The sequence below is a fragment of the Atractosteus spatula genome, chromosome 10 (genome assembly GCF_055471065.1).
Source record: "Atractosteus spatula isolate fAtrSpa1 chromosome 10, fAtrSpa1.hap1, whole genome shotgun sequence".
Classification (NCBI taxonomy): Eukaryota; Metazoa; Chordata; class Actinopteri; order Semionotiformes; family Lepisosteidae; genus Atractosteus; species Atractosteus spatula.
The window spans coordinates 21,583,713-21,727,891 of NC_142715.1; the positions used below are offsets into that span (position 1 = coordinate 21,583,713).

General features: G+C 41.4%; 2 protein-coding genes, 5 non-coding genes and 2 pseudogenes across 7 annotated transcripts; 6 read left to right on the plus strand and 3 right to left on the minus strand.

Annotated features, from left to right (window-relative positions):
• Positions 1-24: 24 nt before the first annotated feature.
• Positions 25-82, plus strand: LOC148825801 (U7 small nuclear RNA). The gene has a single exon (XR_016093275.1). It is a non-coding gene; the product is annotated as a U7 small nuclear RNA (small nuclear RNA).
• Positions 83-27,075: 26,993 nt separating this feature from the next.
• Positions 27,076-39,354, minus strand: LOC148825802 (uncharacterized). The gene is made up of 4 exons (XM_088926258.1): positions 39,322-39,354; positions 38,783-39,114; positions 34,248-34,272; positions 27,076-29,139 (listed from the first exon to the last, which is right to left on the minus strand). The coding sequence occupies exons 1-4, from the start codon at positions 39,352-39,354 to the stop codon at positions 27,076-27,078; spliced, it is 2,454 nt and encodes an 817-aa protein (XP_088782384.1).
• Positions 39,355-42,767: 3,413 nt separating this feature from the next.
• trnaa-ugc (transfer RNA alanine (anticodon UGC)) lies at positions 42,768-42,839 on the plus strand. The gene has a single exon. It is a non-coding gene; the product is annotated as a tRNA-Ala (tRNA).
• Positions 42,840-56,856: 14,017 nt separating this feature from the next.
• Positions 56,857-56,975, plus strand: LOC148825804 (5S ribosomal RNA; annotated as a pseudogene).
• A 537-nt stretch (positions 56,976-57,512) lies between these two features.
• Positions 57,513-57,631, plus strand: LOC148825805 (5S ribosomal RNA; annotated as a pseudogene).
• A 537-nt stretch (positions 57,632-58,168) lies between these two features.
• Positions 58,169-58,287, plus strand: LOC148825806 (5S ribosomal RNA). Its single transcript, XR_016092786.1, has one exon. It is a non-coding gene; the product is annotated as a 5S ribosomal RNA (ribosomal RNA).
• A 537-nt stretch (positions 58,288-58,824) lies between these two features.
• On the plus strand, positions 58,825-58,943 carry LOC148825807 (5S ribosomal RNA). The gene has a single exon (XR_016093081.1). It is a non-coding gene; the product is annotated as a 5S ribosomal RNA (ribosomal RNA).
• Positions 58,944-76,065: 17,122 nt separating this feature from the next.
• trnat-agu (transfer RNA threonine (anticodon AGU)) lies at positions 76,066-76,139 on the minus strand. The gene has a single exon. It is a non-coding gene; the product is annotated as a tRNA-Thr (tRNA).
• A 756-nt stretch (positions 76,140-76,895) lies between these two features.
• Positions 76,896-106,386, minus strand: LOC148825809 (scavenger receptor cysteine-rich type 1 protein M130-like). Its single transcript, XM_088926344.1, has 16 exons — positions 106,215-106,386; positions 105,258-105,330; positions 104,259-104,273; positions 101,861-102,126; positions 100,796-101,020; positions 99,634-99,861; positions 99,091-99,189; positions 92,899-93,169; positions 90,987-91,330; positions 90,073-90,390; positions 89,359-89,397; positions 88,666-88,980; positions 87,925-88,227; positions 86,225-86,296; positions 85,667-86,001; positions 76,896-76,964 (listed from the first exon to the last, which is right to left on the minus strand). Exons 1-16 carry the CDS (start codon positions 106,384-106,386, stop codon positions 76,896-76,898), a joined length of 3,144 nt encoding a protein of 1,047 aa, XP_088782470.1.
• Between the last annotated feature and the right edge of the window lie 37,793 nt (positions 106,387-144,179).

Consider the following 144,179-nt stretch of genomic DNA (forward strand, 5'->3'; position numbering starts at 1 on the left):
TGTGTTTTCATTTCCTTTACCATGTGGAATTTTTGCTCTTTTAGTATTTGTCTAGAAGGCTTTCTGAAGTCAGGAAGCCCATTTTTGGTGAAAAAAGATATTGCACTTGAATATCATGATAAAGCTGTGTGCTTCCATACAGTTATGATTCCTGGTATTTGACTGTGATTCCATTTTCCGCCTTTTCGTTTTCAATTGATCAGCACAGTATAGAAAATAGACCCATAAAGCAACGTCAGCAATGAAAAATGTGAGAAAAGTGATCACTTGTTTTAGCTTGCTTTCAAAAAGAAACCCTTTGATGTGTTAAGAGAATGTGATAACCACTACACTGCGCAAGGTGGGAATGAGTGACTTGCAGAGAGTGTTGAACTTTGAGAAAAGAACTTTTCTAAGGAATATATTTCCACTTTCTGAAGAGGAGATTTTCTCCATTTCTGTAGTCTGACTTCCTCTATGCTAGAGAGCTGTAGAATGTGGAGTCACCTATCCAGTTCTGGGAACAGTGTAGGTAACAGGTTTGTTACTGCCTGATGAGCACAGTAAATTAATACAGCAGAATAAAGACACTCTGAGTATTTGAAGAGAATTAACAATCTTTTACGTCTCGCCACGTTCAATGCTGCTGTCATTTCTGTAATATTGTGATTATCATGTTCATCACACATGCGCAAGATCCCCTGTTTGAAATTGGGCAGAAACAGGTGTCTTTTTATCATCTCACATTTTGCAATTCTGCCAGTGTTTTATGGATCTTTTTTTGTCTTATTGCAAGAACTCGCATTTCCTGTGTCATTCATGATCACGTCAAACAGCCAGCAGATCATGTCACCTTTCAGATAGTCATTCTTCTGCTTCCTAAATTTCCTAGAGACAGGTCATTTCAGCAGAACTGACAAACTTTGCAAAGCAACCTGATAAGACCAGGTCCTAGAAGTCACTACTCAGCCAGTCACTGCTGCCAAAATGCAAGCCCTTCCTCCAGCCTGAAGAAGTTGATCCTACATTACTCATGAGGAAGATGTATCTACCAGACCTCAGAGAGCTGAGCCGGATCACTTCCCTTCTGAATGACTTTGCAGTAACACTCTACCACTCCTCTTCGTGCATTCATGCTGGAACTTTAGGAGGCTACTGCAGACAGCAGAGGTTGGATCACTAATTCCTAATCGCTAATCACTAATAAAACGAATTCCCATGTAGCCAAGGAGTTGCTGAAAAACAACTTCACTTTGATGTTTTGTGTTGTTATAACTAATTCATCTCCTTTAAAAAAAATAGATTTCTGTAGAAGAAAGGTGTCTCACACTACAGTTTAAATTGTAAACAGGTCATAGAAAAAGCTCCTTAGCTCCCTGTCAAGAATCAAACCCCACTCTCCTGTATGACAGGCAGGGATTCTCGCCATGGTTAAATTACAACCGTAATAATATTGACAACATGAATAAATGCATATATAATTGCAATTGAAAACATATCTAACACAGCATCTTTTCCGGTTATATACCACAATGCATTGCTGATATTTGTTGTTTGCCATTTAGGTTAAATACTGTCATGTTTTTCTCAGCAATCCTCTTTTGACATGTAAGTATAAATAATGATAATACTATTTAAATACATACAGGTCTTGATATTATTTTGATTAAAAATAGTACGTTAATAATCAATAAATGACATATAAAATAGTGTGAAGGTGAAGATCACACAAAATCAACTAAAAATGTGGGAATTTTACATTTTTAAGATTATAAATTGCATGTAGCACATTAGCAACACTACAGTAATGCTAATATAACAATAGTGTAAAAATATCCTGACCTAATTCCTTACAAATGCTGATACAAAATGTGAATGATTTCAGAGTTTTGGGTATTGGGTCTCCTGATAGAGATCAGAGATGAACTGAGGCATGTGGGAAAGTGTACAGAGCAGGTAGACTCCCAATTCCACATCAAGAGGCTGTGCACAATGGAAGAGTCCTGTACACACAAGTGAGTCCTTGACAACATGGACAATCAAAACCTACTGGTATGATATTATATTCTCTCTGTGGTGTAAAAAATATTCACTACTAGTATTCTAGGTTACAGATAGGTCATTATATGACAGGCTACATCTGATTAATAGGATCCATCTCTGGCATACTTTCTTATTTTGGGTTTATAATGTATAATCTTGCTTATCTTTTAATGCCAAAATAAAGTGTTTTACAAAAAGCTTCATGTTCTAAAAAGTTACTACAACTTTTGAACTTTGAAATATGGTCACTTTGTATTCTAGGACTGAGCAAATACTGCAGAAAAGTGCAGTTAATAAGTGAAAATGTGTAATTAGTATGTCTGATTAGTTGATTAGTGAAGATCTAGTAGTAAAAATAGCTTCTAATATTATTTCTAATATAATATTATTACCAGATAAACCAACTTTGGAGAGTAGGCAGCAGTGATGTCAGAGAGAGTGTGTTCACAGTGTTGTCAAGGTATTGCTTATCGATTTTTTAAATGTTTTTGCATTACATTTTTACTTTGATCAAGTTAAAATATCCACAAAATTTAGCTAATAGATACCTTGTTAACCACTGAATTTAGTACATTTGATCCTAAATATTTGAGTGAATAAACGTTGAGTGAAAACTCGCTTGAGAAATGTCTAAGCTCAGTGATAATTTGGTTTTCAGACTTAAGACAAATTAACTGATGATGGAATTCAACTTCGCTGGCACAAACCCTAAAGATCAACAACAAAAGAGTGGCCTGGGAGACACAAACCTTCATAGAGCAATTAAAGGTACTCTTATTCTATGTTGTACTTTCAAACTTTGGAAACTGTTTAATTAGGACAGACTTTATTGCTCAATTACTATGATGCAAGCTAAATTTACATTAAATAAGATTTGTGCTAAGTAAACCTTAATGGCTCTTTTTTGAGATTATATTCAAGAAGAAATTAATCATCCGTTATTTGAGTACTAATATTATAGAATTTTCTCCTAGCTGTGGTGCTGAAGTCCCACCCAACAGGAAGTCTGGTTCTAACTGTTAGGACAATTAGACGGTGTTGCAAATGGTGGACAGCAAGAATCGACTTAACTTCACATTGTAATAATATTTTCTTGGAAATATAGAAGTTGTAAATTTTAAAACTTATATTTGAATTGAAATGTGGTTTTGAGTTAAATATTAGCATGTTCTTGTAATTAGTTTGTGTTTGTAAATATATTGCCATGTTACTAGAATTTGTAGTTGAAGTTTATTAGTTGTTTTTTTATGATTTTTGATGATTAGCCACATGTTGACTACAATATTGTATATAATGTATAATTTGAACTCGATATTTTTCAGGAGTGAATGATTGTATATTTTCAGAATAAATTTCTAAACCAAATCATTGGCTTGATTTACTAGTTTCTATGCCTATAAAACATAGCTTTGATGTATAATAGACCTTTAACCATATATGTATTATAGTCCTCTAAAGTAATCCGTATAATAGAACTCCAACCATATATGTATAATAGTCCTCTAAATGTATCCGTATAATAGAACTCCAACATTTATGAAAAATGGACATATAATCATAGATGTATAATTGACATATAACAATATAAGTATATTAGAATTTCATTCTAGACTAATTATGGACCACATTTATACATCTAAGGTATGTGTTTAAGAGACATATATTCTACATCTTTTGCCCACTGGGATTGACCTTATCGATACTTGGAGAGAATACAAATGTTTTGCGTGTATCGAATTAAAGCACGTAACAACTGAGAGAATCTGAGTCGACATCACTGGGCAATTTCCAATAATGACCAACATCATCAACTTCAAGGAAAATAAGATTCACACATGTAGTTTTATCTTGGAATGGAGGGGGGGGGAATTCATTTATAATCCCGTTACATCTTGAGCTAAACTATTTTAAAAATATGACGCAGATTTGTTCAAGACACTTTAATCGCCTTAATGAGAGTTTTCATGAAGACGTACGTCGGCTAGCTCTCCCCTGTTAATTGACGGGACTTTTGAAGAAACTGTTCTCATACAACCAACATACAAATTACACATCTTAATAAACATGAATGGAAATCCGTGTTGTGAATAACATAAAACTGTCACTGCACATGATTGAGTCCTTGAGTCTGGCACCTAAGACCACTTAGCCATCCTGAGAAGCAGTGGAGGCTGGTGTTTTGAATGCGCCCGTTTCTTTGTCGAAGAATTATTAACTACTACTGATAGTTCTTTTCTTCTTATTACAGAGATTTCTACATTGCAAGACAATTGACGATATAGATAAAGTAAAGTCTTGGTAAATGAAACAGGCACAGACAGGGTTCAAACCTGTGATCTTCAGTTTACAAGACCGACACCTTACCGATTTATAATGACATTCACAATAGATTTAAGGAAAGCACAACCACCTAAAAGGGGACGTGAACCCTGGACCTTCAGATTAAAAATCTGATAATCTTTTTTTCAACTTGGCCACCATGCCTCCTGTTCTATCTTCTTTCCTATCAAGGCTAACATGTTTTTAAAATTAAAAAATTAAATCTTTGTGCACAAATTGTAATGGTAGGAGGAATAAAACAAATATGATTATGATATAATTGTTCAAGTTAATTCTATTGAAACTGATTAAATCACATGGAAGCAACAACAACAAAACCGTGATTCTTAACAAGGAGATACCGGGCAGTAGTGGGATTCCAACTCATGCCCCCGAAGAGACGAGCTTTAATCCAGCTCCTTAGAGCGCTCGGCCGGGTTACCCTTGATAACATCTTAACAGCGCTTGTAGTCTGACTTTGTGGTGTTATGATGCATGGAAGCAACTACACCTCCTTTTTCTGAGATGCGTCCTCTCACTTGGTGAAATATTCAATTCTTTGGCCCTCTGAATATAGTTCTTCTATTCAGCAGGTTTCAGACTCTGCTTGTAGCGCCCATGTAGAGATTTTATTTTTACAGGAAGACGCATTCCGAAACGTATCTCTGTAGTTTTAGAAAAGCTTTGAACGGCGGATTTATACAACACACAAACAGTATTCTAATTGCAGACTGCAGATCTGTGCAGCAATCGTACTCGATTTGACTGAGATTATGAAATACTTTAGCAAACATATTCAGGTTTCCTTGAACCTTTAATAGAAAAACTACATCGTTTCCAATCTCCAATGTCACTGTAAACTCGGACGTGATGTTCCGCAGATGTGCAGTGTGCCTTTCCTCTTGTTGTATTAAAGAGTACTCACTGTGTGAGCTCCTCACTGCGTGTCCTGTACTCTACTGTGATTTCATTTAGATTATCTACGTGGAGTGCGGTGACAAGATCGTCTTGAACATTTTCGGTTTGTGAAAGGAAACACTAAAGAAAATACAAGTGATGAACATTTAAAATAACCACAGTACAGCTAGAGGAGTGAAAGATAAAAGACGATTTCTAATGACATTCACAATAGATTTAAGAAAAGCACAGCCACCCAAACAGGGACTTGAACCCTGGACCCTCAGATTAAAAGTCTGATGTGCTACCGACTGAGCTGTCTGGGGTCTGGAAACAGTATACACTCTCAGGATCCTCACAAGTCACATGTCTCTTCTTGTGCCGAAGCACAGTCATACCTGACCCATCTGGAATGACCACAGACAGACTTTATCCAAAAGCGACGGCACCACCCCCAGTAGATTGAGAGAGAAATACAGAATGACATGGAGAGTCAAGGGTCTCCCACAATCCATCTTTCCTCACATTACTGATTTTTTCACTAACATTTTGACCTTTTCACAATCAGATTTTTTCACATTTAATAAGATCTTTTAATCAACAACATTTAAGAAAGAAAACAAATGGAACATTTTTTGGAACAATAATAAAAGCTTTCAATGCCTTGGTTGTATATGTGTGCACACCCTTTCTAAAGGGGGCTGTAACTGTTGAAATTTAACCAGTCACATTCCAAATCGTGAACAAAGGTTATTTGCCTTCCCCAGACATCAGTTGTATTGATTCTGATAAGTCCCATTTAACATCAGATGATTTCATATAATGAACCAGATCTCAGAGAACAAACGTTCAAACTGCACAGCGGAACCTGAAGAGAAATCCGTCTGCTGATTGACACGGAATAATGTTGTTACAAATTATCCTCCGAGCTGTTTTAAGTGTCCGGCCATCTCTATCCTTCCAACTTTGCGGTGAGCACAATTATTTCAGTTTCTTCTCTTGTATTTCCCCTGTGTTTGTGCAGTGTCAGCCTGTGTAGAAAGAAAACTCACACAGCTCCAGTGGTGCGATTGGTTTCAACAGCAGTACGCAGTGAAGTCATGTTGAGGTTTTGAGTTACCTGGAGCAGTCTCGCCTGTGTTTTCAGCTACAGAAGCTCGCTGTTTAATTTATGTTGGTTCTTCTGTTACATTTTCGGCTCGATGGAGCTGTATTAATTCAGGCACACCTGCTTCCACAACAAGTTATTTATGCTCACATACCAACATACTGCAGGCACCTCTGATACTGTCACTGCTTGTGGACCACATGTTCTTGCTGTCAGCCTACTAAACCACGTTCATCCACATCTAGAAAGATTACTACTCTAGTACAAGAGCGAAAAATGAAATGAAAGCACAACCACAAAAAAAGCATATTTGTCAAAGCCTGAAGTCGACGAAGATGGGATATGAACCTAAGCGTGCAGAGCACAATGGATTAACAGTCCATCACCTGTGCTGCACTGGACACCCTGTAGAACATTAAAAGCATATTGAGCTCCTTGGTAATGAAATTGCCAGATAAAAGCCGTTTCACATACTTGCTCAGTGAGCAGGCTCACTGCACACCGAACAAGATGTGACAGAGCAGTGTGTCCAAGTGGCTGAAAGGTTAAAGTGCTAGGAGATCCTGCGTTCAAATCCCAGCAGTGCCTTTATTCCTGTCTTCTCGCACTGTTTATCGTTATAGACAACATGCTTCTGCATTAAGTTTAATGGAGGTGTTCATTTCGTTTTTGAAACAACTTGTTTTTCAAGAAATCCACACATTGGAAAAGATAAAATGCTCATCTTTCTTATCAGTGCAGAAGAATTACTGCCAACTGGCAAGAAAATGACAAAGATTTTCTTTTAGCTTTAGCCAAAAATCTGTGAATGATATGTGTCAGTTTCTATGACACACTCAGTCAGGGTATCCTTCAGTTAAACAAAACGTTGGTAGATCAAACGCACCCAGAGACACACTTTGAATTAATCCACCTTCTCTAAATGTGATGAGTTTCTTTTCACATCCTCAGCCAACCTGATGTTTGCAGAGATTTAAAACTTTTGACACGAGTCAAACTAGAAGTAAATAGTTGAGTACCTCAACTATTTAGTCAATATCACCGGGAATGTGAATATAAACGTAAACGTAAAATGCTATTCAATAGAGTACATCACAATTACGTTGTACTTCTTAGAATATTTTAGCTGGGGATCTTCAAATAATGAGTGTAGAAAACAGCACTGCTAAACATCAATATCTCTGCTGTCTCCTGAGAAACACAAGTATAGAGACAAAATAGAATAAATAATACTACAAATCTATTCAGTTAACACCCAGATGTGACAGAATACATTTAAGACTTACACCCCCTTTAAATATGTATTTCATTAATATCAGTTCTCTTCCCTCCCCAGGATACCTGCAAATTCACTATTGTCGAAGAAAAGTGAATTAGGAGATTAAGGTTAGGAGATTGTCAAACAGAGATCTTTAATTCAATCAGCTGAAGGGGAGCACATCACAGAGAAAGGTTTTCCCCTAGCACTCAAAACATGCTTCCTGGACTGAAGTTACACTTTCCTTTATTTACATTAAAAGTAGGCAAGACTTAAGCATATCAAAGGAACATACAGGGAAAAGGGGCAGTGTCAGAAGTCAAACAAACAGGACAGGGAGATGCCATTTGGCATCCTGCAATCTGTTTCATTTCTCTCTGGTTGAATGGGTGTGAGGAATCACAGGCTTTAGTTTGCACCTAAGACAGTGGTCTTAGGTGCGAACAGAAAACCTTTCCCACGCATAGTCTTGACTTTTTGGCTTGCTCTTCCATACTGTCACACATTAAAATCTGTGTGTAAGTCTTACATGTGTGCTGTCACGTCTGGGTGTTAAATTAATAGATGTGTTGTGTTATTTAATATGATTTGACTTGTAGAGGCAATGCTTGTTAATAAGACAGAATTAAGTGTTGCTGTGCTTTCCTAAATGAGGCCCCATCTCTCTCTTCATCTTTGTGGTGCAGCCACAGAGAAGCTATTCATGCAGGCTGATTTAAGGTGTGTTCTTTTGATAAGTAGCAGCTCCCAAATGGGGATGCACTTAGCTAAGATTGGCTATCATGATCAATGGTCTATCCCTGGGACCTATTTGTCTAGGGAGTGCCAGCTGGACATCTGAACTGCATTCCTAAGTGTCAGGAGTAAGTGACTCATCTCTCACCTTGATCAACCAATCAGGGACTGGGAGGGCGTGGTAACACCACGTTGGTCTCCCATTCCCACCAAAAAGTTAGCACAAGCTCAGGTTGGAGCTCTCCTTGGCCATTTTCGCGCATCCTTAGAGACAATCACGTGACAACTGCTGTTGTCTGCAAAGGGACTTGGACTTTGTTCTAAGCGCAAGGCCGAGGATCCCATACGTACTCAGAATTCTACCAATGTGAATGCTCCGCTTGATCAACGGCAGCCTACAGTTGGACCCTCGTCGACAACCTGAATAGCTTATTCAGAAGCAGCGCTGGACCGGGAACGAACCAGTTTCTTCCCATGCAAAAGAGTGACTTGCGAAGACCCGCGGTCACACTCTGTGCATAGAGACTTTCTACTAATCAGCCAGACTGCTGGTAGATTCCCTGGGAGCAACGACTGCCCTGTGCGCTGCAGTTAGATTCCCCCGCCAGTCCTACTCCCAGCTGCACCTCGATTGGTTGGCCAGTAGCCAGAGGACGCCTAGACGGACACCTATTGGACAACCACTGGAACAGAGGTTTTAACAGAACCTGTCAGCTGGTTGGGTGATTGTACTGGGAAAACCGAATCCATACAGTGGATAAGTAACCCCATGTTCTACATTGCATCTCGAGAATTTCATTGTTACCTCAACACAAGTTTTTATCAATTTAATTCATGAGTAATGTATTTACTTTCGAGTTTAGAGTAACAGTGGGTAATAACACTGATTAGGGATTTGGTATAGCCGAACGGCATATTGAAGTTTACTCTCTGTTGTGTATCTCTTTGTGTTTGCATCTCTTCGAGATTATATACCTTGTATATTGATAACTCTCACAGTAAGGTCTGCCGCCTGTATTCAGGCAGACTGATATATGTTTGGTGCACAATTTACGTTTAATAAATGTATCTCGTGTATTGAACCCGTGTGTGTGCATTGTTAGTTGTTCTGATAATTGATTTTCTAAAAGCCAAAACGAACTACCACGTGATTACTGCCACAATTAATAATTGTCTCAGTAAAATCACAAATCCCCTACAACTTGCTGTAGTTTTGTCTGGTCAAAGGTGGGCGCGTTATGTAATATCTGCTGACTGGTTCAGACTATGTTCATGTTCAATTTGGAATTTGAGAATAATGTAAACGATTTTACTATATTTATAGGAAAGAAATGTATAGCTGAATGCAAATCACACACACGAACTTGTAGCTCAATGGCTAATCACTCCTCCTGGCTAGTTGGCGCTATACGGTGCAGTGAAGTTCATATCGTTACAGTAAATCTCTGTCGGCTTCCCTCCTGGGTTGTTTTAAAGCCTCTGCAGCGCTAAAATGACGTCATCAGGCTGCGTGGCCGTGATTGAATCCGCTGTTTAGATGAATAATAAAAAAATGTAATTCTTTTTCTATTTTAGAAGAATAATAAAGGTAGTTATTAAAAAAACGTTTTAACTCCTGGGGGCGCGACCCTGTTTTGATGCAGATTTGTGCAGATTGAATCTAATCGTAAACTCAGCCTTTGTTTTGGATCGACTGTTTAGAAAGATGGCTAATTTATTATTCACGCTGGAGACTGAGCTTCACTCTTTCATGGAGGTTTTGCTTAAATCGATCGTGGATGAATTTTCTGAAGTTTTCCGAAACAGAATGGTTAAAATCACACAGTGTGTGGAAGAGAGTTTCGGGAGTGAAGTGGCGCAGCTGATGAAGGAAAACGAGAGCTTGAAGTGGAGATTGCAGCTGTGGGAGAAGGAGTCGGGAGCAGGAGGAGATCGGGGACAGACACATAATCTTGGACACACGCATCCCTGTGAAGCCACTGCAGGAATAAAGGAAGAAACTGACACGAAACTGGAGCTGTCAGGTCAGTGTGGTGACTTGTATGAGGTCAGTGTGTGTGTTTAAAAACAGTGTCTTTAACTTCCTCACTGGTGAGAATCTAGTGGAGAGATACAGAGTGAAGTGGGAAAGTCTTGTGTAGCAGCAGGATTATTTTACTAGAAACTGAACTGTTGTTGTCCAGTTATAATGCTGAAAACATCAGTAATACAGTAACAGATCTGAAAACAGCACTTTAAGACTCAATAATCTCATTATTGGATTAGCAAAAAATCGGTAAATTATCTTATTTGCATTTGTAAATTCAGATTGCCAAAATATAATGTGAAACTTTATTCTGGAAAACTTTTAGGTCTTTGGTATGTAATTAATCTAAAGGTAAAAATGATTGAAGACACAATAATTGTATAGGAACAAGTAATGAGAGAGTGTGGGAGAGACAAGGCAGTAGGTAAAGGTAATGTAGTGGGAGAACAAAGGCTGGGAGGGAGGGGAGGTTAGAGGCGGGAGCAGGGGACAGAAAGAGAGGCCAACCAAGAGGTGTGAAGTCAGTCAGGATAGGTGTAGAAAGGTGTGAAATGAAATTTCCAATGAATGGAGAAAATTTAGTAGAATAGTAGTCTGTCGTTAAGAGAAAGGGGAAGGTGTGATCCTAGCTGCAGGATAAGTTTGGTTTCGGTGATCTTTCTGATGTATGAGTTCGGAAAACCATCTTTGAGAACACAGACAGAGAGATTAGAGTGGTCGTGGCCGTCAGAGGTGAAATGAGAAACAATGGGCTTGGAGAGATCTTTAATCTTCACAGCCCTGACGTGTTCTCTGAATCGGTCTCCAAGTCTCCTTCCTGTTTCTCCAATGTAGAGAGAAACTGGGCATTTACTGCAAGAGATACAGTAAATAAGGTTGCTGGAGGTACAAGATGCCATCTGAGTGATCCGGAATTGTCCTGAGGGGCCTTGAATGAGTGTGTTGTGTGATGTGTACTTGTAGGTGATACAGCAAGCTCTGTTGCAAGGGGAAGTGCCTGGTGTGGATGGTTGCTGAGGGCGGTCAAGGGAGCTGTGAACAAGGAGGTGACGCAGATTAAGTGATCGGTCATATGAGATGATAGGGTGGTCAGAAAAGAGGGCCCCAATGGAGGGATCATCCTGTAGGATGGAAAAGTTGTCATTAATAGTCCTGGGGATAGGAAGTGTGTTACTTCCGAACAATTATTGTATAGTTCAGGTGGGTAGCTGCGTCAGCATGCGTAGTCAGCAAAGGAACAAGTAATAAGTGTATTTAATGCTGAAAAGAGAAGAGAGAAAACAACCTTTCGTCTGTGAAGCCTTTTTCAGGTGAAGGCACCCGCAGAAGGCTTCACAGCCGAAACGTTTTCTCTCTGATAGAATCAGTTTCTATAATTTAGCCTCATTACCAAAATTATTGTGTAATATTTGTATAATTAATAATCATTAATAATTGCTTACACTTATATAGCGCTTTTCTGGACACTCCACTCAAAGCACTTTAGAGGTAATGGGGACTCCCCTCCACCACCACCAATGTGCAGCACCCACCTGGATGATGCGACAGCAGCAATAGTGCGTCTGAACGCTCACCACACATCAGCTATCAGTGGGGATGGAGAGCAGAGTAATGAAGCCAGTTCATAGATGGGGATTATTAGGAGACCATGGAAATTTTGGCCAGGACGCCGGGGTTACACCCCTACTCTTTTCAAACATATGTATAATAAATAATACTATACAGAAATTATAAAAATAATACAAGTTGCAGTACGTATATTTATGTTTGTTGAAAAATAACTCCCCAAAGCACCAGATTAGTATTTTAAACATCTGTGTGTATTAACATGTATTAACTCAGTGCAGTGTTAATGTACTGTAGTGTCCAGTGTGTCTGTATTAACCCCTCTCTCTCAGTGCAGTGTTGATGTACTGGAGTGTCCAGTCATTCTGTGTCTGTATTAACCCCTCTCTCTCACAGTGTAGTGTTAATGTACTGTGGTGTCCACTCAGTGTGTCTTTATTAACCCCTCTCTCTCTCAGTGCAGTGTTAATGTCTTGTTGTGTCCAGAGTGTCTGTATCTTTGTTGTATATCTGTTTGGATATTTGGTCTACATCTAGTTTTTAAATTAGCTTTAACAAGTTAATTTAAAAACAGTTTCCAGATGATATTTGTTATCTCAAAATTAAGATGTTTAGCTTGTTTTTGTGTGGATATTATTTACTTTTGAACAGTATTCTAAGCTTATGTTAAAGGCCTTGTTCTCTTGTCCTGTGTTTTCAGGGTCAGAGGCCAGTTCTCTCCCTGATGCTGGGGAAAGGGCTCCTCTTGAACAGCAGCACAGTGAGGAGGAGTGGGGCTCCAGTCTGATGCAGGAAACAGAGCTCAGTGCTGCAGAAGGGAAAGAGACACTCAGTGAGCAGCACACAGAGAGCAGTACCTTAAGAGCGCAGGTGGGCTCTCAAGTTGTTTGACTGATTAAAACTCTCTGGTTTCTCTCCTGTGTGAAAATGCCAGTGAGTTTTTAAGTGGCTTATGTTTTTAAAACCCTTCCCACACTCCCTGCAAGGGAACAGTCTCTCTCCCGTGTGAAGGTTCTGGTAGGGTTTTGAAGTGCTAGACTGACAAAAAAACTGCTCTTGTCTAGGGCTGGGCGATATGGCCAAAAACGTTATCACGATAAAAAATGTCATATCAGTCGATATCGATAATTATCACGATAAATGTCAAATTATTATTTCTTTCAAGTTTAAAGGCAGATTTTTTCTCCTGAGTGAAAGTTGAAGAAACCAGACAGTTAATTGGTAAATTAAACAATTATTTTAAGAACACAACAAACACTTGCCAAACAGCAGAAACATTAAACAAATCTGAGGTAGAGAGTACTCAAGTCTTTTTTATGTCAAAATATGCATGGTGCTTATAGATGGTCCCCTTCCACTAACAACACTAGTTTGTGCTTGTCATTTTTTACTTTCTGCGTGTTCTAACAGGTGATGTTGTTTTAAATGGTGAAATAGGTTCGTGGTGTTGCCTGTCTTTGCTGGCACGGATCTGCGGCACAGTTTGCAGTGCACGCTGCTCTGTTTTATGTCTGATTGTAAAAAGCCAAAATATCTCCAAATTTCCGAAATTGAATGACCTTTTCTGTCAACGATGTCATCGTCCTTCGAGCTGGTCGTTGGCAGCACTACATTAGCTTCATTGTCGCTCATTTCTCCACTCTTCAATCCTGTCAGCCACCACCGTGTGGGTAAACAACACCACGTTAGCTGCCCGGTCTGCAACACGCACGCGCACTCGTGCAGTATTTTGGCATAAACATATATATCAAACATTTATCGAACTTTTGTTAAAATTATATAGAGGAAAATTATATGGTGATAATTATCGTTATCGAATTATCGCCCAGCATTACTCTTGTCCATCCTGTAATTACAGTTTGTCCCCTTCCTCTAAGCAAGGGCTTGAGTGATTCTTCTTGAACATCTGGCCTTGCTGTGGTTTCTCACCCAGCAAATGTTCCCAGTAATATTCTTGCTCTGTGTGCTGATACTGAGCTGTTGCTCAGCAGTGTGCTCTCTGTGTGAGAATAACCAGTGACCGGCTTGATGAAAGGAACTGGACCCAGTAACTGTTCTGTTTCTGCTTAATGGTGATCTTATTGATTTCCTTATGTGGGTTCAGTTTATAGTTTTGTGATATGTTTATATTTTTTGATAATGTCAAATAATAATAATTTGTGTTGTTGATATTGTGTCAGGGTGGCTGATTACTTCCTGTTATTCTTACAACATTTCTCTAACAGGAAATATTTCTTGTGCTCTTATAGCAGTGAAAACAGTGCCTTTCTTCCTGTCTTGTCTTATAGAATGCATGATCACGTGTGGCTTGATTTTCCTTTCTGGAACACCTTGCTTTTCATGAAATCAATACAGCTTGTGAAAGGTGAAATACAAATCTTGCTTATTAGTGCAAAAGAAATATCGCAGGCTGGCAAGAAAAAGCATTTTTTTCTTTTTTTTAACCAAAAGCTTACAGGGACACACCTGATTCTCTGGGCACTGTTAATTGAAAGGTTAGTGGTTCGAGCCCACTTCTCATTCTGATGTAAAACTCATCTCTACTAAACAATTGAGTACGTAAGTCATTATCACTGGGAGTGGCCAATAATGACCAACATTCAAGGACATTGTATTCACCCATGCACTTTGATCTTCGAATGGCTGGCAGGAGAATTCATTTATTCTCTCGCTGCACCCTTAGTTAGAATATTTAAAATTACAACACAGATTTGTTGGAGAACTTGACAAGCAAAAAAGACAGTTGGACAGCATAATTATGTTAGGACTGTACATTTGTATTTTAATACCTTTGTATATTTACCTTAATTTAAATATACATGTAACCTTAAATGCTGTTCTATATCAATTAAGTTTGTTATATTTTTAAATAGTTTAACTGAGGGTGCAAGGGGTCTGTTATACCTTGCGAAACATCCAAGACAACTGTAATAGAGGCTCAGATTTTCAAATTTGCTTTAAAAAGAAAACCAAAATTTGTGCAATATAATCCCTCAATATCAACATTCAGTTAAAGGATTTGAAGAAGCAACAGCGATTGGAGAGTACATTGATTTTGGGCTGATGAGAATCAAGTAAATAAGACAAAGGCAAAACGTGAATTCATTGGCACTTTCTGCATATTTACCACGACCTTGCCTTCTGATCATTAAAAATCTTAAAATCTTGCATTTTGCAAGAACTTTTAATATAGCAGTTTTAATTTTGGACATTTAGAACATGGCATATGAGAATATATGGTTAACCGAGGGTGAGCAAAGGGTGATTATTGCTATGAAACTATTTCCAGGTTATAAAAACAGCTCAAAATTCTGACACTGAGGTGTGAGAGACAATGGAACAGACTGTCAAAATCCTGAACTTCAGGAAATTTTACTGTACCATTTTTAAAATATGACCCTGTAAACATGGCATGTCCCTCCTTCCTCATTACCAAAACATCTTAAAATTCCAACACTAAGGTAAGAGAGACAGAATCACTCATCATGAACATTTGTAATTACGACACTTCAGTGTTGCATTTCTGCATTGTGACATTCTGAATATGGTATGTTAAAGTATATAGAAAATCTGGATGTACAAAAAGTCTTTTTTCAGTGATTATGACATAAAATACGCTTCAATGCCAGAATAATTAATCATGGAAAAAATGCCTGCAGTGGACATTCATAGTTGTGATTATAGGAATGTTATATACGGTATCAAGTGGGTAGCTGTGCCTGCATGCGTAGGCTGCAAAGGAACAAGTAAAGGACTATTCCATGCTGAAAAGAGAAGAAAGGAAACACAACGTTTTGGTTGTGGAGCCTTCTTCAGGTGTGAGAAAGACAGGGCAGTAAGCAAAGATAATTTTCTTTTTATCTTTGCTGACTCCAGTTTATCTTTGATGACAACATCAAAGATATAAAGGAATCCTTATGGCTAAAAGCTCCACATCAACTTCCTTTTATAACTAACCTCATCAGATCCCTCAACTCCCAACTCTTCCAGCTTCTCACTTCAGAGAAGGATAAAAAACTCAATCATCCTCTACAGAGAAAAACCATCAACACCCCTACCACCTCCACCAATCCTAACCTTGTTGTTACTATACCCTCTGACCTTTCCCTTTCACCCCTTTGCATCCTCAGCTAACATATTTTAATATTTCAACAAAATTACAATAGATTATACAGTATTCATGTTTAAAATTAAGGTAAATATGTCAAAATATCGAAATCCAACTGCAGAGTGCTAATGTAACAATGCTTGTCAAGTTCTCAAACAAATCTGCATTGTATTTTTAAATTTCAGCAGAAGATGCAATGGGAGTATAAATGCCGATTCGACTATCATTTTTCTTGGGTGAATATGGTTTTCTGGGAAGTTGCGATGTTAGGCATCATTGGACATTTCCTGGTGATTCTGACATGTGTTAAACACTCACATTTACTGCAAATATTAAAATGGTTAAGGTTTTGCTGAAAAATCCAATCGACCTTTGCGGAGACAATGTTTACATCGCAGAATAAATCCGTCCCTGGGTGGGTCAAACCACCAACCTATCAGTTAACAGCCAAACGCGCTTACCGATTGTGCCACAGGGACTGGCGGGTGGGTACTTTTCTTGAATCACAAGTTTCAGGTTAAAAAAAATTGCTTGCTTTTTTTTTGCCAGCAGGCAATATTTCTCCTGCACTGATAACCAAGAACGCTCGCCTTTTACAGCCACATGGACACACCACTCTGAGACATCTGCGTTCAGTAAGCACTGAGCCTGCTCTCAGAGCAAATTGCCTCCTTTACATAGCAGACCAGACACTGACCCAGTGGGAAGTGATTCGTCGAATATACGCATATATCACGGGGAAAATACGGCTATACGTATATATACATTGCGGCGATGTATAATCAACTTTGAATTGCAACCGTAAAATCAACGACATTAATAAACGCACATATAACGTTGAAAACACATCTAACACAGTGTCTGAGGCTTTTTACTGTATATATCGTGTGTGCAGCAACTAAGAGTATACAGCAATCTGCACAGTGTACGAAGTAAATTATTTTCGCATTAATTAATTTATTTACACGTGTATAATAAATATAGTTATTATAGTAATAAATATAGTAAATAAATTAACTCCTGCACATCAAACAGTCCGAGTGACTGTTAGTGTCAATTAGTGTTGTCTGACAATTGACAAAGTACAACTATTTTTTTAGGGCACAAGTTAAGTAAATTCTTTTGCCCAGAACTGAAGGGGCGACACCCCTCCCTCCCCCCGTGATGCCAGGCCTGTCCCCATCCTATTCCATAATGTCATTATATATAATACCATACAACAGTGACCGATCCTTCCTAACTGCATGCGTTAAAATTGCACATCAGCACATAGCAGGGGGCACATAGCCGCGATGTATTATCAATGTTAAATTTCAACCATAATATTGACAACATTAATAAATGCATATGTTGAGAAAATATCTAACCCAGCATATTTTCCAGTTATATACCACATTGCATTGCTAGTATTCATTGGTCGCCATTTTGGCCACGTTTTTCAATCGTAGAAGAAATCCACAGAAATCTCAGCAATCCTCTTTTGACGAGTAAGTATAAATAATAACACTATCTGAATACATACAGATCTTACTTAATATTATTTTGATTAAAATATTACGTTAATAAGCAAAAAATGGCACATAAAAATAGTGTGAAGGGGAAGATAACACAAAATCGTTTTGCCGTTTCTCTAATTTGAGAATCAGAAAAAACAGCACATGTTCAACGGGTCATTGAAAAGAAGTATGTAACGTACCATTAACACCGTCAATGCTAAACAACCCTTAATTTTATAGTACCCCATGGATTTTTAAAGTATGTGATGATAATTTTCTCTGATTCTCCTAAAAATATATGGATATTCTTAGAAATTAGAATTGCCCCAGCAAGACAACTTTAAGGAATAACGATATGTTTTTATGGAAAAAAATAATCACGTGTTATACCGTGTGATTTCTGAAATAATGTTTTTTTCTAGATTTAACTAGGCAATGATATATGGGAAATACCTGCGTAGTGTGACCTTTTTTACTCACCCTTTTTAATTTAACAACATTTTCATCACAGTCATTTTGTTCTTGACCCTTATATAAATGTAAATTATATGTACCCTTATATAATGATATGTAAATTAGATTATATAAATGTAAACATTAGAAAATCTCTGTTAAAATCCCAAAAATGAAACTGCTGATGGGAATTGCCGGAAATTACCGAGCGTACGGTACGGTCTAAAACGTGCAACAGTGCTGTATGTAAGTTATTTACACAGCTTTGCATACAGGAGTTTCACGAGGGGGTCTTGCCACCTGCCTGAAAAAAATGTAATTAAATGTTGATTTCTTTGAATGACAATATTTCTATTTTTATTTTCTTAAGAAAAGTTGATACCATTTCCTCTTATATTCCATAGTCCTTATTGTACCTTACATACAGCAGTCGCTGTTTATTTACTAACTGCATGTGTTACAACTATCTGTAGGTGCACATCAGCACGCAGGGGGCACACCAAATCAGACTTTATGTCAAAGCACTATTTATCCCAATGGAGGAAGCGACGTGCAGAGCTAAATGCTCTTGCAGAATCCAGCAGTGATGATCAAGATGATGAAGATGACAGTTTTCACATAGATGACACCAAGGATGAGAATGTGGAACAGTCGTCTGGTGATATGGGTGCTAGTGTCAATGATGACATTACACATCAGGATTCAAATGACTATGGGTACACTGAAGAAGTTATTACTTCTGAAGAAGAAATCTTGAACGAGGTTGAAATTTCTGACTCTGATGAATCTGATGTAACTGACCCCAGTCCTGAATCTACTGACCTTGTAGATGAGGCATAGACTGACCCAGCAAGGCCAAATCTATTTACCGAACTTGTAGCTTGGTCTGCTAAGCATGGTTGTAAAAGATAGTGTTTCAATGATTTATTGGAGATACTGAGACGTCAGGGGCACAAACTTCCAAAGGATTGCAGGACTCTCCTACAAATCAATGATAAATGCGGTGGTCAGTACATTTACTTTGGATTAAAGAAAGGAATCCTGAAAAACATATATTCTTCTAAAACATTCCAAGAAAGCATGCATTCTGTAGACCTGTGTATCAATGTTGATGGAGTTCCGCTCATCAAATCTACATCTGTGCAATTTTGGCCTATTTTGTGCTCTTTTCACCAATTCCAGCCTTTCATTGTAGCATTATTTTGTGGAGGGTCCAAGCCTGAATCAGTTGATGATTATGTGAGTGACTTTTTAGAGGAGTTAAAGTTACTCACCAATAATGGCAGTCACTTTGAAGATAGAGTATTTAATGTTACTGTGAAGGCTTTTATATGTGATGCCCCTGCACGCTCATATCTGAAATGCTGCAAAGGACACAATTCGTACTTTGGCTGCGAAAGATGCAAAATTAAAGGGAGCTGGGAGGGAAAAGTTGTTTTCACAGGGGAAGAACAATTCAAGAACTTTGAGTACAAGGAACACCAACAAAGACTTTCTCCCTTAGCTGCTGCTGGAATTGGGTGGATAAGCCAGTTCAACCTTGACTACATGCTTCTAGCTTGTCTTGGTGTTGGCAAAATAATTCTTATTTTCTTAAAGCAAGGACCATCTAAATGTCGACTGTCAGGCAGAGGAATGAAATTTCTGATAATTTGGAAATTCTTAGCGGAAAGATGCCTGGGGAATTTGCTAGACAGCCAAGATCCCTCTCAGAGCTTGACAGATGGAAGGCTACATAGTTCTGCCAGTTCCTTTTGTATACAGGGCCCATTGTCCTTTGTAATGTTGTATCAAAGGAACTATACACCCATTTTATGATGCTAACAGTTGCTCTTTCCATTATGTTGGACTCGGATGAAAGAAAGAGAAATGCCTATCTCAACTATGCCCAAAAACTGCTTGATACCTTTGTTGACAATGCTCAGCATTTGTATGGACCAACATTTGTTGTATACAATGTGCACAGTTTGAGACATCTACATCAGGATGTGGTACAATTTGTTCCTTAAATGATGTATCTGCATTCCCATTTGAAAACTTTTTACAGTCCTTGAAGAAACTAGTGCGGAGCAGTCATAACACTATAGCTCAAGTAGTAAAGAGAATGAAAGAGAAGGAAAAAGTTCAGAGCACCTGTGAATCATCTGGTTCACAGATGTATATTTCGTCAAGACAAAAAGACTGTTGTTTCCTGTTGGATAATGAAAACTTTGCATTTGTGAAGGAGGAAAGAGCAGACAGAAGTCTTCTATGTGATGTTGTATGACAGACTCAGACTTGTAACTTCTTCACTGAACCATGTGAGTCAAAACTGCTTAATATTGTATATGTTAATAGTCTGGAGGTGCATGCAAGACAGAAATTCCTCTCTGTAAAAGAGTTGCACAGAAAAGTAGTGTGTCTCCCATATGGTGCTGGTTATGTCCTTTTCCCTTTTCTACATGGCACAGAACATAATCCTGTTCCATGAAGAAGTTGCATTTCTTATTCACACAGGATGCTTCTGTCTGCTCTTTTCTCATGGTTAAGTTTAAATTTTAAAGTTTGTTAGGAATTGCATGTAGTGAATACCATCTAACTACAAATATATACATAAAGCAGAATGTTTATTATTGAATTATGTGTTTTTATTGAGTATAATCATTATAAGCGAACACAAGTGTAGTAATCAGCACCACAATCTGAATTAAGACTCAAAATTAAAATGTGTATGTCTGTTTCAGGTGATGTGGACACGCGCTGTTTGGATAGAGCAGGAGGGGGAGGTTGAGGGAGTCTTGCCCTCAAACTGGGTGGATGCCCGAAGAGAGTATGTGTGGTGGCCGAATGATCCAAAGCAGGCCACAAAACTATACAAAGAGAAGGCCAACCCTAATAAAGATACTTGGGTTACCTTCAAGGTCATTAAAGTTAAACATACATCAGGTATACCTTTCTTTGAAAAGAGCAAATTTCTGTTCATTATTATAAATTCCGATTTAATATTTGCAGTAACTGTCTATGTACATGTATTAGTGCAACAATACCTTATTCATATTTGATCATACGTAATGTAAATATAATTATTTGTAGACAAGAAATCAGAGTGTGATCACTTTGATTTAACCACCTCTGTTATGGATGCTGAAGACGAGGATGAGACACCCAATCCAAAGCGCAAAAGTAAGAAGCGGGTGTTCTCCGATTACGTTGATGGTATGTAAAAGTAACAATCTCAATAGCTATATTTTTAACCAGTTATTAATATCAACTGATGCCTCATTTAGCTTGCACCTTGTTATTGATTTTTTTTACAACCCTTTAAAATAAGTCAGTTTGAAAGGTGTTCTGTATGAAAATGTTAAAAATCTTATCAGATTTGTTGATCATGGAAATTGCTAAGACTTTTGGTTAGCTATGTTAAACTACTTTTCAGTATTATATTGAAATATTATAATTTTCTATTATATTACAGACTTTGATTCTGATCCTGGTACTCCAAGTACGTCCATTTCTCTGCCTTCAAAGTTCCCAAAATAAAGGAAATTAATTTATTGTAAAAAGTTACAGATCAAGTTGATTAAATAATTTAATTTGATATGAAATATTTTACTGCCATATCTTTTCTGTTTAGAAAAGAAGAAGCCACTGAAGCTGCCAGTGCTACCCCCCAAACTGAGGTTCTCTCCTAGGAAGAGAGTCTCCCAAACCTCACTCAGCTGTTCAAGTACGCTTAAAGGTAGGTTATTGCAATCAAAGTTAAAATGTTTTCTTAATGTCCTTAGAAGATAACCATCATCAATCATATTTAAAGACAAGTTAACACCATTCTTTATGTTATTGAAGCCCAACCATCAAAGGTGAGAACTTCCCCAAGGAAGAAAACGGTGCTGAGTTCTGGCTTCAACATTCCTGAAGTTATTACTACATTTTTTGCCTACATCTAATTACTCTATGAAATTGAGATGAGATGAAAGTTATTTTTTTTTTATTACGTCTGAGGTTATGTCACTGTACTTTCCTAAGTCTGGAGAACTGTCTACCATAAGCGAATTATATTAAAAGATTATTGGACTGGTGAACATTTTACGTCCATGCTTAAATATTAAATTAATCTGCAATATTATATTAACAGCCCAGGTAGTCCAAACTGGGACCTCACCACGCAAAGTTCGAAGCCCTAAGCAAGTTATAAGACCAAAGTCTTCAACCGAACCCCAGAGTCACCATGCCTCCTCAGTACTTAGTACATTACTTGTATCATATTAATTAAATTATTAAATTTAAGAATAGTTTATGATCCCTCTGCAAATGATAGATTTGTTTAGTATGAGATTATTGTTAACTTTTTAATTTCTAGTATCCAACCAGGATTGGCCAGATGGCAGAAATGATCCTGGAAGACTGTCAAAAAGTATGTCTAAATACTTTTTTTATAAGTATGTATAAATTGCATGTAGCACATTAGCAACACTACAGTTATGCTAATGTGACAATAGTGTAAGAAAATCCTAACCTAATTCCTTTTAAATGCTGATATAAATGTAAATAATTTCAGGAGTTTCAGAAGTGGGTATTGGGCCTCCTGATAGAGATGAGGGATGAATTGAGGCGTTTGGGTATGTCCACAGAACCGGTAGACTCCCAATTCCACATCAGGAGGCTGACCACAATGGAAGAGTTCTGTGCATATGAGCAAGCACTTGACAGCATGGACAATCAAAACCTGCTGATATGATATTATATTCTCACTGTGGTGTAGAAAATATTCACTACTAATGTTCTAGGTTTCAGATAGGTCATAATTTTATAGCCTACATCTGATTAATGATCCATCTCTGGCATACGTTCATATTTTTAGTTTATAATGTATAATCTTGCTTATCCTTTAATGGCAAAATAAAGTGTTTTCATGTTCTAAAAAGTTACTACAATTTTTTTTACTTTGAAAATGGTCACTTTGTATTTATAGACTGAGAAAATACTGCAAAAAAAGTGCAGTTAATACGTGAAAATGTGTTTGTTCCATTGAATGTGTAAATGGGTATGTCTGATTAGTTGATTAATGAAGATCTAGTAGCTTCTAATATTATTTCTAATATAATATTATTTCCAGATAAACCAACTTCGGAGAGTAGGTGGCAGTGATGTCAGAGAGTGTGTTCACAGTCTTGTCAAGGTATTGCTTATTGATTTTTTAAAAATGTTTTTACATTACATTTTTACTTTGATCGAGTTAAAATGTCCACAGAATTGAGCTTATAGATACCTATGTGTTAACCACTGAATGTGCAAGGTGTAAAACTGCAAAATTGTCTTTTAAAATATAAGGGTTACAGTACTACATTTGATCCTAAATATTTGAGTAAATAAATGTTGAATGGAAACTCACTTGAAAAAATGTCTAAACTCAGTGAGAATTTGGTTTTCAGACTTATGACAAATGAACTGATGACAGAATTCACTTTTGCTGGCACAAACCGAAAAGATAAACAACAAAAGAGTGGCCTGGGAGACACAAATCTTTATACAGTAATTAAAGGTACTCCTATTCTATGTTGTACTTTCAAACTTTGGGTACTCTTTAATTAGGACAGACTTTATTGCTCAACTGCTATGATGCAAGCCAAATTTTATCAGTTTATTTCAGCTTTGAGCTTAGTAAACCTTAATGGTTCATTTTTGAGATTATACTCAAGAAGATATTAATCATCATTTATTTGAATAGTAATATTATATAATTTTCTCCTAGCTGCGGTGCTGAAGTCCCACCCTACATCAACAGAAAAAGAAATAAAGGAGCACGCAATGTGTTACTTGAAGAATGCATATGCAAGGCAGGGAATCAGGAGATCTGGACACTGAAAATAATAGGTTTCTGGTTCTAACTGTTAGGACAATTAGACAGGGTTTGCAAATGGTGGAAAAAAATCGTCTTAACTTCCATTGTAATATTTTTTTTTCCTGGAAATATAGAAGTTTTACATTTTAAAATTTATATTTGAATCAAAATGTGGTTTTGAGTTAGTGTGTTAATGTAATTAGTTTTGTGTTTGTCATTACTATACTGTATATTGATGTTACCAGAATTTGTAGCTGAAGTTTAAGACTAGTTGTGTTTTTTTATGATTATTGCCCATATGTTGATTGTTGATTGATTGTATACAATGTATAATTTGAAATACATATTTTTCAGGTGTGAATGTGTATTTTCAGAATAAATTTCTAAACCAAATCATTTCTTGGTTTACTAGTTTCTACACCTATAAAACCTATCTCTGATGTATAATAGTCCTCTAAATTTATCTGTATAATAGAACTCCAACCATTTACGTATAATGAACATATAATCATAGATGTATAATTGACGTATAACGATAGACGTATATTTAATTCTAGACGAATTGCGAACCACATTTATATGTCTAAGGTATGCGTTTAATAGACGTATATTATACATCTTTTGCCCACTGGGTCGCTCGTATTTAATACAGTCTCATTTTAATAAATTCCCCCGTTTTACTGCTTGTTTCAATGTGTTTTCATTCTTTACATTTCATTAGTGTGAAAGACACGACACTGTACTGGATACAGTGCATAGAAACTGGACGGACCTCTGTTCACGACTGAAGACACTCAGGATAAAGAGTTAATTAATTGTAATTAATGTCATGAGCTGTAATGAGTCACGATGTCGGAGTAACTGTAACTGATAACAACACAGACAGTATTATATTAGTAAGAGTAACAGTCAGGAGATCAAATCTCTTTCTAATAAAATGGGACATCACCCGACTAATCCATTTCTGGAAATTTTAAATAGTTTTCTTGAGACTGAAGTAACGGGACACTTTAATCAGAAAGTGTGGCAATAAAAAACGAAGTTCCGGTTTTTATAGTCGTCCAGAAACTGTCCCCGCTCTGACCTCTTCTCCAGGTCACTTCTAATGTGTCTGTTTTGGCGGGTTTCTGTCTAAAAACACGTTACAGGACTCCCATCTCCTGTGGAGACACATGTAGGGTCGTGTCAGTGCAGAAATCCCACATTGTAAACCAGTTTAAACTGGGACTGGGTACAACCCAGATCAAGACAAGAACTGAGAGATTCTTGTAACTTGTAAAGATTCGTAACAGGAGATCAGTCAAAAGACTTGGAATCACGCACTGGAGAATACTACTAGAGGCTTCTCAATAGTGAGCGTGGGAATGTGTGTGAGGGGAGTTTAAATACTGAAAGGAAAGGGGTGTGATTGGATAATTGGTTAGGGAGTGAGAATTTGAGGAATCTGGTGCATGTGAGAATGTGATGGGTTCAATCAGGGATGAGATTATCAAACAGTGGTTCTGGGAATGCAACGGCATTTGCGAGGGAGAGTGTGGGGTGTGACAGGGATAGAACGGCGTTTCCGAGGTAGAGTGTGGGGCATGACACCACAGAAATTAAAGAAATATATTATTCTGCTTACTTCTCATGCAGTCTTCTCAAGTCTTTGGAAGGACTGTGAATTGGCTGTCCCACAGATGAAATGAAAAACTTCTGTCTCCCTTTACAGCTGCTGACCTGGGCATTACAGCTTAGTTTAAGATTAAACATCTGATAAAACACAAATAAAATGCAAGAAAGGTACATTCCAGATTTTCTCAAAATACTGTACAACATGGAAGCTATGGAGGTGGAGATCTGTTGTTCTGTATTGAAATGGGTTTTAATGGGCTTCTATGAAAATTGGCCATGGTGTGAGTGAGTCCTGTTATGGACTGGTGTCACATGATCTGCGATAGTGCTTTGCACCCACTGCTTGCCAGGACTGTTCCAGTTCCAACACAACCCTGAATCGAGTGGATGGGTATATTAATGTAGCCATCAACTTACATGTTCCTCTTCTTCACTCAATGCAAAGGAAGATAGCTGCTGTTTGAGGTTTTGTGCTCTTTAAAAGCAATTATTACCATTTTTGTGCCCACGTGTTGACACAACACTTTCTTTGCATCCATACCTCGACCTGTAATAGTGAGAAAATAAAAATGAATACACCAAACTGTAAAAATCCCATATATATGTAATTTACTCTTTTTGTTGTTTGAAAGTATTCTTACTGTCATGTTCTTTACCACCCCTGGGTGCTGCAGGTGGACTGGTGTCACATTATGGGCGATACTCTGCTTTGCACCCACTGCTTGTCAGGATTGTTCCAGTTCCACCACAACCCTGAATCGAGTGGATGGGTATATTAATGTATATTAATCATCTTACATGTTCCTGTCCTTCACTCTATAGGCATCCTCTCACGAGGCACTAGTAAATGTAGGGGTTTTGTGCTTAACTGGGACAATTATTAATTGTAGCAGCAAGTCACAAAAATTATTCTTTTGATGGCTATTAGAATCAACCTTGCAGGATAACTCAAACAACGCACACACGCAGATGCTAATACACAACAATACATTTATTAATTCAAAAAATGTGCATAAACATAATGTCCACAGCTGTCCACAGTTCCAACCGTAGTTCACTCGTTGATCAGGTGAGCGTTCGTGGTGGGCTCACGAGGCTTGCTGCTGGGCTAACCTCGGGTGGATCCTTTGGTTACACGCTGGCAACCTCCGTTCTCAACTCTTAGAACAAGGAAAAGTCCTGGCACTGGGACATACTGGCCGTTACGTGACTGTCTGAGCTGAGTCTGAGGATGTCCAGGAGGAGCTGGAGTTGTACCTGGAGGAACTACGGTTGCTCATTGGTTGAAAGTTCCATGGGCATTCGAGAATCATTTTGTGACTTACTGCTACAATTAACAATTGTCCCAGTAAATGCACAAACCCCTACAGTTATTGGTGCCTCGTGAGAGGATGCCTACATTTATTGTTGCCCCGTGTGAGGATGAGTAACCATGAACTCTGACCTTGGGGTTGTAAACCACTTGGGATGAGACTCTCCCTTGGAATCTCCCAGAGAGTGAGGCACCAGCGATGACCATTCACGTGTCTCAACTTTGGGAGTTGTTCCTTATCAGAACACTCTTATCAGCTAGAAAAACACCTTAAATGTGAACCAAATGGAATGGCCTCTATCAAGGACCACTTGAGATGAGGGAGAGAGTAACCTTGCCGCTACAATGATCTCTCTCCTGTGTGAATGCGCTGGTGGGTTATTAAGTCACTTGACCGACTAAAACTCTTCCCACACTGACTGCATCTGAACGGTCTCTCTCCTCTGTGAATGCGCTGGTGCCTTTTTAAGTCACTTGATCGACTAAAACTCTTCCCACACTGACTGCAGCTGAAAGGTCTCTCTCCTGTGTGAATGCGCTGGTGTGATTGTAAGTGGCTTATTTGACTAAAACTCTTCCCACACTGACTGCAGCTGAACGGTCTGTCTCCTGTGTGAATGCGCTGGTGGGTTACTAAGTTGCTTGACCGACTAAAACTCTTCCCACACTGACTGCAGCTGAATGGTCTCTCTCCTGTGTGAATGTGCTGGTGGATAATTAAGCTACTTGACTGACTAAAACTCTTCCCACACTGACTGCAGCTGAACGGTCTCTCTCCTGTGTGAATGCGCTGGTGGGTTTTTAAGTTAGTTGACTGACTAAAACTCTTTCCACACTGACTGCAGCTGAAAGGTCTCTCTCCTTTGTGAATGTGCTGGTGCCTTTTTAAGTGACTTGACTTACTAAAACTCTTCCCACACTGACTGCAACTGAAAGGTCTCTCTCCTGTGTGAATGCGCTGGTGGATAATTAAGCTACTTGACTGACTAAAACTCTTCCCACACTGACTGCAGCTGAACGGTCTCTCTCCTATGTGAATGTGCTGGTGGGTTACTAACTTAATTGACTGACTAAAACTCTTCCCACACTGACTGCAGCTGAACGGTCTCTCTCCTGTATGAATGCGCTGGTGGGTTATTAAGGTACTTGACTGACTAAAACTCTTCCCACACTGACTGCAGCTGAATGGTCTCTCTCCTGTGTGAATGCGCTGGTGGATAATTAAGCTACTTGACTGACTAAAACTCTTCCCACACTGACTGCAGCTGAACGGTCTCTCTCCTGTGTGAATGCGCTGGTGGGTTTTTAAGTTAGTTGACTGACTAAAACTCTTTCCACACTGACTGCAGCTGAAAGGTCTCTCTCCTGTGTGAATGCGCTGGTGGGTTTTTAAGTGGCTTGACTGACTAAAACTCTTCCCACACTGACTGCAGCTGAACGGTCTCTCTCCTGTGTGAAGGTGCTGGTAGGGTTTTGAAATGCTAGACTGACAGAAACGCTGCTTCTCCCTGTGCCATAATGGCAGTTTGTCCACTCCATCTGAGCAAGGCCTTGAGTGATTCTTCCTCATCCTGTGATCATGCTGGGGTCTCTTATTCTGCAAATGCTCCATGGAATGGTCTTGCTCTGTGTGCTGAAACTGATATTTGTTTTCTCCATCGTGTCCTTCAGTGTGCTGCTCAGCAGTGTGAATCATCTGGGACTCCATCCCCAGCTCTCTGAGACTAAAACCACCCAGTTCATTCAGCTGTTCCTCTCTTTGCCCAAGAACAGACATACTTTCCAGTTCATTAAAACTTTCAACAATTTTCTCAGTAACCAGATTATTAAACCTGTGTGTAAAGTCGTCAGATACTAAGGGATCATATGATTGTTTTAGACTCTGCAGTGACAGTCTCTCCACTTGAACAGAACAAGGCCTAATTATTATCAAGCCCTGTAGGAGCTGCTGTTGCTCCTCCCTGTACTGACTCTTGTCTCGGTGCTGTAACTCAGTACTGTTCTCTTCACCAGGGACATCAGTCTGCTGCTCTGCAGGGTCAATCAACTTGGGATCCATATCCTGCTCTGTAAGATTTAAAACATCCAGTTCTTCACTGTGCTCTTGTACAGAGACACAGCCCAGTTCAATACAACTTTGTGTAATATTGATTGTGTCCAGATTATTCATCTTCTCTGTAAAATCATCACATACTAAGAGCCCAGGTGTCTCACTCTCAGGCTCCGTCTTTATCATGGGCACAGAGTCCAGATCCTTCACACTCTGTCTGCTGTCTGTGTGCTGCTCACTAAGTGCCTCTTTCCCTGCTGCGGCAGTGAGCTCTGTCTCCTGCATCAGACTGGAGCCCCACTCCTCCTGCTGTTCAAGGAGAGCCCTTTCCCCAGCGTCGGAAAGAACACTGGCCTCTGAGCCTGTAAACACAGGACAAGAAGACACGACCTTTATAAGAATAAACTATTTTATAGTTTTATACCTTTAGAGGTGGCTTCTCAAAGCATTTTACAGAATGCCAATTACAAAAAATACAGAAAATTAGCACAATGAGAATACACAGTTAAAGGAGACAGTAGACAGTGGTACTAAGTACAGTAGGAACAGAGGGGTACAGAACAGTTAAATAAAGGCTCTTCCGAAGAAAAAGTTTTTGAGTCTGGATTTGGAGTTTAGAGAAGGTGACTCTCTGATATCCTTGGGGAGAGAGTTCCAGAGCTTGAGGCTAAACAGGAGAAGGCCATGTCACCCATAGAGTGTAGACAGACTGGGGAACAAATAGTTGAACACAATTAGAAGAGCGAAGATTGCAAGGTAGGGAGTAGGGTGATAATATCAGACCAGTATGGAGGTGCCAAGCCAAGACATGGAGAGTCTTATAGGTGAGCAGGAGGATTTTTAAGTGGATATGAAACTTGACAGGAAGCCAGTGCTAGGACTCCAGGATAGGAGTAATGTGATCATTTGCACTAGACGTGGTCAGGGTTCTGGCTGCTGAATTTTGGACATACTGGAGTTTGTTCAATGTGGATTTAGAAACCCTAGAGAGTAGAGCATTACAGTAGTCGATTCAAGATTAGACAACACTTTTCAGCCACAGTTAGTGATAACACAGGGCGTAGTCGAGCAATATTTCTGAGGGGAATGAAAGATGTTTTGACAACACGCTGCACATGTGGGTCGAACGTCAAATATCATCCCCAAGTTTTTCAATTTAGACTGAAGCTCAAGTACAAGACCATCTACAGATAGGGTTTCACACTGATTTTACAAAGTTGATGGGTGGTGCCAATAAGCATGGCTTCAGTCTTGTCACAGTTAAGATGAAGGACATTTTGAGTCATCCAAGTTCTTATGTCAGAGATGCAATTAGAATAGAGACAGCCACATCAGCATAAGGTTTGGAATGGATGTATATATGAGTAACATTAACATAGTAATGATAGCTGAGGCCATGTGATCTTAAAAGCTTCAAGCTAAAGCTGTAAGCTTTAAGCTACACAAACACACGTCTAGTATTCTCGCAATCAATTTGGGTTGTTTAAGCATAGAGGAATAATAGAGTTTAAGTGGGTTTCTGATAATACGTGATTTTAGATATACAAGCTTTGTCAGAAACCTAATTACTGTGTAAAAAGTAAGAATACAGAAATAATAATAATAATACATTACATTTACATAATACAGACACACTGACTGGACACTCCAGTACATTAACATTGCACTGAGAGAGTGGGGTTAATTGGCTCCGTGAAGTTGGCCCCTCTACAGACAGCACAAATGATTAAACTCATCTCATTCGTTAGTGTTACGTTTGTGCCGTTAAAAGTAGCATTTGTGCTGCTTTCAATTCCGAGATATAGAGCCTTGTTTTTTCGGGGTCGTGACATCACTCAGCCCCACTACAAGATCGTAGCGGAACCAGACCGGTCTCATTCGTTAGTGCTGCATTTGTGGCGGTTTGTGCCATTGAAAGTAACTTCCCAGCTACTTTCGTTCCTTAGATATAACATCTTCTTTTTCAGGGGGTGACGTCACTCAGCCCCCCTACAACGTTCTAGGGGAACCGGACCGGTCTCAATCGTTAGTGCTGTGTTTGTGCCGTTGAAAGAAGCGTTTGTGCTGCTTTCATTCCCGAGATATAGTGCCTTGTTTTTCCGGTGATCACATGACCATGCACGGTGACTTGGACCTCCAGTAACACCATCTGCCGAGTTCAAGCACTCTGTTACCAGCGCGAGAGTAACAATTCTGCAACTTTGTTCCTCTGTTTGCCCAGGTAGGGGGCGGCGGTGGATTTTGCATTTAATATCATTATCTTCTATGCGTTTGTGTGAACAGGAAAATTAAATTTGTCTCCAATATCATACCCGAATTAGAAGAGTTTCAAGTGTAGCCTTAAAAAGCGACATTAGCAAACAATTGTATGTTCTTACAAAGAGGCTTTAACGAACACATCTTAATACCTCATAGCGGTGACCTTTTTTAAAAATCATAAGAAGTTTCGCATTGTCTCCTTCTTAAATAAACAGGCATCAAGGGACGTGTGAAGATTCAACCTGTCTGTCGAGCCACGTATTTAAAAAGATTTGAATTTGGAACATTCTGAACCATTGTTGCTCTTTTTTATGCAAAGCCAAAGTGAAAAGGAACCAGGACTTCAGGACTTTTTTTTTTTAAGGGGCACTATGTACAAAGTTTACACAAGTTCATAACACATCCGAGAAACAAGAGTCTTACCATCTCACACATGAACACCGCGGCAATATTGGAAAATATTTTTATTTTCACAGAACAGAAGTGAACATATATCTAGGTTCTCTGAAAAACTGGCATTATCCACGTGTTTGTATTTACAGGGGTCTTATGCGCAAACATGAAACGATTAGCTCACAGTTCTTTTATCTGTGTTTCTAGTCAGTCCTTGGTGTAGAATACAGCATGAGGGCACACCTTGACCTCTGAATACACAAATATGACTACAAGGACATTTACAGGTACCAACACACTCAGTACTTTAATTACTGGATGTGATGAAAACAATGAATGCAATTTGTTTTCCGACTCTGTCTGGTCGGGTGGGGGTGGACGTTTTACATTTTAATATAGCGCCTTCTTTTTCTGGCCGTGATGTCACTCTGTGCCGTCGGCACCATACAAAACCGCAAGTTCAAGACCACCAGATCTTTCAATTGTGATCTCTTGATCAGCTGACCCCAGCCTTTGCAGTTGATGTTTGATTTATTATCTGCATCTCTGGCGAAGACCTCTTCTTCCAAATCGTAAGTTACTTTACACACTAGAAATGCTATACTGTAATTATGATGCAACGTTGACGTTCCCATGAATTTATTTTAAAGTAAAGATATTTGAGAAACTTATTTATATCGTGGGGAATACCACAAAAATTAGTAAGCTTCATTTGTCGTTATCATGATATTTCTACACATGCAAGTGAAACTTGAAAGGATTTGTCACACTTCTGAATTTAAATTATGATGTTTTGTTTCTGTGTTACAAGGAGAACTGAACCCCAAAAAATCTCTAACATGTTACAAATTGCTGATGTGAAAGCTGAAATGATTAAGTGGTGAATGCAATGCTTTAAAAACATATCATAAACGAAAGAAGTGGTGATGGGCCTTGGTATTGCAGTTAACGTGAGTAGGCGGGTCTAAAAAATATTAATTTATCAATTTCTATCTACATATACAGAGACTTTTTGATGTGCACTTAAACTGTAATCCATAACAATGTAAAAAACTTAGTTATTTTCATTTACGCGGTGGAGGGAAGTCCCCATTACCTGTAGAGTGCTTTCACTGGGGTTTCCAGAGAAGCACTATGTAACTGAAAGGATATTATTATAAATCACGTAAAAATTGGGAAGAAGCACAGTTTAAGCCAGGTTTGGTGAAATTCATTTTTTGTTACATTTTTGAGTGTTAATCGGACTTCTCTATACTTTGCATTAAACATTTCCCATAATACCCGGGCCATGGGTCTAGCTAGGGATTCGGCCATCACATGAACACTAAGATTAAAGGGTGACATCATGGAGCTAACAAAAGAGAAGTGTAAAGCTCGCCACGATTTGTTGTTTGAGACTTCAGTTCTAAGCAATATACAGTGTTTTGCATTCATCCTTATTTCTTTCTGGGGATTTAAACTACTCATCATTTGCTTGATTTTTTTAAAACCTTGAGCGGTCCGATTCCAGGTAATGCACTACATATTTGTGATTTTTGATTGTTAATTCTTAATTGTGTATGAAAGTAGATATCAGACCTACTGCATGCAATAGCTTATTAAGGAGCTGTTGCCTTTCTATTGTTCGATTACCTGTAGAGAGGGAGAGGGGTTTATAATGCACGTTGAAGTACCTGCCTCTGTGAAGTTCTGAGCATCTTTGGGAATGTTTGCACGGTTTACATTGATTGTATCATGTCCCAGAAGCAGCAGGCACAAAACTGGTGATTCCACTATTGTAGTAAATGTAGTAGAGTTAACCATTTGATAATGGATTAAGGTCTGCCTTCACTGAGCATAGAACAGGATAAAATGAGTTTTGTGAGCTTTATTAAGTTATCCCCTCACACAACAGAGTATATTAAGGAAGTACAGAGTTGGTATAAAATTGCATCATCTGGTGTGTTACACTGTTACCACACTTAAGAGACCAAGGAAATGTACTGGATTAAAGCTCTGCATTGTTCATTGTTATTCTGACATTGTTAAACATTTTACACATTGTTTGGTTACGAAAGTCGATGTGAGGACAGGATTTGTTTTTTTGTATTTTAAACAATGTATGTTGTTGCACCATAGTACTCATTCTACATATTTGCCCTTCATTCCAGGATTCATCACCCACAGGCACTGTTAGGAGGGTAGGAACTTAACAGTACTAACATTCAGGCTGTGCTGCCAGACATAACCTGACAAAAGAATATACCCAAGTGCTGCAGGGCTGCAAAGGTAAAAAAGAATCAATGTATACATGCATAACAGATCAAATCACACTTAAAACCTCACACTAAGAACAAAAAAATAGCACAAGGATACGATGTTTTTCCTTCTGATGAAGTTCTAGAAAAAATAGGTGTAACTGGGGACCAAGAGCCAAGCTGTACCCTTGATGCATGCCCGACAGCATTGAAAGACTGGGTAACAGAAATCTGTGAAGAATGCAGGTTGCTTGCTGTGGACAGTGGTGATAGAGATAACCTGCATTACCTACCGGAGATTGTTCCTCATCTCACGAGGCTTGCTTGCTATCTCCCACTCTGGATAGGCTTAATGGTTCCACTTTTCAAAAGTGTGAACATCACTGCAAGTTCAGCCAATGAGGAGGCGGATTTAAAAAACCTAATACAATCAGTGCTGAAGCATGACACTCTGTCAATGCGAGTTGACAGGTTCCTAAAGAAGCACCTAGCACCCATAGAAGGTATGAGAATATCAATGGGTGCTCATGGTGTTTCCCAGCAGTGTGAGAGGGCCGTTATCAGTGCTACCACCTGTGAGGCAGAGACATCCAGCTCTCTAGAACAGCAGAGCGGAACACTTGTCATGAGTTCTGAAAAACAGACAGAGCTCAAAAAGGACAAAGAACTGGTGTATCCATCAAATCTGAGTTGTTTGGAAAATTGGAGAGGGCTTGCTGCACCACCTAAAAAACGGAAACCATCTTCTTATCTGGTGCCTCGTTCTGAGTGGTTACAACATAGATTGTTCTATTCCTGTGAAAAAGGCTGTAGTGGCTCTGATGAGGAATGGAAGCAGGAGAGACCTGCCCCCAGTAAAAGTGAGTGGAGTGTACTGAACACTTGTGCATTTGATGTCAGTGCCTATGCAGTGCCTATTGTGGTAGCAGGACTTCTAGCAGCTATGTTAATCAGGCTGTAGATAGCATAGAAATATTTCAACTGGTGAAACATTTGGCACAGAAAGGTGTGCACAAAGATGTTTATGTTCTAAGAGCTAAAATTTTGAGGGACATTTTTGGTGCAACGAAAATAGTCAGGGCTACAACAAGTGAGGGCTGAATGTAACATTTCAGAAATCATAGCAAAAGTGTTCTTAACAGTGCCTAGTGTGGTAGCACTGAGTCGGCGCTCATCGCCAAGTTGTCCCCTCCATTGTGGAGTCACGCAATATCCCATTTGTTTCTGTAGATTTGAATACGCTGAGAGCAAGAGGAGTAACAGGGCTATAGGAGGCTGTACAGAAACAAATTAAATTAAGCCAATCCAAATGTCTCTCTCAAATTGGTGACATGGGAGATTGGCTGAGTCATGAAGAAAACACTGTCCAGTCTCAAAATATCTTTGAGAGTCAACTTTCAGATTTTCCACATAACCTAGAATTAAATGGGAAGACCTTCAAATTAAGAGGTGTCACTGCGGTCTGCCCACCTGCCAGCAAACATGTCCTAGGTCATTACATTGCATACTGCAAAAGACACGACTTCATCTGGGATAAATTTGATGATCTAACAAAGAAAATCAAATCTGTATCTTCAGTGGTCAAGGTGTGCCCTCACGCTGTATTCTATACCAAGGTCTGACCAGAAACACAGATAAAAATCTTCACACGTCCCTTGATGCCTATGTTTATTTAAGAAGGAGGCAATACGAAACTGATTACTTCTACAGATTTTTAAAAAAGGACAATGCTATGAGGTATTAAGACTTGTTCGTTAAAGCCTCTTTGTAAGAACATACAATTGTTTGCTAATGTCGCTTTTTAAGGCTACACCTGAAACTCTTCTGATACGGGTATGATATTGGAGACAAATGTAATTTTCCTGTTCACACAAACGCATAGAAGATAATGATATTAAATGCAAAATACACCACCGCCCCCTACCTGGGCAAACAGAGGAACAGAGTTGCAGAACTGTTACTCTTGCGCCGGTAACAGAGCGCTTGAACTCGGCAGACGGGGTTACTGGAGGTCAAAGTCACCATGCATGGTCACGTGATCAACAGAAAAACAAGGCGCTATATCTCGGGAACGAAAGTAGCAAAAACGCTACTTTCAACGGCACAAACCGGCACAATCCCAGCACTAACGAATGAGATGAGTTTCATTGTTTGTGCTGTCTGTAGGGGGGGCAAATTCACGGAGCTTACTATTCGAATGAAGAATCTCTATCTGCTCGTTTGTTTAAGTGTTTAGAGAAAATTCCCACGACACTACTCAAAACTTTGCCCCTCTACTGAGCATATACTTTATTTTCCCAATATAGGAAACAGAGCAAATAAAAGAATTACCATTTAATTACATGCAATACCAGATGCAATCTCTTACCATCTTAAGAGCAAGAGTTCACATGATAGTAAATCAAAACCTGATAGTTTCCACAAAAAAAGGATCTCTTGCGAGATAAATATTCAAGAAGCCGCTACAAATTATCATCTGGTACCTATTTTTCTATGTATATCACCATTCTCTCTTGTGTGTTAGACTTTCAGCAAGGAAAAGTATTTTTTGTATGATCCAGAACCTTGAATTACAACAGAAAATGGTTTTATATATATACTATGTAGCAAGATCTCTCAGTAACAAAAACAAAACCACAATAATTATTATAAGAAGGAGACATATTCTCCTGGTTCTGTGGCTGAACTATATACACATACAACAAAGAATATGCAAAATCTTTGTTTTAATCTGAAATTTTTTATACAAATGTATAATGCAATCACTTTTTCACACAAGGCCATGTATGTTTGGCTTTTTTTTCCCTTAATTATAAAAACCTTCATTTAAAAACTGCATTTTGTGTTTACTTGTGTTATATTTGTCTGATATTTCAATTTGTTTGATGATCTGAAACATTTCAGTGTGACAAACATGCAAAAAAATAAGAAATCAGGAAGGGGGCAAACACTTTTTCACACCACTGTACATATCACAACCTGTTAAATATTCACTTTAAATGCATGAGCTCTTAAGCCCTATCTGGTAGTGAGGATGAATCAGATGTTAAATTGAGGAACAGTAGCTTGAGCCCCACCCCCCAGACAGACTAAGAAAGGGTTCACTGTCACACAGATGAGCACATTTAATAATGCAAGGCTCCGAACCGCAGAAGCCACAAATCCTGCTCTTGTGTCAATGTTAGAGGGTTTATAAGACATTCAACACACATTTTTTTATTGATTCATGGCGTAACTTGTCCTGCCTATTCACTAACATTATAAGAACACGTCCCAATTTTTAAACTGTACCCTAAGCCCTTCCTCCAGGTCCACACCTCCATGACACAGCGTAAGTAGTGTGGACTTCAAGTACATGAGGATTTGAGAGGCACCGTTACAAAAAGGGGGGCATGGGACAACCCCCAAGTGACGTCACCGGTTTGTTACGCGGGTCAAAACGCTTCCTGTGGTTGCTGCTGCTTTTGCAGTGACTGAGTGCATGTGGACAGAATTTCTTAAATATGTTTTTTATCCTTTCTCCATTCGCAGGCTGATGAACTTGAATCTCACCGCGTCTATCCCTGAACCAAAAGGGAGTGACGCGTTGTGTTCATTCGTGTTGAGCAGACTCGACTCCAAATGGGCAAAGTAAAGAAGGAAAAACTTGGTGATACCGGCCTGTTTATCCGCGGCTTTGTGTTACTAAAGACATTTCAACTCGACTATCCCAGTACACAAATGACAGTAGGAGGAAAAACATTCATTCGCTTTCTTTCAATGCAAACTAGGCTGAACCTCAAAGCTTTGTACTATTGAATACGTCTACTATTAAATATTCCATCTACAAAATATACTGCAGGTTAACCAATATTATATTCACCAAAATGGGGTGGCGAAATCAAATCTGTACGTCAAAACATTGTACCTAGAACACAAACAGGATGAATCTGAAAGTAATACATAATCTACAGATGTAAATAATACATACAGCATGAATACCTAAAGTAGTTCACGTAGGGAGCTGCATCAGTATGCGTAGGCTGCAAAGGAACAAGTAGAGGTATATTCCTGTGCTGAAAAGAGAAGAAAAGAAACAACATTTCGGCTGTGGAGCCTTCTTCAGGCGTCAAAACCTTCTTCCACAGCTGTAATGTTGTATCTTCTCTTTCCGGCAGGGAATAAACCTTTACTTGTTCCCGAACCGAAGGTAGTCGAATTTATGTAATTTTGTTTTACATAAAATATGCAAGTTTTAAAACCATAAAAAATAATATTTTAGTTTCCAATTGTGGGGGGAAAGCGAGCGCTGTCTTGACATTAGTGGTTCTATAATAATTAAGCCTGCTTTACTACACCAGCTACATCACGTCTTCGTTGGGTATTCCTCAGACTATATTCAGAAGACGGCAAAACAGAGCACAAAGCAACTCATCGTAGCAATTAACAGGGTCTAGGAGGAGAAGCTGACCGAACAAAGTTGTAATAATTTTCGTAAGACTCTTTTGTGCTCTCCAGAAAATTGAAAAGGGCAGCGGAGGACAGTCGGGGATGTAATTTCGCGAAAACTTTTGTTCTGTCTAAATTGCCAGTATTTAACACTGCACTGGAGGGGGGTTAATACAGACACACTGACTAGACACTCCAGTACATTAACACTGCACTGAGAGAGAGAGGGGTTCATACAGACACACTGACTGGACACTCCAGTACATTAACACTGCACTGAGAGAGAGGGGTTAATACAGACACACTGGCTGACTGAACACTGCTGTACAATGCGGTACATTAACACTGCACAGAAGAGATAGTTACCGCCACGTCGATAAATAATCTGCCCACAAACATATTTCCAAGACTCCAAATATCTCCTAAATTGGCTTTCACATGGAGAAAGTGTATCAATTGACGACATATTTCTGTCCACATTCAAAGAACAGCAATAACATTAATGAGAATATAACCAGACCACAACTAGTTTAGTTCGCAGAAAAGAATCCCTCGGAAACATCACAAACCTTTCCTACTTCGCTCTGCATCTCTCCACTACAGTTTCAACAGTGAGGAAGTTAAAAACACCGTTTTTAAACACAAACGTTACTAATTAAAAGTCACTGCACTTACCCGACGGCTCCGTTTCTTCATTTGTTTCTGCAGTGATTTCACAGGGAGGCATGAGTCCAACATGATCTGTCCCTCCCTGATCTCCTGCTCCCGACTCCTTCTCCCACAACTGCAATCGCATTTTAAAGGTCTCGTTTTCCTTCATTCGCGTTATTTCTGTCCCGAAACTGTCCTCCACACACTGTGTGATATTAATCACGGCCCGACTCACCAGGATCTGGGAGACGCTGTGGAGTTTGTCTTGAAACGAGACCTGGGAGTCAGACATCGTGTTTCGGAAAACTTCTGAAACTTCATAAACAAACGATTTGAGCAAAACCCCCATGAAACAGTGAAGCTCGTTTTCCTGCTTCATTTGCGCGATTTCGGCCCCGAAAACATTGTCGACAGACATGATTTTAATTAAGACCCGTCTCGCCAGAACCTGGGAGATCCGGCGGAGTTTTTCTTCAATCGACTTCTCGGAATCATCTGTCCGGTTTCGGAAAACTTCTGAAACTTCGTGCACGATCGATCTAAGCACAGTCTCCATGAAAGAGTGCACCTCAGTTTCCAGATTAAGCAACAGATTCTCCATTTTTTTCAGAGTCGATCTGAAAAACACAAACAATTCCTGCAGCTGCAGTCGCTGTAAACACGTGGGTTTGAACACAGAAAGCGAAACGTGGTCAAACAGAGGACTTCCGGGTTATCAGATGAACTTTCCTTAGTGACCGTTGCTATGAACCACAAAAATATTAGTCGAATAAAAATAATCTGAAAAAATAGTCCAGAATAGATATTTGTGTTATATTATAGTGTAACGTATACGGCCGACATTTTTTTTTATTTTTATTAAATGTGTAAATAATTTACAAATACAACTACAGGAGCAGAAATGGATACAAGAAAAAAAAACGGACAGAAAAAAAAATTAACTGCCAGAGGTAACGATGTAAATTATATTTTTTACATATATCAAATGTTTTCCTTGCTTTAGCATTTTTTTTCATTTTTATAGAATTTAAATAATATTTCAACTCCATCTGAAAAGTACTAAAAAGGGGAGTATTATTGGACCATTTTGATGGTTTTATCCAGTTAAATGTGTACTTTTGTAATGTGCAATACAACTAAATGTACCAAAGGTTCCCTTTCAGCCCGACAAAAAATGCACAAATCATCCTGCTTATGCTTAAATAAGTACTTTAGAGAGTACACATTTAACTGGATAAAACCTATGAACAATTTTAAATGATATCTTTTTAACTTTATTTGTAATACAATATCCAACAGGAGTTGTCCAAACTAACTTCCAATTTATATTTTCAAATGGTGCAATCCAAAAAGATCAACTTGACGCACATGCCTTTCCTGTATAAAGTAAAAATCATCTCTCATTTTTTTACAAAACAAATCACTTTTCTTTTTGCAACATTTCGAATACCATTAATTTCATAGAAACATCTACCTTAATTTCTTATTTATTCCGCACATCTGCAGTCACTGTTTACATGTCTGCATTGTTTACTTGTACGTTGTCTACTGTTTGTACAGTATATTGTCTTGATGCACTGTCTGTACTTTGTGTAAAGTATCTATATCTATGCTCTCGCAGTCTCCTTCCTCACCGCTCCTGCTCGCTCGACACTCAGTCTCTATGCCTGGGCTCGTTGAATCTCTGTCCAAGTCTTTTGGATCTTAATGACTATATGAACAAAAAATAATTTCTGGTTTACAAATTTGACACCCACTCAATTCAGAGTGCACATGTTTCTTGTTACAGAGGGGAAAAAATGCACATGAAATTTCTCATGCTCACCTATAAGGCTCTGCATGGCTTGGCACCTCAGTACCTGTCTGAACTATTATCGCCCTACTCCCCACCTCGCAACCTTCTCTCTTCTAATTCTGCTCTCCTAACTGTTCCCCAAGCCCATCTACATTCTGTGGGTGACAGGGCCTTCTCCTGTAAAGCCCCCAAGCTCTGGAACTCTCTCCCCAAGGATATCACAAAGTCACCTTCTCTAAACTATTTCAAATCCAGACTCAAAACCCTCTTCTTCAGAAAAGCCTTTACTTAACTGGTTCCATTCTTCACCCCTCTGCTTTTCTTAGTACCACCATCCACGGTCTCCTCTATATATTGTAATTGTATTTTTATTTATTGTTGTTGTCATTCTGTAAAGAGCTTTGAGAAGCCTCCTTTTAAGGTGCTATCCTCATGTACCCCATGTATTAAGAAGACCCCACTATTCCAGTATATTACCTGTAGTGTTATATTAAAAAAAAATCATAAAAAATAAAGAACACTTTCACAACCCAAAGCAAGGTTGTATAAGGTGAGGGGGCTGTCTGGTGTGTGAAACACTTGGTTGTAGCATTGTGAATGTTGTGCTTCAAATGCTATTGAGTCATGAAGAGGACCTCCCTATCCCAGTGTATTGCATGTCTAATCGGTGCCGTATTGAAAAAATCATAAAAAAAAAAAACTGAAAGAGGTTTCACAACCCAAAGCAAGGCTGGGGAAGGTCAGAGGACCTGCTTAGTGTGTAAAACACTTACCTGCAGCATTGTGGGTGCTGTGGTTTAAATGCTATTGGCTTGTAAACAGCATCCCCCTATCCTAGTGCACAGTGCCACATTCAATAAAACCATGAGAAAAAGAGATTCACAACCCACAGCTCTGCCAGTCTTCTGTGTAAACAATCATGGACATCATGATTTGAACATCATGGGTGCTGTTTTTAAAAAGCTGTTGAGTAAAGAATAGGAATTTTCCTGCAGAATGAAAACAGGAAATAAAGAAAGGGTTTCAGAAATAAAATAAAGCTTTATTCCCATGCTGACAGTCTGGGTAATTGGAAACTGCTGTTCTGCTTCCTATGGTCATATATGGGTTTTTCGCATGAAACTCTGTTGAGCAGTATTTCTGCGTTGTGAACATAGTATACAGCGATCCCCCAGTGTTCCAGATGGTGCGTAATTGCGCATCAATCAAAACCCCAAGTGTCAGAAAAGAATAATTAGCTCACTGATATGTTTATGGAGGGGTTGTGAAAATTTTCAAAGTCGTGGTCTTTAAAATGCATTTGGTTTGAAGGCGTTCTGTGCTATATGATATGTGATATGGACACAAGAATATTCGTGCGTGGAATAAAAAGACAAACTGAAGGCTGTGAGAACATTCACAATGTACTTTATACACAGAGCAATTGTATATACAAAGCAATTGTTTCATAAAAACGCTACAGGTGTGCCAAAATCGTTTTTGAACTTCAAGCTTACTTTACCCAAAAGTGATGAAGACACAGACATTCAATGAAAACAAATTTGATTCACTCAAGGCTTCGCTCTTTTGTTGTGATGTCATTTTAATTAATGTTAGCTGTGATTAGGTGTCGTTTTTGTCTCTTTTAACTTAAGAGTTAAAGAGTTTAAGAGTCTGCTCCTTTCTTCCTGGTATAGAAATAACATGTTCCATGTTTACAACCACCACTATAAATTATTTGTTCAGCTCTAATGCCTGTCTGCGTTGACAAGGCATCTCAAAATGACATATTAAATAAGAACACAATCCTTCCGGTTACCATTCCTGTGGTTGGAGCGTTGTTTCGCCCTTTTTCGTTCTTCTATAATATTTACAGACAGGGCTTTATCATTGGAGTTGTACAGAACAAGTGTGCATCGGTCCATGAAAATCATCAGTACTGCTGTTGTTCTATGCGTAGTTTAATCAAGAGCACTTAAAAGATGCAAAAAGCTTTCAAATAAAACAGAATTGAAAGACAGTAGAGTAAGGAGGTAAAAAAGCACTCCCCCGTCGAGGAATTAACCACCGTCGCCTGTGTGACTGGATATAAAAATAACTGATTCGTTTTTGCCCAGTCTCTGGAAGCTTCAATGCGATTATTTTTCCTTCCTTATTTCTTCATTCCCATGAATTTACTCTGTAGTAGGGGAAACGCGAAAGTGGGAAATTGCAGACATTCTCCGTGAATACACACCACTGGGGATGTAGCTCAGTGGTAGAGCGCATGCTTTGCATGTATGAGGTCCTGGGTTCAATCCCTGGTATCTCTGAATGCTTTATATTATTGTGCTCACATCGCAATCTTCTGTTGAGTGAGAACTCTTTGCTCATGTTCATAAAGATCCAGGTTTACACAATTAAGTTCAGTCACACACGAAGTGCTACAGTGTTGCTCTGCTGTTTTAAATGTAACTCCAAAGCATTTAGTACTGTTAACTACAACAAATGATTTGAACTAATTTAACGTCATATTCAGGAAATCCAGAGAACGTCTCCACACTTGTCGTGGCTGTTGAAGAAATCACCTGTTAAATCTCACCCAGGATTTCTTGAGAAATCATTCAGCGAGTGAGTCCTCCCTCTGGACTCCTCACTAAACTGAAAGCTGCGCGAATTCCTCACTGCGTGTCCTGTACTGTTACAGGTGCTCACGTGTAGATGTGAAGCACAGCCATAAGGACACTTTGAACTTTTTCTGTATGTGAAGGAAAAAGCAAAAGAGCATGAATAGTATTAATCGTATAAAATATCCATGGTACAACTCGAGAAAGTACTGAAGGACTAAACAACGACTTTTGATGATTACAAGAGATTCAAGAAATACAACCGTCCGCACACGGGCTTGGATCCTGAACGCTTAAGTTAAGACAAAGCGAAGGATACGAACTGTAAACTCTCTTCACGTCTTACAGTTTATGAAATAAAACAATTTCTCACTTTCTTAAAAATGTCTTACTGCTGATAGACGATTTATTGCATTTTAACAAAATCACAATTACAAACATTTTGGGTTAAATTGTTATTCACACACTCTAACGAAGATAAACGTTAGTGTCTTCCGGTGTGTGAGCCCATTTCTAATAAGAATAAAAAATAAGTTATATACATTGAATAGTTCTACTTTTTATACTTACATAGTCTTATTGATATTTCAGTTAAATATTTTCTTCTGTAGTAATACTAGTCTCGATTTACAATTTTTGGACATTGTGCATCTTAAATAATTTTGTTATTAGTTTCGGTTTTGGAAAATTGCACCCAGAAGCTACCAAAACTGGTAATGTTCACAAGATGTGTAATGCAATAGCAGCCTTCTGGGTGGAAAACAAAAAGTATTTCTTGGTATGAATCCTAGCTCATTTATAGGCGGCATTCTAGGACTAATCGCTTCAGAAATCCTGTCAACGCATCGTACGTTTCTACTCCATCAATATCAGCAGTGTTATCACTACCAAACGCTAAGAATAGATCCTAGCAATACTTCATGAGATCTTCTTTGGAAAATTGTTTATTTTATTTTAAAACATATTTTCAATACCATCCCAAAAGTCGAAGGTTTCAATTGCATGCAACTGATGAGATCTCTCTTCGATGGAAGTTATAAGTACATCTAAAACACGTTTCTTGTGGATCCAGAAGAGGATCATTATGAGGCTCAAAACATGCCTGTCTCTTCTTTTTTTGAGGACGAATTGATTATTGAGGTGTAATCATTGGTTCAAAACCCAAATCATCTGGTATCGCTGTTGTTTCTTTGATAGTTTCTTCAAATCCTTCAATTGATCTTTGATATTGAGGGATAATATCATACAAATTGTGGTTCTCTTTTAATCACCAATTTTATTAAAATGTCACCTTCTTTTACAGATGTCTTGCATTTATCACAAGATATAACAGTTCCCTTGCGTCCTCAGGTAAAATGTTTTAAAAAGTACAACAGAAGTACAATTTACTAAACAGCATTTATGGTTACATGTATATTAAAATGAAGGTACATATACCAAGATATTAAAATACAATTGTAAAGATTTGTGAAGTTTTCCACCAAATCTGCACTGTAATTTTGAAGTATTATAGCTGAGAATGCAAGGTGAGTATGAAGATCAAATTCTAATTAATTTCTTGGAAGCTGCTGATGTTGGTCATTATTGAGCATTCCAAATCATATTCACTTAAGTACTAAATTGATTACTTCTTGTAGCTTGAAACGTGCACAATATTTGCATTTCTTGCAAATATCAAGATGTTTTAGGTGTCACTGAGAACAATAATCGAGTTTGAGCAGATATTATGCTTACATGGGAATCACAAGACGTGCTCCTCTAGGTGGGCTTGAACTACCAATCTTCCGCTTAAGAGAAAGAGTAACAAGAACCAATGTTTTGCCAAGTAATTTGAAGACCTAGATAAAGAAACGTGGTGCAGAATGAAGAAGCACGGACAGGGTTTGAACTCTCATAGCCCAGATGTCCACCTACTATACGATGTTAATGGAGGCATACATGTTTCCATGGGATATTTACTCCTGCTCACAAACCAATATGCTGCAGCGATATCTGATGATGATACTGTCACTGGTTGTGAGCCATGTGTTTCAGCTGTCAGCCTACAATACCATGTTCAACCAACGCTAGTAATATTACTGTTGTAGTAGAGGAGCAAGAGAGGTGCAGTCGGTAGAGCTGGTGACCCTTAAGTTCAGAATTGTGGATTCAAGGTTTGTTTGTGTCCTTTCTGATCCCTCTATTCTTTTAGTAGGACAGTGCAAGCAAGACGTGATAGCATACAGTGACAACCCAATGTCTTATGTGCTTTGTGTAATTCAGCTTTCTTACCACTTTGGGGCTCGATTCAGATATCGTTGTTAAAGCAAGGGGCGAGCAAAGGCTTTCCTAAATCAAGGTTGGTCTGCTCACAAGTAAATAGAAACACTTGAGCGTTTACTGTTTGAAGACCGCACTTTGTCAAAATACTGCTGTTTCTTAATTTCACATTATGGTATTTAGACGGGGCAAAGTAGTGTAGCCCTTGTGCAACTTTGATTAGTGTTTGTTATTCGGTTTTGAGGTTTGAGGAGCGTAATGCAAATCGAGCTTGCGAATAGAAAATGAAACAGGAATCATTTCTTGGGCTAAGAAATCCAAGAAGCATGGAAACCCGTGGATTTTAACAGTACGGAACACTCACAAATCACGGTGTTGCTGCTTTTATATTTCGGTCTTTGACTTTTGAATGCATACCTTACCGGAAATCTTTCTTCACTTACAGACAGCTCAAAAAGTTCTTAAGGCAGAAATCGGACCCCATCTAAAAGTTCCTTTCTGCTAATCACATTTAAGTATTGACGAAGCATTTTCCTGCCCATCATGTTCTTGAAAAGTGGTTTCTCTGTTTTCCTCCTATTGTCATTGTCAGCACAATAAGACAGGAACAATGCACAAAAAATAAAAAAAAGTAGCTGTCAGAGTGGGATTTAATCCCATGTTTCCATTCAGAGACCAGAACACCCAACCAAGATGGAAGACATCAGTTCTCAAGTCTGACACCTTAGACCCCTCAGCCATCCTGACAAGCAATGACAAAAGCTGTGCTGAATTCACCAGTAGTTCACTAAACTGAGTTTCTTCCTTGAACAGATTTGCTTGTCTACAGAGTGTAGTGGCAATGCTTGTTAATAAGACAGAATTAAGCGTTGGGATGCTCCTAAAGGAGGCCCCATCTCACCCTCCATCTCTGTGGTGCAGCCACAGAGAAAGAATTCAGGCAAGCTGATTTAAGATGTTTTTCTTTTGATAAAAGCAAGCTCCCAGACGGGGATGCAAGTAGCTAAGCCTGGCCATCATGATCAATGGTCATCCACTGGCGCCTATCTGTCTAGGGAGTGCCGAATGGACATCTGGACTGCATTCCTAAGTGTCAAGAGTAAGTGACTTATATCTCACCTTGACCAACCAATCAGGGACTGGTAATACCACGTGGGTCTCCAATGCCCGCCAAACTCTCAACCAATCAGCACACATCTGGGTCTTGATCAAAAAGGGAGCGCAAGCTCAGTTCTGGGCTCTCCTTGGCCATTTTCGCGCATCCTCAGAGACAATCACGTGACAACTGCTGTTGTCTGCAAAAGGACTTGGACTTTGTTCTAAGCGCGAGGCCGAGGATCCCGTACGTACTCAGAATTCTACCAACGTGAATGCTCCGCTTGATCAACGGCAGCCTACAGTTGGACCCTCGTCGACAACCTGAATAGCTTATTCAGAAGCAGCGCTGGACCGGGAACGAACCAGTTTCTTCCCAGGCAAAAGAGTGACTTGTGAAGACTCGCGGTCACACTCTGTGCATAGAGACTTTCTACTAGCCAGCCGGACTGCTGGTAGATCCCCTCGGAGCAACGACTGCCCTGCGCGCCGCAGTTAGATTCCTCCGCCCGTCCTACTCCGAGCTGCACCTCGACTGGTTGGCCGGTAGCCAGAGGACGCCGACACAACGCCCATTGGACAACCGCTGGAACAGAGGCTGCAACAGAGCCTGTCAGCTGGTTTGGTGTTCGTGCCGGGAAATTCCAAATCCAAACACAGTGGATAAGTAAACCCCATGTTCTACATTGCGTCTCGAGAATTTAATTGTACCTCAACACAAGTTGTTATCAATTCAATTCATGAGTAATGTATTTACTTCCGAGTTTAGAGTAACACTGGGTAATAACACTGATTAGCGATTTGGTAACCGAACGATATATATTGACATATATTCTCTGTTGTGTATCTCTTTGTGTTTGCATCTCTTCGAGATTATATACCTTGTATATTGATAACCCTCACAGTAAGGTCTGCCGCTCGTATCCAGGCAGACTAGTATATGTTTGGTGCACAGTTTATATTAATAAATGTATCTCGTGTATTGAACCCGTGTGTGTGTGTTGTTAGTTGTTCTGACGATTGATTTTCTAAAAGCCCCAACGAACAACCTTGTGATTACTGCTACAATTGATAATTGTCTCAGTAAACCCATCAAACCACTACATTTACTGGCGTCCCTGGGTGGGCGGTTTAGAATGAAATGAGAATCAATCGCACAGAATAACTGATATTGCTGTGAGTTCAAGTTCAGCACAGCACCGTGGCTTCTATACACGAATACCGGGTGTGCTGATAACTGCGTAAAGAAATCCCCCTGTTTTCTAGCGTTTAGTGTAACGTGTGCTGATTGGAAATCCATCTGCTCGGGTGTTTAGATTCCATACTGTATTTTGGTAAAAGGAAAAAAAAGTAATACTCTTAAAGTTTCTCTGACGTAATGACAATGGCTGCTAAAATGTCTGAAGTGGAGTTGCTTATAAGTACTATTTCTCGCGACGACAATCCTGGTTACTGGAGCGGTATCGAAAAGTTGAACTTTGATGATATTGAGAAGCTGCAAGTAGATTTAGTAGCTAAGGTAGCGAACCAGCTTAACACAGGAGGGTCCGTGAACGCAGTTCAGGTCCTATCGAGTTTCGCCTTAAATCTAGCTAAACAGCTGGAACTGTCTTTGTCCGAGCTGACAAAGTTTCAAAAGCTTCAGGGAAAGCTAGAAAGATATAAGGCGGAGCGAGTTGAGTTGTTGGATATAATCAGAGAAGAGAGAGTGAAAAATGAGGAAAGTGAAGACAGACTCAGGGAAGTTTTAGGTAAATTAGATGACCTGTCTGCTAGAGAAACTGCGGCTGAGGTAGCTAGGAGAGACCTGGAAGCGAGCTTGAAAGAAAAAGAAAAAGAAATTGAGAGTTTAAATGAGCTCAGCCAGAAAAGGCAAAAGGAGTTAGATGCTGCCGTACTGGAAGCAAAACAGGCTAGATTCCACTTGCATGCCAGCCCACCTAGCAGCCCGGAGCGCTCACCCAGCGCGCCGGGAGGAGGTTTCTCCCGGCCAGGGTCTGTGGTCGGATCGGCATGGGGGAGGTCGCCGAGTCCTGCGCGAGACGCAAGGGCGATGCAATTCAGGCATAGACCCCCTGCTCCTGATCACGGCCGTCCCCCTGCCCGCGGAGAAACCGTAAAAATTAACCTCCACTCCCTGAGGCAGTTAGCCAAAGATGTAGAAAGGTTTGACCCGTCAGTGTCAGGGAATAATGTGGAAACCTACATCGATGAGCTGAGATATACTTTGCAGTTTATGCCCAGAGCGTCCGAACAGGAAAAGGCTATGTTAGTAAGGAAAACTACTAGCCGAGCGGTCCACGAGTGGATGTCTAGACAAGGACCGGAGGTCTGTAGTAGCTTTGAGGAGCTGTGTCAGGCAATGATCGGAGAATTTTCGGCTTTTATCGATCCCATAGCTGCCGTGGCCGCTGCGCACCATATTAAGCACGAAAAAGCTGAAGCCCCTCGCGACTATTACGAGAGGCTTAGGCGCACTTATTTTGCAGGGCGGAATGAAGAGGGTTGCGAAGAGAACGTGAATTTCAAAGGTTTATTCATTGCTAATCTGCATCCCTCAGTCAGGAAAATGATTGTGATGCACACTGATGCAAAAGCGATGAAAATGGCTGACATTAGAAGGTTGGCTCAAAAAGCCTGGGGAGCTGAAGTCTCTGCATCCTCAGAGCGAAAACCTGCTAAAACGGCCGTGTTCGCCACTAAAGCCAGCAGGGTTGACGACTCGCCTCAGCTCGAGGGAGCTGAGGTTCCTGAGCCCGCTAAGCTCCGGCGCAAAATAGGCAGGCAGGACCGCACTAAGCATCAGAGCCGCCGTGAGCGCTACGGGGAAGGCAAGGGCACAGGCAGAGCCTATCATAAGGCTGGACGAAGGGAGTCGACTGCAACCCGCCTGGCCAGGCTTGAACAAGCCCTGCTTGAGAGATCGGGACAGGGTAAACCTTCTGCACCGAATGCCGGAAGCGTGAATGAGCTTAGGGGGACCACGCCCCCTCCCACTGGAGGAGGCGGGGATCCATCCCAAACCCCTCCCTCAGTCTATCTGATTGGGTGGGAGGGTTCCTGCCTGGAAGAAGGCTGGGACTCTGAGTTGGGCGCTGACCCCGCCCCTGAAGTCAAAGAAAAGGCAGGCTTCCAACAATTCTTAGGGAATCTCAGCCAGAAAGGCAAAGCAAGGCGTATTTATATCAAGGTTTCTCTTGAAAACGTCTTAGATAGAGAAGCACTGATTGACACTGGGGCTGAAATTAGTTTGATGTCAGCCGATCTACTCAGCGAGCTCAAACGAGTAGCGAAAGGAAAAGGCATCAGACTTAAGGTAGAACCGTGTAAGATAGATATTTCCAGCTATACCCAGGATCATGCCAGGATCACACACCGAGTGTGGGTGGCACTTAGGTTTGGGCCAATGAACGTGGTGCATCCTGTTTACATCTCTAGGTTTAAAACAGAGCCACTACTCATTGGCAAAGACCTGCTTGACAGGCTGGAGCCTCTGGTGGACTGCCAACGTGGAAAATTGTGGGCTCAGGTCAAAAACCCTAAGCCTGTCGTACAGCAAAAAGGGGGGTTCAGTGGTTATGCTGTGATCACACAGTGCCCACTGAACACTATAGCTGAGTTGGAGGATCCTCCTGGTTCCTCTGGACGAGAAATAAATGCCTCTTCTTGCTTTCCAAAACTACAGGGAAGTCCTGCCCAGGCCAGCACTCCCACGGTCTCCCAACTACAGGAGCAGTGCTCCGAGCAGCTGCTTGAACCGCCAGGTAAAGCACACCCCTTTTTCATCCCTGAAGAAGAGTGGATCTCCCTGTCCGGTAATGAATGGGAGTCCTTTCTGTGCGCCCTGGTACCTCAGGGGGACCAGGACTACCACCCCATGGTGGTGGGAGGGGTCCAGGTGGCAGAAGTGCAGGTTGATGATGTAATTCTCAGCCTCAGCTCTGAGAAGTCCATAATCAGTGAAGGTCTGTTCGAGGACCTGTCGCGAAGCCGTCAGGTGACCCTGGTGACGCAATCACAGGTTCTGTGGTGGGCACCCCCACCTCATAGGTCCATTTGGAGCAAAGGAAGCTGTGCAGCTTCCATCTCCATCGGAAAAAGGAAGTTTGCTCACTACTTCCAGGTAGCACCTCAGCTGACCCACTCGGTCTGTATTGGTGCAGACCTGTTGGTTCGACTGGGCGCCCAGCTGGACACAGTAAACAGTGTGCTGTGGACACGGGTGAACCCAGATGCCCACTCTCTAAGCGGCGACCCCGAGAACATTCGGTCAGGTCAGACGATTCCTCAGGCCTGCCAGGTAGTAAACGAATCGGACCTGATCGTTCCTGCGTCAACAGCAGGGTTTCCGGTACGTCTTGTCCTAAAGAAGGGACAGAGAATGGATGCTGAGATGGTTTTCTTCCAACCATCAGCTCAGTTTATCAGACTGAACCTAGCAGTCTGTGGTACCCCCAGACTGGAACGGAATGGCCGAGCCACCTGCCTGTTGGTGCAAAACATAGCAAAACAAGATGTCAAAATCCCTGCTCGCACTGACATGGGACTGGTGATTGACAATGGTTTCTATGATTTCGAACTGGCCATCCCAGTACTGGGGCAGCTCCCTGGTCCCTTGGCCAGGGAGGGGGGAACCGAGCAGGTGTACTACACCTACCCCCGACGGATGATTGCAGTTATGCCAATAGAGGGATTCTGCAACCAGGAGGTGTGCAGAGTGGACCTTAGCGATAAGGATGAGATGGTTGTGTATACAGTACACGCAGGTGTTCCGACGGACCACTCAGCCGAGAGTGCGACCCGGGATACCGCCATGCCGTCAAAAGCGGGGTTCCTAGAGCAGGTACAGGAACAGGTTGGTAAGGCAGATGCCCTGGAAACGGAAAGCCAGCGTCAGCAGCTGCGTCAGATCTTCCAGGATTTCCAGGAAGTGTTTGCACAGGACGCCTATGACTGCGGGGTGACGGATTTGCACACAGTGCGCATTCCTACGGCCCCTGGCGCCCGCCCAACCTATGTCAGGCAGTATCGCATTCCCCTCACGGCATACGAGTCCATGAAGCAGACGTTGGATGCTCTACTAGAGCGTCAGATCATAATGGAGTGTAACTCCACTTATAACTCCCCACTGTGGCCGGTGCTGAAACCCAATGGTAAGTGGCGTCTGACCATTGACTACCGGCAGCTGAATAAACAGGTTCCTTTGTCACGATGGCCAATGATCTACCTAGATCAGGAGTTAGCCAAGGTGACAACAGCGAAATATTTCACCACAGTGGATGTGGCCAATGGGTTCTGGACCCTTAAGGTAGAACCAACAGACCAGTACAAACTGGCCTTTTCCTTTGGGAACAGGCAGTTCACCTGGAATCGATGCCCCTTTGGGTATTCCAACTCCCCAGCGGAGCTCAACATATTTCTGCACAAAGCCATGAGTGATGCAGCCGCCAGGGGCAACCTGGTCTATGTGGACGATATTCTGATGCGGAGTCAGACCTGGGAAGAACACATGGCCGAGATCAGGCATGTGTTGACCCAGCTCTCCCGTGCAGGGGCCAAACTGTCTCTGGCTAAGGGACAGTGGTGTAGGACCCAAGTGGAGTACGTGGGACTATTGGTTGGAGCCCAAGGCATACAGCCACAGTCCAGCAGAGTCCAAGCTATCCAGAATATGAGGTCGCCCACTAACCTGTCTGAACTGCGCAGCTTTCTGGGAGTATGTAATTATTCCCGGCAGTTCATTGAGGATTACGCTGAAATAGCAAGGCCCCTCCACAAGCTGTTGCAGAAAGACGTGCCCTTTGAGTGGGGACCTTCCTCAGAACAGGCTGTGATGGAGCTGAAGCGCAGACTTGGTAGTGCGCCGTGCTTGGCCTACCCTGACAAAAATAAGGTCTTCTACCTTGAAGCAGGGTTCTCAGAGCACTGCCTTGGGGCTGCTCTGAGTCAGGAATATGACCAAGAACGAAGGGTGGTGGCGTATGCCAGTCAAGCCCTGAGCCCAGTGGAGCAAAAGTTCTTGGACTGCGAGAAGGCCCTGTTGTCTACGGTCTGGTTGGTAGAACACTTCCGTAGTTATGTAGGGGGACAAAAGATCATCATTGAAACCTGCCACCAACCTGTGACATTCCTGCATAGCCAGAAACTGAAAGCGGGCAGGGTGTCAAACAGCAGGATTGTGGCATGGATGATGGCCCTACAAGGCTATGAGATAGAGGTACGTTATGCACAGAGCAAGAAAATGTACCTGGGACAGGGCCTGGCTTTGGGCCAAGTGTGTCATGGCTGTGACACTGACATGGAAGCTCCAGAAACAATTCCCGCTGCTGAGCTACCGAACAATCATCGGTGCTACGATGAGAACGTGGGCCAGGGCTTACCCATGGCCTATGTTGACGGTTGCTCTTTTCGCCACGAACAGCAGGTGCTAGCAGGGGTAGGAGTAGTCTGGCAAGACAATACTCCCTGTGGGCCGACCCGCTATAAGCTAGGACCAAAGACTAGTCAGTATGCGGAAGTAGCTGGGGTGCTGATCACCCTCCAGCAGGCCCTGACAAATGGCCTTAAACAATTTGTCATCTGTAGTGACTCGAACTACGCCCGACATAGCTTCGTGTCCCATCTTCCGTATTGGAAGGGTAACGGCATGAAAAATGCCCGGGGCAAGGAAGTAAAGAACAAAGAGTTGTTCCTGGCCAGTGACAAGCTCACGACCGAGGCTGGAATGATGGTTTACTGGAGGAAGGTGAAGGGACACTCCCAGGTGAAGGGACCCGACAAAGACGGGAATGATGAGGCTGACCGGCTGGCCAAATCTGGCGCCTTAGAGGGTGAACCCTGGCAGTTCCAGCAGGAATGGCTACCCCCAGAAACCGTGGCTGAGGTCAAGGCGGTCACCCGAAGCAGGGCTAGACAGGATGTTGGAGCTGACCCTCAATCTGTAGTGCTTGGGTCACAGGGTTTTAACACCGATCTTGCGGAAATGCAGAAACAGGACCCAGCAATTGGGCAAATGTATCAGCATATCGCTGACCCAGTGCGTCAACCTCTTTCGGAGCAGGTGCTGAGCCAGTCTCTGGAGCTGAAAGAGCTGGCAGAGGTGAAAGACAACCTAAAAAGTATAAAGGGGTTGTTGGTTTGTGTACCAGTTGCACAAGGTGTCCCAAAGTGGGTAGTTCCCCGCTGCCATCGGGGGGTCATGATCCAACACGCTCATGACGAGCCCTGTGGGGGCCACCGGGGAATCAAGGCCACGTACGACACTATCCAGCAGGTGGCATTCTGGCCTCACATGGGCCAAGACATCGCCGCATATGTAAAGGGGTGTCTGACGTGTAGCCAGTTCCAACCATCACGGCCCTTGCACCGTGCACCACTCCAGAAAAAGGGCATGACATTCCCCTGGTCCAATCTACAAATGGATTGGGTGGGGCCGCTGGTGAGGTCATCCAGAGGGAACAAATATTTCCTCACTGTTACGTGTGCATTCACAAAATGGATTGAGTGCCTCCCAGCACCCAACGACACGGCAGAGACAGCTGCAGTGCTGTTGGTGAACCATGTGTTCAGTCGATGGGGACTCTCCCTGACCGTGGACTCGGATCGGGGAACCCATTTCACAGCTACAGTAATGGCAACCCTGTGGAATATGCTTGGGGTCAAGGCCCAGTTGCATATCTCCTACCACCCTCAATCCTCGGGCCAGGCAGAAAGGGCAAACCGAACGGTGGTTAGTATGCTCAAAAAGTTTGTCTCCACCAGCAGTAGGGACTGGGACATTAAGCTGCCCCTGGTTCTGATGGCCATCCGAGCTACACCCCATTGCTCTACGGGGGTCCCACCTTTTGAGATGATGACAGGTCGGAAGATGACTCTTCCCCTACACTGTCTTTATGGGGTGGAGGACCTGAGCATGACGGGGGCTGCTACGGCCCATCAGTATGTGTCAGACCTGCGAGCACATCTGCAGGCAACCTTTGCTTTTGCCCAGAACAATCTGGGAAGGAGTGCAGAGGGTAGGAAAGCATACTATGACCGAAAGGCAGTTAACCAGGAACTCCAAGTAGGAGACAAGGTCCTGTACTTCCAATTTGCCAAACCCACGGGGGTGGCCCGGAAGTTCTTACCCAGTTGGACAGGACCCCACGAGATTGTCGATAAGGTATCACCGGTAGCTTATCGAATTCGGATTGAAAAAGGAAGGCAATCTCTGGTCTATAAGTGGGTGCATCGCAACCACCTCCGGTTGTATCGCCCACCTCAAATGGCACCGGAGGACACAGAATAGGGTTAAAAGTCTAAACCCGATCAAGAGGGGGGTGCCCCTTTGTAGCTGCAGGTAGTTAGGTACTGTAGTGTAGGTCCTCCTAGGAAAATATATTCAAAATTATCGTGGAACTGTACCATGTGCCTCATCTGTGTTCCAGAATGGGAATCCTAAAACTGCCACGGCTGGTCCTGACAGTGCTGTGGATCGCCTCGACACAGCCCCTTGAAGTTGTGGAACCCGGTCCTCCTACCGGCATAGTCCTGCAGGACGCTCCCGGATTGTTGTTAACAAATTGCAGAACATATACTCAGCGAGTGTATGTGCGGCTGGACCCAAGTGATGTGTTTCGGAAGCACATCAACATGAACAGTAGGGTGTCCCATCATGGTAGGCAGTGGGCTAAGGATGCTGTTTGGCATGCCCAGCTAGACACTATACACATGCTCCGCCAGCTGAGGAAGGCAACAGTCAGCCAGGAGGAGATGACAGGCCTCAGCCGCCCCAAAAGGTTCTTGGGGGGTCTGATTGCTGCGGCCTCCGCCGTGGGCTCGCTATTTTCAGCTGGTCTGTTTGCTGCTAACACTGTCACCCTGACCACCCTGAGAAGGCAGGTGTCTGGGTTACGTAAGGAAATGCCAGAAATTCAGGACAGGCTGTATCAACAGCAGCAGCGGCTGGAAGGCCTAGGGAAAACCTTACAGGGCACAATATTAGCAGTAAACCTTCATGCAGCAGTGTTAAATAACACCCTCCACACCGTGGGCAGGATTGTCGACGTGTTACAGTGGGATTATGCTTACGTGCAACAGGTCAAGATGCTGATGCAGGATTTGCTTAGGGAGCTTAGTGCCACGATAACTAGCCTAGCCATGGGACAGATTCCAACTTACTTGGTTCCTGTCCTTAGTAGAAGAACTACTGAGGACAACCACTTCTGAGATGGTGCAGCCATTGCAGGTACATCTTGCATACAGTCTAGGCAGTGCCATTCCTATACATGTCAACCCCGAAGCCAAGGAAATAGGTTTCCTGTTGAACCTTCCCATCGTGAGTGGCAAGGATATCTATAGACTCAAGTCTATATCGAACGTTGGCTTCTGGAGGGGGGACATGCATGTGAAGTTGACCACCCCACCGCTCGTAGCTTACCAAGAGGATGATCCAAATTTGTATCTTGCTCCAAACCTGGAACTGTGTATATCAACCAAGGATATCCACTGGGTATGCCTAAGTAAGCCATTCCTTAGGGACACAACTCAGAGGTTGTGTGGTATCAGAAAGGGGGCTGCCACTGAAAAGTGTAAAGCCACAGTGACGAGCAGAAGTGAGGTTAACGAACCCCAGGTTGAGCAGGTGGGAAAGAAATGGCTGGTCAGCACACCACAGTTAACTGTTACAATAACCTATGACAGACATGATACAGCTACCGAAGTGCAGCTACCCAACCAAACAGTTTTTCTACAAGTTCCTGAAGGAGCTATAGTGCATCTCAATGATTTAGCACTGTATCACCTGGAGTCAGAACTGTATGAAACGGAACTCGAGATTGTGGACGCTTTCAGAGGACACAGCGTTGACTTGGATGAGAGAATCCAAGAGACAGTAAGTCTTGAGGGTGTACAGGTAGTCGAATTTGTTCTTAACAACACAAACTTAAAAACTACACTGGTAGGTCCCAAGCATAGTCGTTGTGGATCCTCTGGGACGCTAGGAACAATAAACGTGGTCATCTTGACACTGCTGCTGGGTAGCTGGATCATGGCTGGGGTAATGTGTTGGATGCTGTTCTCTTCTATCAAAGCCTTGCGGGGTAGTCGCGTTTTTCAGAATTGTATTGAGATCGTTTTCCACAGAGCTCAGATGTCAAAGCACAGCAGCAGCTCTCCACAGCGATCCTCTATAGCGCCCTTTCTCCCGCAGCTCCGTCCTCATTGGAAGGAAGCAAGAGTGAAAGGCTGAAGTGAAATAGAGCGGGGACGAAGGCAGTGAAGAGAGAGAACGTGGGAAGAAGAGAAAAACGCAAGGGAAAAAAAGCAGCGTTGTAAAAGAGGTGACGGAGCTGTCCTCTTTATAAGAAGGGTGCCAGCGACCCTTGCTCTCGATTACGGCCACACCCCCTTGAGCACGCCTGATCTCGTCTGATCTTGGAAGCTAAACAGGGATGGGCCTGGTTAGTACTTGGATGGGAGACCGCCTAGGAATACCAGGTGCTGTAAGCTTTTAAGCGCAGGAGGCGCCCTATCCTCGCTCGCTCGCTCATTCCCCTGTTCACACGAGCAGTGCGGCTTGTCCGTCTGTTTATTTGTCAGCTTTGGCGAGACACGGGTGCTTGTGTATTAGCGTGAGCGTTTTTTATTCTGATCATGAACAGTTTTACAAGTCCGCAAAGGATCGAGGAAAGGTTTATCGCCAGCTGAAAAGAGACACAGCGCTTCGGCTGTGGAGACTTGTTCGGCTGGCGTTCGGGGAGTCGCGTTTTTCAGAATTGTATTGAGATCGTTTTCCACAGAGCTCAGATGTCAAAGCACAGCAGCAGCTCTCCACAGCGATCCTCTATAGCGCCCTTTCTCCCGCAGCTCCGTCCTCATTGGAAGGAAGCAAGAGTGAAAGGCTGAAGTGAAATAGAGCGGGGACGAAGGCAGTGAAGAGAGAGAACGTGGGAAGAAGAGAAAAACGCAAGGGAAAAAAAGCAGTGTCGTAAAAGAGGTGACGGAGCTGTCCTCTCTATAAGAAGGGTGCCAGCGAGCCTTGCTCTCGCTTACGGCCACACCCCCTTGAGCACGCCTGATCTCGTCTGATCTCGGAAGCTAAACAGGGATGGGCCTGGTTAGTACTTGGATGGGAGACCGCCTCGGAATACCGGGTGCTGTAAGCTTTTAAGCGCAGGAGGCGCCCTATCCCCGCTCGCTCGCTCATTCCCCTGTTCACACGTGCAGTGCGGCTTGTCCGTCTGTTTATTTGTCAGCTTTGGCGAGACACGGGTGCTTGTGTATTAGCGTGAGCGTTTTTTATTCTGATCATGAACAGTTTTACAAGTCCGCAAAGGATCGAGGAAAGGTTTATCGCCAGCTGAAAAGAGACACAGCGCTTCGGCTGTGGAGACTTGTTCGGCTGGCGTTCGGGGAGTCGCGTTTTTCAGAATTGTATTGAGATCGTTTTCCACAGAGCTCAGATGTCAAAGCACTGCAGCAGCTCTCCACAGCGATCCTCTATAGCGCCCTTTCTCCCCCAGCTCCGTCCTCATTGGAAGGAAGCAAGAGTGAAAGGCTGAAGTGAAATAGAGCGGGGACGAAGGCAGTGAAGAGAGAGAACGTGGGAAGAAGAGAAAAACGCAAGGGAAAAAAAGCAGCGTCGTAAAAGAGGTGACGGAGCTGTCCTCTCTATAAGAAGGGTGCCAGCGACCCTTGCTCTCGCTTACGGCCACACCCCCTTGAGCACGCCTGATCTCATCTGATCTCGGAAGCTAAACAGGGATGGGCCTGGTTAGTACTTGGATGGGAGACCGCCTGGGAATACCGGGTGCTGTAAGCTTTTAAGCGCAGGAGGCGCCCTATCCCCGCTCGCTCGCTCATTCCCCTGTTCACACGTGCAGTGCGGCTTGTCCGTCTGTTTATTTGTCAGCTTTGGCGAGACACGGGTGCTTGTGTATTAGCGTGAGCGTTTTTTATTCTGATCATGAACAGTTTTACAAGTCCGCAAAGGATCGAGGAAAGGTTTATCGCCAGCTGAAAAGAGACACAGCGCTTCGGCTGTGGAGACTTGTTCGGCTGGCGTTCGGGGAGTCGCGTTTTTCAGAATTGTATTGAGATCGTTTTCCACAGAGCTCAGATGTCAAAGCACAGCAGCAGCTCTCCACAGCGATCCTCTATAGCGCCCTTTCTCCCGCAGCTCCGTCCTCATTGGAAGGAAGCAAGAGTGAAAGGCTGAAGTGAAATAGAGCGGGGACGAAGGCAGTGAAGAGAGAGAACGTGGGAAGAAGAGAAAAACGCAAGGGAAAAAAAGCAGCGTCGTAAAAGAGGTGACGGAGCTGTCCTCTCTATAAGAAGGGTGCCAGCGAGCCTTGCTCTCGCTTACGGCCACACCCCCTTGAGCACACCTGATCTCGTCTGATCTCGGAAGCTAAACAGGGATGGGCCTGGTTAGTACTTGGATGGGAGACCGCCTGGGAATACCAGGTGCTGTAAGCCTTTAATTGCAGGAGGCACCCTATCTTCGCTCACTCGCTCATTCTCCTGTTCACACGTGCAGTGCGGCTTTTTGGCTTTTTATTTGTCAGCTTTGGTGAGACACAGGTGCTTGTGTATTAGCATGAGCGTTTTATATTCTCATCATGAACCTTATATACTGTATCTCTACATCCCATAACCTTTAACGGCAGGTGCCTGGGTGTGGACATGTTCTGATGTAATATTTAATTTAAAAGTAAACATTTTAGTAAAGTCTGTTATATTGTTAAAATCTATAAGCGTTATAAATATCAATTTTTGCTCGTGCTTATAATTTATCGCTGCTAAATGTGTCTTTTTTCAATTATTTTAACACTTTTATGACCTATCCACTAAAATATAAAGACCTGCCCTACAACGCTCTTCTCAAAAGATAAAATAAGTTTTACATTTTTTGATTCAATGTAATTTCTTTTCTAGAGAAACACATCATTTGAGGCTTGGGTTGCATGTTAATATTTTTAAGGTTTAAAGACTTTACGTTCACGGTACGTGGAAAATCATTTCAAACTTTTGAAAAGTTGTTGAGAATTTGTCATTGAAATAAGCTTACATATTTTAATTCAACGTGATTACTTTTCACTCTCGATAAAACACGTGTGATTTTGGGGCGGGGGAATATGGTGGGGCGTTCTAAAACATCACAACCATTTGAAAACTGTCTTGAGCTATGTAGGCATGGTTACAAATTTGGAGTTTATGCTTAAATTAGCTGACTTGCCGGTTTTGAAGTGTGACACCTGAGCTGTCAGGCCCCGATATTGACTGCTGCGAAGATGGCTTCTTTGAGTAGTGAATCATCGGATTCCTCTGCTATGCAAACTGAAGAAGTAGGTTGCTAAAATATTTTTTCTGATAGTGGAATTGTCGTTTCAATCTGTGTTTAGCGTATTTCGTTTTCAACACTTTGTCTTCTTTTTAGCAAAAGCTGACCCAGCACTCAGTGGTGTGTGACAGTGGCTGTCATGTGAACTCTGATGGTGATTCAGGTGTTGGGGGTCCATCAACGACTGATGAAGAGTTGCTACAAATGGTAAATATTAAACCACAGCAAGTTCGAAGCAAACGAAAAACTCTAACACAAAAGAGGCATTACAATTGTAAATATTTTAGGTAAAAAGCATGCCTATTTATTTTGTTAAGCCTTCCTTTTCTTTTTTCCTTTAATAGAATAACGAAGAGGTCGACGCATCAATCTTCAAACTACCATCAAGCTTGAATGTTTCGTGTCTGTTCATGTGTGTTCGCCAAAATGTGATTAATGATGATGTTCAACCTAGTTTAGCTAACGATGGCTCTAATGAGCCCGATGCTATGGATCAGATTGTAAAGTCGGTGGTATGTTGCACCTTCAACCATTGTTTAAAGGGGGTTGTGGTTGATGAATGCGCGGCCTGTTTGATTAATCATCCAGGTCAACGGGGTCACACATGCCTGGTTGTCCGGTGCGCGGATGGGTACTGTGGTGTCTCCGGGGGAAAGTTTATGTAAATGAAAGTATTACTCACACCACACTTTTCTTTCCTGAGTTTCGTGGCTTTTCTTCCTCCAACTATCTTCCAAATACAGTCCGTAATCCGTTCCCTTAATCCTGATCCGATCCGAGTTCCAAAAGTCCGTAATAAAGCCAATCCGCGATGTATTCTTATCCAGTGTCCGTAATCCAAAAACCATAAACCTTTTCTCCTTTCAGTAGTCCGTTATTCTTTAGCCCGATCTTTAACATACACCTCTTTCCTCTCTTTTCCTCCAAACCGCATTCACCTTATCGGCTTCCGCCCTGTTCACTGCCTCCAGGGCACTTATATTTCGGTTCCTGATGCGGCTCAGCTGTGTCTCATTGTTTCTCAGGGTAGACCCTTTCCATTTACCGGTCAGCTGATTCTTTTTGGCAGCCATTTTGCTAAGGTCCATATCTAGTATTTTAAGTAGGTCATTCCGAAAATACCTGTTATGAATGACCCTTCCCCTGGTCATGTTGCAGTACAAAGATGTGTTGTTTGCCGCATTAGAAATTTATAAGTGTCTCAGTTTAGCCCGAATTTTATCAGCTGTTCTGTACATCGCCAGTGGCCTGGGTGCCTATACTTTTACAGATGATACTGAGCGGAGTATAAAGCACTTGCTGAGAAAAATAATTGACGACCGCTCGCCATATGAGTATGTACGCTCCTTACTTGTAAAGGTAGATGGAAAAATACTACACGTGACTTTTGGTGCATTGCAAAACTTATTTTATACTTATTTATACATATTTTTACAGAAAAGAAAAAAGATCTATGTAAAACCAGGGCTGTGAAATACTCGCAATGTGAATAGAGCTTTCACTCTGTTTTACAGACACAGGTGTGCCATCGTGAGAAGAATGAAAAATTTCGAATGTATATGTAAGAATTCTTACAAAAAGTGCTTTACACTCTTCTTTCTGCAAAGCTTGAAATGAAAATCAATTAACTGAATGCTAATGTCCTTGAATTTGTTAAAGAGATAGATGTGCATGTAAAGAACATGAGTGAAATTACTGCGATTCTGATGTTTTCAGATCAGAAACTGAAGCCTGGCGGATTCAGCGGTGTGTATTCCAAAACTACAACGTATTTTACATAGAACCTGTGGTAACACCGTCCCTCTGATCACTCAGGCTAATTTATTTGCTCTGTTAGGGTCGCCCAGTTCGGTGTTCACGACTATAGAAATGGCAAGAGAAAGGGCGTTATGAATGCTTTTTCAGATGCTGCTGAGTTTCTGAACAATGTTGGGGCGATAGCTACAACTAATTTTCTGCACCAACATTTAATTGGCGATTGCAAGCAGTAGTCTGTAATGTGTGTGAAAAGTTTAAAAGTGTATACTGGGATGTTTCTGTAATTTAAAACCTACTGATGAAATAAAGTGGTTCACATTTCACATGCTATTTGTCCTGCGAGTTCTTTCTGTGACACTTTACTCAGTCAGTCAGTCAGTGTGCATGTGTGCGTGCGTGCGTGCGTGCGTGCGTGCGTGCGTGCGTGCGCTCACATCCCAGAAACTCGCGGCACTCACCAGACTTCCCACACCGCCGATTCCCTAGGGTTATAATAGATTGCATTCAAACCTGCAGCAGACATGATCACCTTCCATCCCTCGTTGCTAATACGCTCTTTCACACACTTATTTATAAATCGAAGGGGATGCGGTGGTGGGCATTTGGACCCTGAGGCCTGGGGCTGCTAGGGGTGGAAGGCGGGACAACAACACTCATTATGACACACCATTGGCTCTCGAGGGGGCGGGACATCCGCCCATAACATTGCACCATTGGCCGATAAGGGGGCAGGACATCTGCCCATGGCGGCCTCCCATTGGCTGAAAAAGGGGGCGTGGTACCTGTCAAAATGTTTGATGAAAGGTGTCGCTTTATAAAAACAGCCCTCGGATCATCAACTCAATCAGGAACTCCCAGTCTCACAACTGCATTCCCTCGGTGCTTCCCTACCACCCTAACCCAATTTCTATCCCCAGGACCATCATTAACAATGACTACATTTTACAGGACGATCCCTCCATTGGTACTCTTTTTTCCGACCGCCCAATCATCTCTTATCGCTGACCACCACATAAGCTTCTTGTTCACAGCTCCCTCACACTCAGCACCTTCCCCTGCAATAGCACTCGCTGCATCACTGGCAAATACATATCTAACGACATTCAGGGCATCACAGGACAATTCCGGATAACCCTGACAACATCCTGTATCTCATTTACTGTATCTCTTGCAAAAAATGCCCAGCTATCTACATTTGGGAAACCGAAAGGAGACTAGGAGAATGCTTCAGAGAACATATTAGGGCTGGGAAGGTTAAAGATTTCTCCAAGCCCATAGTTTTTCTTTTCACCTCAAATAGCCAGGATCTTCAATGACTGACTTATTTTAATGTAATCTTCTCTATTCTCTTGCAGGTTTTGACTTTCTTCACCTCTCTCCATTTTGCACTTCCTGTGTGGCCTCTCTGCTGCTCCTGCCTCCTCCCCTCTCCCAGCTTTTGTTCTTCTGTGCTATTTAATCTTTGTAATCTGCCCTGTCTTTCTCACACCTGAAGAAGGCTTCACAGCCGAAACATTGAGTTTTCTCTCTTCTCTTTTCAGTATGGAATAAATCTATTACTTGTTCCTTTGCAGACTACACATGCTGACATAGTTTAGTTCAGGTGGGTAGCTGCTTCAATATACATTTGTAAATGTCAATTTAAAACTGTAAAAATAGTAAGATTGTAACTCCACTTTAAAACGTGGCAAGAAATAGACACATGGGAGGCTACACCCTGGAAAGGACACCAGTCCATCCCAGGGCAAAGATATAAAAAATAAACATATAGGCAGCACATATCAAGCCTTACAAGAAATCATTAACACCCTCACCACACACCACAGGTCCATTAAACTCAAATACACCAAGCATGGTAGCCTGATAGACTTCCTAGACACCACCACATACAAGGTTTCTTCCTTCAACAACACAGACAAACTGGACATCAAGGTATTTTTCAAAGACACATTCACACGGCTTACTGCACAAGGATAGCTTCCACCCAAAACATACTTTAAAAAGACTGGTAAAATCACAACTCCTACACTAACACAAAATCTGTACACAACAACAAGACTTTGAGGAAGCCAAATACACACTCTTCCCAGCTTTATGCCAGAGAAGATACACACAAAGTTTCCTCAAAAATGTGGCACAAACATTTCTAAATAGAAAAACTCCAGATGACAGAAAAATACCCCTCAACACATCATATTCTCAACTCAGCATAAAAACCAACCAAAAACCATGATATTAGAAAACACAAACATACTAAGGGAGCACAAAATCATATCTGCACACAGAAAAAAACAAAAACCTTCAGCATTAATTAGTCCAAAGCAAGCTAAAACCTGTACAAAACAGATCATATACACCAAGAGCCAAACATTTCATAACAGAAAACAATGATCCAAAACAAAGAAACTAAAGAAATCTTCCAGTTGCAAAGGGCACTCTCAGAAAACATCAATAACGCCATCTACAGCATCCAGTGCAAAAAGTGCGGGGTGACCTATGTGGGGGGAACGGGTAACTCCATCCGAACCCAGGTACATCAGGAACCACGGGACTGGAAAGCAACCCCAACTGGACAGAGATAGAAAGAAAGAAAAAGGAAAGGGAGTGGATCAAAAGACTTAATACTATCTTTACACAAGACCTGAACATCAGAAAAACCGGGAGGGTTTTAGTCGTTGGAAGGAGAGTGCTCTCCTTGTCCCAGATGGCCCCCTCTCGGATAAAATCTGGGAGAAGGAGCTTTGTTCCCCTCTCCTAACTAGCCAGATCCTACAGGGACTGGAACTCTTCACCATACTAACACGCAACAAACAGAAGAATAACTGAAACCAATCAGCTATGGAAACTCGCACAGCTTGCACAGTCCTACTAGGGAGGAAAACAAAAGACCCTGATTGCCTATTGAGATGTTAATGGTCCATGCATAATCCCCACCAGGGAAAGCAGAAACCCATTCACCAACTGAAACTGCACCTACTCATACAGAAACGTACAGAAGGAACACAGACCATAGGATACAAACTAGCCCCCTAGGAGGAACTACAACACACTGCCCCTTACAAAACAGGATAAAAACAGGCCAGCATGGACACAGTGTCCCAGAACAATGCCTGAAGAAGACCCAGGCAGAAACATAGCGACACACAGAAAGGCAAGATTGTCTTCCTATGGAGCCACAGATTCTACAGAGGTAAAGCTGCCTAACAGTGGAAACCTAACGGTGTCAACGAAGCTTTAGGCATTTAAATGGTAAGTATGGATCAATCCAGAGTTGACAACGCACGCAACCGTACGGTTACCCTCCACACTGCCTACACAACAAACATGTCAAACAGACAGGATACCTTCCAACAAGGAACCAGGATCATCTACAAAATGATCCAAACAGTCCACCATTTACAAAACACAGCAGTTTTATTGGACGGGAGAACCGAGCACCCGCCAGCCTACGACGGAAGACCGAGGAACTCATAAAACCTGCCAAGCCACCCAAACTTACATATTTGAAGCTGGTAAGCAATGCCAAAAATTGGCTTCACACCACACTGCAGATCCTCGAAGAGCAAAATCTGTCATACAACTAGAGGATCTTGAGCTTCCCCACTGGGAGGAAGCTTTCACACTTGCTTCCAACTGATCAAAGAAACATTATGGGAGGAAATTGCAGAACACCACCTTTGGACCCTACAGTACACAAGCTATCAATACTGGGTTATGGAAGGACACTCGGGCAGATCAAATTATCACAGCAGTTTTTAAATTCTACAACGACTTCTACTGGAAAGACTGCGAACAAGACCAAGTAAGAGTTAAGTTGTTTTATAAAGTCATTAATTTAGAGCAAGGTATAATTCTGATAAAAATACAATAAACAATATGGTGAAGCTATTGGAGAGAAAATTAAGGCTCGGTTAAGAAACTGAAACAGTCTTGACTTGTTCCTTTACACAAAAGTTATTTATTTTCAAAAGAGACCCATGAGGATTCCTCTGGTGTGCAAGACCTGCCTGAAGACATTTGACCAGTTTCCTCTTCACCTAAAGAAGGTGTGTATGAAATGAGCCTCAGCAGAGGAGATCAGCAAGTTCCTTCTCCAGGCCAGGAAGGACTTGTTGAATCACCTGAGGAATGGGCAGGTCGGGGATTGCAAGAGCATAGGGCTCATGTGTGGTGAGAATGTGAGACTGGCGGAGTCCATGGACTGTTTTATGTGGAATCCTGAAGACACATCAGCAAGGTAAGATATTTATAATTTATAAGGCTTCTTCTGTTTCATTTCTAACCTTTACCTTTATGTAAGGGTATGTTAAAATGATATACCAGTGGTCCAGATGCCCTGAGCAAGAGGCTGCTGTCCAGGAGGAAGAGATGCCAGAGACTGAAGTGGAAGAGGAAGGGGAAGATGTGAGTTCTGGAGAACTTTCTATTTTTGTCAAAAGTATCTTTTGTTTTATACTTGTATTCTAGTTTGTCTTCGAAGTAAAAATGTTTAAATGTGTATTTTGTATTCCTACTGTCTCCCCAGTTCTTAAAAGCCATCAGCAGGCTCTCAGGAAGACGGTGACCCAGGCTGGACTGGACAGAACGCACTCCCTGGATGCTCCTCACCTGGCTGGGTTTAAACAGGACCTTACCAAGGATCTTGGAGTGGCAGATTGCTCTCAGGAGGTATTTATTTTTAAAGGCATTTAAAATTGAGCAGTGATATTTCCATAGCACATGTTTTTACTCCTTAGCTTAAAATTCACCCATGTGAAATCTCAGCCATAAACATAGTGACTCTACATTTGTCAGGTAGAAAATGTTTCCAGATTCCTGTTTTTATGGATCCATCTGCATCTTCCTTAAACTTTGTAAAGGGCCTATCCAAAACAACAATTATTGTAACCAAATGAAGACCACTGGACTGTCTCACCAAATCATTGCTAATTATATTAAGAACATAAACCATTTTCCGGGCTACATCCTAAATGATATCAGTGTGAAAGTAGAGGATCCCAGCCTGGCTAACCTCCTCATCAACTTCCAAAGTATCCTAAAGGATATTCAGAAGAAGAACAGTAAGAATGTTGCCAAGAGATTACTAAAAATAGGTCATTTTCATTTTAAAACTTCTTTCAGTTGTACTTTTAATCTGAATACAAAAAAAGTTGATGAGTATTAATTTCTCCCACAGATATAGACAGTTGCAGAGTCCAGAACCAAGTACGAAGGATTGCTGGAAGGTGTTGCAAAGTGTTGCAAAGAGAGATGTGTTGCACAGACTGGGCAAGACATCACCTTGCCTGAGCAGCTTCTTGTACTGTATTACCTGCAGGTCTTTCTCCAGCTGAAGCACCTGTAGCACCCAGGGGTGGTAAAGAACATGACAGTAAGAATACTTTCATACAACAAAAGTAAGAAATTACATATATGGGATTTTTACAGTTTGGTGTATTCATTTTTATTTTCTCGCTATTACAGGTTGAGGAATGGGTGCAAAGAAAGTGTTGTTTCAACAAGTGGGCACAAAAATGGTCATAATTCCTATTAAAGAGCACAAAACCTCAAACAACAGCTGGCTTCCCTTGCATTGAGTGAAGAAGAGGAACATGCAAGTTGATGGCTACATTGATATACCCATCCACTCAATTCAGGGTTGTGGTAGAACTGGAACCATCCTGGCAAGCAGTGGATGCAAAGTACTGTATCACCCATAATGTGACACCAGTCCATCACAGGACTCACTCACACCATGGCCAATTTTCATAGAAGCCAATTAAAATCCATGTTAATACCGAACAAAAGACCTCCACCTGCATAGCTCCAATCATGTACGGTATTTAAGAAAATCTGGAATGTACCTTAATTGCATTTTATTTGTGTTTTATCAGCCGTTTCATCTTTACTTCACTAAACTGCGCTGTACTGCCCAGGTCAGCAGCTGTGAAAGGAGACGGAGAAGATGGACTGGTCAGCCAATGTATCAACAGTGTCTGAAGTGCTTGAGAAGTGGAAGCCCAACACAGGACTGCCACCAAATGGCATGCAAATTAAAAAGTTGATAAAGTATCAAATCTGGGAAGGCCTGAGCATCACTGACGATCCTGTGAAGGGGAAGAAGTTTGTGACTTCCAGGTGTTTCCAGAAGGGAGAGGTGGTGTGTGATTACAATGGCAAGGTCATCACAAAGACAACTGCTGAAGCTCACAGATGACAGAGGGAGACATGAGATGTCTTTTCTTTTCAGATGAACCTGCACAAAAACTGCATTGATGCTCGTGAAAAACACTGAGCCTGCCTCCCGGATAAGGAGGCAAATCGGAAGATGGATAAATCCATCAAAGAGAAAAGACAATGTAAGGGCTGTAAGAAAGTCATTTATAATCAACGAACAGCCTGTCATAATTCTGTCTGTGACAAAAAGGGACATTGTTGAGGGGAGAAGAGCTCCTCTGTGATTACAGCATTTCCAGGAAATAATTTCAAGGTGAAGGACAAGCTCTGGAGTGGTTGGTTCACTGACCATTTCCAAAAAAGAAACTAAGTAAGTATATTAAAGTGCATATTTTGAAGATATTCATTTTCTTGTACCTTGGAATTAATGTAAAAATTATATTCGTGTTAATGTCTTGAAAATAGCATTTCTCATTCTCATCAGCAAGGATATAAGGAAGGGATATGGGACTGCTAAAAAGATACATGATTTTCAGAAGAGTATAGAAGGCAGATAACTATCCCACTCAATTGTTACTGCAAAGAAATGCCACAGTGTAAACAAAAAGGTGAACCATTCTTGAAATTTATTGACAGAATCTGAATAGCACGGCATTCCCAAACCAGGCACTGGAGTTTCCTGCAGCGTTAGATGGGTAGTCTCTTGGTAAGAGAGAGATCGACAGAGTACTGGACTTCATGAACGACACCTTTCCAATTCATCGAGAACAGAGCCCACAAGATCTAGAGTCTAGAGAACAATTTCTTACAATATTAGTGGTAGTTTCTGAATAGGTTAAGGACAACATAGTTGTAGAGCTATCTTGCAACTTCTTAAAAGTTGTAAAAGTGATTACCATATTGCCAGTGGTTTATATTTAAAACCTAAAGATTTTAAATTGAATCTTTCTTAAACAAAGGACATTTTTCACAGGAACAGCAGCCTAAATCAGTTGATGACTGTAAATATGACAAGCTTGTGATAAATTTTAAAGTGCAAAACAAAGTTGTATTGTTTTGGTTTTGTCTTCAACATCATATTAATAGGCATGTTATTTTTAGAGCAGCTGCCTGCCATTCACCACCAGCCAAGATGCCACGAGGTACATGAAATGACCCAGAAGTACTTAATGATACAGAGAAGAGCATATGGGGGGAAAAAAAAGAAGACAAGAAATATCCATTAACACGTGCATCTAGAAGCCAGAAGACGGGTGATGATCAGCATTTCAAAAGCAGACACTGGAGGTTGAATTCAAGTTTTAACAGTGATTGTCTATGTTTGGCTTCAACACAAATCATATTAATATGCTCACGTTATTAATTTGTACAAAGTCCCCAATATTCATTACAGGCGACGTTCCCAGGAGTACACACGACCCAGCCAGAACGTGGTTAGCTGACGTGCAGTGGACCTCAGGGAAAGAACTCTTGCCCACACGGATGTCTCTGCTCTGAAAACCACTGGATAAAGGTATATGGCGGTCTGTTCTCAGCTGTTGATTTTGTGAAAAATATTGAATATGAAAGATTGAAGTGTCACTATTCAATGAAGTTCAGACATAAGTATTATGTTGAGAAGCTAGATCTGTTCTACTAATAGCTTTAGTACCTTAATATTGTACTGTTTGCTCTGGTTTTCAGACATCAGTCCAAGATCATTGGTGGGTTAATTGATTTCTGGTAAGATTGGCCCCACGTTTGAGTGTGTGTTTACATTTCTATCTGGCATCCTCAAAAGATGGTTTTGTTTCCTTTTCTTAATTGCTCTTGATTACTAGAGTTTATTTGGCATGATACATTTGTGATAAATGCTTTTTCTTTGTGAATAGTCTTATTTTAATCTACATAATGTCAATGAGTTAGTACCTTAAAGAACAAGCAGTAAAAGAAATGACATTTCAGGTTTTTTAGCTAAAGTTACTGAGATTCCTTTACAGTGCAGAGACCCATCTTTAATATGCTGTGTGTGCTCATAAATGGACTTGAAATTTGTTTTTGTCACAATGTAAAGGTATAATAAATAGATAATATACTCTATTTATCAAGACTTGACTATTTTAATTCCATACTTCCATTGACTGCTTTGGAATGCATTCCTTACAATTTTCCTAAATAATCATTGTCTCACAGTGTAGACCTGGGTGACATAACAGGGGTCAGGGCTGTGTTGACTGGAGGTTTGTGTAGACTGGCCATTGTCTATGTGAGACTGTGGGATCACTAGGGGTCCCCCCCCCCCAACACCTGTAACATTGTCAAGTGGTATAATTACCTACAAAAGCTAAAGTTTCCTCCATTAAGGGGTCACTATTTGTCAGTCACTATCAGTCCGGGACACTCTATGCTAGATTGGACTGTTGTCTTTGGAAGATGGGGTCACAGGTGATGAAATAGACCACAGTGGCAGTCCTGCCTAGCTGTTATATCACTGACAGACTCACCCACACATTGAGAAGAGAGCACTGGTTTCTGTGCAGAAAGCAGAACAACTCACTTTAACTGGTCAGTTAGGTCTAATGAGTTTTATTGCCCTTGACATCTAACTTACTCCAGCCCCCCTTGTGGAAACAACCCCTAATTACTGTTCATGAGCTCCTGGCCACACTTGTTCCCAGTGGAACCAACCTGGAGCAGCAGAACAGAGGTTTTTTTTTTCTTTAAGTTGTCTGCTGTTGTAAAACAAGTCATCCCTTGGGAATAAAAACTCTCCCTCTAGTCTGGTTGGTATCTCCTTTATTTGCCCCATATTCCCAGGGCAAAGCAGCTGAGTGATCAAAAGCTGAACTGCAAGGAGCTGAATTTCACACTGGGTTACAACAGACCCTGGTGGGAGAATGGGCAGGAGAGGGCCGGTTGTGCTCCTGAACTAGTCCCCTCCTCTCCTACTCTCGTATTTGCATCACAGTCTATAAACTCCAGCCCTATTGCTTTTCTTCCAGTTCATTTTTTTTAATACAGCTCGTGAATTATGTATACTCTTGTGAAGTATCAAGAAAGCACTCTTATCTTTATTCCCGACGGTCTAGCACAGTAACCACAACTCCAATAACTTTAACTAGAGGAAGAAATCCATCTTCTGCTCAAAAGGAAACATTGAAATCATAAATCTCCAACACTGGCTGGAGGCTCTGTGTGTCCGTGCTCAGCGGTTATATAGGACAGGACTCAGCGCGCAGCAGGTGCGGCTCATTGCTCTATGCTCCCCGTGCGGAATGCGCGTCTCCTCCTTCCAGACTCGTAACACCGCTGCATACATCCCTCTTAAATCCCAGAAACACAGAAACTCCGGGGTGTTTCTGTGAGTCAGTACTGGGTTTCTCTGTTCGAGGTTACAAGCAGAAACAAAAAAAGCGCTGAAAGCAGGAAGTTATTTCTGCTCGTAGGCATAAACGTGTAAAAATAAATGTTCTGATTCCTAAAACCCTAATAAAATCCATCTAAGTCTCCCTTTCGTTCCCAATGCACATAACTGAATATAAACCAGTCAAGTTCAGGTACTTTTCTGATGTACAGTATCTGAATAGTTGTGGCGCGGCTGTTGTAACAAAGATACTTAGGAACTTTTTTTTCATACGAGCTCTTGCCGTTTTTAAAATGAATATTTTTTTGAATTCGCTAAATCACACGAAACACCAGCATCACTTATCGTAAGCATCTGACATATTACATTCCTGAATGTTAAACCCATTTAGCATTTATTTTTAACTTGTTTTTTTTTTAAATTAAACACCTGTTAACTTAGTCCGGATCGCGGTCACCGAGGACCACTCCTGTCTCCCCAGATGACACTTATTATTTTTAAGATAAACGCGAGATAAACAACGTTTGTTTGAAACCGCTCCACAAATTTTCTCACATGCACGTATTCTCAAATATCACCACAACAAAATCATAAAGTTTGTTTCCACAGACATGACACTATTATGCAATAAACCAATAAATTAATGAACTAGCAGAATCCCAATAAAAACACCCGATCACCTGGCCAGCCCAGCATGTCAATATCATACATTTTTACCAACAAAACCGCAAAAGCAAAAACCAGCATATAAATATATATCCCATGTTTTTACCTTATTCTGGAGCATGATATATATCCAAAATAACCCAGACTAGTTTATCTCAAGAGCTAGAGACTAGTAAACGTTACTGATTACGTAATAAATGTTTGAAGAACGAGCGCCAGAAATAAGGCGATTTGATTGGTAAAAACCGCTGTCATTCTTTGTATTTTCAGCCATTCAGAGCCCTTAGGGGGTGAGACTTCCTCTAGAAGCTTCAGGCTGCATTTTTAGCTGTCAATCATTGACTCAGAAGGGATAATCAATCATTTTTTTATCAGTTTCTTATCAGTGCTCCTTTTTTTTCATACCAGAAGGCAACTCTGAGGTTTTTTTTCATTGCATAACAGCAGGTAAAGGCTCTCTAGCAGTGTCTTAAGGTTTTTATAGCAATTGCAATGGTTTTTATTCTTATTATTTTCAATATTTTTATGATTTTTTATTATAGGCGTGAAATTTCATTCCAGGTCCAGTCTTCACAAAACATGATGTAGAATTTTTTCTAATTGATCCATTTGTCCCAAATTTTTATCCAAGCTAGTAGCCACCTAGAACAAGGTTTTCAAATCATTCCCAGGCCCTTGACATGCATACAGTTGAAAACTCTGACCTCTGAAGACCAAAAAAAAATGTTCGCCAGCTGTTTTTTTTTGTTTTTTTTTTCATATGTTTGTCTGCTGAGTGGACACATTAAGAAATATAAGAAATTTGACTATTCACACTCAAAGCCAAGGGGGTTAGCTTCAATTTAAGACCTGAACCAGGCTCCTGCTATGTTCTGCTGCAGAGATATAACAAATGTTTAAGGGGGAGGAAATTCCAGGTGGACATTGGCTAAATATGTCACTGGTAGTAAAAGGTTAAGTATTCTTGCCATTTTTAGCATATTGTAAGTGGATTTTTTGCAAACATTTTATTTTTTAAATCACATGAAACACAATCAACCCATTGTAACTTCACATTGATAATTCCTGAGCTTTATAACTGTGTATTATTTCTTTTTACCTTGTTTTAATATTTTTTTTATTATTTTTGCATTTTACAGAGCTTTTTAATATATTGTGAGCATTTTAGTGTCATTTTAAAATAGGACTATCAATGCTCCTGACTTTTAAACCTGTATTTATTCTGACATTATTATCTCCACCTGCAGATGAGGGAGGTATTTGATCTTAAATTTGTTGATTTGGGGGGAAAATATACATTCATTTCCTTGTATGTATCACCAGTGGGAAAATTGGCATTTTTGGATGAATTGCAATCTTTACTGCAAGGCCTTCAGACTGATATAGAAATGACTGGAGATTTAAATGACACATTTGATAAATCAGACAGGAACAGCATAACATCTAAAATGGCAGAACCCTCTAAAGTACTGAAAAAATTCCGGCACATTCATAATAAATACAATTTATTTAATTTAAAGCATAAAATTTGCTTTAAAAAGAAAACCACAATTTGTACGATATCATATTTCAATATCGACGTTCAGATGAAGAATTTGAGAATTTGAATATCAATGGAGAGTACATTGATTTTGGGACAATGTTTGCATCTGAATAATCCTTCCTCCTGGAAAGAAGGAAAAAAAAAGTTTTGAGTCTCAGTCTTCAGGATCCCCCCCAAAAAACGTGCAAATTTGTTTCCGATGTATTTTGGATAAAGATATAACTCTCATAGAAGATACATTTTATCAGTTGAATGCAGTCGATACTTTCGACTTTTTATATGATGATAGGACCTACATTTAGGGCTCAGTACTGATAACACTGCTGCTATTGATGGAGTAGAAATAAGTGATGTACTGGCAGTTTTTTTTTTTTCTGAGGCAAGAAGTCCTAGAACACCTCCTATAAAAATGTTAAGATTCAGAGCAAGAAATATTTTTCCACCTCACCTAATGCTATTGCATTAACGAGGCTGAAGCTGGCTTCTTATTCGCCAGCTGCTGCTTTGCGTTTTTCGTTCCATCTTAAATGCTGCTGCTGTGATGTTATGTCGTCTTTCGCCTGTAGATGGCTCTCTACAGTCATTTTTAAAAATACTTATCCGGATGTATTACTGTACATTTCCTCAGTAAAGGGGAATATGTAAGTAGAGACTGTCCAAATTGCATTTTTGTATGAAACACATTTCAGAAACACAACTCACAATAAAACAAACTGGCATGTTATACCAGGAGTAAATAAGACAAAGGCAAAACGTAAATTCACTGGCACTTTCTGCATATTTTCCAGGACCTTGCCTTCTGATCATAAAAAGTCTCAAACTCTTGCATTTTACAAGAAATTTTAATATAGCAGTTTTAAATGGGACATTTACAACATGGCATATGAGACTATATGGTTAACTGAGGATGAGCAGAGGGTGATCCAACCTACCTCCTGGTTATAAAAATGTCTAAAAATTCTGACACAGATGTGTGAGAGACAATGGAAAAGACTATCAAAATCCTGAACTTCAGGACATTGTACTGTACCGTTTTTTAAATACGACCTTCTGAACATGGCATGAGAGAATACATTGTCAAATGGTAAATGCAATGTTTGCTATATTGCTAGGGCCCTCCCTCCTGATTTTAAAATCGTCTCATATTTCTGACATCAAGGTGTGAGACACAATACAACAGACTGTCAAAATCCTGAACTTCAGGACATTTTATGATACCATTTTAAAAATATGACCCTCTGGCATGTGAGAAAATGGCATGTGAGAATGCATTGGGAAAAGGTGAATGCAATTTCTGCTGAATTGCTATGGCCCTCCCTCCTGATTACAAACTCGTCTCACAATTCTGACACTGAGGTGTGAGACACAATGTAACAGACACTATTAAATTGTGAAGTACAAGAGATTATACTGTTACGTTTTTTTTTAATATTGAACAAGTCCCTCTGGCATGTGAGGACTTGTAGTCAACAAAATAGCACACATTCTGCCAATTTGCTTTGTCCCTCCTTCCTCGTTACCAAAACATCTTAGTATACCGACACTAAGGTAAATGTCTCTAAATCCAGAAGTTAAGTTGTCAAAGTATATCAGAGTCAACCGATATTGATCAGGTTCTGCTGATGCCGAGCCCGCAGCCTTCACCATAAGGTCCAATTCCCCAAGCCTACTGACCTTATATGTCCATCCCTTCTCGTCAAAATTCGTATTTTCACAGGTTACCCTTCAGAAATTGCAGTATAGAATGAAAAAACTCCAATAGATCTCTGCCGCTGTTGGCGATTTTCCTTTAAAAACAAATGATTCTCCAGAAATTTTACGGAGTGTATCACTTACACCGAGACCGAGAAGTGTTAAGCTGTACATGAGTCTTTGTGGCTTGGTTGTTAACCAAAAGGGTGGTGGTTTGAGACCATCCAGGGATGCTATGAGCCTTTTAATGAACACACCCTCCTCACTTCATTTCTCCACGGCCGGTCTTGTACCGCAATCAAATACAGAGCCTGTAGGGGGCAGTAAGCCCGCGTATATAGCTCACTGTGTATATAATGAAGAAGCAGAGGTTAGTTTCTCATCTGCATGTTGCAGAGCCTTACGCAACTCGTACCAACAGCTGGGGTTTGATCCCTGCACGGGCTATTAGTTGAAAGACCATTGTAAATGACGTGTAACAGCTTTATCCAGTTGGATTTTATGTTACATACTAAATTGCTATCTTGAAACCAAAATAATTAGAAATATGGAACACAACCGTTGTTCCCCAAGAAGGAAAGCTGTTTTACACTGACGTCACTCCTTTTTATTTAATCCAGATTTTAAAGACAACTCCACCCTCAAAGGAAATCAAAGGAAAATGTTGTATTAGCACGAGCTGCACAGGCTCTGAATCAGACCATTTCAATTAGTCTGATCAGTGCAGGACAAGTTAATGTAGAATTATTGCTTTGTCTATCTCTTGTTTGTATATAAATGAATGTCTCTGAAAACTTAATGTTAGTTTTTAATTTAGTTTTAGTTTTACGATGTAGGTCATGCGTTGACATATGCACAAACACACGAAATGTCTCATTCCTGATTCAGCTCATGCTCCATAGGAGAGAAAAGATTCCTCCTGTTTCTCGTACAATTCACTTCACTGATAAGCAAGATTTGTGTTTCATCTTTCGCAAGCTGTATAGATTTCTTTCAAAACAAGTTGTTCCAGAAAGGAAACGAACACTTGCATTCACCTGAATTAAAAGGGATGGGATTTGCCCGTAAGGATAAATTCTGTACAGTAAGACAGGAAGAAAGGCACCGCTGGGAATCGGACCCAGGATCTCCTGTTTACTAGACAGGCGCTTTAGCCAACTAAGCCACGGCGCCGGCAAAGTGCTGTCCTTTGACAGCCACTTGGACACGTCTCAACTGCTCTGAGACATCTGCGTTCGGTGTGCACCGAGCCTGCTCGCCTTGCAAGTTGCCTCATTTACATGCGATAGCTCCACCACTAAGAGAAAGGATGAGAAATGGCTTTTATCTGGCACTTTTCATGTCAGAGGATCTCAATCTGCTTTCCATGTACAAGAGGATGTCCAACTCATGTAGCTAAAGACGTAGACGACAGTGCTCCACTGAAATCTTGATCTCACAACCCTCGGCATGACTCCGCTGTGTTCTGCTTTAGACAAAGGGGGGGAAAGACTTCTTTCATCACACGTTTTGCACTGTTTACAGTGTTTGCAGTGCTCTTTCTTAAATGAAAACCAGGAATCGGCACCATATGAGGTGTGACTAGATAATATTGGAACAAGTAGCCTCGCCATTCCATGCGTGACTTGAGCAAAGTGTAATTCCTGTCTTTATAGTGTGCTTGTTAGAGACTTAGCTGGCACCCAGAGCGCTTTAAATCCGGGAGTCAGCAGCCCAAGACAAGAGAGCTTCCTTCGTCTATGTTTTTTGCGTGAAGGGGGGAAACCATGCGTGTGCTGCAAACGATCTTAGTATCGAAGTGCCGTCCCACATAACCGATCCGAACAATCTGCTTTACAGAGGAGCACCGCCGGAGCTTATCGTTGGCAAACTGAAGACCAGGCCGACCTCTTCTGTGACTCTTGAACACTGAATCTCAAGGTTGTGAATTCAAGCTCCACGCTGGCGGGAAATTCCATAGGTAATGATCACATTTTCTTGCATGCTAATCAAAAGAAATATTAAGAAACTTTTCCCGATACCAGTTTTTTACAAAAGTAAAGGCACACGGCACATGTGTGCCACATCACGTCCGAGTTTAGTGACAACTACCTCAGAGATTGTAAGCTGGGTAGTTTCAGATCAGATCACTTTTTTTATCAAAGGTTCAAGCAAACCCGAATACTTTTGCAAGAGACATTTCAGAATCCCAGTCAAATCCAGTACGATTGCTGGATCCTTCGAATTCGACTGAACTATAGCACAGATCTGCAGTCCACCATTAGAATACTGTGGGTGTGTTGTATAAGCCACACGGCCAAAATAGTTCTAAAACAGGAGATGCATCCTCGTTTAGGAATGTGGTATAAAGTGAAATGGTCTGGGAAGAGTCCTACATTTGAACAGTTCAAAATAGACGTAAAGGGGTATTTACGGACTCTTTCGAAATGTAAGAACAAGCTGTGCGGACCTTATCTTTATTTACCTTGTGTAATCGTTTTTCATAAAGTGTAATTGTATTATAGCATGTGCCCCTGATGATTTTCTTGATACGTTATATGTGCTCTTGTTTGTATTGTACAGATGCAGCCATTCAAAATGCCCGGGCGATACCGCATTATTTTGCAGTACGCTGTACGCAGTCTACCGCAAGCTACCGGTAAATACCGCGAGTTACCGTAAATTCTCCTATAATACGACAAGCAAAATAATAGTATCCGGAATTTCCGCAAGGTGGAGCTAATAAAGCTCAACCTCTCATGTTTGAGCTGTGGCCATCAAAGTCTTTAACGAAGATATTACTAATAGTATTAATAATGAATGACCTTGGACAAGCTGTAAGTGTAAACTCAAAGTATTGCCCTGGTCAACATTCTTTTTTTCATTGACCGTCTTTGTAAAAGTAACACCACAGCATTTCGCAATCACGCATTTGTTTCCAATCATGCAAAGTACAGTGATTCACCATGCCTTTCACATGCTCATAAAAGAGATTGATTTAGGAACATAAACATATTACCGTATGCAAACTGTACTGTATACAGTATGTATATGTATATTTAATGTCTTAACTGTGCCCGTTTAAGTATTGAATATTCATATCTAATTTTACCACTGAAGGGAAATCTTAGTAGCTGAGCATAAAAAGAATAGGAGCATACTGCAACGCGTATGAAGGCCATAAACGATATTAATTTTGGAACATAAACATACAGTATATGGCTGGTCTCGGTACTTTAAAGAAAACATACACGAAACATGGTTTCATTATGACCAGAATCGGTCTTGAGATATTTTTAACTTGATTTACAGTATTTGAGAGGTATGTCTTAACACCGATACTACAGTGCTTAAGTACTGCTCACGTATATGTTTCTAGGTTTATATTACGCATTTCATACGGTCAAATTACTTTTGAGCAACTAATAAGAAGCGCGAAACGGTATGCGTTTTAGTTTCGTTTTGTGCTGGGACCTGTGGATTGATTAGAGATATCAAGTACATACAAGTCATTTTTTAAATGTTGTAGTTTGTCTTGAAAAAATGTTACGAGTACATCATCTATCAACAATTACACAGGTTCTGTTTCCATATTGCGGATTTTGGTTACGTTATATTATTTTCTAGATTTCACGTTGTGAATATATGATTTGGGCAAACAGAGCCGCAAAGAAGTACATTATGGGTTGTTGTTTTTTTTTTTGCAGGTTTATCTAGAACAAGCGATGCTTAAACCTTTGTCTGATTCTTGTGAAACTATCCACACGACAGTTACAGTACCTAGGAGTTGACTTCAGTGATGTCACTGATGGGATGTTTCTAAAAATCCATCCTCTGTAAAACGTCTTCTCTAGTTGTCCTGCATATGTATTCGCTAATGAAGCTGTGTGTTCTGAGCCTGGATCTCTACATTTCTGTATGAACCAGCTTAGAGGGCTAAAGACAGCTTGTGTTTAAATTGAGTGTAAGGCAATTTATGCTTCTAAAGTCATGGTCAGCATTTATTATTGTACTGTGCTGTAAACTTGTTCTGTGCCTAGTCACATTATTTTATAGCGTTTTTATAGCGTTATCAAATCCGGTGGCGCTGTGTGTTAGTTTCCTGACTCCCATGTCACATGGTCTGTGATTGAAACCTGTAATACCGGTTTAATTCGTCACAGCCAGCACTCTGGTTGTAAAGTAGAAGCAGGCGAGATTTCCAGCGAAAAACACCTCCCCCTTCTTCAGGTGTGAGGGTCTTCTGCTCAGAATGAAACGCTAAAATGTAATGTAGGCTCTGAATGGGTTCAATTATGATTTGGGCTTGATTAAGGTCGCTGCCTTTCATCTAAAACCCTACTTGAATCCTTCTAAACTAAAAATCAGTGTTAGTGAGTTCTAAATAAAGAGGTATCCAGGTAACAGTGAAACGGGCGGACAGTCTGGGGAGATCGCCCGTTTTCCATGTAAATAGTTCCCTGGTTCCGCACCCCTTGGTGTTTCTCTCGCTCTCTCTCGGGTCACCTGATCATTAGCTCGAAAGATTTGAGTGCTTTGTGTATATTCTAATGGTAGTGGGGGCAGGGTGTGTGGGAACAGGTTTGGTTGAAATTGCATTGGAGATCTATGTTCTTCACACCTGAAACATTTTCTCTGAAAGCATTTTCTTCGCAGTTTAACCGATCTTGTTACAGCATGTTACAGTTTACTATTATTAACCATATTAATTTTAAGTGCTTAATGTAAAATCTTGTAAAAATATATTTTCATTGTTCAAATATACATTAAGTCTGACTATCATATAATAATAAGTTAAATACAAAACTAAAGAAAAAATAGGGTTAAATATAATTCAAAATATTTTGCTAACAATGTTAACTGTTTATGAATAATAAAATGTATTAACTAAGGAGTAGGATGGCACAGTTGTTAGTATGTTTTTTGGTTTGTTTCTTTTTCATAAATACAACAGTAGTACCTGATGTCTCAGTGGCTTTCAAAATTAAATTATGCATGCAAACCTGTGAACTAGAAAGATAACTAATATATCCATCCATTATATTCCATAATATCCATGAAATATATGGCGCTGAAATATGTGTGACGCAGTGGTGGCCTGGCACGGTGAGGTGCGCTTGCAGCTATGTGACGCAGTGGTGGCCTGGCACGGTGAGGTGCGCTGGCAGCTGTGTGATGCAGTGGTGGCCTGGCACGGTGAGGTGCGCTGACAGCTGTGTGGTGTGGCGCAGTTGTGGCCTGGCACGGTGAAGTGCGCTGGCAGCTGTGTGGTGTGACGCAGTGGTGGCCTTGCACGGTGAGGTGCGCTGGCAGCTGTGTGATGCAGTGGTGGCCTAGCACGGTGAGGTGCGCTGGCAGCTGGGTGATGCAGTGGTGGCCTGGCACGGTGAGGTGCGCTGGCAGCTGTGTGGTGTGACGCAGTGGTGGAAATGTTCACCATGTTTCACCATGCTGAAAATGTTTGTACCAGCCTTTTTTGAGGCCTGTTTAATTGTGTCTGAAGTCTGATGTTGTAAATTTTTTTGTTAAAAAGATCCATGAAAATGTCACTACTAAAGTTAGCTGGTACTGTTGGTATTGTAAGTGGCAAGTAGAGCTCATATTTTAGATTTTGTGTAATTGCTAGCGTTGAACTGTGTGTTGGATGCACATGAATATATTAATTATATACCAGCGCACCTCACCGTGCCAGGCCACCCCTGCGTCACAACACACAGCTGCCAGTGCACCTCTACATACCCGACCACCACTGCATCACACAGCTGCCAGCGCACCTCACCGTGCCAGGCCACCACTGCGTCACATAGCTGCAAGCGCACCTCACCGTGCCAGGCCACCACTGCATCATACAGCTGCCAGGGCACCTCACCGTGTCAGGCCACCACTGCGTAACACCACATAGCTGCCAGCGCACCTCACCATGCCAGACCATCACTGCGTCACACCACACAGCTGCCAGCGCATGTAACCGTGCCAGGCCACTACAGCGTCACACCACACAGCTGCCAGCGCACCTCACCGTACCAGGCCACCACTGCGTCACACCACACAGCTGCCAGCGCACTTCACCGTGCCAGGCCACCACTGCGTCACACCACACAGCTGCCAGCGCACCTCACCGTACCAGGCCACCACTGCGTCACACCACACAGCTGCCAGCGCACTTCACCGTGCCAGGCCACCACTGTGTCACACCACACAGCTGCCAGCGCACTTCACCGTGCCAGGCCACTACTGCGTCACACCACACAGCTGCCAGCGCACCTCACGGTGCCAGGCCACCACTGCATCACCCACCTGCCAGCGCACCTCACCGTGCCAGGCCACCACTGCATCACACAGCTGCCAGCACACTTCACCGTGCCAGGCCACAACTGCGCCACACCACACAGCTGTCAGCGCACCTCACCGTGCCAGGCCACCACTGCATCACACAGCTGCCAGCGCACCTCACCGTGCCAGGCCACCACTGCGTCACAACACACAGCTGCCAGTGCACCTCTACATACCCGACCACCACTGCATCACACAGCTGCCAGCACCTCACCTCACCGTGCCAGGCCACCACTGCGTCACATAGCTGCAAGCGCACCTCACCGTGCCAGGCCACCACTGCATCATACAGCTGCCAGCGCACCTCACCATGTCAGGCCACCACTGCGTAACACCACATAGCTGCCAGCGCACCTCACCATGCCAGGCCATCACTGAGTCAGAGATTAAATAAAACCTCACTCGCACCAAACAAATTTATATTTCTAAATATCACAACATGATCGAATTTAAGTCATTTTAATAACAATGAATAGTCACCTAGGCGTTACAATATAAACATTTATATTGATTTAAATAACGTTTTGATTTAAATCGCAAATGCGGGTTTAAATATATGTTTTTTGATTCACAATCAGACAAATGCAACATAAATTGATATCTTTGTCTTCTAAGTATCTAGTATCTTCTAAGATTTATTTTGGGATCAAACGTGGAAAGATTAGATTGTAATCGTTTTTATTTTTTAAATACATTTTAGAAAAGTGTAATCTATACTAAAAAGCTGTACACCACCTGCTATAAAGATACATATTGTAATACTTTCGGGTTCGGATAGGACAGACACAAGAACTCAGACTTGCGGAGTTAAAGCAAGTTAAAGCCTTGATTTTATATATCACCTTTAAAAGTGGCATCTCAAAGCAAAGTAAATACCCAACACTGATTGTACCCATCTGTCGTGCTAATAAAGCAGCTTGAATTGAATTGAGAGGGGGGGGGGGTATATTTGCTTTGTGTATAAAGTACATTGTGAATGTTTTCACAGCCTTCACTTTGTCGTTTTTATGCCATTTTTTGACCACGCACGAATATTCCTATGTCCGTATCTTCGCAAGGGAATCAGTGCGAATTTTAATACTAATTAAATGACCGCGGGCACTTTCCACCCCCTCTACATTCTCAGAGTAGAACAGACTAACCTTCTAATGAAAGACGGTCCACCCCCCACGGACAGGAAAAGTGCCCACAGGCACTTAAACTTAATATGGTCAGTAACAGTAAACAGTAACATGGTCAGAAGGAGCACGTACAAACGTTTCCGAAATAACCACATGTAAGACTCTGATGCTTAAAATGTTTAGGGAGAAAGTGGAATACTGGTGTGTATTTTTTCTTTAAACTACCAATACCAGCCATATACAGTCTGTAACATAGGGATTTCTATATGTCTTTATTTAGTGGTTACATTAGTGACAAAGGCTAAACTTTTAGCTTCAGTAACGTGTAAAAAAATCTCCCCTTTTTATAAAACGACATGGTTGAAAACTGTTCCAGAGCCACTGTTGTTTCATCAGTGAAAAGTACATCATGAAATGCCTCTCCCTGTTCAATCCACTGGAAAAAAGAAAAGGAGCATAAAGCTTCTGATGGTCATAAACGATATTCATTTAGGAGCAGCATCGGAGGTATGTTTTTAACTGCACTGTATTGGAGAGAATACCATAGTGTGTTTTTTTTTTTACTCCCTGGCGGAAACTGGCTTCCAGAAGAATCAGTATGGCTCAGAGATTAAATAAAACTTCACTCGCACCAAACAAATGTATATTTCTAAATATCACAACATGATCGAATTTAAGTCATTTTGATAACAATGAATAGTCACCTATGCGTTACAATATAAACATTTATATTGATTTAAATCGCGTTTAAATCACCTTTATTTAAAACCCATAAATAAAGCTGATACTGTTTAGACTTTTAATTATTTAAAACTGTATTAAAGCAGCACGATACACAATGCAACGTAAATCGCTATCTTTGTCTTCTGTGTAATAATGTTCACCTCTCTGTCCAGCAAATTTACAATAGTAATAATAATGAACTTTATTGTATATGGCGCCTTTAAAGGTGGCTCCTCAAAGCGCTTTACAGGTTAAAAACAATACTGTTAGGCTGGGAAAACGATTTTTTTTTAAGAAATACAAAATGAGATATAATGATATGTTCCGGCTTAGACATTAACGAAGAGCATAACGCGTGTACTGTATACACTGCAAGTACAACCCCCCTCTCTGCAGGAGTGCTGGCTGTGACGAATTGAACCGGTTTCACGGGTATTTTCAAAGTAGGAGGCGAGATTTCCAGCGAAAGACACCCCCCCCCCCTCAAAAACCCAGTAAGTACAGTACTTACTAGTTAAAGGCTAGGCTCCTCAATGAAATCGCTTTAACATGCTAATGCGTTGGTGTAACAGTCCGGGCGTGGCAAGCTTCTAATTTCAACCCGACTACGGCGAAAGGAATCCTTCTTTCATTAGAAGACAATGAACATATTTTAGCCCTGAATGAATTAATAGCAAACATGGTTTACATAAAAGACATTTTTCCAAGAAAGTTTAGCCTTTGTCACTAATGAAACCACAAATAAAGACATAAAAATAAAAATCTTAATATTTTTAAAATACATGACTTTGCTAAAATTTATTTGAAAATAAAAACAATTACAACCGCCAGGGGAGGGAGAGAACAGGGGAGGGATGTTGGTTTTGCATAAGGGGCTATGGAAATTAGGTCTGTTTGGGAATGTGTAGTTACATGTTCTGGCTGTTTGTGAATTATCGTTGTTGAGTATGGAGTGTTGAGGTATTGATTTTGTGTAATGCTTTATGTTGAAAATTGAGGTGGATTTTGTTTATGATAAACAGGATAAACTGGGTTGGGAGGAAGGTTTGGTTTTGCATAAGGGGCGGGATTATGATAATTAAAGGACTTTGCGAGAGTAAAATGGTTTGATATATTTGATTTTGTATTGTGGTTGTTATCTATGTTTTTGGTTGGTATTATGTTTATATGGTTGTTTTTGTTGGTTGGTTGTTATTATGGTTATTAATAATACGATCTATAGTTGAAATCTGAGCCTAAATAAAAAGAAAAAACAAGTGATTAGGTTTATGTGCAATCTAATTACTTATTCGTTTAAAACGCTATATAAAATAAAGTTTATTATTAATTTGCTGGACAGAGCGGTGAACATTATTATGCATAAGACAAAGATAACGATCCTGATCAGTTTAGAAATCTGTGAACGCTGTAAGGTTTTTACTTCTTAAACTTTTAAAATACACGTTTTGAATGGAAAGAAATCCTCTTCCTGGTACGGTATGTATAGCAAACCAGCACGTCTTTTTTCTCCAATCAGAGGGGTGTCAGATGGTGTCAGCCAATCACCATTCTGAAGCCCTACCATAATCTCTGGTATGGGGAGACCCCAGAAGTCTGTCCCATAGTTTAGACAGATGATAGATACTTTTATTGATCCCGTGAGGGAAATAAAGTAAATCATTTTCATTTTAGGAAATTATTAAACGCTCGGTTAAAAGCAAAGGAGATTGTCTGTTATAGTGGACATAAAAACAAGAGTTCGCTGGCATTATATCCTGGAAGACACAGACCGGCGCCAGACCGGTAAAATGCCTGATGAACTAGGGATTGGACAGTTTCCAAGTGCTTGTACAATCGATGGAAATGTTCAAATAAATGTGCAAAAGAAATAAACAAAATAATCATTTATTTCTTTATCATATTGGGTAGCTAATGTCCTCTCTTTGCTAGTTAGTGGCTGTGTTTCTGCATTGGGTAGCAACGGGTGCCTGTTCTCAGGCGGAAGATGTAAACAGCTTAATGTTCGTGTTAAATAATTTTTTTAAATTAAAATTCATTCTATACAGCAATCGCATATTTGGGTACCGTTTCATAAAACTTTCATGCTTAAAATGTTTAGGGAGAAATGGAAGACTGGTGTGTATTTTTTCTTTAAACTACCAAGACCAGCCATACACAGTACAGTTTACATACATACAGTAATGTTTATGTTCCTAAATTAATATCATTTATGACCTTCAGATGCGTTATGCTCCTCTTCTTTTTATGCTCAGCTACTAAAATTTCCCTTTAGTGGTAAAATCCATATAAATATTCAAAACTAAGCGGATTAAAATGTGCACAGTAAAGACATTAAATGATTAAATCTTTGCACTACCAACCAATGCACCACGAGTGCCCCTGTCGGTCATTTTGGCCAGCAAATCACTTACCGCGGTGCCCTCCGGTGCCCGGCGGTGGCTTGTGGGTAAGTTACTGTACCGCGGGTTTTTACCGCGCATTTTGAATGGCTGCATCTGTACATCTGTATTCCTGTACTGAGAGCAGCTCTCAACACCCTGGGACCTCCAGCTGCTCCCACTCACCTGTACAGGTGACCCCAGCGTCCTCCTTGTGCAGACAGTCGCTCTGTCCCAGGGGAGGGTGCCAACAGTCCCACAAGTGGAGCTCACTGCCCCTGCAGTTCACCTCGTCCAGCCAGATGGTGCCATTCCCTGGTCCGAATGATGCATTTCCCACTGCGCTCACTGCATCTCCACAGCCCAGCTGTCTGCAGACCACCTGGGCATCCTGTGGGTCCCAGGAGTCATCACAGACTGTCCCCCAGGAGCCATTGTGATATACCTCCACCCTCCCAGAGCAGTCACCTTCTCCTCCGACCAGTCTGAGGGGCCAGTAGTCTAGAGAACAAAACAAATCTGATTAACAGACACAGAGATACAAACCCAACCAGCCTGAGGGGCCAGTAGTCTAGAGATTGGTTTGACACATCTTATCAACATCAAAGCAAAATACATCTCAGCTACTGTCTGGTTTAGTGCGCTGACTGTATTTGTTATTTGTGAAACAAAATGTAAGAACTGATGTATTTTATCAACATACAGACGCATTTTGTAAACTCACTTGAACATGTGTCCTTGCCTGAGGCTGTGGAAAAGGATTTGAAACTCCGGGGCACAGACTTCTTCTCTTCATCTAAAAGAAGGAAAACCCTGTTAATTTAAGATTAATAACTTTTATACTGGACATGATGACATTAATGAGTATCATGTCTGAGTATGAGAGTATGTTAGCTGCCAGTATGAGTACTCATGCAGTCATTATGTCTTATTTTTTCTTTCGTATTATATATTTTTTTACTTTCATTTTGTAATGTGTTGTACGGATTCTGTATATACTGTAACACATAGTACTGGCTACTTGAAATGCTGTGACTGCCAGCTTTAAAACAATAAAATAGGAAAACTGTGTGAAGGTCTGAAGACATGTGTAAGGCACTTGCATGCATATCGCTTGGTAAAGTGCTGAATTTAAAGTTCCATACACTCTGGGATTAGGGATTAGAAACACTAGAATCTGCTCATAAAACTAACATTCAGCACTTTCTGACAGCTCACCTTATTTCTTAATTTGCAGATTGTTTATTCTTTTAAACTGGAAATGATCAGTAATGGATAAGACTAAACCGACATTATGTGACTCAAAATAAAAACCACATATACAGAACATTGCTTGCTAGGGATAAGCAATATAAAATCAGCAATAAATTCACTTATACAACTATTGCTATTGCTCTCTGGCAACAGTTACCGGTTGTGTACAGATCAAACATCACTTTCTCTTCAATGAGTCACTCTTGGTGTTATGATAACAATGAAGAGCAACACAGCCCAGAAACAAACACTCTAAGCGTAGCCAGCAGCTATATCACCCTGTAACTCACAAGTGGCAGCCTCACTGAAACTCAGCAGGTGTAAGCCTGGTCAGTACCTGGATGGGAGACTCCTGGGAAAAACTAAGGTTGCTGCTAGAAGAGGTGTTAATGGGGCCAGCAGGGGGTGCTCATCCTGCAGTTTAGGTGGGTCCTAATGTCCCAGAATAGCGATGGGGAGACTATACTGTAAAAAGGCGCCGTCCTGCGGATGCGATGTAAAACCGAGGTCCTGACTCTCTGTGGTCATTAAAAATCCCATGGCATTTCTCGAAAAGAGTATTGGTGTATTGGTGTCCTGGCCAAATTTCCCAATGGCCCTTACGAATAATAACCTCCTAATAATCCCCATCTATGAATGGGCTTCATTACTCTATTCTCCTCCCCACTGATAGCTGATGTGTGGTGAGCATTCTGGCGCACTGTGGCTGCTGTCGCATCATCCAGGTGGGGGCTGCACATTGGTGGTGGTGGTGGAGGGGAGTCCCCATTACCTGTAAAGCGCTTTGAGTGGAGTGTCCAGAAAAGCACAATACAAGTGTAAGCATTTATTATAATTATAATTTATTATAATTAAGAAATTTAAAATTCTCTTGGACCTCAAAGTATTTTATTTGTTTTCTCTTTGATAATAATGACAGGCATGTTAGTCTGATTGTAATAAAAGCCACTAGGAACAGTTTTTGTGAACTAATCAATTATTGATGTATTTAGGTGTCAATGTTTTACCCACCATTTTGTGTGAGGACAGATTTATGTCAAATTAGCTTCTGAGCCATCCCACCATAATCTTAACCTTTAACGTTTTACTGTTCCAACACAGGCCATGGACAAAAACAGTGAAACACTGGGCTATCTATTTAATTTATTAGTCATGCTCTGGAGTCCTTACCTGAGCAGGTGATCAGAGCCACTTCAGAGTCTGTGCACTGGTTCTGATTCCAGGCAGAGGAGGGGCAGTGCCACAGCGTGGAGTCGTGAGGGCGGCATTTAAATTCATCAAGCCAGTGAGGAGCGGAGTCCCGTCTCGGGCGAGATTCAACAACACGCCCACTCTTCCCACAGTTCAGTTCCTGACAGATCAGACTCACTGTGTCCTCACTCATGCTATTCAAGCACACGTTGCCCCAGGTGCCATTGTAGAACACCTCCAGCTGACCAGAACAGCCCTCGGCCAGTCGCAGCTCCTTGAACTCTGGGGACACACAAGTGGACAGACTGAGAGAACCCTGCTCTGAACTGACACAGACTTTCTAGATTAAAGACCTCAGATAGAAACAGTGTGTTTGCTAAGTCTATTGTGACACTAGAGGATTTCATAATCTTTTTTTTTCTCCAAAATCATATTAATGGAACGGAATGCTCTTTCTCAACAGAAAACAATACATTGGTAACTTTGTTTAAATCAATGTCAAGCATCAGTCTGGCACTAGTATCTCTTTATTCTGTAAATTACAATCCAAATTGAGAATCTTTGGATTATTATGTCAAGCACCCTATTACTATTACAGTAATAGTATTATTTTCACATTACTGTCCCTGTTCTTGTCTTGACCAGGAGATACTGTACAATAATCCTGGTAGTTAACACCCTACTGTATGAAAATGTCATGGTGTGATATGAGTCCTGTACCTGAACACACCAGTCCCACATCCTCCTTGTGTCCACAGTCATGTTGTCCCCACCCTGCTGAGGGACACTCCCACAGAGATGACTCGTTCCCCAGACAGCCCACTTTGTTCAGCCAAATGGTTCCAGTTCCCTGGCTGAAGGAGGCTGGCACTGGAGCACTGAGGGCCGTCCCACACTGGAGCTGTCTGCACACCACCTGAGAGTCTGCCAGGTCCCAGGAGTCATCGCAGACTGTCCCCCAGGAGCCATTGTGATAAACCTCCAGCCTCCCAGCACAGTCACTACCTGCCCCAACCAGCCTGAGGGAGCGCTGGGCTGGGAGAGAGACAATACCCAGTGGTATAAACACATATACAGTATATATAAACATTACTGACAGTTGGTCTAGGAGCAGAGAATCAGAGGTAAGGGGCCAATGGTCAGAAGTCAATGCAGTACTAAGAGATCACTGTGACCTGTAGTGGGAGATAATTTGCTGAACATCAGCTAAGGGGCAGCAGATGCAGTGCAAGCAGCTTTTATGTCCTGCTGCCTCACAGAGCCTGACTGTGTGTGTTAGAGAGGTTGAGAGGGACAGTGTTGAAAAACTCCACACACACCTGCTGCCTCACAGTGCCAGAGTCTGAAATGAGTAACAGAGATGTCAACGCACACTGAGAGCCCTGGAGATACAGAACAAGGACCAGTTCATACCTGGTGTTACTGAGGAAGGAACAGAGGAAGATGGGTAACCTGTCAAACACATAGAGAGGGAAAGCAGTGTGAGCTATATGTGAATCAAATAAGTTAACATCAGTAATGAAACTAAAATTAAAACAACACTGATTAATGACAAAATTAGTCATTATTCTCCCTGTACCTTTGCCAAGTGAATCGTTGCTGCTTTTCAAGTCTGTAAAAGAGAATGAAGGAGCTCATTACTGTCCAGAGGAGTGATGTTTCACCAGTGGAGTGTCAGTTGTGTGGCACAAAAATTACTTCGATAAACCTTGACCTCTGGATTCCCTCTTTACACTAGTACAGCACCCTGCATAATTAGGCTCTGGGTTAATGGATTAATTGCAGAGATCAGGCATTAATTACAATATACTGAGTTCCAGGACATTCTTTCATTGGTGATCTGAATAACAAATATAGACTTGATTTCTACTCCTCACTGTATTTGTATGCACTGTATATATCTACTCTTCTGAAAGAAAATTACACAGCAACCTAATAACCACTTTGGAGAAATTTTGAGTTGTATATGTTGATAATACACTGAAATGGATTAAGAAAAGAAATTCAAACATCTCTATCCTTTTACTGCGGTATGTAACAGAGCAGTTATTCGGTCAACCATGAAGATAGTGTGCTGCTGTGTATAAGCAGAGGGGGTGTCATTGTGTTTTATCAAATGATTCTCACCAGAGCAGATGACTCCTGCGTCCTGTCCATGAGAGCACCCTGCTCTCCCCCATGAAGAGACAGCACAGTGTGAGAGACGGCTCTCATTGCCCTGGCACTCAAACACATCAGCCAATACTGGTCCACTGCCCTGTCCAAACCAGGCCTGTCCTGGCACTGTTACAGCCTCCCCACAGCCCAGCTGCTGGCAGAGAACACTGGCATCTCTCAGGTCCCAGTAGAGATCACACACTGTCCCCCAGTCCCTGAAGAGCCACTGTAACTCCACTCGGCCAGAGCAGGAGTCTGAGCCATTCACCAGCCTGAACCCTGTGTATCCTGCAGACAGGACAGGGGGAGAGCAGACACAGTGTCACAACACAACGAAATCTCCCTGCAACATCTAGCAGTGATCCTCAACTCTGCCTTCAAGTATACAGTAAACCTTCAATACAGTACTAGTGATCAATAGGACTAGAGCTCTTCACTGATTAAACCCACAGTACAGACTCAGACAGAGATATAGTGGTGATGAATGAGGCGTATACAACTCTTCACTGATTAAACAGCTGAATTCAGGAGCAAAACAGAACAGGTCTTAATTATATTTATTTTTATTTTTTATTTTAGAGAACAAAACGAAACCATTTTACATATAATTACTATTACTCAGCCTTACTTATATGTTTCAAGAAAAAAACTGGAGGAGATACTCAGAGCCCCTGTATCAAATGACACAGGGCTGCTGTCCCTGCTGTATTGGCATTGAATCAGGGGAGGGGCTATAGAGCAAAGACTGCTGGGAAGGACAAGCTGCAGCTTTATATTGCAGTGACTGACGGAATTTGAGGGTTGTTTCTCTTTCCTAAACTTCTGTTATTTCAATTAGGAACTTCAATAAAATAAATAAATGGAATCAATTATCCTGCTCTTACCGAAACACACCAGTCCCACATTGTTCTCGTGCGTGCAGTTCTGTGATGTTGTGGATGACTTTGGACAGGAGAAAATCTGAGATTCGTTGCCCTGACACTGGAGCTCCTCTGTCCAGACCTCTCCCCCCCCCTTCCCGAAATGAGCCCCCTTCAGCACCTGTGAGGGAACCCCACAGTCCAGCTCTCGACAGACAACTTCTGCATCCTGCCAGTCAAAGTCAGAGTCACACACTGAGCCCCAGGTCTCTCCGTGCTGCACTTCCACTCTCCCAGAGCAGAGATCACTGCCTCCAACCAGCCTGACCCCTCGATGAGCTGGAACATCAGAAGAATAACAGAGATCACTGTCCTTGACCAGTCTGACCCTTTGATGAGCCGGAATATCAGAACAATACCAGAGATCACTGTCACTGACAAGTCTGACCCCTAACAGGCACTTTGAGCAAGACCTGGACTGTCACAGCTTGGCACTGCTGGAGCAGGACTGTCTGACCTGGGCACTGACAGACACTCTGGACAAGACCAGGACTGTCACAGCCTGGCACTGCTGGAGCAGGACTGTCTGACCTGGGCACTGACAGACACTCTGGACAAGACCAGGACTGTCACAGCCTGGTACTGCTGGAACAGGACTGACTGACCTGGGCACTGATCGACAATGTGGACATGACCAGGGTTGTGCTTCTCCACGTGAAAGCAGGTCTCAGCAAAATACACACTGTCATTTACTTCAGCACCATTTACACACACCTGGGACTAGCAGTCAGCTCCTGGCTATAGTGCATTGCAAGAAAATTCAGGACCATCAAATCCCTAATGGTATTTTTGTTGAAGGTGCCAATCTTTAAATTTTAATTCTCCGTCTGGAGTTAATTCCCCATCTTCAGTATAATGCCGCCCATATTACAATAAGACAGAGCAGCTAAGAGGTTAGAGGACCAGTCTTCAATAGAAATATCATTGAATAACTTGACAAAGCCAACAGAAGTTGCTCTTTTTAATTTCTATTTAGGTACAAATCAGTATTGAGAACTCATCCCACAATTCCATTCTGGGCTCATCTGTATCAGACCGATAGTTACTCCACCACCAAGAATCTGCCCCTAGGCCAGCTGGTACAGAACCAGGACACACAGCCCACTGCAGCACTGAGGTCTACAACACTGAGCTCACAATACCATGAAAACTCATTAAAATATACCTGAAATTCACCGGATCCACTGACACCTGACACCAAAATACCATTAAAACACACCTGAAATGACTGACCACATCCACTGACAGCTGTTGAGAAGGTATTTCACCCCACAGCCCACTGGAACCCATGCAGACTCTCATTTCACCAGTGTTAAAACAATATAGACACAGTGAAGCATTTACAGACTCAATGACCACAAACAGGATGAGCTCAGAATGACAGAAATAGAGACACTTCCTGTTGTCCTGCTGTACAAACACATGAAAAAATGAGTTTTCTCAAACTGAAGTCATGTGCTAAATGTATACTTTGTCCTTAATATGATTATGGAAATAATTATCAGAAAAATAAATATTATTTATGACATATATTTATTTCCCTATATTTATAATTGCTATATAATTCATGTTTTATTAGGATATATATTTTTTTATTAAGAATATTCCTTGCTAATAGTAGACAGTAAGAGAGCAGGAGCAATAACAGTAGAGAAAAAGTAAAAGATAGGTGGTTGAAAATTTTTATAGTTTGGATTTATAATAAAGACACACAGTGACAGTGAGGAGTGTTGTCAGTAAGACGCTCTCAACAGGAGAGGAGCAGTGGGAATGGGAGGATGGACAGATGGATCATGATAATGGACTCTAGATCAGTGGAGGAGTTTTAAATGTCTCAGTATTGGAGACTGGAGAGAGTCTGTGAGGAAAGCTATACTGTTTCATTTCACTTTTACCACACTCCCTCAGTGCAGACTCTGACCCGCTGCAGGAAACAGCACCCAACAGGACTGATCCAGATCCTTGTCCAAAGTGAGCACCTCCTAGTGCTGAAAGAGCAGATCCACAGCCTAGGTGTCTGCACACCACTGTAGCATCACTGATATCCCAGTTATTACTGTACACTGTCCCCCACTCTCCTTTATAGTGAATCTCCACTGTCCCCTCACAGGGACTGGCTCCATTCACCAGCCTCACATCAGCTCTGCCTGGAGACAGAGAAAATTATTATTACCATATCCAGAGGATATTTAACATAGGAACAAGTAAAAGTTTATTCCATACTTAAAAGAAAAGAAAAGAGACTCAACACTTCAGCGCTGGAGCCTTGTTCACATCCCAAGAAGGCTCCACAGCCACAACATTCTGTCTCCTTTCAGCATGGAAAAAAATCTTTACTTTCTTTGCAGACTACGCATGCTGACACAGATACTTACTTTAACTAGTAGAGGATATTTTGTATATTTATATTTAATGTATATATTGTATATATATAGTTCAGGTGGGTAGCTGCATCAGCATGCATAGGCTGCAAAGGAACAAGTAATATGTTTATTCCATACTGAAAAGAGACGAGAGAAAACACAACATTTTGGCTGTGGAAACTTCAGGTGTGAGATCACTTCAGGTGTGGTCTTAAATCTGAAGAAGGCTCCACGGCCGAAATGTTGTTTTCTTTCTTCTATTTTCAGCATGGAATAAACGTATTACTTACATATATATTTTCAAAATATGTCATATAATTAAAATTTCTTTAACCTGTTTCACTGGATTTCTAGTCCATCTGCCAGTGAACAAGAAACAGAGGACACGCAGAAAATGAAACACAGAAGGTCTACTAAATCCACTAAGTCGTCTTCAGTAAAATACAGAAAGTCCGCTCTCTGCCTTTTCAGACCCTGACTGTGTGTGAGATACTGGAGAGTCTAGCAGCACAGTGACTGTGTGTGAGATACTGGAGAGTCTAGCAGCACAGTGACTGTGTGTGAGATACTGGAGAGTCTAGCACACAGTGACTGTGTGTGAGATACTGGAGAGTCTAGCACACAGTGACTGTGTGTGAGATACTGGAGAGTCTAGCAGCACAGTGACTGTGTGTGAGATACTGGAGAGTCTAGCACACAGTGACTGTGTGTGAGATACTGGAGAGTCTAGCAGCACAGTGACTGTGTGTGAGATACTGGAGAGTCTAGCAGCACAGTGACTGTGTGTGAGATACTGGTGAGTCTAGCAGCACAGTGACTGTGTGAGATACTGGTGAGTCTAGCAGCACAGTGACTATATGTGAGATACTGGAAAGTCTAGCACACAGTGACTGTGTGTGAGATACTGGAGAGTCTAGCACACAGTGACTGTGTGTGAGATACTGGAGAGTCTAGCAGCACAGTGACTGTGTGTGAGATACTGGAGAGTCTAGCACACAGTGACTGTGTGTGAGATACTGGTGAGTCTACCAGCACAGTGACTGTGTGTGAGATACTGGAGAGTCTAGCACACAGTGATTGTGTGTGAGATACTGGAGAGTCTAGCAGCACAGTGACTGTGTGTGAGATACTGGTGAGTCTAGCAGCACAGTGACTGTGTGAGATACTGGTGAGTCTAGCAGCACAGTGACTGTATGTGAGATACTGGAGAGTCTAGCACACAGTGACTGTGTGTGAGATACTGGAGAGTCTAGCACACAGTGATTGTGTGTGAGATACTGGAGAGTCTAGCAGCACAGTGACTGTGTGTGAGATACTGGAGAGTCTAGCACACAGTGACTGTGTGTGAGATACTGGTGAGTCTAACAGCACAGTGACTGTGTGTGAGATACTGGTGAGTCTACCAGCACAGTGACTGTGTGTGAGATACTGGAGAGTCTAGCAGCACAGTGACTGTGTGTGAGATACTGGAGAGTCCAGCAGCACAGTGACTGTGTGTGAGATACTGGAGAGCCTAGCACACAGTGATTGTGTGTGAGATACTGGAGAGTCTAGCAGCACAGTGACTGTGTGTGAGATACTGGAGAGTCTAGCAGCACAGTGACTGTGTGTGAGATACTGGAGAGTCTAGCAGCACAGTGACTGTGTGTGAGATACTGGTGAGTCTAGCAGCACAGTGACTGTGTGAGATACTGGTGAGTCTAGCAGCACAGTGACTGTATGTGAGATACTGGAGAGTCTAGCACACAGTGACTGTGTGTGAGATACTGGAGAGACTAGCACACAGTGACTGTGTGTGAGATACTGGAGAGTCTAGCAGCACAGTGACTGTGTGTGAGATACTGGAGAGTCTAGCACACAGTGACTGTGTGTGAGATACTGGTGAGTCTACCAGCACAGTGACTGTGTGTGAGATACTGGAGAGTCTAGCACACAGTGATTGTGTGTGAGATACTGGAGAGTCTAGCACACAGTGATTGTGTGTGAGATACTGGAGAGTCTAGCAGCACAGTGACTGTGTGTGAGATACTGGAGAGTCTAGCAGCACAGTGACTGTGTGTGAGATACTGGAGAGTCTAGCACACAGTGACTGTGTGTGAGATACTGGAGAGTCTAGCAGCACAGTGACTGTGTGTGAGATACTGGAGAGTCTAGCACAGTGACTGTGTGTGAGATACTGGAGAGTCTAGCACACAGTGACTGTGTGTGAAATACTGGAGAGTCTAGCACACAGTGACTGTGTGTGAGACATTGGAGAGAGCATGCTATTCTGTGCTTGTAGGGAACTTGGGTTTCCAGGTACCTCAGTTAGAAACATCTTTCCTGATGAGGGTGCATTTTATGGATAGGGATATAGGCTCCCATTAATCTTGTGGCTTCCAGGGTGCAGGGAGAGAAATCTAACTGCAGGTTACCTTTTATTTAAAAAGGTAGCTCATCTCCTATGTGGCCTCTGTAGACATTAAGAGTTTAATGCATAGTGAAGAAAGATACAAGATGTGAAGAAGGGGTTAACTGCTTTCTTTTTGCACAAGGACTTGACTTCTTGTGACCCAAGACATTCTAGGCTTTAAGTTATGTCAGGAATGGGGGTTAACTGATAAGAATTCCAGATGCCAGCTAGAACCCCCCCCCCAACGAAGGAAACATAAAACTGACCATTAAGAGTGGTCAAAGCCTGGGGGACTGTCCGAACACTGTGACCTCTCCCCATTACCATGGAAACGAAGTACGACAGAAGCGGACGAAATGTGCTATATAAACCAGAAGTTTTGTACCTGTATTTTGAACAATACTTCAGTCTTATTGTTCCTTGCATGCAATAAACTCACTTGTTTAAACTTAATCTCAGGTTCCAGAACTTATTTGTCTGTTAAGTCAGTAGAAACAGTCAAGGGTTTTCTGGGTGAGCAGAATGTTAGGCCTCTGGAATGCCTTGTCTGTAAATACTGTATATAAAGTAGCATGTTTTGTTGTGTGTTGTGTCATTGTTTTAAACTATGAGTCCTACCCCATTTGTAACAATATAATGTAACTTTGTGTGTTGTATGTTTTGTGTCTTATGTAGTTTATGGTAATAAATATTTGTTTAACTACAGTGCCTTGCGAAAGTATTCGGCCCCCTTGAACTTTTCAACCTTTTGCCACATTTCAGGCTTCAAACATAAAGATATAAATTTTTTATTTTATGTGAAGAATCACCAACAAGTGGGACACAATTGTGAAGTGGAACGAAATCTATTGGATTTTTGAAACTTTTTTAACTAATAAAAAAATGAAAAGTGGAGCGTGCAAAATTATTCGGCCCCCTTGCGTTAATACTTTGTAGAGCCACCTTTTGCTGCGATTACAGCTGCAAGTCGCTTGGGGTATGTCTCTATCAGTTTTGCACATCGAGAGACTGAAATTCTTGCCCATTCTTCCTTGCAAAACAGCTCGAGCTCAGTGAGGTTGGATGGAGAGCGTTTGTGAACAGCAGTTTTCAGCTCTTTCCACAGATTCTCGATTGGATTCAGGTCTGGACTTTGACTTGGCCATTCAAACACCTGGATACGTTTATTTGTGAACCATTCCTTTGTAGATTTTGCTGTATGTTTGGGATCATTGTCTTGTTGGAAGATAAATCTCCGTCCCAGTCTCAGGTCTTTTGCAGACTCCAACAGGTTTTCATCCAGAATGGTCCTGTATTTGGCTGCATCCATCTTCCCCTCAATTTTAACCATCTTCCCTGTCCCTGCTGAAGAAAAGCAGGCCCAAACCATGATGCTGCCACCACCATGTTTGACAGTGGGGATGGTGTGTTGAGGGTGATGAGCTGTGTTGCTTTTACGCCAAACATATCGTTTTGCATTGTGGCCAAAAAGTTCGATTTTGGTTTCATCTGACCAGAGCACCTTCTTCCACATGTTTGGGGTGTCTCCCAGGTGGCTTGTGGCAAACTTTAGACGAGACTTTTTATGGATATCTTTGAGAAATGGCTTTCTTCTTGCCACTCTTCCATAAAGGCCAGATTTGTGCAGTGTAAGACTGATTGTTGTCCTATGGACAGACTCTCCCACCTCAGCTGTAGTTCTCTGCAGTTCATCCAGAGTGATCATGGGCCTCTTGGCTGCATCTCTGATCAGTCTTCTCCTTGTCTGAGCTGAAAGTTTAGAGGGACGGCCAGGTCTTGGTAGATTTGCAGTGGTCTGATACTCCTTCCATTTCAAGATGATCGCTTGCACAGTGCTCCTTGGGATGTTTGAAGCTTGGGAAATCTTTTTGTATCCAAATCCGGCTTTAAACTTCTCCACAACAGTATTACGGACCTGCCTGGTGTGTTCCTTGGTCTTCATGATGCTCTCTGCGCTTTCAACAGAACCTTGAGACTATCACAGAGCAGGTGCATTTATACAGAGACTTGATTACACACAGGTGGATTCTATTTATCACCATCAGTCATTTAGGACAACATTGGATCATTCAGAGATCCTCGCTGAACTTCTGGAGTGAGTTTGCTGCACTGAAAGTAAAGGGGCCGAATAATTTTGCACGCCCCACTTTTCATTTTTTTATTAGTTAAAAAAGTTTCAAAAATCCAATAGATTTCGTTCCACTTCACAATTGTGTCCCACTTGTTGGTGATTCTTCACATAAAATAAAAAATTTATATCTTTATGTTTGAAGCCTGAAATGTGGCAAAAGGTTGAAAAGTTCAAGGGGGCCGAATACTTTCGCAAGGCACTGTATGTGTGCCTAAATTATTGCTCTTCTCAACAAGCTGTGCTGGAGAACAAAGTATTCACATTACTCTAATTATACCAGCCACTTGGGTGTAGAATTCACTTACAAGGCGGGGGTTATGAATAATTATTTCACTGATCAACTAAACCACTTGCCTATTCCTGGTTTTTACCAGTTTCATAACCTCCTATCTGTAACAATAACAATAATTTGTTTCTAGCCTTTACCTGTCTTATTAGTCAATGCACAGCAAGGCTAATTAGTCAAGGCTCAATTTCATACACAGTTATTTTTATTTTTTTCTGCTTATCCACTGGGATGTGAAGTTGTTCTGAGACTTCCGGATAAGTAATTACAAATTAAAGCCCTAGAAAAATTGGGAGAATAAGATTACACACCCTTTAGTAATAAAAATTGTAAATTTGTGCTGATGTAACCATTTGCTTTCCTAATTACAGTGTCCAAGTTAGTTGTTTTTTTAAGCTCCAACTGTATTCAATTGTTGTGATTCTGATTATTTCAAAATAAAATAGTTGTTCCTCTTCATCTTAAAGCACAGTCCCAGTCATCTTTGGAATTTGGTATGTTGTGGGAAAAGGCTGCTAAGGCTGCTGAAAGAAGGATGGTCTTTAGAGGAGATATTTAGGGGCTGGGATGGTTTTTTACCCTTTGTGTTTCTTTTTAAAAAGAGGGCAAGCTGTCAGCTGATGTTGCAGTGACAACTGTGATTGGAAAGGATGCCAAAGATGTCAGACTGAGTAGATCTCTCAATGAAAGTTCCGACAGAAGGACCTGTGTGTTTCGGTACAGGAGGTGAATTATTTAATTCTGTCTGGATATAGTTTCACTTTGGCTGCCTGCTCAGCCTGCTTTAGTCAGACCTCCTGGCTCCAGTCTGCTTCTACCAGGGCAGTGCAACAGGTATCACAATATGAACGTTAAACTAATAAAAAAAGACAGCAAATTGACCAAATGGTTCCTACCTGAGCACAGCAGGGACACTTCCTGTCCAGCACCACAGTTGACTCTCTGTGGAGAACTGCAGTTCACCAGGTGAGACTCGTCCCCAGAGCATTGAATACCTGTCAGACACACATCACTATCACTGTCCCATACAGAGAGTAGTTACAGACTTGTACTACAGAGCACTGAATACCTGTCAGACACACAGCACTGTCACTGTCAAATACAGAGAGGAGTTATAGACTTGTCCTACAGAGCACTGAATACCTGTCAGACACACAGCACTGTCACTGTCCCATACAGAGAGGAGTTATAGACTTGTCCTACAGAGCACTGAATACCTGTCAGACACACAGCACTGTCACTGTCCCATACAGAGAGGAGTTATAGACTTGTCCTACAGAGCACTGAATACCTGTCAGACACACAGCACTGTCACTGTCCCATACAGAGAGGAGTTATAGACTTGTCCTACAGAGCACTGAATACCTGTCAGACACACAGCACTGTCACTGTCCCATACAGAGAGGAGTTATAGACTTGTCCTACACAGCACTGAATACCTGTCAGACACACAGCACTGTCGCCAGTCTCATACACAGAGTTCTGGTGTATTTGTACTAAAAAGCCACAGCCCAGCTGTCTGCAGACCACAGAGGCCTCTCTGTAGCCCCAGGAGTGCTGGATGAGTCTCGCCCAGGTCCTGTTGTAGTGAACTTCTACCAGGCCATCACAGTGACTCTCTCCTCCTGACAGCCGGACTCCACCGTCTACAGCTGACAGGGAGGAATCTATAAAAATTAATAATCATGTTAATTTTCAGTCACACATTAGTAAAATAAAACAAACTCACAGAGGGGTTATCAGAAATGTTTTTTGTTTGTACAATTAACTTGATACACCACAGCTTATTATGTCACAACATACTGTAGTCTTTTAAAAATAGTCATCATAATTTTATGAATGGTCTTGCTTAAGAAGTTTGCTAGGAGGTCAAATTCTAACATCACACTTACTCTCTCTTCTAATACTATAAATATATAAATATTCACTGACTGACAACAGCTCTAGTTTCTAGGAGGGTTGTGACAGCACTGGGTAGGTGAGCTCAGCCCACACGTGGGGAGATGGGGGTTGGCTACCGGCCAGCACCTCAACAGGTGACTAGGACACTAAACGAGCACAACCTGCAGTGTGGACATCTGTGGCAGAAAGGGCTGTGAATGAGGAATGTGAATGTGGACTGACTTGTGTGTTCAGTTACACAGGGTGGGTGGAGCTGGAATTAGCTCCAGGGCTCCTATAAAACAGCATGAAGAGGTGGGTAATGGAAGGAAAATAGAAAACAGATAAGGATGGAATAAGTGGATGGATCTTGGGATTACAGTTGTGCTGGAGCTTTGTGGAGGTTAGGGCAGTTTGAAAAGTGAGGAATGTTTGGTGATTCTGGTAAGAAGGCTGCTTTTAATGGCATTCTGAACAGTAGGTCTACTGTGGCTGGCTTGGAGACCAAGACCATGTAAATGGATTTGGTTACTTCGTGAGTAAGTGGGACAGATTAAGATTTGACATCTTACTGATCCGTTATTTAAAGCTGTATTAATTCTGAAAATGTAAATATGTGTTGATTCTTACTAGAACAAATGACTCCAGCTTCCTGCCCATGAGAGCATGCAGCTCTGCCCCATGAAGAGAGAGCACACCAGGAGAGATGGGTCTCATTGCCGTGGCACTCAAAAACATCAACCCCTCTTGATCCATTGTCCTGTCCAAACCAGGCCTGTCCTGGAACTGCTACAGCCTCCCCACAGCCCAGCTGCTGGCAGAGAACAGTGGCGTCTCTCAGGTCCCAGTACTGGTCACACACTGTCCTGTATTCACCGCGGTACTGCAGCTCCACCCGGCCAGAACAGGAGTCAGGGCCGCCCACCAGCCTGTAGCCACTGTATTCTGCAGACAGGACAGGCGAGTCAGGAGCTGTACAATCTTAACATCACTCTAGTCTTTATACAAAGGACTGAGGACTCAGGAGCTATACAGCATAAACAAACTGTTATCTTTATAAAAAGACAGGGGAGTCAGGAGCTGTACAGTATGAACACAATGTCATAATGATTGATTTTACAGTGTGTTGATTGTAAAATAACTTCTCATACTTATACATACTTATTGAATATTTGACTTCAATACACAAGAGTAATTATCTTTCGCATTGTGACAAAAACGAATCAAGCAATGTGGAAATCACATGACCACAAGACCACTGCCTGCTGCAGCTCACTGACTGATCCAAAGATATTAGTCTGGGGCACAATATACAGTGCCCTGAGATACAACAGACAAGAAAATAAACAAATCTAAAAATTGAGGAAATGTATTCTAAAGAGGAAGAACATGCAAAATAAAATAAAAATCAGATTTTTTGTCCTTCGGTATTTGATTAAACCAGATGATGGTGCTGTCGAACAGACAATGTTATCAAAGATAATTGGCAAAGCTATAAGGAAGAGATGTAATTAGCCCACACTGCTCAGAGTGAGACATTGATGTGTTTAGCTTGGGATCAGTTCAGACAGCAGTGCTCTCTCCTATACAGACCAGGCTGGTGTCATAGCTGAGGGAGCAGCTCAGAGTGAAATATTGAAGTGTTTATACAGCTGGGGATCAGTACAGACAACAGTGCTCTCACCTGTACAGACCAGGCTGGTGTCATAGCTGAGGGAGCAGCTCAGAGTGAGATATTGAAGTGTTTATACAGCTGGGGATCAGTACAGACAACAGTGCTCTCACCTGTACAGACCAGGCCGATGTCATTTCTGTGAATGCAGCTCTGATGCTCCCTGTTTGAGGTTGGACAGTTGTGGATTCTGGTCTCATTTCCCCAACACTGGATCTCCTCTGTCCTGATCAGCCCCTGCCCCTCTCCAAAATGAGCCCCTCTCAGCAGCTGTGCTGGAAATCCACAGTCTAGTTCACGGCAAACGACCTCCGCGTCCTTCATGTCAAAGTCGGCCTCACAGATCGTACCCCAAGACGTCCCTTGCAGAACCTCGACTCTGCCAGAGCAGAGACTCCTGCCCCCTGCTAACCGCACTCCTGACATGTGACAAAGCAATAATACAAATTTTAACAGTATTACAGCACCTTAACAGTGTGCATAATTCAGTATATAAAAGTAAAATAAACTCTGAGAAATGACAATGTTTTGATGTTTTAAACATTTGCAACCTTTTAACATTTAAAAGAGCTTGAAATCGTCATTTGCATTCAATCTAAAAGTTTGAGAAGTATTTCAATTAGGGACATTCAGAGAGTTGGACTGAGGCCTTAAGAGAAAATGAAGGAGGACTGAGATCAAGACAGACAGCAGGAGCAGCTTCTGGAGTCTCAACGGCAGTTAGAGAAACTGAAGCCTCATGAACATTTATGAACCATTTAAACTACATCACCATAATTCCAGGTGGTGCTGTCTTCAGGAGTGTCCTGAAGAATATTTTTATATGTTCCACCTATGGAACATATAAAAATAGAAGTTACAGGACTGTCACAGCCTGGCACTACTGGAGCAACATTGTTTCACTTTGGCACTGACAGACACTCTGGACAAGACCAGGACTGTCACAGCCTGGCACTGCTGGAGCAGTACTGTCTGACATGGGCACTGACAGACACTCTGTACTGGACAAGACCAGGACTGTCACAGCCTGGCACTGCTGGAACAGGACTGTCTGACCTGGGCACTACACTCTGGACAAGACCAGGACTGTCACAGCCTGGCACTGCTGGAGCAGTACTGTCTGACCTGCGCAAATACAGACACTCCGGACAAGAACAGGTTGTGTTTCCAGCACCAGCTACACATACCAGGATCTAACAGTCATCTCCTGGCTACAGAGCATTGCAGGAACATGAAGAAACCTCAGTGACATAATGGCAGAGAGGTTAGACGTCCAGTCTTAAACAATAAATCTGAAATTATTATAATACTCTACTGAGCCCAACAGAACTGTTCTAGTTCATTTTTATTTATATGCAATGTTGTGCTGAGGGCTCATCTCTGAATTAAATCTGGGCTCGTCTGATCCAAGCCGAGAGTCATTAAACCAGAGGAGACCTGCTAAGACAGAATCAGCCCTGGGGCCGGTTGGCACTGTAGACAGACACACAGCCCACTGCAGCACTGAGCTCCACAATACTGAGCCCACAACACCATTAAAACACACCTGAAACCAGATCCACTGACACCTGACACCAAAATACCATTGAAACACACCTGAAACTGACCAGATCCACTGACACCTGACACCTGACACCTGAATACCATTACAATACACCTGATACTGACCAGATCCAGACAGCTGACACCAAAATACCATTAAAATACCCCTAAAACTACTGACCAGATCCACTGACACCTGACACCTGACACCTGAATACCACTAAAATACACCTGATACTGACCAGATCCAGACAGCTGACACCAAAATACCATTAAAATACTCCTAAAACTACTGACCAGATCCACTGACACCTGACACCAAAATACCATTGAAACACACCTGAAACTGACCAGATCCACTGACACCTGAATACCATTAAAATACACCTAATACTGACCAGATCCAGACAGCTGACACCAAAATACCATTAACATACTCCTAAAACTACTGACCAGATCCACTGACTCCTTTCACCAAAACACCATTAAAACACACCTGAAACTGACCAGATCCACTGACACCTGACACCTGACACCTGAATACCATTAAAATACACCTGATACTGACCAGATCCAGACAGCTGACACCAAAATACCATTAAAATACTCCTAGAACTACTGACCAGATCCACTGACACCTGACACCAAAATACCATTGAAACACACCTGAAACTGACCAGATCCACTGACACCTGACACCTGACACCTGAATACCACTAAAATACACCTGATACTGACCAGATCCAGACAGCTGACACCAAAATACCATTAAAATACTCCTAAAACTACTGACCAGATCCACTGGCTCCTTTCACCAAAACACTATTAAAACACACCTGAAACTGACCAGATCCACTGACACCTGACAGCAAAACACATTCAAACACACCTGAAACTATGACCAAAACCACTGACACCCGATGCCAAAACACCATTAAAACACACCTGAAACTGACCAGATACACTGACCCCTTGACCCAGTTGCTGGACAAACAGGATGAGCTACAGGTTCAGAGAGATAGAGATATTTTCATCTGTCCAGCTGCAATAACACACAAATGCAGAAGACATTTCCTAAATTGAATACACAGGTGCCTGAACACTTCCACAATTAAGAACGATAAATATTTAATAATCTAAAAATAATATTCACAACATATAACTCATTTACACTTATAATACTGTATAATTAATAGCATATGATATTTTACTCAACTATAATAGTCATTTATTATTTTCACACTATTTATTGATAATCATAGATGGTAGTAATAAGAGGGAGCATTAACAGTGGCAAAAAAGATTCGGTGAAAAGTGAGAAGGCATTGAAAATCACGTGGTTTTGTGGCCAGACTGCATTTTAACCAAATTACAAAAGTCACTACTCTGAAACCCATGACATACTGATAGAGAGTTCAGGATTCTATTTGTTCAGGTCAGATAGTCACATAGTTTATTGTCTTATGAGAGTCAATCTTGTGCTTCAGCCCATCTAGCAGGTTGACTGTAAAACTGTCTCCTCTCTGCTGACAGACAGCAGACAGGAGGGGTATGTCCTGCTACTGCTCTCAGACTGAGTCTCCTGTCTGTGTTTCTACTTCTGATCTTCACACAGGTAGAAAGACACACAGTGACAGTGAGGAATGTTATCACAGCTCTCAGCAGGACAGGAGCAGTAAGAATGGGAAGACAGATTGATCATGATGATTAAGACTGTGTCTCCTACCTGAACACCTCACTCCAGCGTCGTCATTGTGAGCGAAATTATACTGTTTCACTTCAGTGTTTCCACAGTCTCTCAGCACAGACTCTGACCCTCTGCAGTTGAACCCGCTCAGCAGGACTGATCCAGTCCCGGGGCCAAAGTGAGCTCCTCCTGGTGCTGAAAAAGCAGATCCACAGCCCAACTGTCTGCACACCACTGCAGCATCATCCAGATCCCAATTAACACTAAGTACTGTTCCCCACTCTCCTTTATAGTGAATCTCCACTGTCCCCTCACAGGGACTGGCTCCATTCACCAGCCTGAAATCAGCACTACCTGTGGAGAGAGAGATAAGTACTTAATACCAGGTCTACAGGATATTCCGTATATTTATGGATATTCCAAATATGACATATAATTTAACGTTGTTTAACTTCTTTGATGATATTGGTAGCAGCACAGTGACTGGGGATGATAGACAGACAGATAGGTACTTTATTTATCCCATGTGGGAAATTCAAGTGATACAGCAGCCAGGCACAATCAACACAGTACAGTGCAAATGTGGTAATACAGTAATATAATACAATAAATTTTAAAAAATTGAATAATTAGAAACAAAACAGAAAAAGCATACACAAAAAAGTATGAATTAACAGAACACAAGGAAGATGTAATACACAGTATAGATATCACACACTCCCAAGCACATTGCACAGAGTAGGTAACTATTGCATAGTTGTGAATAATAGTTGTGAATTCCACTTCCAGGTATTGCACTTCTGTAAACCAGGTGTAGACAGAACACCTGTAAAACAGAGCACCAGTTGTTACAGAGGAATCAGGTTTCAGGTGTACAAGTATGGTATCACAACAGGTCAGTGTTGCCCCTGTCCAGACATACTGTGGTTGGGTTGTAAAGTCTTACATGATCTTCTGCAATGCTCCCTGTCACACCATGGTAGGATCAGCCTGTTGCTGAACATGCTCTTCATTCTAACAAGCATGTCATGGAGGGGGTGTGAGACATTGTCCATGATGGATATTAATTTGGACACCTTCTTGATGAGCTTGTTCAGCCGATTAGCATCTCCCACTCTAATCCCAGAGCCACAGCACACCACTGACACTCGCTATGACAGACTGGTAGAACATTAGAAGCATATCACTACACACATTGAAGGACCTGAGCCTCCTCAAAAAGTAAGGTTAGCTCTGACCCTTCCTGTAAATGGCCTCAGTATTGTTGGTCCATTCCAGTGTGTCATCAATGTGGACGCCCAGGTATTTGTATGAGTTAACCATCTCCACGGCACTCCCATGTACACAGACAGGAGTAGGTTGGGCCTTCTTCCTCTTGAAGTCCACCACCAACTCCTTGGTCTTAGCCATGTTGATCTGTCACACCACTCCACAAAGCTTTTGACCAGTCCTCTGTACTCTGTCTCCAGCCCACCCTCAATACATCCCAGAATTGTAAAGTCATCTGAGAACTTCTGCAGGTGGCATGACTTCAAGTCACTGTGTGTGAGATACTGGTGAGTCGGTTGGTCTTCCGTGGAGGGTGATGAGGCATCGATTCCGGAAAAAGGACCATAGACAGGATTCAGGGAAGACACACAGGGTTTATTGGTGTTCACAGTGAAGTAGGGAAGTTTGTGCAGATGTGTGGGGAAAATCCAGGGAAGTTCAAGTGGAAGTCAGGAAGCAGTCCATTAGTCAGTTGCCGGGAGATCCATCAGGAGACGCAGAAGAACAGGAACACAGACGAGAATCCAGGAAATTAGGGACTCTCTTACAAGGCTCAGTGGGTCAGGGAGCGTAAACAGACCTGGGCCCTCAGGCTTCCTCCCGAAGCCTGGTGGTAGGCGGGCCATCGGGCTGCCATGTACCAAAGCTGAGCCCCGAAAGCACGAAGGCATAAACTTAAATATGAAAACTAAAACAAGGCACACCACGAAATAATGCAAGTAATTTAAAAGGTTAACATGAGGAGGTTGGAGTGCCCTCTGGAGGAGAGGATGGTGACCGTAACAGACTGTGTGTGAGATACTGGAGAGTCTACGAGTACAGTGTCTGTGTGTGAGACTGTGACTTCAGAAAGCTGCAAGTTGTGTTCTTCTATTTTTTGGAGCTGTGTTCTCTACAGTTGCTGTGGTGTAAGAAAGTTGAATTCATTATAGCTATTCTGTTGATTTGTGCATCAGGAAACCATGTGTAACAGCTACATGATATTAGTAGACTGAGCAGCAATCTGTATCAGGTAAGAGATTTAAACACTAATGAGGCACATTACTCTGAATAGTGTGCTTTGAAGATGAGAGAAGAATATACAAAATATTAACAGCACAAAACAGATTCTCAGTAGTAATTCATTTTTAGTTTAAAGTATGTAATATCACTTCCATTATACATCACAAATCATTATACTATTTTTTACATTACACAGTATTTTCTCTAGAAATATTAAACATACAGTATCAATAGTTTGTTGATAGCCTTTCCCGTCAGGATCTTAATGCTCAATTTATACACAGCACATTCCTTATGTACCAGTTACATTTAATTTTTTCTGCTTATTCACTGTGTTGTGAAGTTGTTCTGAGAAATTCTGGTAAGTAATTATAAATAAAAGCCCTAGAAAAAATGGAAAGATATGATTACACACCCTTTAGTAATAGCAATTTTAAATTTGTGCTGATGTAACTTTTTGCTTTCCAAATTACATAGGTAAATTCTTATTTTTTGTTAATCTCCACCTGTGTTCAATTGTTGTGATTTTGATGATTTCAACATAAATTAGCTGTTCCTCTTCATCTTATAGCACAGTCCCAGTCATCTTAAGGATTTGGAATGTTGTGGGAAAAAGTCTGCTAAGAGCTTAAATTTGTTAATTTTGTAGACTGGGTTTTGGAAAGAAGGAGGGTCTCTAGAGGAAATAATTAGAGGCTGGGATGATTTTTTACCCTTTCTGTTTCTTTTTTAAAAGAGGGCAAGATGTCAAATGAAGAATTGTGAATCTCACTGAAGAGTCTGATTGGATATAGTTTCACTTTTGTCTGCCTGCTCAGCCTGCTTGGTTCCAGCCTGCTTCTACTGGGACAGTGCACCAGGTATCACAATATATGTATTTGGTAAAAATTATGAAAAAAACTTCAAATAGACCAAATGGTTCCTACCTGAGCAAAGCAGGGACAGTTCCTGTCCAACACCACAGTTGACTCTCTGTGGAGAACTGCAGTTCACCAGGTGAGACTCGTCCCCAGAGCATTGAATACCTGTCAGACACACATCACTATCACTGTCCCATACAGAGAGTAGTTACAGACTTGTACTACAGAGCACTGAATACCTGTCAGACACACAGCACTGTCACTGTCCCATACAGAGAGGAGTTATAGACTTGTCCTACACAGCACTGAATACCTGTCAGACACACAGCACTGTCGCCAGTCTCATACACAGAGTTCTGGTGTATTTGTACTAAAGAGCCACAGCCCAGCTGTCTGCAGACCACAGAGGACTCTCTGTAGCCCCAGGAGTGCTGGATGAGTCTTGCCCAGGTCCTGTTGTAGTGAACTTCTACCAGGCCATCACAGTGACTCTCTCCTCCTGACAGCCGGACTCCACCGTCTACAGCTGACAGGGAGGAATCTATAAAAATTAATAATCATGTTAATTTTCAGTCACACATTAGTAAAATAAAACAAACTCACAGAGGGGTTATCAGAAATGTTTTTTGTTTGTACAATTAACTTGATACACCACAGCTTATTATGTCACAACATACTGTAGTCTTTTAAAAATAGTCATCATAATTTTATGAATGGTCTTGCTTAAGAAGTTTGCTAGGAGGTCAAATTCTAACATCACACTTACTCTCTCTTCTAATACTATAAATATATAAATATTCACTGACTGACAACAGCTCTAGTTTCTAGGAGGGTTGTGACAGCACTGGGTAGGTGAGCTCAGCCCACACGTGGGGAGATGGGGGTTGGCTACCGGCCAGCACCTCAACAGGTGACTAGGACACTAAACGAGCACAACCTGCAGTGTGGACATCTGTGGCAGAAAGGGCTGTGAATGAGGAATGTGAATGTGGACTGACTTGTGTGTTCAGTTACACAGGGTGGGTGGAGCTGGAATTAGCTCCAGGGCTCCTATAAAACAGCATGAAGAGGTGGGTAATGGAAGGAAAATAGAAAACAGATAAGGATGGAATAAGTGGATGGATCTTGGGATTACAGTTGTGCTGGAGCTTTGTGGAGGTTAGGGCAGTTTGAAAAGTGAGGAATGTTTGGTGATTCTGGTAAGAAGGCTGCTTTTAATGGCATTCTGAACAGTAGGTCTACTGTGGCTGGCTTGGAGACCAAGACCATGTAAATGGATTTGGTTACTTCGTGAGTAAGTGGGACAGATTAAGATTTGACATCTTACTGATCCGTTATTTAAAGCTGTATTAATTCTGAAAATGTAAATATGTGTTGATTCTTACTAGAACAAATGACTCCAGCTTCCTGCCCATGAGAGCATGCAGCTCTGCCCCATGAAGAGAGAGCACACCAGGAGAGATGGGTCTCATTGCCGTGGCACTCAAAAACATCAACCCCTCTTGATCCATTGTCCTGTCCAAACCAGGCCTGTCCTGGAACTGCTACAGCCTCCCCACAGCCCAGCTGCTGGCAGAGAACAGTGGCGTCTCTCAGGTCCCAGTACTGGTCACACACTGTCCTGTATTCACCGCGGTACTGCAGCTCCACCCGGCCAGAACAGGAGTCAGGGCCGCCCACCAGCCTGTAGCCACTGTATTCTGCAGACAGGACAGGCGAGTCAGGAGCTGTACAATCTTAACATCACTCTAGTCTTTATACAAAGGACTGAGGACTCAGGAGCTATACAGCATAAACAAACTGTTATCTTTATAAAAAGACAGGGGAGTCAGGAGCTGTACAGTATGAACACAATGTCATAATGATTGATTTTACAGTGTGTTGATTGTAAAATAACTTCTCATACTTATACATACTTATTGAATATTTGACTTCAATACACAAGAGTAATTATCTTTCGCATTGTGACAAAAACGAATCAAGCAATGTGGAAATCACATGACCACAAGACCACTGCCTGCTGCAGCTCACTGACTGATCCAAAGATATTAGTCTGGGGCACAATATACAGTGCCCTGAGATACAACAGACAAGAAAATAAACAAATCTAAAAATTGAGGAAATGTATTCTAAAGAGGAAGAACATGCTAAATAAAATAAAAATCAGAATTATTTGTCCTTACGTATTTGATTAAACCAGATGATGGTGCTGTCGAACAGACAATGTTATCAAAGATAATTGGCAAAGCTATAAGGAAGAGATGTAATTAGCCCACACTGCTCAGAGTGAGACATTGATGTGTTTAGCTGCAGATCAATTCAGACAGCAGTGCTCTCTCCTATACAGACCAGGCTGATGTCATTGCTGTGAGAGCAGCTCAGAGTGAGATATTGAAGTGTTTATACAGCTGGGGATTAGTACAGACAGCAGTGCTCTCACCTGTACACACCAGGCTGATGTCACTGCTGTGAGTGCAGCTCTGATGCTCCCTGGTTGAGGTGGGACAGTTGTGGATTCTGGTCTCATTTCCCTGACACTGGATCTCCTCTGTCCTGATCAGCCCCTGCCCCTCTCCGAAATGAGCCCCTCTCAGCAGCTGTGCTGGAAATCCACAGTCTAGTTCACGGCAAACGACCTCCGCGTCCTTCATGTCAAAGTCTGCCTCACAGATCGTACCCCAGGATGGCCCTCGCAGAACCTCGACTCTGCCAGAGCACAGACTTCTGCCTCCTGCTAACCGCACTCCTGACATGTGACAAAGGTGGAATCACAGGATTTATACAAAATTTAATAGTATTACAGCACATTGCAGTGCACTTAATACAGTATATCAAAGTAAAATTAATCCAGAGAAATGAAAATGTTTAGATTATCTGTATTCGTTTTTAATCCTAATTTTAAAAGACCTTAAAATCATAATTTGCATTCAATCTAAAAGTTTGAGAAGTATTTCAATTTGCTTGGTCAAATCAGAAAATATCTCTGTTTCTAATTTAATATGAAGAGGGCAACAAAGCTGCAGGGAGGAGGTGCAGAAGGACATTCAGAAAGTTAGACTGATGCCTTGAGAGAAAATGAAGGAGGACTGAGATCAAGACAGACAGCAGGAGCAGCTTCTGGAGTCGCAACAGCAGTCAGAGAAACTGAAGCCTCATGAACATTTATGAACCATTTAAACTACATCACCATAATTCCAGGTGGTGCTGTCTTCAGAACACTCCTGAAGACAGCACCACCTGTGGAACATAAAAATAGTAGGAACAGTTACCTAATTCAGTCATTCAAAACCTGGGCTCATAGAGTCCAGAGAACAGGACTCACAGCCTGGCACTATTGGAGCAGCATTGTCTGACTTTGGCACTGACACACAATCTGGACAAGAGCAGGACTGTCACAGCCTGGCACTACTGGAGCAGGACTGTCTGACCTGGGCACTGACAGACACTCTGGACAAGACCAGGACTGTCACAGCCTGGCACTGCTTGTCACAGCTTGGCATAATATGACAACTCACATTAGCTGAGGGTAAGATACAGTATAGCAAAGAGAAACAGACCACAATGAAGTATAGGGTCAGTTACCACAGCCTGTAAGTAGAAACAGCATTGTTCTTCATGTATTTACAGTATATATTGGTTACATAGGTGTGCATATGTGAATTTGTTTCATGTACAGTGCCTACATATTCTTTTCTATTTTGTAAAGGGGTGAGCATGTGGAGACAAGACAAGAATATGATTCCTGTCAAACCCATGGAGAATGATTTGTCATCCTCAGTCAACTGTAAAGTGACATTTAAAAGCAGGAAGCTGTATAACCAGAGGAGATGGGAGCAGAAGAAGGGACTGATCAGTTTTGAGAATGATTTTTAAGAGTAACTGAGCTGGTAAGCAGCTTAACTTCCTGTTGTATTACTTCATGTGAAGATGCTCAGTCAACACAGAGGAGTTTAGCTTTTACTTTTTGGTTGTGTTCTTGGGTTGTGTTTCTTGTTCTGTAAATAATGAAACACTACTTTGGAAATGAAGGCTGTATTTGTATTTTTCCAAAGAGCTGCCTTACAGCACTTGGCTTCTGGGTTTTCACTAACTTAAAAAGTGTTTTTATTTTCTCAAACCTCATCCAGAACCCAGTGCCCAGCAGCTGCCCTGGAAGACACAAAACATAGGGATAGGGACATTTTCCCCGAGAGAAACAGAGATGTTATGTTAGATTCTTGAGTTGTTTTCTAAGAGTGTGAATATTTTCATTATGTGTTGAAAAAGGTTACATATGTACACTGAGACCTGAGGGCACTTTACCTAAAGGATTGCAGGAATATGGAACAAGCTATTCAGATATCCCAGCTTTCTTCAAGAAACAGATCAATCAGTAGATCAATACTATCTACCAAATGAACACGGAGACTGAAAAGTCTACTCTTAAAATTCTTAAGAAAAGAGTCATTTTGCTTTTATTCTACAGCGTTTAAACAGTGATGTAACTATTTTATTTCACTCATTCTCAGATAATGTGGTCATTGTTCTAATGGCTGTAAATACGTCAGAGAAAAGCAACCTATGTTCAATGTCAATGCTGTAATTCTTTGCTGAACACAGCTCTTTGAATCTGAATTTAATAGTAAGAGAGACAGAGCAGAACTATGAGTGAAAAAGATGCTGATGATTTAAATGGAGAACAAACTGGAGTTCAAAATCAAGATCTAGAATACATTAGTTCACTACAGATCTATAAGTCACACACTTTTACAGCCTTATGATCAAACCCTGTTCTTTGGCCTCATTATTGGTCAATTGTAAAACCTAACAGAAAGCATACAGGTGGGGTTTGGGTCCAGGCAGTTTTCAAACCATATTCAATATCTTTTCTGCACACTGCAGGAAATACAATCCAGAAGGAGAAAAGACACACAGTGACAGTGAGGAGTGCTGTCACAGCTTTCAGCAGGACAGGAGCAGTGGGAATGCGAGGATGGACAGATGGATCATGATGATGGACTCTAGATCAATGGAGGAGTTTTAATTGTCCTCAGTGCTGGAGACTGCAGGGACTCCTACCTGAACACCTCACTCCAGAATCATAGGCATGAGGATAGCCATACTGCTTCACTTCATCTTTTCGACAATCCGTCAGCGTAGACTCTGACCCTCTGCAGAAAACTTCATCCAGGAGGACTGATCCAGACCCTGGTCCAAAGTGAGCTCCTCCTGGTGCTGAGACAGCAGATCCACAGCCCAGTTGTCTGCACACCACTGCAGCATCATTGAGATCCCATTCATAACTGTTCACTGTCCCCCACTCTCCATCATGATACACCTCCACTGTCCCCTCACAGGGACTGGCACCATTCACCAGCCTCACATCAGCACTGCCTGCAGAGAGAGACAATACTTATCACCATGTCTACAGTATATTTTTATTTATACTGTATTTGAAACAAACCCGTATATTTTATATTAAGGTAACAAAGGTCTATTCCATGCTAAAGGGAAAAGAAAAAGATATGCTTTGGCTGTGCACTGCCTGGAGAGAGAGAAACAAACACTTATCACCACATCTACAAGATATTTTATGTTAAGCCATTTTAGAAACACACCTGGTATTTCTACTTTGTTTTATTTGTTTGATTGGATGGCTAGACACTCCCATGGAGAACAAGAGAAGTCCACCAGCAGCCATCTCACCTCTCCCTCTACACACCAGTGTCAGATCCTGTTATATATCTATCTGTCCATATCACTGTTTGACTGCAGAGGGCCTGGACTTGTGTTCCGCTGTGGTCTCTACTTTAGACAGTGACTGTAATGACTGTGTTCCTGGGTTTCTGGGAGCTGTGGTCAGAAGAGTGGACAGTGTCTCTAATGACTGTGCTCCTGTGGGTTTGGAAGATGTCAGTACTGCAATGGACAGTGGCTTTAATTACTGTATTTCTGATTTTTTTTAGGTGCTGTGGTCAAGTGGTCAGTACATTGGACAGAAGATGTAATGTTTGACCTCAGAGGGCTGGGACTTGCACTCCTGTGTGTCTGGGAGCTGTGGTCAATGTAGTGGGCAGTGTATTCGGGAATCTGTAGTCACTGCAGATGATATTGGCTTTAATGACTGTATGGCTTCAGATCAACAATTTGTGTCTGTGTGTTTCTGTAAACTCTGGTCACTGCAATGGACAGTGTTTGTAATGATTGGGATTTTGGGAACTTTTGTCTCTACATTGGACAGTGGACAGTACAGTGAACAGTGGCTGTAATGAATGTTTCTGGGAGCTGTGGTCAGTACAGTAGACAGTGGCTGTAATGACTTTGTTCCTGGTTTCTGGAAGCTGTGTTCAGTATAGTGGACAGAGGCAGTAATGACTGTGTTCCTGCGTTTCTGGGAGGTATGGTCAGTACAGTGGACAGTGGCTGTAATGATTTTGTTCCTTGATTTCTGGAAGCTGTGGTCAGTACAGTGGACAGTGGCTATAATTATTGTATTTCTGATTTTTTTAGGTGCTGTGGTCAAGTGGCCAGTACATTGGACAGTAGATTTAATGTTCTGCAACTTGTGTTCCTGTGTGTCTGAGAGCTGTGGTCAATGTGGTGGGCAGTGTATTCTGGGATCTATAGGCACTGCGGTGGGCATTGGCTTTGAAGACTGTATGACTTCGGATCAGCAATTTGTGTCTATGTGTTTCTGCAAGTTGTGGTCACTGCAGTGGACAGTGTTTGTAATGATTGGGATTCTGGGAGCTGTTTTCTCTACATTGGACAATAAAAGTAATGGCCACATGCTTTCAGAGGGCTAGGACTGTGTTCCTGTTTTTCAGGGAGTTTTGGTCACCGCTGTGCTCAGTGTTTGTAATGACTGGGATTCTGGGAGCTGTTTGCACTACAGAGGACTGTAACGGGAGCCAGTCCAGGTATAGTTCAGGACCCTATGCAGATGGTATAATCCGGATGAAAGTGGAGAAGGACAACAGGGAAAAGACGCAGAGGATCAGGACGGGTTGACAGACAGGGGTGCGTGACAACGGTGATCTGGTGCTCAGGAGGGGCGTGGTGATGACAAACAGCTCCAAAACAGTCTAAAATGGGGAAAATCTGGGGCACAGTTCAAAGTCCAAAACTGGGGGATCCATCCAAGATGAAACAGACACAATTAAAAACCGGAATCAGGATCCAGAACGGGATCCGGGACAGGGACAGGAAATAAAACCAGGATGATGAGGCCAGGCGCTCCAAGCCCCGGTCTCAGATGGTCAGGACGCTGTGATGAAGCCTATACCGTTGGGTCTCTCCTGGACCAGGGTTTCCGGGTGTCCATCTCTCAATGCTGAGCCAGTAATAGCGAGAGCGCCAGGCTTAAATAAGGAGGGGCAGAACAGGAGACAGGTGCATGTAATGAGCTAAAATACTAAAGAGCCAGAGCACCCCTAAGAGGAGGGATTATGATCGTGACAAGGACAGTGAATGCAATGACTGCGCTCCTGGGTTTCTGGATGTGCTGTTCACAATACTGCACACTGGCTGTAATGACTGTACTAGACAGTTACTGTATTGACTGCAAGTCCTGGGACTCGTGTTCCTGTATTATTGGGACCTGTGGTCACTGTAGTGGACAGTGGTTTTAATGAATATGTGAGATTAGATAGTCCAGACTTGTGTCCCTGTGTTTCTGGGAGCTGTGGTCTCTACAGTGGACAGAGGCTGTAATGAGTTCAAAAGACCTGGATTTGTGTTCCTTGGTATCTGCGTGCTCTGGTCACAGTGGTGGGCAGCAGTTTTAAAAACAGTGATCAGTACTTTGTGTCTGTTTTCACTACAGTGCACAGTGAGTGCAAAGACAGTGCTCCTGGGTTTCTGGATGTTCTGCTCACTATAGTGCACACTGGCTGTAATCACTCTATGTCTTCTAACTGCTGGGACTTGTGGTCCTGTGTTTCAGGAAGCTGTGGTCACTGCAGTGGTGAGTGACTGCAATGACTGTAGAACATCAGATGGCTGGGACTTCTGGTCCTGGGTTCCAGAATGTTCAGGACTCTACTGGGCAGAGACTTGTACTGACTCTGTGTCTTCCATATCCTGGAACGTGCTCATGGGTCTCTGGGAGCTGTGGTCACCACAGTTGTCATTGTGATGACCCTAATGACTGTAATGACTGTAATGGATGTAATAGATAGATAGATAGATAGATAGATAGATAGATAGATAGATAGATAGATAGATAGATAGATAGATAGATAGATACTTTATTGATCCCGTGAGGGAAATTGCAGTGCAACAGCAGCTTAACACACACAACACAGCCACAGTGTAACGAATTATATAATAATAGTACAATACATACAATACAATACAAGAGTTACTCACAGTCCGGACGCACAAGAACAAACTAGAACAGAACAGTACACAGAAAATCGTATCACACTCATATCACACATATGAATATAAATATAGATGTAACTATAGATATAAATATAAATGTATTGCACAGGTCCCTGGCATATATTGCACAAAAAGTGGTTGTAAACGGGAAAAAGAAAAAAGAAAAAGAAAGAGAACAGATGTAGCAGTAGATGTGTAGATGCGTTTAGTCCAGAAACAGGTCACTGTCGATGTTGCCTCTGCCAAGACGCAAGGTGGATGCGTTGTACAGTCTTATGGCAGACGGCAAGAATGACCTCCTGTAGCGCTCCCTGTCGCACCGTGACTATGACTATGACTATGACTATGTTCCTGAATTTCTGGGAGCTGTGGTCACTACAATGGTCAGTGGTTGTAATGAATGTATGTCTTCACAACCTTGAGGGTTCTGTTCTTCTGTTTCTTGGTGCTTTGTTCTCTGCTCTGGACAGTAGCTGTAAGAACACTGTTCCTGGGTTTCTCTGAGTAGTGGTAGCTACAATGGTCAGTGGCTGTAATAACTGTGTGACTTCAGAGGTCTGAGACTTGTGTTCCTGTGATTCTCCAAGCTGTGGTCACTGCAGTGGTTGACAGGTTGTGCTGAAATGTATGTGAAGTGTATAATCTCATTCTCTTTGTGTAATAAGTGCATGATGTATCTCCAGGATTTACATGTCAACACCTACATTTAACACATTTGACTGATTAAATTATATTAAAGAAAAATAATTTTGATAAAATAATACCAGATAGGTTCATAACAAACAACAATAATGACACCCAGTGTATTACTGTGATGTTGTCCTGAGAAACTGCTTAAAAAACAATACCCGAGTCCTGTGGTTACGAATGTCTAATGATTGCCTGTTTAATATTTCAATATTTAATTTGTATTACCCATACTTATATCCTTGCAGTTGATAATAATTTCTGATTTCTAATGTACACAGAATAAATAAAAAACATTCTTATTAAAACTTCTAATATAAAGAAAATTACCACTTTCATTTTGTTACTAACCTAAACACAAATTAAATTATTTAGATGTGAAATATCATTCAAATCCTGTATGAATATGAGCCACGACTTCCTGAAGATTTTAAATTCTTCTTGAAGTGCCACAATGTCCTGTAGCTGTTAAATTATTGCTGTTACACTGCAGCTAATAATGGCACACTATCATACTAATAATTGTTCACAATTGATGTTTAAGTCTGTATTTTATAACTTATAAAGCAATAAAGATTGTAACCTTTATCAAGCTGAAAAGCTTTATCAGGCACAGCAAGCTTGGTCTACGTGAACGAGATAATACCAATATCAATTTTATTTTAACGTTATAAAAACTACAGTTGCCAATTGTCCTATGATTCCAGTATTTTACATTTTAAAAATGTAATTGTATGTCTTTAAAATGAAGAATTCCCACTCATTACTTCGTATCATATTGGAACACCTTTTCTTAACACTAGAGGAAATACTTGCTTTCACAGCAACTCTCAACGCAACCAAAAGACAGAAGCCTGGACAGTCTGAATACACAAGAGACATAACGGCAGCATTTAAAAAACAGTCTTGTCCAGTCTTTAATAGCACACTTATCTCAATTAGTACATTAATCTGTAATCAGAAAACATCAGTGTTTTAATAATGGTACAGTATGTAATACTATATTTCTATATATATATTTCTATTAATAAATCAATCTGTAATAAATTGTGTCTCAGTAATATTCCAGTCTTTAATAAAATATTGATATCTGTTAACACATCAGTCTATAATGATAAAATATCAGTGTCTCAGTAATACTCCAGTCATTAAGAAAATACTGATCACTATTAATACATCAGTCTGCAATAATAAAATATCTGTCTCAGTAATACTCCAGTCTTTAAAAACACACTTATATGTAAGTGCATATAATGCAAGTCTGTAATAATATCATACAGAGGCATCAGAACTGAACACACTAAAACAATAAACAAACCCAGGGTAAAGATTTCTAAATCACCCTGTATGATAGTATTAAATAAGTATTTTCTGATTTCATGCAAATGAAAAATTTCTCACATGTTATAGCATATCACCCAAATTATGTATACTTTATATAGAAAGTTTATTTTTAGAGTAACAGATACGTTAAACGACTTTTTAAAAGATTTTATACACTAAATATTTTTACAAATTATCAATAAGGAGTGATAATGACTAACCTCTGCTGTACACAAGGAACGTCAATTAATAAAACCCCAGTGCTATCACAGATCTGTGACCCCAGCTCTCCCAGTGTGTAATAGTGAATTACTGTGTAATATATTACTAACATGTTAATATGAAGTTAACTGACATTTATACTGGAGACATGAATGACTGAAGAGAGACTACTTCCATTCATCAGAGTTATGCTAGTTGCATCCATGGTGTTTTGTATTTTTAAACAATAAAATTACCGTAGGCTGTTATTTATTTTTGAAACTTTCAAACCCAGAAAAATAAATCATTTAGAACACTTTTTGATAAATTCCCACAATGCTTCAAAATAAAATCTCTCACCTAAGCTAATTTTTACATTTCCTTTTTGCTCTTTATCTATCAAAAACTACAACCTTATGAATAATTTTACATTAATAGAGATTAAATTATTATTAAAACTGATGCTTTTAAAAATACAGTTGTTCTAGCAATCAATTATTTTCCTGAGTTTTAAAACCAAAATTAATGTAATTAATTAATTACAATATCAATATAAAGTTTCAATTTAATTTAAATAAAATATAATATAATTATAATTTTAATATTTTTACTAAATCACATAGAGCTGAATTCATATAAATTCAAATAAAAATAAGTCAAATAAAATATCCACCTAAAACTCCAATCTCCAACTAAAACTCTTATGAGCAACCAATTATTCCTCCTCCCTCACAATCCAAGAAAAAAGAAATTACAATATATTTTATATTTTTGGGAATTTTAATAAATTCCATTCTGAATTCAAAATAAAATACAAAGATCTCAAACTAGAACTATTCTAAGCAACCAATTATTTCTCCTCACTTACAAATCAAGAAAAATAAAGTTATAATAGACTTTTTTTTTATTTTACATCAGTTTACATCAATATGATTTTTACATCAAAATGTAAATGTAAATTTCTTGCTTCTTTTCCATTTAAACTTAAATTGCAGTTGTTGTCTGTCTGCCTGTTTGGAGAAGACAAGAGAAGATTGGTCACTTACTGGCTGAGCTGTGCAGCACCAGGACAGCGAGAGAGAAGATGGACAGGCAGCTCTCCATTGTCATCAGGACAGAGCGCAGCTGAGACCCCTGTCTTCACCCCTGAGCTCACAGGGCAACTGAGCTACTGCTCCGCACCCTGGACCCCCAGTAACAACACAGCCCCCTGCCCCGCCAATCACACACAGCACTGCCTTTTCAGACTGACAGCAGGAAGCTCTCACACAGGCGGGACGCCAATCACACAGGGCCCTTTCAGTCTTCTCCATATATATCAGAGCCACATCACTGCTTCCTCTCCCTGAAGACACTCCTAGCAGCGCGGAGGAGAGGAGAGACAGGAGCAGCTCTGTGTCTCATAGGAGGAAACACAGATACAGATACAGACAGCAGGGCTGCAGGTGCTGCAGGGGCAGGAAGAGATCAGATATTAAACTAAAAATATCTATGTAGTTCTAGACAAGTAATATAATTGTAAATCAGTATGAAGATAATTAAGTATATAAAATAAAAAGCTAAATTAAATTTGGATGTGTCCAGCAGTGTCCAGTGATCGGTGCCCTGAATATAGTCTTGTGTCTCTTGCTGCCTGTGTAAGGCAGTGTCCAGTGACTGGTGTCCTGCAGTGAGTCACAGAGAAGTTGTTGTGTCTCCAGACAACAGTATCTGCTGGTCCTGGTCAAGGACAGTGTGAGGAAAGCCTATGCCCAAGGTGGCAGTGAGGTCACTCAGGTCAGCACAGGAATACAGAGACAAGGTGGACTGAATAAAAACTGGCTGTCCTGTGGCTGTGATCAGAGATCAATAATTTAAATGAAAAAGAAAGAAAAGCCCAGCAGTGATTGCCCCCTCTGTACTAAGTCTGGTGGACAGCAGCTCTTCCAGTTGAGTCCCTCAGATCCTGAGTCTGCCCCTGTGCAGCTATATTTAACTTTCTAACAGCACAGTGGAGCTGAACTGGTACTGAACAGAGTGAGGACACAGCCCACCTCCTCCTCCTTATTATTATTATTGGTAGTAGTAGCAGTAGAAGTCGGAGCAGCAGTAAAATATTAGTAGCAGCAGTAGTGTCAGTGGCAGCTGCAGGTGTGGTAGCAGTAGTAGTATAAGTAGTCATGCTGTACTTAAACTCTCCTGTTCAATATAGCAGAGCTCCTGTGTTACAGTTTCACCATAATAACTGCAGCAATGGAAGCAGAAGAGCAGGAGTCAGTTTCACATTTGAAAAAACAACAAAATGATGAATTAGAAAAAAAAAACAGTCCTTCTTAATACAGCCTAACAGCAGTGATTTAAGGCAGAGCTTTACTGTAGCTGAGGTCAGACTCTGCAGTGAGTCAATGGTTTGTGCTCCTCTGAGCTCCTCCAGCACAGGAAGCCAGGCTGTACTGTGAGGCTGTGGGTGTCAGTGTGATGAGGCAGCTGAGAGCTGAGCTGTACAGAGAGACACACAGGGAGCCCAGTGTTCAGAGCTCCAGTGCTGCACAGGGAGACACAGGAGAGTCCAGTGTTCAGAGCTCTACAGGGTGACAGGTCCTCTCCCCACACAGCTCTCTCAGTGTGTCTCTCAGGGCTGAACAGGAGGGTCTGTTCCTGTCAGAATGGAGGCTGACTCTCAGAGCTCCAGTGTCAGTATGAGGAGAAGCTCTCAGACCTGATTGCTGCCAGAGCCTCTAAACCTGAGTGGCCATGAGCCCTGAGCTCCTCAGCAGCTGAGAAAAGCCTCCTGTCTCCTGTGGTCACAGTGTGGTTGAACACCTGCACTGTCTTCCTGCTCCTTCTCCTCTCTCTCCCCCTTTCTGTCTCTCTCGCAGTGTGTGCTCTTATCTGTCCATCTCTCTCTCTTCTTCTCTCACTCTGACAGTCTGTGCAGAGTATCTGAGGGGATGTAACATAATTTCCCAAAGGAAAAGACTTCTCAGAGGCAGAATAAAAAAATCTTTATCTCCTCTCAGTCAGATTCACAGCTCAGACTCACACAAAGAGCTCTGGGACCCTCAATACTTTACCCAGACTCCTACCTCCTGAACAGACAGAAGCTCAATTCCATCTTTCTCTTTATCCTGACAATCCAGGACCAGAGGACATTCAGACAATCAGTGCTGCTACATGAATAATATCAGACAGAACAGCCTGGACTCAAGTCATATTGCCCCCTTTTCTCCTTCCTCACAGCCTCTTAGAGACAGAGCAGAGCTCCTGGTTCTCCTCTCTGTGAACTGGGCTCAGGGGTCACTGATCTGGCAGCTGTGGGCTCTGTTCCAGGTCAGAAGAAGCTTCTATTAACCCTTTCCAGGACCTCCAGCCCTTCAGTATTACTGCCCTGATTCATTGTCTTTACTGTAATTCAGGCTCCAAACCTCTGTCAGAAGTGTTTGACTGACAATTGAGCAAAATGTGATTATCTCTTATTATTATTTTTACTTAATGAACAGCAGTATTGCCACTCTTATCAGTGTATTATGATTCTCAGCAGCAGCAGACCAATGGACATGTCTACATCAGTGACCAGTTGATCAGTCTGTAGCTCTGAGCAGTGGGACTCAGATCACACAGAAGACCTGTCTGTAGTTTTAATATTAATACTAGTGTTCATGTCAGTATTAACGATGATAGCGCTACTGATAGTTTTAATGCTAGTGTAACGCTTACGGCCGACAGGTACTGTGTAAGAGCCGGCTTACCAGAGCAGGTGACCTCACCACCCTTCCCAGTAATAGCAGGACCACAGCCCCTGGGCTGTGGAGAGATCTCTCTTTAGCTCACCAGGCTGGGTCCCTGCTGAGTGACACAGGAGTCCCAGGTTCAAGCCCCCAATGGTGCAGGGCCGACCTAATGCAGCAAGGGGACCCGCCTGAGCCCCCATTGCGTTACATTGGTTTCAGAAGTGGGGTGGGATAGCCCTTCGCTGGGGACGGCGAATTAAGCAGGGGAGACTGTAATGCTTACGGGGGCTCAGGCAGGCGCCCGTGCCACATTAGGTCAGCCCCGCACCGTCAGGGGCTCGAACCTGGGACTCCCACATCACTCAGTAGGGACCCAGCCCGGTGAGCCAAAGAGAGATCTCTCTCTACAGCCCAGTAGCTGTAGTCCTGCTATCACAGGGAAGGGCGGCGACATCACCGCTCTGGTAAGCCGGCTCTTACACAGTGCCTGTCGGCCGTAAGCATTACACTAGTATTCATGTTAATATTAGTATTAGTGATTATTATAGTTACTGTTAGAGTATTTACATTAGTAGTCATGTTAGTTTTAGTGATAGCATTACTGTTATTATTAGTATTAGTAGTGTAGTAGTAGTTTGTGTCAGGTTTAGTAGTTTAGTAGTTATGATGATAGTGTAAGTCTTAGCGATAGTGTTACTGTTGGAATGTTAGTGACATTTGTGTTAGTGTTAGTTATAATGTATTTGTAGTTATGAGTGTGTGGGTGTGTGTCTGTGAGTATTTGTAGTGTCTATGTGTGTCTGTGAATGTGTGTGATATGTGTGTGAGTGTCTGTGTGTATAAATGTGTGTGGTGCCTGTGAGTGTGTGTAATGTCTCTGTGTGAATGCGTGTGGGTGTGTGTCTGTCTGTGTGATAATGTGTGTAAATGTGTGGGTGTATATCAGTCAGTGTGTGTAGGTGGGCTTGGGCTCCACTGGTGTGTCTGACAGAAGTGACCCATCAACAGGTGTTGAGGTTCAGTGTCGCTTGCGAATGGAACCACTTTTTAGAGTCCAGACCAATTTTATCATTATTACTAGTAATAACAGCACTAGTAGTAGCAAGAGTATTAGTATCAGAATTAGTATTAGAATATGTAGTCATGGTCGTAGTAATAGCAGTAATAGTAACAGTGGATTATCCAAGCAGTTAGTTCAGAAACTACAGTATTACACATGTATACTCTATATTCTAGGCATGTTTTATAAAGTACCTGGATGCTCTGGATTAAAAGTCAAAATCTCAGAAAAAATTGATTGATTGATTGACTGTGAGAGTGAAGTCTGGTCAAACTCATTTGTCTAACAGAACTGTCCTGTCCACAGATGTCAACAGAGGTGAGCAGAGAAGATGTCCAGAGACTGGAGACGGGTTCGAGAATCAGGTCCCAGACCCAGAGAGCTGTGAGTCCACTGCTGGTCTTCTTCATATTGTGATTCTTCCTCTTCTTCCTCCTCCTGAAATTAAAGCTCATCGCAGTAGCAGGGCTCTGCCGTCCTCTCCTGAGGAAGAGAAAGACTCTACCTGACAGTGTGTGCATCTGCATGTGTGTTAGTGTGTGGGAGTCTGTGTCTGTGGGTGTGTGTTCTTGTGAGTCTGGTCCAGCCCGTGTCTGTAACAGAATTGTGTCTGATGTCCCAAAATCAGGAAGGAGGTAACACAGGTTGTGGAGCCAGACCCAAGACCCCAAAAACAGTGAGTCTGTATTATTATTTTTAGGAGTGAGAAGGTGTGAGAGACAGGGGGTCTCAAACTCCATTCGTAGAGGGTTCGTCTCCTGATTTTCTGTCCAGATCTCGGTTACAAAGTATATCCAGTTTTTTAATTAAATGAAAAACGATTCTAATTTCCGTTTTTCGGGCCTACAATATTTAACTGTGCCTTGAATGTTTTGAGTCTTCAACAATGAGAGACATTAAAATATATTATTGAACACATTATTTCCACATCTTACTAAGAAAATAATTAGCTTAATTGTTTAATTGGCTAGCCCCAGTTTAAAAGAAAACCTTGAGATGCACATTCCAGTGACTGGAATGGGGCTTGAGACTCCTGGTCTAGTATAACTGGCCCTTCAACAGATCTCAGCAGGGATGTTTGGGATCATGAAGCTGGACACTGCTTCTGGATCGAGGATGACTGTCATGTAGGGTCATCTTGGGCCATGATGATGATGATGATGAAGGTGTGTTTGTGTGACTGGCTGGGTAACTCTTTCCTCCTCCCCAGCACCGCCGGGAGAAACTCCCTCAAGGCGAGAGAGGAATGACCAATCAGGGAGAGAGGCGGCACAGTGTTGCCTGGGGCAGATCCCAGAGGAACGTGAGTATTCGCTTCAACAACATGGTTGGGTAGCTTTTTCCACATCCTGACCACCCTCTAAGTACATAAGTACAGTAGTGCCTCCTGTCCTGACTGTAGGGTCTCATGAGATAAGCCAGGATATCGGCTTCAACAACATAACTAGACAGCTTGTTCCACACCCCCACAACTTCTATGTAAAGAAGTGCCTCCTGCTGTCCTGCTCAGTTTTAAATGCTGTTTTACTACTGTGTTTAATACTGTTTGACTAAGAATAAGCCTGTCCCAACACACATAAACTTGGTCGGCTGTTGCTGTTGAGACTTAAGCAGTCAACTTACTGACAGAGACGGGCATGACCCTGAAAGGACAGAGAGGGGCGACCGATACTGAGGCTCTGAGCAAAGACTGTTTACTCTACTACAGAGTAAGACTAAAAGTGTGTTCTGCTCAGGATGATGATGGTGATGCAGATAGTGGAGATAATGAAGGTGGTCTTGATGGTGATTGTCTTTATGAAAAAGCTGCTGATGATGATGGTGGACATAATGATGGTCATGATGAAGAAGGATATGGTGATGAAGTTAGTGGAGGTGATCATTTTTTAGAATGGTGATGAAGATGATGGTGACGAAGATAGTGGAACTTGTGATGGTGCAGGTGATGATGATGAAGATAGTGGGGGTTGTGATGGTGGATGTGGTGATGAAGGTGACACAGTCATGCCTGTGTGTGGGTGTGTGTGAAAGGGGAGGTGGGGTTGGGTCACGTCTGCTGCTACCATCTGATGGGACAGTACCTCTCCTCCTGCAGATCCTTCAGGAGACAATTGCAGACTGTTGGAGGAAGAAGGAGCAGACTCCCCCTGTGTCTCACCTCAGGATGCCTAGAGCTGTGAGTCTATGAGCCTAATGTGTCTGTGACATCTGTTGAAATGTTTGCTCTTAGCTGTAATGATGGTGACTGTGATTGCTGAGAGACCAGGGGCAGGGCCTTGTCCTCCTAGAGATGACCCTCTCAGTTTTCTGTCTGTGCACTCATACCCTCTCTCTGTCCTCCTCATGCCCTCTCTGTGCCCCTGTCCCCTCAGGTCAGCCAACCAATCACCAGTCAGGTGCGGACCTGGGCTCAGAACATGATGTCCTCTGTCCAGCTGGACTGCCTGGAGCTGTACGATGAGGTCCTGGCCAAGTTTGGATCGGCGGGATTGGAGAGTCCCTGAAACCCCTCCCCCGTGCTCGCACTGCGGTACACAGGAGCTGGGCTGACACTCCTGTCCCCCTCAGCTTTCCAAGATACCTGCGTCACCCCTCTCAATTATTGTTATTTCAACTGGGTGGGTGAAAGACACATCGCTTACAGATCACCACTAGGGGCCAGTATAGAGTGGGTGGTGAGACTCTTGGTCATCGATGGCAACAGCGGGGTGACTCCCCCTCTCTATATTGGCTCTATTAACAGTGGGGTGACCCCCCTCTCTTTTGGCTCTCTGTTGGTAATTGGTAAGAGACACCACAGTTCCACCCCTTGTCTCCTGCCTGGCGCTGTGGAGCATTATTGAGGTATGCTGATGATTCACTGTCCTTGTTCTCCCTATCTGGTACAGGAGTTGGTACTGAGTTAGTGGAGTTTCATGGTAAATATGATAAGAAATTTGACCAAATTCCAAAATTAAAACAATGAAGACAACAGACAACACAACGGGAGGTCTGATAATGGAGGTTTGGTTTGACAGCAGCAGACATGGTCAGGACATCTTGCCTGATTCTCCCTCCCCTTATTCCCAGGATTTTCCCTTCCAGAGCACAGGAATCATGAAGCAGGACGACTACGAGGAGGCGAAGGAGACACTGAAGTCCTACTTCAAAAACATGAAGGTCAGGTGTGACTTCTCAGAGGTGGACAAGTGCTTCGGCCAGGCTGCAGCCGAGCTCGACCTCATCCTGCAGAAGTACCTGGGAGAGGCTGTGGCCGAGGTCTGTGAATAGCAGGTTTATTTTTTCTCTTTGTAATAGTCTTAGACAGTCTGACCTGTTGCAGGCCTCAGCAGGAACAGAAAGGTCTTCTGTGTGTCTTCAGTCTCCACAGCCCAGGAGACGCATGATCTAGGTGGGCGAGGCTGTTGAAGAAAACAAGTTGTCCATCCCTCCCTCTCCTGGACCTCGGCACTCCTGGGCCCTCCTTCCTCAATCATCTGTGACCCTGCTGAGCTCAGAGAAACCCCTGGTGACTGTGCCATGCCGGCCCCATCAACCCCCGGAGGAGCCCCCTCCTTTGAGGAACGTCGGAGTTCCTGAGACTCAGAGACAGGTGGGAAGAAAACAGAACCTCTGTCCTTGTGTAGAGTCAACTGTACAGACTTTTATTAGACACACCATATAGACTCACACCTGTACAGTCTTTTTGGACACACTGTATAGTATCATCTGTACAGATTATTATTGGACACACTGTGCAGACGCACCTGGTATCCAGACTAATACAGTATTAGAGACTCAGTACATGTGGACCTAGAGTGCATACAGAAATGGAAGTGAAGGGTGTCTCCATTACCAAGGTCTGCTGTGTGTCTTCAGCCTCTACAGCCCAGGAGATGCATTTTACAGGTGGACGAGAACCAGCTTTCCACACTTCCTCTTTTGGACCTCGGCGCCCCTGCGCCCTCCCTCCTCAATCACCTGTGATCCCGCTGAGCTCATTAAACTCCCTGCCAACTGCTCCATGCCGCCCCCATCAACCCCCAGAAGAGCCCTCTCCTTCGAGGAATGTCAGAGCTCCTGAGATTCAGAAACAGGTAAGAAGTGAACAGAACCTCTGTCCTTGTGTAGAGTCAACTCTACAGACTCTTATTGGACACACTGTACAGACTCACCTGTACAGGATCTTATTACAGTCACAGTGCATATACTGAGGGTATATTAAGAATAAGAAGTCAAGAATTGACCCCAGCGGTAAAGACCAGTGTGTGTACCCAGTGTGTGGGAGGCTTGAACATCCGATTTCTTTCTTCTTTCAACAATTTGATGTTTCAGAAATAAGAAATGAAACCATTCATTGATGTAAATTCTGAATGTAACACTTTTGATGGGAACAATTTTTTTGCAAGAAACTTTTTAGAACCATTTTATGTGCTTATAATGTCTTTTTTATTATATTAAAACTATCAATTAAAAATGAAGGAGCTCTTGGCAACTCACAATGAAAATATCAACCCCAATGGAAAGGGAAACTTAAATGTTTGTTATCAATATGTATACATTGGACCACACAAAGGAGAAAAGCCACTGTGGACAAATCCACTCATTGAAATATACAGCATCGCTACCTCACTTAGAACTGCAGAAATGTTATAGCTACAGATTGTTACAGGCGTCTGGGTTCAAATGACAGGAAAGATGAAAGTTCAAACAATTCACACTTTGACAGGTGTGACAAAATGACATTAGAAAACTTATGATCATGAAATTCACTTCCTAAAATGATATCACAATGTTTTTGGACTGTGGGAGGAAACTGCAGCACCTGGCGGAAACTCCAAACAAACATGGGGAGAACATACAAACTCCACTCAGATAGAACAACAGGTCAGGAAATAAACACAGAGCTCCAGCACTGCGTGGCAGCATTGTTAACCACAGTGTCACCTGTAAAATAAGTATACTTCCAAAACAGTAGCATATAGTGTAAAACAATATTTTATAAACTTTCAGTCTGGATCTTTAAAAATTCATATAATTTTTTGTCAGCTGAAAATGTTAGGCTGCCTGCTTTTAGGGGGGAAAATAATTTTTCAAATTTACATGTAGATATTAAAATAACATATTTTCACATCTAAATACAATTATAATAAAATATACAAAAAAAGCCTTATTTTCTTTAATGATATGAGTTCTACAATAATGATACAGTATTGTACAAAATGGTATGATCTGAAGAATCGCCAGAGCACAATGTATCAATTTGGGTGACACTAAGAGAAGAGGGACACAGCATGGAAATACACAAGGTTTATTTTCAACAACAAAAATTTGCTTGAAAATAATTTGACAAGGAGGAAACCTTACATGCATGGATACCAGTATTTCCCCAGTAGGTTAAAATGCAGCAGGGAACAGTATAACAGAAGGTCAGTGTCACTTGATATTGCATCACAGAGGCTGATCTCTTCTTCATCATATCCACCACTTCCAGAAAGCCAGTACACATAATTGTGAGGGTTTAAATTCAGAGGGAAAAATAATTCTCTAAATTAAATTTTATGCTGCACAGAGAGCCTCACGTGTATGTGGTCAGGTAGCTCAGTTGGATCAATTGTCGTTCTAATAACTCCACGGTTGTGGGTTTGATCCCTAACAGGCCAGGAGATCTCCTTATCTTTTTCCAAAACCATTTGATCTTTCAGTCCATGGTGAAATATATTGTGTTGAAAAGATGCCACAAACTGTTGACAAATGCTAGTGCTGCAGGTGAAGAGGAAAGCATTCAGATTTATGAGTTTCTTATGTGGAGCAAAAACTAAAGTGTCACCATTTGCATATGTGAGGCTTCCAAATCAGCTCTCTGTAAAGACGCTTAAATCTAGCCTGTTAAGTAAAAAATATTTTAGCTGGGGATCCTCAAATCAGGTGTGTAGAAAAGAGCACCGTTAAACACCATCGGGAGTGCAGAACATGTGATAAACGTGTTCTTTAAACAAAAAGTGAAAATAGTGAATTTGTCTTTCACTTAGACGTTCATCGAAAGCTCAGTAAACGATAAAGCGTGTTTACTGAGCGAGAGACTCGTGTTCTGAATTCTCATCAGATTAACCAGTAATACAGCTACTAATAAAGGTTTACATTAATCTTAATTATTAATAAATTACACTTTTATTAATAAAGACATGTTTTGATCAAATTCATTGTGAATAGTTGTGGTGTCTAGAAAACAATTTTAGCTAAATATTTCAAGCGAGTGGTGAATACTGTATGTTCGTTACTTTGTGACCATATTATTTCCACTACATTCAGAACAGTTCAAAAGCGATCGACTGTTCCACTACTGAGCTACTTAAACCCTGTGAAGAGGTGGTTTAAGTTAGTCTCCTACATCAGTAAGATCTAATGGGCAGCAGATGTTATTTTAGGTTTGTTGCAATTGAGAACAGGTTTAGTACAGAGCTGCTGACAAATTTCAGCAGCCAGGTTTGTAGCAATGACCCGTTGTAAGGTCATTGCCAATCAGCCACAAGAAAAAAAAAAACATCATTTGTGCCTTTATTAAAAAAAAGGGAAAAACAGAGTAGTAGTTCATGTGGTAATTTCAGGTACAATGTAAGAACTTAAGTTAACTAGTCCCACAGTAATGCGTGGGGTCCTATCAATAGAAAAAAAAATACTTGTAACCCAAAAACACAACAACCACAATGCAAAAAGCCTTCCGGGAACCTCAGTAAATCACTGTAGTAGTCTAACGACTACAGAAAATACAATAAAAAAATACTTAAGGGAAAACAAAAAGAACATTAAAAACAAATCTGGGAAACAACAAAAACACAGAATCTAATGTGAGAGCTTTTTCAAGTCTTTGGTACCCCATACTTTGGCTTCCTTAGTCCCAGTAGACCTCTCCTCTATCTATCTGTGTACAGATCAGCTGGGGGTCCACAGCTGATGGGAATTTAAGAAGTGACGTGCGTCAGCTGCAAAGGAAAAAGTAAGTTTATTCCATAAAGTTTAAGGTTTATTCCATGCTGAAAAGAGAAGGTAACACACCCTTCTTCGGGTGTGACGTGGAATAAGCCTTTACCTGTTCCTTTGATGTTAATTTAGACCGGATCTCCAGCAAATACCTAACAGGCTACAATCCCGTTAGATAAGGTGTTAAGGACGACCTATAAGTAGCAGTATCTAAAGTGGACAGTTGCTTTCAGTAGCTAAGGACAGGCTATACTGCTCCATCTGAGGCTCAAACTCACAACTTCGGCATGACTCTGCCGTGCATTGTTGTATAAGTACCACGCGCTGACCGATTGCGCCACTGGAGCCGCCTCAATTACAACGTCAGTGTCCCTTCACACACTGACGTTGCACAAACACAGGGTGAAAACGATTTCGGCATGTTTTCCGTCTCTCCGTGGGAGAAAGGGACAGTAAAAGAGCGAGGAAACTACAAGGGAAGAAAATGAAAAAATAGTGCTCACTGCAAAAGAGGGAGGAGAGAGATGGTCAGACACGTAAATCAGCCCGGCGGATTTACACTACAAATTTGTCATTTGTAGTGACATTTATGAGTCTTCATGTGTCTGAAACTGTCCAGTTTGTATTTTCGTTTCAAAAATCCAGTTAACGTGAATAAGACAAGAAGGCACACACTGCACATCTGCGGAACATCACGTCCGATGTTTACAGTGACATCAGAGATTGAAAGCGAAGTCGTTTTTTATTAAAAGTTCAAGGAAACCTGAATATGTTTGCTAGACGTATTTCAGAATCACAGTGAAATGTAGTACGATTGCTGCACAGATCTGCAGTCTGCAATTAGAATACGGTTTGTGCGTTGTATAAAATATGCCATTCAAAACTTTTCTAAAACTGCAGAGATACATTTCGGAATGCGCCTTCCTGTAAAAATAAAATATCTATTTTATTTGACAGGCGCTATAAGCAGAGTCTGAAGCCAGCTCCACAGAAGAACTATATTCAGTGGGCCAAAAAAGTGGGTATTTCACTAAGTGAACAATTACTGTACATCATAATCATATTTGTTTTACTTCTCCTGCCATTGCAATTTGTGCACAAAGATTTTTTTTATTTGTTTTCAAAATGTATTAGCCTTGATGGGAAAGAGAACTAAACTGTGGGCGCGGTGGCCAAGTGGTAAGGCGTCGGTCTCATAAACCAAAGAGCGCGGGTTCAATAGCCCATATTTCAATGTCTGTCCTTTTGTTATTGTAACGGATTCGGGTTCTAGGGCTTGTGCCCTCGCAGCTCCCACCCTAGTTCGTGCCTCGCTGCACTGGCTCGAACCCAGGTCTTGCCAGCTGAGCTAAAGAAGACCTTTTTTAAGTAAAAAAGGACATACAATGAGATACCATAGCGCGTTTTTTTAACTCCCTGGCGGAAACGGGCTTCCATAGATTTCCCTTCATGTTCATTAAGATGTGTAATTTGTTTCTTCAAAGTTCTGTCAATTAACAGTGGAGAGCTAGCCGATGTACGTTTTCACGAAAACTCTCTTTAAGGCGATTACAAGTATCTTGAGCAAATCTGCGTCATATTAAAAAAAAAGTTTAGCTCGAGAGAAACAGGAGTATAAATTAATTCTCCCGCCCTACATTCCAAGATATGGAATCTTATTTTTCTTGAAGTTTCTGATGTTGGTCGTTATTGGAAATTGCCCGGTGATATCGACTCAGGTAGTCAGTTGTTACGTGCTGTAATTCGATACATGCAAAGCATTTGTATTCCCTCAAATTATTAATAAGGTCAATAATGTATTAAACATTACATGCCACTTTTTCTCTAGATGATGTTCACGATGGAACAGTGAGAAAGGCGTGCCTAGATGTGCTTGAACCAGCACCTTACTATCATTTTAGTCCCGACCTGACCGCACTGAGCAATGCTACGACAGAGACTCCAACGGGTGGTTTTCTCCATTTACAGTTTTTGGGAAAAAAAAATAATCTGCACTTTTAAGCAAGTATTTTATTTCAAATTTTGCAAAGTGTAAGTTTTTCTTGAAAAACGTTGTTTCAGAAAGAAACTGAGTTGACGGGAATAGCCCTGTCAGTAGAATATTGAACTTTTCATCTCAGCTAGTTCTTCTGTGGAGCAGGCTTCAGAACTCTACGTACAACGCCTTTGATGTCATTTTATTTTTACAGCAGCCGCATCCGGAAAGTTTTTTTTTTACTTTTTATTTGAACAACAAAATAGATTCAATATAAACAAGAGCACTTATAACATCAGTAGAATCGTCAGGGGTACATAAAATAATGCAATTACACTTTCTGAAAACGATTAAACTAGGTAAATCAAGATAAGGTCCGCACAGCTTTAATGTTCTTACATTTCGAAAGAGTCTGTAATTACCCCTTTTCGTCTATTTTGAATTATTCAAACTTAGGACTCGTACCAGACCATTTCACTCTACGTACATCTCATTTTGTAATGAAAGTATATCTCATTTCGTAATGAAAATGTATTTCCTGTCTTAGAAATGCTCTGGACGGTATGTCTTACACAACGCACCTAAAGTATTCTAATCGTGGACTGCACATCTGTGATATAGCCGAATTCGAGGGATCCAGCAATTGTACTGGATTTGACTGGGATTCTGAAATGTCTCTTGCAAAGGTATTTGGGTTTGCTTGAACCTTAAATAAAAAAGTGATCTGAGACTTCCTAGCTTCCAGTCTATAATCTCACTGTAACTAAACTAGGATGTGATGTTTCGCAGATGTGCAGTGTGCCTTTACGCTTGGCATGTTCAAGACTATCCGTTGCGTGAGCTCCTCACTGCGTGTCCTGTACTGTATTGAGATTATCTACGAGGAGTACAGCGACTAGAACGCCTTGAACTTTTTTTCGGTATATAAAAGAAAACACTAAAGCACATACAAAGTAACTAACATTTCCTATATGTAAGTTTTCTGATTATGTCTCTACTTTACTTAAATTCCTTAGTGACAGGCGATTTCTTTCCGATATTTGTTCTGGCGCGGTTATTGATCCCATACCAAAGATTATTTTTATAAAGAACATGTCACCTGCAAACTGGTATCGGGAAAGTTTAATAATATTACTTTTTATTTAAAAAAGTAAATTTATCATAACCTATATGATTTCTTACCAGTGTGGAGCTCGAATTCACAACCCCGAGATTAAGTGTTTGGTACTAGTTGCGCCACAGAAAAAATGAAATCTATTTATATTAAATACTGCGGCTCCTGACCTTTTCTTCTCGTCATAGAAGAGATCGGTCTGGTCTCCAGATTATCAACTATAAGATCAGACCGTGCTCCTTTGTAAAGCAGTGTTGGTTCACATTGCTTATATGGGGCAACACATCAACTCGATGATCGTTCGCTGTACACGCATGCCCCCCTTCAGTGAAATAACATAGACGAAGGAAACTCTCTTGTCTTTTGTTGCTGTCACCCGGATTCAAAGCGCGGGTATTGCGGTCACAGCACAAAGTACTGACCACTATACCATCGCGGCGAGCTGGGACAGACTATCGTTAATTTTATTCAAATGCTCACAGTGTCTTTAATCTGATGGATTCATATACCGTGCTCATGAGAAAGTCACAAACCTGTCATCTACATACTGTTCCCAGAGCTGGATAGGTTATTCCAGATTCTACAGCTCTCTAGCAATAGTGGAAATCAGGCTACAGAAATGGAGAAAATCTCTTCAAAATGTGGAAATATAATCCCGAGACGAGTCCTTTCTCAAAGGTCAACTCTGCTTGCAAATCACACCTCCCCACATCGCGCAGTGTAGCGGTTATAACCTTCTATTAACACACCAAAGGACTTCAGTGAGAAAGCGGGCAGAAACAAAGCGATTCTTTCATTTTTACGTTTTGCACGCCTGACGGGGTTTTACGGTGCTCTTTTCTACACTGAACTGATCATTTGGACATCGTAAGGCAAGAGAGACACATTTCAATGTAATCAGGAAACCAGGAATCCTTACCGTTAGCCCGTTAGTGCCACAGAGAACAAAAAACGTTTCAACGAGATAAAATTGCAGGAAAAACACATTTTTTTCTTTTTCGTAGCGTTTGTGTTTTGTTTGATTTAGCGAATTTTATACTCTTTATTTCTGACACGACTTAAAAGGCTGGTAGAGTATATTTAATACAAGAGCGCTGAACAACAATTTTCATCTACCGTATTGTAATGCTTTTTTAAAAAAAAAGCAAGTTAAATGGATATATAGTAATTTTTTTTCATATAATAGTGTTTATGGTCTGAAAAACGTCATTCATTATTTAACGGACATTTGGTATAATTAAAAAAAATACTCATTCACGAATGTTAACATTTTTTACAACGTGTTCTATTGTGATCTGCGCCCCGTGCAGCAATATCACCAGACAGTTTAATGGTCTGTCGTCCTTTTACAGTTCTGGGTTTTATTCTGTCTTCAGATGCACCAGATGTATTTTTAAAATACGTAAATAACAATTCTGGTGCAGCGAGGCATTCTGATTAATTCAGATTCACTCTTCACGTGTGTTATAGATATCATATAATGTTTTTGTATCCACGCAAATCCTCGCATGAAGTTGATAAACTTTGCTTGTAACATATTTAACAAGGCACAGTGCCAAACTATTAAAATACATCAGAAAAGTACCCGAACTCATCTAATTTATGTATTTGAAACGAACGGATGGGAGACTTTAATATGGCGTTCTGGAAATTCACTTTTAGGAGTTTTCGGAAGTCTGGACCCAGATATACAGTGAGGGAGGAGTGCTTGACTTCCTGCTTTCAGCTCGTGCATTGTTTCTACTTGTGACCACCAACAGAGAGAGCTTTACCGGTTCACAGAAACGTCCCGGGAGTTTTCTGGGTTAAGAGGGAAGAATAAATGTAATAAATGGAGATGTTATTGCCGCTGGGGAGTATGAAGGCGGTTTAGCGAGGCGGTGGTGTGTAGAGGGAGGGGACGCGCATTCCGCACGGGCAGCGTTGAGCAATGAATCGCACCTGCTGCGCGCTGAGTCCTGTCCTATATAACCGCTGAGCCCGGACACACACAGCCTCTTCAGCCAGTGCTGGGGGGTTTAAAAAGGGTAGTATTTTTTAATAATCCTTCAGAAGGTGCAGGAACTGGCTCTTTTGCTCAGTTGAGGCTATAGGAATCCATGTCTTTTTTTCAGGCTGTCGGGAGTAGCGTTTATTATTATTTTTTTCTCAGACTAAACAGTATCAGTGGGCTGAATTTCAGTTAAACGCCTGGCTTAAAAAGATCAAGAATGAGTTAGGGAAGACAGAGGTGGAGACTAATGGAAGTTATGAAAGCCATGAATGGGTTGTCTCTGCTTGAGCTTGATTTAGACCTTACTAGGGCAAAGTCTAGGGATTAATTTCAACAAACTGGAAGTGAAGTATTGACAGGAGATCAACCTGTGTTTAGTACGCAGCTGTGGTCTGAAGTTGTGCTGCATCTTAAATCCAATTGCAACGAACGTTGCTGCTGTGCTTAGTCCGCAGCACCGTACTAAACCTGTTCTCAATTGCAACGAACACAAAGTAATAGTTGTTGCCCCCTAGAAGTGACTAGTGAGTTATTTTAAACCACCTCTTAATATGGCTTGAGCAACTTAATACCGTAGTTGGTGTAACGAAGAATTGCATTAGAAGGCTCCAGAATATAGTGAAAATAAGTTACCATGTACTGAATTTATGCATCCGTTGCTTGAAAAAAATTTAATATTTAATTAAAATTGCTTAACACTCATACCACATTTATTCATAATGAAGTTGATTAATGTGTGTATTTACAAAAGTGACATTTACTAATTATGTTGAATGTTAACCATTACTAGTAGCTGTGAAGTTTAAGGTGCTAGGGAGTGAAGAGAACAGACCTTAAGCTATTATTTATATAAATGTAGCGTGAGGCTTTAATGTGTTCTATAAAATTGAGGAGTTAACTGGATAGATTTGTTAAATATTTTAGTGATGGGTCTCCGTATTTGTGGTTATCGGAGGAAAGCAGGTATGAGGAGGAAATAGGTGGCACCCAAGCGTGTTAAAGGAAAAAAACTCAGCATCTTAAGTGATTTATGATGGTTTACAGTCCCTTTTCTGTCCTGTGTCTGTGATCCAATGACTGTGTTGAAACAGCCAGGGTTGTGCTAGCTCTTGATGGACTGGTATGCAAACCAAATGACAGACAAGCAAAGCGTTGTTTTACAATTCTGAAAGCTTGTTCAATGTGGCTTCTTGTATTTTTATGACTCCTGTTATAGCGCTGGTCTTGTAATGTTGTTGGATTGTGCACAGGTGTCAGAAGATACCGTCATAAAGGATAAGCACGAGTTAGCAAAACAACACGCCAGCAAGCACTTCCCCCCCCTTCAAAAGGAAGATGTTGGAACTGATTAAAGAACTTAATCTGAACTGACACAGGAGAGAGAGAAAATCAAAGTTCTGAAAAGTAAGCACAAGGCACACCCTGCTAAAGAAATGTATTGCCTTAAAAAAAAATGCTTAGAAGGTCAGAGGAACAATTGTTGTGTTTTTTTTGCTCAAGTATTTTTAGAAGTTTAATTTCCAGTTCTGTTAAAAATAAAACTTAACTTTACTGGTTATTAGTCAGTGTCTTTTGTAACGATTTAGCTATAATAATGTCTGCTTATTCATCTGGAGTGTTAAACTAAATTAATGCTGCAATAATACAGTAGTGTTTAATTTCAAATGCACAGCTGCGGTTCTCATTTGTTTCATGTCTAATTATAATTGGGTATCTCATTAATAACCATGTAGCCTCATCAGGTGACTTGTCGCCTAAATGCAATTCTTAAATTAAAAACTAACTGATTTGTCAGGAAATTTAGTTTGAATATAAATGAGAAACAGAAAAGTAATTGAATATTAACGATAACATATTATCCTACTAATCAGAAGTGTTCTGATGTACACTCCTCTTGAGTTCGGGCTAATTAGTACAACAATGCCGAGCCCTTGGAACCGGATTAAGCACAAGTTGAGCTGAGCTCCAACTTTGTTCAACATTTTTTTTGCTGAAACTGAACTCGGAGTGGGAGATGATCTCCAGAATGTACCATACTAACTTAGCACGCGGCTGTGTTTTAACTCGGGAAGTCCATTGCATTTGACCCTATGGGTTTATATACATGGGTTTCTCTGCACACACTACCATAAGGGAGGAATGGTGAGTTAGAGGGAGGGCACCAGTTTGGTTTATGTGCAAAATGTGCAAGGTATGCTGCAGTAAATCGCAGTGCTCGTTCCGCAAAGAACTGTAGGATACCACATGATGTATCGAAGTAGGGTGGAATATCTTGTAAAACCACCAGGTGGAGCTATGAAAGCTCTCATGTGCAGCATTTGTTTTTTTTTTTGCCAGAAAACACTTGGTTTTGAATCCCTGTCAATGCTGAGGGACAATCTTTTGTCAATTACAGAATTTAACAGTCTAAACGGTATATACAATTTAATAAGTTTAAGCTTTGTATTACATTGTTAAACATTAAACTGGTTAAAAGGTACACTGAAGTGTTATAGAGGACACAAATTGTGTATTGCCTCTTACATTTAAAAAAAAATCATTTTAATGTGATATGAAAGATTAATAATGAATAACATTGGATAGGCTGTAAGCTCAAAATATAACTGTAGTCCACTTTCTTTCTAAACATCTGCATCAATTTGTCTCATTCACCCATGATTACTTAAACATTTTGCCTGCCCTTTTCAGCTATAGCTTTGTTTGAACCCAGCTCCTGGCATGAGTTTTCCTTTAACAAAAACATTTCTTTGAAAAACTAAAATAGTAAATTATATTGATTTGTTGCTATTTCTAAATATCACAACATGTTCAAAGTTAAGTGATTTATTAATAACTAATAATTTCAAACTGCTTGTATTCTAAAATTGTATTTTGTTTCGGGTGATTTGTCACTGTTTTCACAAACTTGAATTTATTAAACATCTGAGATAGGGTGTTCTATACCTCTGTTTACTTTTTGAAACTCCATAGATATTTCCTGTTTTCACACAGATAAGAATAAACTGCACGTGCAAATCTTTTCACAAGTGTAAAGATGTTCTGTGCTCAATAGCTCTTTAACACAGTGCGCATTATGTCATATCTTTAAGCATCAGTTGAAGCATTCTGAAGTCTGACAATCATAAAAAGTTACCAAATAGTATTGGTGAAACTGTTACCTGTCCTGGATAAAGCGATTAGAAAATAGTTGGATTTACACGTGTAAGAAACTTGCTGATTTTAATGGGATACGGAAGATATTAATAATAAATGACATTGGATGGTCTAAATGGAAAATATATAGAGGGGACATGTTGAGTCTTTTCTTTTCAGCTTGAAATTAACTTTTGCCTACTACTGTATATTCCATTGCAGCCATTTTAATGCAACGCAGCTCCATACTTCTCACAAAGTCTAGGCTAGGTGTTACACCCCACTGTGTTTATGTAGATTAGACAGTTCTACTGGGGGAGGGGAAGGAACTTTCAGTTTTCTGGTGTCATTGTTGGCCTTTAACATAAGGCAACCAGCAATCAAATGTCCTGTTTTTTCTTAAGTTGAACAAAGACGTGCCACATGCATATGGTGTGATATTGTATACTTTTAAAGCTACTACAGTATAGCTTGTGGGAAATACATTTGTCCTGTATCAAAGTTTAACTTGTTCAGAGCACCCTACATTACAAACTGAGTGAATTCAACAGTATCAACGGCTAAAAGCAACATGTCAAAATGTTCCCAAAATAAGAAGTGAACGAGTTGAGGATTCGATAATAGAGTAATCATAACAATAACTCCCGAGTTGTTTCATACAATCCAAATGAAAGAAGGACACTTAAATAAACATGAAAAGACTATTTTTTCATTGACGAAAAGTAACGTCGCACTCTCTCTTGTTTAATCTGATTGTTTTATTGCTGCACAGACTAAAACCAGAAAGAAAGAGCACCTCTTTCTTTGAAGCATTTTGTTTATCCTATCATGTATCAGTTTCCAATCACACAAAGTAAGTTTTGGGAATCTCCAATTGACCATGCCTATGCGTTCGCGGAGAATGCAAGGCAAGGCCCTTTTGCCTCTGGACCAGTCGACATTTACGGATGTGGTTCACTCCTAGTCACAAAATTACAAAACGGAAAAGCGGCGTAGTGGTCGGCTCTGGCTGTCCCCCCTGTGCCGACACACTGCGCATTCAATCCCCCCCTCCTTCTCTTGACTGATGGACAAAAGGTGGACATCTGGGAGAACTGTACATGGCATTGGCATCTGTGAATTCTGCTGTGTAGATAGTGCTTCCTGAGGGGAGAGAGACAGTGGGGATGGCATCAGCCAATTCCTGGGTGGTGGTGAGCAGAGAGGACAGGACGGAGAGTCCTGAGGCAGTGTGTGCTCTGCTGGGGGTGGAGGGCTGTGTGGAGATATGCATTGCACCAGGCACAGCAACCTGTTTGGCAGGGAGGGGCACTTTTCAGGAGATGAAGTTCTGTTTGGAGACCCGCTGCTGTCGTAAACACTCCAAACAGGTGCTCTTGCCCTTTTTACAGACTGGCACCCTGGCCAGTGGCTGAAAACGGAGACCCACAGCCTGTGGCAAAATAACAGAATCTATGTAAGAAATAACGTCACACAGGAGTATTCATCAGTTGCGGAAGAGTCGTCAAAATCTTTTATTTTCATCCATCTTACCGCTTTCTTTTTTACTGTTCCTATAGTCTTTGAAGATTGTTTAGTGTGTGCGAGGTTTCCTGAAGAAGAGGCTGTGAAAAAAACATTTATAATAAATTATACATTCTAGCACAGCAAAAATACCTTGGATTTTGAAATATAATCGGGTATTTCAAATGAAACCCCTTCGCACTTTGCAGGCCAGAGTAGCTGAAGCACGACATCTCTTCCTGTAAAAAGTCTTTACCAAGACTCTAAATATCTGACTTTCAGTTTGAAGTGGTACAATGGATTCCAGGTCACATTCGTTCTTGATTCAGGATATATATGAGTGTGCTAATGGTTAAAACTGTGTTTACATGAGGTACAAGCGGTAACATTTTCATTCCGAGAAGAAAGCCAGTCTGTGTGCATTTCTCAGTGTGCACATTGTCAGGAACAACAAACCCACAGTGCCAGCAAACCTATCGATAGCCTGTAGATACTGTCATTGACCGGGGTAAAGTAAGCGTTCAAAAACAGGCACACCTGTAGCATTTTCACGAAACCGTTTAGGGTTAAGAAAACACTTGCTTTGTGTGCAAACTACATTGTGACTGTTTTCACAGCCTTCACTATGTCATTTTTAAGCCATTTTTTTTACCACGCACGAATATTCTTTTGTCCATATCTTAGCAATGGAAACACAGAAAGCCTTCAAACCAAATGCATTTTAAAAACCATGACTTCTGAAATTTTTCATACCCTCTACATCAAACTATTAGTGAGCTAATTATCTTTTTAAACCTCTGGTTTTTCATTGATGTGTAACTACACACTAACTGGAACCCGGGGGACTGCTGTGTACACACGTTCACAATGCAAGAAATACTGCTCAATACGGCTTTGTGTGAAAAAACAGTATATCACCGTAGGAAGCAGGACAGTGCAGTCTCCAATTACCCAGACTGTATGCACAGGAATAAAGCTTTGTTTGATTTCTGAAACCCTTTCTTTATGTCCTGTTTTCATTCAGGTAAGGGTCAACTATATATACACTAAAATGTTGACAGCGGGAAAATTAAAAATATTCTTTACTCAGCAGCTTATTTAAAACAGCTCCAATGATGTTCAAACAGATTTTTACACAGAAGACTAACACAGCTTTGCATTCTGAATCTCATTTTCTCATGCTTTTAATTATTGTGGCATTCTGCGTTGGGATAGGGGTATGCTGTTCACAAACCAATAGCATTTAAACTACAGCACCCACAATGCTGCAACCAAGTGTTTTACACACCAGACAGCCCCCCCTCACCTTATACAACCTTGCTTGGGGTTGTGAAACCTTTTTTTAAATTATTTTTTCAATACGGCACCATTAAACATGCATTACACTGGGATGGGGGGTGCTATTCATGAGTCAAAAGCTTCATCACAACATCTGAAAATTTTAGATTTGACATTCTTTTTATTTCACTTTCTTTTAGTTTTTCCTAATTTCACATTTTAAATAAGCTGTATCTGTAGCAAATCACAATGAAGGTGTGGTATGCAGATGTGACTGTGTAACCATCAGGCACGAAGGAGAGAAACAAAAAACTGCAAAGGAGAAAAAAAATCTCTGGGGTCCAAGGCCTGATGGTTGACGTCCCCTCCAGGTATGACAAGTAGTTACTAGAAACAGTTAACATGCACCACCATGCAGATTGACACAGTGAATTCTATTTGCTGTATTATGTCAGGCTAGATGTTAATGTTGAGTATGTCCCATCCACTGAGTTGAGCAGTACAGGATCTTGAGTTTTGTAGGGACTCATATCGGCTGGGTTCCTTGCTTCAGAAATCCAGGAGGATCCCTTGTCATGGGGCACAGAGCTCGATATCAACCAAAGGCACCGAAGAGAGAACAGTGGCAGGCATGGTGTGGAGAAAAAAAAATGGGTTAGACACAGAAAAAAACAATTGCAACGTGGTTTTCTACTTACCCACTTGATATCTGTTTCTGCACCTCCTAAAGAATTAGATCACTCAGGATCAATAAGATTACAGAGATGATGTAGAAGACTACAGCATTGTTAAATATGCTTGTAGGTATGGGGCATCCTTAATAAGGTCTGACATATTTCTACAATTTAGGGGCTGTGTGCCTAAATGCTCTGCTACCTGCTCGCTATTATTAACGTAATCTGTTCATTGATCTAGACAGCATCCTGCAAATGCCATAATCTTACTGGAAGAAAAGGATCACTTTGGTGTCTAGGCTGTTCTTTTTTGATGAGTCTCCAAGCCTGGAGATGTACACGGTATGATATTGAAAGTCAGTGGGGTTCGGACTTCGATGATGTGATTGTGTTTTATTGTTTCGGTTAGAATCCTTTTAGTACTGTGTCCTGTCTGAAAGGTACTGCAGAGATGGTACTATTTGGGTAACCTAATAAGGAATCACGTTAGATACACCTCTGTTGGATAGAAGCCAGTTTTCTTTGATCTTTCTTACATCGGAGTGGAATAAATCATGTCATAGTGACATACTGTTGATTTAGAATTCTTTGCACTACTACTTTGATGTTAACACTGTGTAGTGATCATATATAAAAGGGACTGTGTTGTGTTATGATGAACTTTTTTACTGTTTTCATACATACTTTGTTTGGTTTCTGGCAATAGATAACAAATGGTTTCTAGCGATTTTTCTCATTATTTTTTCGGAAAGTGTCTGAAAGTTTACTCTTACTCAAGAGATTTTTGGGGGGATATTGAAACTTGTACTTACGTGTCTTTTGGAGGTGAGTTCTGCTGAGAACACGTTGACAGTGAGTTTTCAGCATGTCTTTTATGTAATGCTCGGGAGTAGGGGGTGGTTGCTCACTCATCAACAGTGCCTGAAATATAAAACCGTAAGAAGGGTTACGAACTGCAAAGGATCCAAAGAGTATAAATGGGTCACAGATCAAGATCTAGGTATTTGCAGAATTTGCCAAATCTCTCTTGATCAAACTCTTTTTTTCTTACTTTGTGTTTTTATTGCAAGACATTATATTGTTTCTGTGCTAAGTGGCAAGCTCTTTTAGGTGTTCATGGTCGTATCTTTGTTTCTATATTATTGAAAAGAAACCTAGTAATTGATTTGATGCATCCATATCTAATCATCAATCTGATACACAGTAATTCTATCTTTGAGATGCCTGTGTCATGTAATAAATTGCACAGATCATCAATAATCTTTTATGCCTTTTTATGCCTTCTTTGGAGTGTTTTTTGAAAAGGTATCTCTAATTTATAGCACCATTAATGCCAGAAGATAACCCTGAAATCCAAACTTCCTAACAATAACAAACAATTATAACATCCACTGAAATATGTCATCCTATGTTTCTGTTGAATCTAAAACTACAGGTCCTGCTTAAAAAACCCTTTCATAGTGATAGTTTGCATGCAGAGCATACTCACCAAACTGGGGTTGGCAAAATGTTCATATCCATGTTACTTCATTCTTTACGCTTTCATACTCTTCTTTTGAGATGCACAATTCATGGAACCAGTTTTCACAACTGTCACACTGGACCTACACAGAGTAAACCTTATATTAGTTCAGCTATCACATTTCATTGGCATGTTTTGTTATTATGTGCATACATTACACATAATAATGTTACGACCCCAAGTATCTAGGGGTAAAGGGGTGTAACATTTAGAATAATTCTTTTGGAAGCAGGTGGGTTCCAAAGTGACTAGGAAGCACGATAACAAAGGTGGGTGTAAAAGTGATGATTTTAAGTTAAATAAGTGACTGGTAAGACACGGTAACACACAGGGGTAAGGGAACTAGAGTGGTGCCAAAGAAAAGAAAATAACCAAACAAAATGGAGCTGGCTAAAAAAAGTGAGGGAAAGCTGACCTGACTGCAAAAGAAAACCCGAAACACACGGTCTTCTGTGTCTTCAACGCCCTAGCCAACCTCCCCTGACTACTCAAAACCATACAAGAAAAATGGCACTCACCTGTACTTAACTAGTGTTACTAATACAAAATCAATTAAGTGTGTAGAATGTACCCAAC

Excerpts from the sequence above, each read along its gene's own strand:
- LOC148825802 (XM_088926258.1), bottom strand. The coding sequence starts at position 39,354 with ATGGAGAATCTGTTGCTTAATCTGGAAACTGAG. Across the intron at positions 39,115-39,321 it reads TGCTTAATCTGGAAACTGAG|CTTCACTGTTTCATGGGGGT; the intron begins GTGCACTCTTTC and ends CAGGAAAACGAG. Across the intron at positions 29,140-34,247 it reads TGGATGTCTCTGCCTCACAG|GCCAGTGTTCTTTCCGACGC; the intron begins GTGGTAGCACTG and ends ACAGGCTCAGAG.
- LOC148825809 (XM_088926344.1), bottom strand. The coding sequence starts at position 106,386 with ATGGCTAAGACCAAGGAGTTGGTGGTGGACTTCAAGAGGAAGAAGGCC. Across the intron at positions 101,021-101,860 it reads CATCGGCCTGGTCTGTACAG|AATACAGTGGCTACAGGCTG; the intron begins GTGAGAGCACTG and ends TCCTGTCTGCAG. Across the intron at positions 93,170-99,090 it reads AGTGTCCCTGCTGTGCTCAG|GCAGAGCTGATGTGAGGCTG; the intron begins GTAGGAACCATT and ends CTCTGTCTCCAG.